Here is a 144,179-nt window from a genome sequence, read left to right on the forward strand (position 1 = left end):
ATATTTGCTAATCTCGCACCCAATTGAATATGCCCCTATGACGTAAATCATTTCATTTTTTGTCGGGGAAACTGCAAGAAATTAGGTTCACTAAAGAGAATAACATCTGTCCTTGCCATATATTTCACTGACTATTTAATTTAATTTTTTTTCATCCAATACCTTCTAAATATACAATTTAACAACCTGTGATTATAGTTATGGTATATATCACAACAAAAAATATTCAAGATCTCAAAAGACAAAAAAACTTAAAAGGATTTTATTTTGCTTGAATCATAAAAAAGTGCTATACAGATTTCCTTCAGGGGCCGTATTTCATAAAAGAAATGTAGCTTGTTTCACCATTTGAAGTTATTACCGGTCTGATGAGCTTTTAATGATTGCTGTTCCGGGCCGGGGACATCCGGACTCTTGTTGCCTACCTTCACCTCGGTGGAGACCTGTGGGCAAGCTGCTGAGGTTACCCATATCCCCCTGCGCAGCTACTGCTCAAGGACCACCCTCGGCTGCCGCAGCCAATTGGGATGTGATATTTGCGTGTACAGCATTGGAATGAACAGCACTGAGGGGTCAGCTTCCCCAACCTAAACTCTGGTGCAGATCGGACTAGAGTCCCCATGCTTCACATGATAAATCCTTACTCCTCAAAGTCACAGTGAAATAAATGAAGAGACTATCTTCACAGTATATTTTAATTGCTCCTGTTTGTGCCATTACTGAACATACTATTTCATAATATCCTTACTCCAGTCACAATTATAAAAATGAATGATATTCATACCATCTCGCTTATTCAGCGGACAGTGGGTAGCTGTCCTGCAATAGTATATATAATTCCATGCTGACAAACTATACAAGGTTATTTCTTGTCCTGTCTGAATATTATATGAACCTAGGCCCAGTAGAGTTTCCATAAATAACTCCCTTCACGGAATGTTGTGTTTTGCCTGATTAACTTTCTTATCTAAAGCAGATCCAATCATATTAATTATAATATATGATCAGTTGTAACAGAGTTCCAAATTTTACATCAAGATGTGATATCACCTATACATGCACAATTTGGAAAGTCAGTTTGGTTGGTTTAGGCAAATTGTGCATGCAGTGGTCCACAGTGGCCAGCAGTCCCAATCAACTTTTGGATTGGTGATTTTCCAATAAGGGTCATTTATAAACCGCAAAATAGTGCAAATCTGCAATGCTTCCTTATGTGCCCAAATGCATCTACTTGTGTGCATAGCGTATTTCAAGGTGCACACCCACTTCATGCTCCTTGGAACTGCAGCTAAAAAAATCCATCGGCACTCACTTTGGATAAATGCCTGAATATGCTATGGTGGAAAATAAACACTTAACAGTCCTACCTACTTTCCCAACATCTTCCTTATTCATTTAAATGTCTTAGTTATTTATACCCCTTTTCCACCAAAATTCTGGGTCTGACCCGGAGTTGGAACAGGGTTCCTATCCGGATCAGTCCCGGAATTTAGCCGGCGCCGACTCGGGATATTCCAGAGTCGGCGTCGCTCACACCGCAGTCTGGTCTGCATAGACCCGGCTTTTCCGGCGTGAAAGAGGACGCTTGGCGATGACGTCATCTCCAAACGCCACTGAAGCCGGACCAATCGGCCGGCTTGCGGCGCACTGCAGGTCATCAAGACCCGGAGTGTGCCGTACACACAGCAGGGTTTCACGGGCTACGCCCGTATTAAACCCTGCTATTTACCTGGGTTAGATTGTCGGGTCACTCGACCCGGCGATCCAACCCTCACCCCTTTTACACCAAGGAGCTGCCCGGGTTAACCCTGCAATAACCTGGGTTTAGCTCCAGTTTAAAAGGGGTATAAGTTATGTAATAAATTAAGCTACAGTAGCTTCATTTATTAAGCATGAAAGCGAGACAGCATGAAGACTGTATTTATTACAGCGATTGAAGTGCACAGAAAAATGTGATTTCCTGTATAAGATGCAAAATGAGTCCCAGTGAAGTATAGGATGAAGTCCAATCTCCACAGCCTTAGGGGATATGTAAGACTAAGGACCTTGTGCAGGGAGATAAATGCTGTGCTCCATCCCAGATAACAGGGGCTGTCCTCCTACCTTTCCCACCCTCAAAATCTAATTCCGCAAATCAAAATCTTATTTGGATTGCAAGTGCATATCTAGGGGCACTCGTGTCTAGTCTAGTGTCATTTATTGTGCGTCTGAAGCTAGCATTTACAATGACTAAAGTGCACCTGGAAGAGTGGTTTCCCACAGAAGTGCAAATTGAAGGTACAAAATGCATCCCATCAAAACGATAGACGGTATCTGATCTAAGGAACCTGAAAGAGTAACTCATTAACAATATTGCCCAAAAAATGAAATCCCGCACTCATCTATCCTCAGCCAGGCAGGTTGACCCAGCTATTCTCATCAGCCGGAACACTGTTTGGCAATTCCTGCAGACACTGCCATCTTTTCCTGCCTTCCATGTAAAGCAGGCAGGTGGTGTCATAAAGCAGCAGATTCACAGCCACTTTGATTTTCGCAGCTTTGCAAATTTTTCACAGCATAACAATTTACTAAGCAGAAGTTTGGAGGTTGAAAATTCTGAACTGCAGAACCACGTTGTACAGTCGGGTGTGATATATCTGTAACAGCATACCTCCCAACTGTCCCACATTTAGCGGGATAGTCCAGTTTTATTGGGACTGTCCTGCTGTCCCACCCGCGGGCCGCAGTGTCCCGCAGTGGGGGGGGAAGCATACACCGCTGCTCTGCATAGCAGAGCATAGCAGCGTATATGCAGAGCGAGAATAGATGCTGTGCGTGTGCGCACAGCATCTATTCACAGTACGGGGGGAATCTCCTTTCTGATGTAAACAGGGCGTGCTGCTAGGCCACGTCCCCTTCCCGTATAGGCCACACCCCATTTCAGGCGCGCGGATGTTCTGACTGCAGCTTCTCAAATGTTGGGAGGTATGTAACAGTATGGGCATAACTACCATAGGTACAAAGAGTGCAGCTGCTATGGGGATCATAGCTGAGGGGGGCCCATCTTCCTTGTCAAAGTCACACGTGTTATATACATTCTTCACCATTGGGTGGTACATAAGGGCCCTTACAAACATTTGCTATGGGGCCTTAGTTACGCCCCTGGTAACAGTCCAGTTGAGTCAGCATATGACCCACTCCCCTAGAGAAACTCCAGCATGCAGGGACGCTCCTGGGCTGTCAGTGCCCGTTGGAACTTGTTATGCCACAAAGGCTTGCACTGACAGCAATGACTAAGAATACCATGTGGGGCCCAGTGCTGCATAGCATTGGGTCCGTACTCTCTATGTGTCAGGGTCTGATCATTGTTATGGTCCTTGCCTCAGGGGACTGGGACAATTACTGAGTAGGCTGGGCTTTTAGAGGATGGAATAGAGGGGACATATTTTTAAATTCAGTTAGAACCACCACGTTCCATTTATTGGCTCTTAAGTGGCTGTTGCCATGTGATTTGCCAAACTACAGCCTTACAATTGACAGGGTTGGATTTCAACAAGGTCTCCATAGCACAGGTGCAGTATGCAACCTCGCAATCTCGTTACATGCGATTTGACGTGCAGTTCTGGCTTTAGTAAGGCACCCAGCTTACAATCCACACATCAAAGATCATAAAAACCTGTTAAAACCCCTAATTGTTTATTTCTCCCATAGATGTTTTTATGGCACCGCGATGCACACTGAGTTTTTCTTATAATGGTCACACAAAATGGTGATATAATATATACATATAATAATACAGAAAGTGTAATGTTTCTCACAGTGTTTCTCACATGTCGGTATGTACAGAATGTTGACAGCCATATTCTAGGGTTATGGTGATGCTGCAGTTAGGGTTAGAATTAAGGCGAATGTAAAATCGCATTGCCGAAAGGTCGAATGTTGACATTCTGTCAATATCGACGTTATGGAAGTTGGATTTATGAACCACACCCGTGCATAGCAGTAAAACTTGCAAGTAGTATTATGTGAAATCAGTATTGGCAATGACATCTGATTTCATTTTGTAATGTTTATCCATGGAGAGATTTCATAATAACCTAAGTCTGTAGCTGTGTGACATTTTATAGGACAACAGAACCAAGGCCTCATTTTTCTCTTAATAAAGGTTGGGAAATTTATCAGCAGAGTCACTATGTCCTTCGTTCTTATTGAATTTTATGTAACGCATAACTAACTGCTCCTTCATAGCTTTTGTGCCTGGATGTTGTAAAAAATAATCAGATTATGGTGAAAAAGCAATATATCAAGCACTGCCAATTCCCATTATACAGTCGTCATTGACGTTATACAATCTGACATTGATGCACAACTCTCAGTTCCTGCTCATATTCATTCTTTCTCATTCGACATAAGGTCCTCTTTCCATCATCAATCACTCCCAGTGGTTGTTAAATAGGCCGGACCTATAGATGATGTCAATATTATCAGGGATGTGTAGAAGGTTTAAGGAAACAAAAAACTCTTCTAAACATTTGTTTTATATATATATATATATATATATATAGATATATATATATATACGTAGCAATCGGTGTCGCCTTCCTGCAAAAACAATTTGCCAACCAAGAAATGGCCTACCATAATTTAGGGCCTGCAAATCACTAATTGCCTTTGTGTTCTGATTGTATTACTTCTAATACTCTGTAAAATGACTATACTTTTTGATTAGAACTCGGTTGACAAACGTCCCTTATGTTTTGTCTGCTAAAAGGAATTCTCTCTATAACCCATATTACACCACCCAGACTGTAACAAAACACACACACACACTTGTCATTCTTCCATTATTCTGCCTATACTAGGAGCCGGCCGAATCCTACAGTTCTGTGACATTTTCATGTGTATCCCTTGAGAAAACCCAGAATTATATAAGACAGACAACCACTGGCTTCAGTCCTTTGCAGAACTTTGTTAGAGAACCTGTACTGTGTGTTTGACTCTATATCATTATCACAGTAGCGTCACGTATATCTTGATTGTATGTATTGTCAGTCATCCTGGTTGTCGGAAGGTTTTTCATGACTTTTCTCCTTTGGTTGCAGACAGGGCTCCAGAAGTAAACAAATTATTCCCACCATGTACAATAAGCCACACACATAGAAAGAGTAGTCGTACTTCTGAGTGATGTCATAGATCCAGCCTAAGAGAGACAAACAAAAGGTTAATTTTAACATAAGTTTAGTTGATCCTTCTAGTGCAGTACAGCATATATGTTACAGTATAACTAGGTGTTTGCTGATACATTGCTATTAAGAATATTCTGTACTACAATTTTCTACTGGGCAGCCACTAAAATACCTCATCACAGCTGAGTAAAAACTAACCTAACCAACCCCCTAACCCTCCTTAGGGGTGCCTAACCCTAACCTCCCCCTCCAAGTGTCTAACCCTAACCTCCCCCCTCTAAATGCCTAACCCTAACCCCCCCTTCCCCGCTGCCTAAACCTAAGTCCCCCGGGGGGTGCCTAACCCTAAGTCCATCCCCCCGGGGGTGCCTAACCCTAACGCTCCCTCCCTCTAGCCTAACCCTAACCTTCCCTGGGGGGTGCCTAACCCTAATTCCCCCCGGGTGCCCTAAACCTAACCCTCCCCCCCGCGGCTGTCCGCTCGCGGCGCCCGGCATCCCTTCGATCAGAATGCCGGGCGCCTGTCTCCCGGCGTCGGGAAATGACAGGCGCTAGATTTTAGACGCTTGTCATTTAACCCTAGGCGGGATAGAGGATTCGGGAAGCCAGCGGTCGGGATTGCGGTCGCCGGCTTCCTAAACGTATCCCGTTTCTAAGTCATCTGCCCTCCATTTCATCGCATGGGAATTACTGTAAATAGATTTTCTGCATCACTTATTTAGAAATGGCAGCATCTGACATAAATGACATGGCTGCTCTGCAATTACTTCTGAGGATGAGCTGCAGCGCAGTCCAAAATTCAAATAGGGGAGCCAAACCAACTGCCACCCCAAACGCTGCCAAACATTGCCGGCAGGGACTCGCTGGCAGTTGGTGTGGTTCTGGAATGCGGATTCTGTAATTGAATTTTGGACTGGGCTGCAGCCCCACCTCTGGATCCACATCTGCTTCTGATACATGCTGACTGTTGGCTGCTCCTAGAATGCTCTCACATGTTTCAGCGTCGGAAGCCCAATAGTTTACTTCTGCAAATGCGTCCGATATGTACTGTGGTTTTCCCCAACGGTTACCACCAGGGGATGTATATCGAAATTGCATGGGGATCCATGCAATTTAAATGGGCATTCCTGTGTGGTGCCTGGGGGAATGGCTAATGGTGACGATTGCGTCAGTGTCGGTGTCAGGGACTGCGTCTAAAGACTCCAGCAACACCAGCGGCCATAGACCCATGAACATTTTGCACCTGCTATAGGCAGGTACAATGTACGATGGTGCAGCCGATGGATCGGCCGATAGTGCCTCTTTGTATACACATTGGCAGGTTTGCCCTCCGTCCACCTCTGAATCAGGCCCTTAGTGCCATGCTCTCCACTGTCAGAGGCGCATGGCACAGCAGCACAGAGGACCAGTGAACGGGATGTACATTCCGACAGATGGAAAATGCGTTGTCAGCTGATGGCAGGACAGTTGGTAGGTTTGGAATAAGTGCAGGCATCCAGCAAGTACATACAATGGAGCTATTGTACATTTTATTACACACATTATAATTTTGGATGGCCTCACATCATTGGTTACAAGTCACTATACCTTATGACTTCTATGTGCCAACTCAAAGCCCCTAATTAATAGCCATGTAAGAGCACTGTGGCTGACTGGATCAGCTGCCATCACAAATGCTGAGTCAGTAATGTTAAGGCTACAGCCAGAGTTGTTTTCGTGTTAGCTCACGCATGTCCAGGAGTGTGTAAATGAGACAGTCCTTGTTTTATGTTTTCTAAAAAATATAAAATTGCTTCTAGCACACTACAAAAAAGATGAAAGAGAAAATTTGCTATGATACATTGTTCTGTCACAAAAGGTGATTGAGGTAACAGGCACCAAGGTGGTGCCACACATGAGGGAGCAGGAATAGGATCTATGACAGAAGGGAGTGGGAATAGGATCTATGGTACATGGTGGTGCCACACAGGAAAGAGCGAGAATAGGATCTATGAAAGAAGGGAGTGGGAAATAGGATCTAAGGAAAATGGTGGTGTCATAGAGGGAGCTGGAATAGGATCTATAGTACATGGTAGTGCCATGGAGGGAGCAGGAATAGGATCTATGGTACATGGTGGTGCCACACAGGAAGGAGCGGGAATAGGATCTATGACAGAAGGGAGTGGGAATTAGGATCTAAGGAAAATGGTGGTGTCATAGAGGGAGCAGGAATAGGATCTATGATACATGGTGGTGCCACAGAGGAGGGAGTGGTAATAGGATCTATGACAGAAGGGAGTGGGACAAGGATGTATGGTACATGGTGGTACTGCACAGGAGCGGCGATAGGCTCTATGGTACATGGTGGTGCCTGACAGGAGGGAGAGAAAATAGGGTCTATGGTACATGGTGGTGCCATAGAGTGAGCAGGACTAGAATCTATGGTACATGGTGGTGCCAGACAGGATGGAGAGAAAATAGGGTCTATGGTACATGGTGGTGCCATAGAGTGAGCAGGACTAGAATCTATGGTTCATGGTGGTGCCAGACAGGAGGGAGAGAAAAATATGAGATATGGTAAGAACTTACCCTTGTTATCTCTATTTCTACGAAGGCCATAGGGTTCCACAGGATACCTTGGGGGTATAGGTGATGACGTCAGGCATCGGGCACCATAGTGTTAAGTTTTCAGCCTCCCAGGATGCACTAGGGTCCCCCTCCTATACCCCGCCCCCGAGCCAAGGCATCTCAGTTTCGTACCAAGCCATAGGCCGGAGGAGGAGAAGGAAGAGAGAGAAAAAAGATCTGGACACACACAAGAATCACATTCTCACCAGAGGGAGATGGAAAAACTGGTGACCAGAGCAAAGCCCATCTGCAGCACAGGTGCGACAGGGCGGGAGTCCTGTGGAATCCTATGGACTTCGTAGAAATAGAGATAACAAGGGTAAGTTCTTACCATATCTCATATTTTCTACTTCAGGGTCCATAGGGTATCCACAGGATACCTTGGGGATGTCCCAAAGCAGTATCCTTTAAGGGTGGGGACGCTCCTGTGCTGAAAGGAGAATCCGCCGCCCGAAGGAAGCATCCTGAGAGGCAAAGGTGTCAAACGCGTAATACCTCACAAAGGTATGGACAGAGGACCACGTAGCCGCTTTGTAGATCTGGACTGCAGAGGCACCACGTCTAGCTGCCCACGAAGGACCCACAGACCTAGTGGAATGAGCCTTCACAGAAGGAGGAACCGGCAGGCCTTCATGAAGATAAGCTTCTGAAATCGCCATACGGATCCAGGCTGCCAAAGTTTGCTTTGAAGCAGGCCAACCCTTTTTATGGAAGCCATAGAGAACAAACAAGGCGACCGACTTCCTAAATGAAGAAGTGCAGTCAACATAAGTCTTTAAGGCCCGCACAACATCCAAAGTGGCCTCACCCACTGAAAGACCAGGTGAGTTAAAAGCCGGTACAACTATTTCCTCGTTAACATGAAACTGGGAAACAACTTTGGGAAGAAATACAGGACGAGTGCGTAGCACTGCCTTGTTCCCATGAAAAATCAAGAAAGGGGGTCTACAAGAGAGAGCCCCTAAATCAGAAACACGTCTGGCCGAAGCTTTGGCCAGAAGGAAAACAGTCTTAGCTATTAGCCATTTAAGATCCACTGAGCCCAGTGGTTCAAACGGCGGTCCCGGGAGAGCCCTCAGGACCACAGCCAAGTCCCAAGGCACCACAGGTGGAACAAATGGCAGCTGAATTCGCAGAACACCTTGCATAAAGGTGCGCACATCAGGGATCGTAGCAATCCTACGATGAAACCAGACAGACAGGGCAGAAACCTGCACCTTCAAAGAAGCAAGGCGAAGCCTATGGTCTAGTCCCGCTTGTAGGAAGGTAGCACTCTAGACAGACGAAACTCCTGCGGTGCATAACCTCTCGGTTGACACCACTGGAAGAACGTATGCCACACGCGATGGTATATTCTCGCGGAAGACGGTTTCCAAGCTTTTAGCATGGTTCGCACTACAGAGCTGGAAAACCCCCTTGACCTCAACATGGCCGTCTCAACAGCCACGCCGTCAAAGACAGCCGAGTCAGGTCCGGGTGAAGACAAGGACCCTGTGACAGAAGGTCCGGTCGTAGCGGTAACTGCAGAGGACTGTCCACGGACAGACCCTGCAGGTCTGAGAACCAGTGCCGTCTGGGCCATGCGGGAGCTATCAACAGGAGCGTTCCTCCTTCCTGTTTGAATTTCCGGATCACTCGCGGAAGAAGGGAAACCGGAGGAAACAGATAAGCGAACCGAAACGTCCACCGGACGGACAGAGCATCCACCAGAGATGCCTTTTCGTCTCTTGTGCGAGACCCGTACACCGGCAACTTGTTGTTGTGCCGGGACGCCATGAGGTCGATCTCTGGAAGACCCCAACTGTCCACCAGTAGTTGAAAAACGTCCGGGTGCAGAGACCATTCCCCCGGATGAACGTCCTGGCGACTGAGAAAGTCCGCCTCTCAGTTTAGCACTCCCGGGATGAAGACTGCTGATATGGCCGGAAGATTGCGCTCCGCCCATACCAGGATTCGGGACACCTCTACGAGAGCCACCCGACTTCGGGTTCCTCCTTGCCGATTTATGTAGGCCACGGTGGTAGCTTTGTCCGACTGGACCTGCACTGGGTGACCTTGGAGAACCCGGTGTGCCTGCTGGAGAGCATTGAATACCGCTCGGAGTTCCAAGATGTTTATTGGAAGCTCTGTTTCTGCCGGAGTCCACCTGCCCTGGAACAAGTGTGGACCCGAGACTGCTCCCCAGCCCCGAAGACTGGCGTCCGTTGTTAACAGGACCCAATTCGCCACCCAGAACGGACGACCCTTGTTGAGATGGGTCGTCTGCAACCACCAGGCAAGAGACAGGCGAACCTCTGGAGTGAGCACCATCGTCTGAGACTTTAGACTCTGAGGCAGTCCATTCCATTTGGACAGGATCAGGTGCTGCAGAGGTCTGGAGTGAAACTGGGCATATTCCACCATGTCGAAAACCGACACCATGGAACCCAGTAACCTCATCGCCGAGTGTAGAGACACCCGGCGGCTCTGCAGACAACTGCGCACCCGCAACTGCAAGGCAGAGATCTTTTCCCCCGTCACAAAGATCCTTTGCTGTCCGGAGTCTAATAAGGCTCCGAGGTGCAGAATCCGCTGAGACAGGACTTCTGCCAGTTTATTAACCAGCCGTGCCGTTGCAGTACCGCAATGGTCAGGTCCAAGTGGCGTAGAAGGAGCTCCGGAGATCCTGCCACTAAGAGAAGGTCGTCCAAGTACGGTAACATGCGGCCGCCATGACCGCCATCACCTTGGTGAAAACACGTGGTGCTGTCGCCAGGCCAAAAGGTAATGCCCGGAACTGAAAGTGGTCGCTGCGGATTGCAAACCTGAGGAACTGCTGATGGCGCGAAAGACTACGGACATGCAGGTAAGCGTCCTGTATGTCCAATGACACCATGTAGTCCCCAGGTTCCAGCGCCAGAATGATGGACCGTAGGGTCTCCATCCGAAACTTCGGCACCCGCAAAGACTTGTTGAGAGCTTTGAGGTTGAGTATCGGACGAAACGACCAATTGGGTTTCTGCACCAAAAAGAGATTGGAATAGACCCTTCTGGGAGAATGGAACAGGCACTATAACTCCAGCCTGGAGCATAGTGTGCAAGACCTTCCGCAGCTCCGCGGCTTTGTTCCGGTCTGATGGTAGACCCGTGGTGAAAAATCGAGACGGGGGTCTGTGCCGGAAGGAGAGGGCATACCCGTGTGAGACCACCTCGTGAACTGAAGTATCTGTCGTGGTGACCGACCAACACCGGGCGATCTGCAGCAGGCGGCCTCCCACCTTGGGATCCCCCAAAGGGTGGCCCGGACCGTCAGGCCGCAGGCTTGTCGTCTGGCTTAGGGGCCGGACGTCTGGTACTCCAGGCCTGCTTCCGGGGCTTGACCGATTTTTTGGGGCCAGCCTGTCGGGGAAAGGACTGTGCTTTAGGCCTACCCTGGGCCCTATAAGGCCGAAAGGACGACGTACCTGAACCGGAAGGAACTGCAACAGACGGGAGACATGCCGATTTGGCTGCCGCCAGCGTGGCTACAATTTTGTCCAGGTCCAGACCAAAAAGAACTTCTCCGTTAAAAGGCAACGCTTCCAAACCCTTTTTGGAATCAGTGTCCGCCTTCCAAGATTGCAACCACAATGTGCGACGAGCAGCTACAGCTGCTGAAGAAATTTGAGATGCCAGGGTACTAATATTCAAGGCCGCTTCGTTGATATAAGTGGCCGAATCCCGGAGATTGCCGATCAACTCCGTCTGTTCAGCCGAACAGTCGGATTCAAAGGACGCCTCCAACGTATCCGCCCAGCGCTCCATAGCTCTGGCAACCTAGCAAATGGCCATAGCTAGCCGCACTGCCCCCCCGCCAGGGAATAAACGGACTTTAGGCAGATCTCCACCTTGCGCTCCGTAGCATCATTAAGGGAGGACATGGATGGCATGGGTAAAGTGGCACTCCGGACGAGGCGTGTCACATGAGAATCCACCTGTGGAGGGGATTCCCACTTAGAAAAATAATTATCCGCGAACGGATAAGCCACCGCCAAACGCCTCTGCGGCTGATATCGTTTGCCAGGCTGTTTCCACGCCTCCTCTAAATGGTCCACCAACTGACCCGAAAGAGGAAAGACTGTGGCGTCACCCTTAGCATCCTTAAAAAAGGCATATTTGGATTTAGACGCCGGAGGAACTTCGTCGTCAATCACCAAAGCTGTGCGGACTGCCCGAATAAGTCCAGGAATATATACCTTGGACCTAGCGTCCGCCTCCTTAGTACGGAGAGGTTCCTGGTCGGAAAGATCCAGAATCTCCACATCATCAGACGTCACTTCGTCATCCTCATAAGGAGCAGACAGAGACGCCACCGGCCTCTTATGTGGCCGCAACACAGGCTCCCCTTGTAACACATCCGACAAGTGCTGTACAGAACTAGTCAGGGAATTAACCCACGCCGGCTCCTGAGAGACCGGGAGAGGGGAAATAGGGATACTGCGGGGTACCATCAATTGCCTCGGGAAACCCTGCATGGGTGACGACACCACTGATTGCTGGGACAATCCCATCTGTGAGAACGTGGGTTGCGGAGCTAACTGGCCCACCAAGGTTGTAAGCGCCTGAGTGAAACAAGCCCAGGGCGGCTCCTGTACCGGTGCTGTGACCGTAATTGGCCGCGCCAATAAAAAACACTGCCGGCATAGACCCTCCGCGCTACCCTCCCCCTCCGCTATTGGTACTTTACACGTAGTACACTGAAGCCGGAGAGGAAAGTCACTTTCAGACATGACGGAAAGTATGTGACCCCTCTCACCAAAACTTTTAGTATAGCGAGAGACCACCCTGCAGCACTGCACCGCAAGGGCTTTAGCAGAAAGAGCAGGGACAGTAATAAGGCTGACAGTTAGAAAGTAAAAGTACAGGCAGCAGCGCTAGCACAGTCACATACAATGCAAAGAAAATCAATTCCTGCACTAACAGCGCTAATAAATCAACTACACAGACACAGAGTCTGGTAGGACACAGCGCTACATACACAGACCTGATCACAGCGGAGGAGAGGTATGCGGGGGGACCCAGACCACGATGCCTCCGTCCAGACTTCCAGCAGTGTTCACCATGCGTTCTAGAAGATGGCCACCGAAGAGCATAGAGTAGGCCGGCCTGGGGGAGGAGCGCTGCCACAGGGCCAGTCGGCGTGTGCAGAGAGGGCTGTGTGCAGCGGGGGAGGCGCCGGCTGTGAGACAGGGAAGGCGCGCTCCCCTGGCATGCATTTAACCCCTGGGACAGCAGGACCGTGGCAGAGTGGTCCTGCTGTCCCAGGGGGGTAGTGGAAGCGCAGGTTAGTACCTGGCTCCACGCTGCAGCCAGTCCCCAGGGAGCCCCCTTCCTGGGGACTCTGGACCATGTATCAGCGGGGACCCACCGAGGGACCCCGCTGCTTACCTGCTGTCCCCCTTAAATCCGGCCATGGTCCTAAACATCTGGGGTCACCGCTAGCTGTGACCCCAGATGCCTACCAGCATCCCCGGATCGGTACCGGCGTTCTGATACCGGCGGGGGTGTAGGGAAGACAGCATGGATGTCAGGACTGACTGTCCATGCTGTATTTCCAGATGTGCAGCCACAGATGCATTCGAGAAAACTTCAGGGGCTCTTCATGGCCCCCCTCTACCAGGTGCATCCGACTCCGGCCGGGCACCAAACTAAACTGAGATGCCTTGGCTCGGGGGCGGGGTATAGGAGGGGGACCCTAGTGCATCCTGGGTGGCTGAAAACTTAACTCTATGGTGCCCGATGCCTGATGTCATCACCTATACCCCCAAGGTATCCTGTGGATACCCTATGGACCCTGAAGTAGAAATAGGGTCTATGGTACATGGTGGTGCCATAGAGTGAGCAGGACTAGAATCTATGGTACATGGTGGTGCCAGACAGGAGGGAGAGAAAATAGGGTCTATGGTACATGGTGGTGCCATAGAGTGAGCAGGACTAGAATCTATGGAACATGGTGGTGCCATAGAGGAGAGAGCAGGAATAGGGTCCTTGGGGACATGGTGGTACCATAGAGGGGGCAGGAATAGGATCTATGGTACATTGTGGTGTCATACAGGAGGGAGCAGGAATAGGATCTATGAGAGAAGGGAGCGAGAATAGGACCTATAGTAAATGGTAGTGCCACAGAGAGAGCAGGGAAAGGACATGGTGGTGCATGGCAGAAGGGAGAGGGATTAGAATATATGGTACATGGTGGCGCCACACAGGAGGGGGAGGGAACAGGATCTATGGTACGTGGTGATGCCGTAGAGGGTGAAGAAATAGGTTCTATGGTACAAGGTGGTGCCAGACAAGAGGGAGAGGGATTTGATCTATGGTACATTGTGATGCCATAGAGGGAGCAGGAATAGGAACTATGGTATATGGTGGTGCCACACAGGAGATTAAAGAAACAAGTGCTACTGACTGTACAGGATGATGCTATGAGCTTGAGGGAACATGTGATACAGTAAATGGTGATGCCACACAGGGGGTTAAGGGAACCAGTGCTACGGTGCATGGTGCTTCCACACAGGACCTTGGAGAAACTGTTTCTGTGGTACATGGTGGTGCCACACAGGAGGGTAAGAGAACAAGTACATTTTCAAACTGTACCACACCTCACAATTCAGCTTGTGACTAGGCGTTTCCATATTGCTTGGTGACTAATGAATGTGGCCATTACAGTATTTTTTTTACTTCTCTCTTCTGAAAGTATCAATTGCCACAGTATGGGATGGACTCGCTGACATGGAGTTGAAGCAGCCATAAACTTACCAGGTAAGAAGCTGCTGCTCCCCTATGTTAGTGGCTGACACGCATTGTGGGGATGCCATATAAATAAATAAAAGCATCTAGGGGGCGATTCAATTGTGTTTTAGCCGCACTAATTAATGCCCATCCAATGTAGCAATCAATTGTTTTGGGTGCCCATTAATTATGGTGCTTGTCGTGCCAAATTAGACTGGATTTAGCCACGAAAAATGGCTAAATCTGTCTAAAATCCTGGTTAGGGCTCCAAAATGAAGGAGGGACGGCCCTGATTCAGAGCGAGCGCTCTGTCAGAGCGTCCGACTCTGAATCAGGGCCAGAATCATCAGAGATATTGGCAACAGAGATTTAAACAGCGTATATGAATATTAACAAATATAATTAATAATGCCAATGTGGGGACCTGTACTGAAATATTCAATACTGTCACTACAAACTCCACTTTCAGCAACACACTCTAAAGGCTAAGGGCCTGATTCAGAGCCGTTCGCTATTTGCGGTCGTTCGTTCAAAAACAAGGGGTGGCTATTCAAATGATCTGTTCGCAAATTGCAGTCTGTTCACACCTCTAAGTCTGAACGAGCGAGCAAAACATACGCTCGTTTATTTGATAAAAACGCCCCTTGGCCGCACGCACCATACGTCATGTCCGCTATTTATTAGATTAATCGAGTACATCGTACAGCGTATGAACTGCTCGCTATTCTTGTGGTTGGTGTTTTCAACCGCTATTTTGCGAGCAGTTCTGAGTTAAAAAAAAACAAGTGACGTGGTCAATGACGCTGCTGTATTAATTATGCACTCCCTTAAAACGCCCGTTTTGACCTTTAAGCACGCCTGCGTTCGGATCTCCACTCCCCGTTTTCAAGCACCTTCCCCTGTTACCACCCACATACGCCTCATTCTGTCACTCAAAATAGCAGGCCCTCGCTATATTGCGTACCAACGATTTTCGGCCGCACTGACTGGTTCGCGCATGCGTACTAAAAACCGTACGCATGCGCAGATGTGCGAACATCGCTCGGAACGAGCGTACTGCCGCTAGCAAGTGGCTCTGAATGAGGGCCTAAATTTACTAAGAATCGTTTTTTATCGATTTGTTTTTTTCATCTTGTTGTTGAGATTTTGGTGCGATTTTGCAAATCGTGGATTTACTAAAGGCAAATTCGCAAAGAAATCGCACCTCAAACACGACAAAACACACCAAATCGACACAATGCAACATCGGACCAAAGATCGCAAACGTAAAATGGAAGTTAATACAAATCTCAGACTTACTTTGTGTTTGTCAAATCAATCGAATTTGCACTGAAATTGCCGCTCAATGCACAAAACCAATAGACCACCACATCAGTGGCATGATAAAAACATGGATAAAAACTGTTTCTATTCGTCCAGGGTCAATCCTGATGCTTATAAAGCAGCATCTGCAGCACTGTGTGTGTGATTTCAATGTGGCTATCATGCTGTGTTGGAGCAAAGCTGTTTTTCTTTTAGATTATCCCAGCTGACTGAAAGGACCCAGGAGCAAGAAACAGAACAAAGTAACCAGCAGACAGAGGTGCCGTAGAGGCATTCTCTGTGTATTGAGAATGTTGTTGCGATTTTAGGGGCATACTGGATTTGAGAATTAAATCATTTTGCATTGCGAATGCCTTTGCGATTTCAGGGGCATACCGGATTAGAAATTTTGATCGAAAACACTCATTGCGATTAAAATCGCATCAAGTCACAGTCAAATTGCGCTCGCCACAATTCGCAGAGGATCACCATCGAAAGAAAATACACAGACAAACATGTTTCATAGTAAATTTAAGATTTGGAGTGCAAATGGTCCAGCGATATCTAGCAAATTGAGTTCAACGGTAAACGCGATTCTTAGAAAATCCAATTGGATGCAAAGTTTTGAAAATCCCCCAGGCGCAGGGTTTTTCCCGCAGCCGCAAGGTTCTTTATATTCAATTGCCAGGTAGAAAATCAGTTGCGGTCATTTCTATAGGAATTACTATAGCCCCAGGGCAGGTGCAAAAATTTTTTAAAATCCCTATTCTAAACTGTCGAAGTCAAATAACTGAGTATGATCGCTGTACAAATATTATCTGACAATTTAGTCGTCTATGGTCTGATGACGAATTGCTTGGACGCTACTCTGCATCAGCGCAATTCCGATACGCACAAATATATATATATATTTGTATTACTACAAGGTTTAGTCAGAGTGTGGAAAACAGGTTTTAATGTGTATGTCTGTGAGTGTTTTGAGAAACTCCGCATACAGATACAAAATGTCTGTAACAAATAATTAAAATGTAACACAGATAATGGTATGATCAGAAGAAGTGTTCTAAATGCAAAGTTAAAAAATCATTGTCAGGAACCTGTTTATCGTTAACAATTGTATACCTTTTGTTTGATACTACTGCTGTTCAGAGGAACTGGCATTTAGACTTTGAATAGGCAGAGGAAAACCTTTGAATTAGCTACCAGACTATGTGACTTCAGCAAATGCTGTTGGTCTCCTCTGCTTAGAAATGAACCTTTATTTACACCTTAGAATTTGGTTCAGGCAATGTCTAAATATTAAAATATGTCAGAAATGGATAATATATATATATTAATCCATCACAAATACAATGAATTACATAACGCACACACTTAGACTTACATGCTTACACATAAACGTATGTGTAACTACATGCATACACATACGCACGAACCTTTGAGTGCGCATGCACCCACATATACGATCTTACACTCATATATGCACGCACTTATAAAAAGGTTCCTTCACATTAAACATAATATTAGAGGTTTTAGTAGCATATAATTATGTTGTGAAATGTACGTATATGGTATTTGAAGTATAGAACATAGTGGACAAGTAATGTTTGGTACCATTCTAAATCCCTGTTTATTTGCAGATCTCTGGTTCTATCGGCAAGGAAATTGCATCTTGGGCCGCAAGTTATGGAATATAGGGAATTAGTGGTCAGAATGTATACATCTGTATGTAGTGTCTGATAGCCAGGTTAGCATTTCTTCGGCGGTAAAACTACACAAAACAACTGTTGGAGAACCAGGACATACCCCTAATGGCATCATATGAACTGACTTATGATCTACATCGTATCAGAATGACAAGGAGCAAAAACCAATGGAATCATGCTCGTCTCTATTGTTGTATATGTGATCTGTGTGGTATATAGGCTAGGGCTCTGTGAACTGTAAAGGAGTCATATTCCCTTACTAGATGACTGCAGGCTTCAGGATTGATGGCTGAGTACTGGATTCCAGAGCGCTAGCGTATGTATTCGGTTGTACCTTTGTATTATACTTGCTTTGTGCGCTAATTGTCTATATCAAAGCGTGTTATACTTTTTGATATAGAATATAACTTTTTGAGGTGTTGGAACCACAATTTGTTTGGAAAGCAATTATTTCACTTTAGCAATTAGGAGGTATTAATAGATTTCTTAAGCGGCTTGCAGCGCTGATAGCGACTAGCGACAGGATTCGATAAAACTTAAAATGTCGGGAACATCCCCTCCCAAATGAGTAATCAGGCAATTGGAAGTTTTCATTTGGTCCAATAATTACATGCATTAGTGATAGTTTTTTTTAAACATCTTTTTAAAATTGGCCTAAAATTACCACAAAATCAATTTTTTTTTATTTGCTTGTAAAAGTTTACTTTGTATCATTTTTTTTACTTAAAACCAAAATGCACAAATCATCCATTAGCAGCATTTTTAAAGAACAATTAATTTTTCCTTGGGACAGTAATAATCATTATTACTGTTACCCAATGTTAATTTTTTTGGGTACAGGCTGTTCTTCATTTTTGTAAAAAAAAAAAAAAATCCTGCTGGGTTTCGTCTGAATGCCTTTATACGTAATGTATGACCGATTGCATTTGGGCCGATACAGAGGTGAACACAAATCAGCCTTAATTTCACTCTCATTGTTTGTAGGTAACAAAATGTATATGTTCACCAGTATGCTGAGTTGTATGCTTCAATACACGTCAACATTTTATAATTACACAAAGACATCTGGCCAGCCATGCTAGTCTACAGAATAGTAGGCCTGATTCTGAGATGGACGCAAATGTCATCGCAACTGCAATTATGTACGCAGCAGCTGTGCGAAAATATGCAAATGTAACAGCTGCTTTGATTTGGGACGCCCACCAATCGACGCAGCATCAGTCTCAGATCAGTCAATAATCGGCCTTCTGAGTAACCCTGTGGTTTTGCAGAATGGGCATGGGAACCGAGAAGCCAGAATAATTTTGCCTGGGTACAGGTTCGCAGTTGCAGGCAGAGACATGCCCAGAAAAAGGTTGTGACACACCTTCGTTTGAGGCACCAACCCCACCCCGCCCTTGCCGCCCACAAATGGCCCCCGCTTATCAATCACTTTACGGATAAAGCGACAACGGTAATTAAACTTGACGCATGTGCAGTGCGACTCAGATGCATGTGCAGATCATCGATAATCACTAACTGCGTGAACATCGGCACTACATCCATTTAAGGCCCAGTAGTTGCATTTCTTCTCCTTAACTGGGTACTATCTTCAGGCAACATTAGTGTAATGATTAGTGTGTTTGGCCCTTTATTGGGGATAGGTTCAGTATCTCGGCACAAGGAATGCGCTTAGAATACCGGCACCTGTCAAAATTCTGGCACCGGCATCCCAAAAGTAAGTAGCGGGGTTAGAGGGAGGGTTAGGCTTAGGCATTAGGGGGAGGGTTAGGGTTAGGCACTGGGGCGGGAGGGTTAGGTTTAGGGAGCTGGGAGGGGGAGGTAAGGTTCAGGCGCTGGGGAGGGAGGGCTAGGATAGGGAGAGGGGGAGGGTAGGATACCTACAGAAAGGTGTCGGTGTCCTAACCCTGTCGGGATGCCGTAGTCGGGATTTTGCCGGCATCCCATACCCATCCCCTTTATTGTACTTGCAAATAGCACAGAGCTGCTCAAATACGTATTTGCATAAGAGAAAGATTATGTTTTTGTTTTAAAGAATTTAAACCATACAGTGACATTACCTGCAAATGGAGGCCCCAAAAGTGCTGATATCCCATTGGCACAGATAATGATCCCATAGGCATTTGCCAGCTGCTTGATGCCCACTAAATCTTCAGTTACCACAGGCATGAGAGAGAAGTAACCACTTGAGAACCCTATAAGTGCACAGACCACAGCCAGTCCAGCATATGATTGCATAAGGGGGAGGATAAGGATGCAGACTCCCAGGGTAAAATTGGAGGCAATGAAGACATTCCAAGCACTGACACACGACAAGTCTCCAAGAAAGCCCAGGACAATCTTCCCAAAAATATGGACAATGGCAATTATGGAGGTCAGGGGAAAGACGTTGTTCTGCTCTGACATGCCGTACAGCTCCACAATCTCTGGGAGGTGAATGAATGGGATAACAAAACTGCAGTAGGCCAGCAAAGCCCAGAAGACAAAAGCCACAAAGACCTTATTGGTGAAGAGAGAGGCTGCCCCGAAGTAGCTAGAATACCAGGCCCAGAATCCGGACCTCACAGTCACGGTCATTTGAGTCAAGGACTTCAGTAAACCGAGTTTGCTCATGTTCTTTATAACAATCTCATTGCTTGTATCTTCCTTGTTCCATTTCTCTTCCTTGTCTGTTTTAAATTCTTTTCCTTCTTCCTCATTCAATGGATTATTCGCCCTCGCAGCATCTAGAAGCGAGACTTCCCTGTTATCTTTGTGACCATCTGCCTTCTCCACACTGTACTTCTCCCTGCAGTCCAGAGGCCTCATGAGGGCTCCACAAACACACAGATTGAGAGTGACTGCTCCCTGAATGATCATGGTGTTTCTCCAGCCAAACTCTGCACACAAGTACTTCAACAGCACAGTGATAAGGAATGTCCCAAACCCAGTACCTGTGGTACTCAGTCCTTGTGCTAGGGCACGGTGCTTCTGAAAATACTGACCCACCATCACCACCGCAGGCAAATATACCATCCCACTTCCGATTCCTGGGAAAGGAACACACAAATTCACTATGGCATTCATGTGTCCATATCATCCTAAACTCTCTGTCAGTAGGTGTGTGGGCATCTAGCGTGTAACTTGGCTTGTACAGTATGTTTATTATCCTTTAACACATATTATATAATGCATCTCTGTTTCTCCTTCTCTATGGTTTCAGTTCAGTCCATGATTGTGATGTCAGAGAAAGTGGGGGCAGAAAAGTAACTTAATGCAAATTTGTCCAGGCAGTGATGCAACTACTATCTTTCAATAAAGAATATAAAACCTGATTCAGAGTTGTACACTATGCTGATGTTTTCGCAGTTGAGCGATTGCCGGGCGTCTGCGCAAGCGTCTGAGTCGCACTGTGCATGCATCTAGGTACAACACCATGGTAACTTGCAGTGCGTACTAATTGGCTTTGTGATTGACGGTCAGAGAGAATTTGGGGGAGGTAACAGGGAGTGGGGGCAGAGAACACAAGTCGTGTCATGATGGGGGCAAGTGTCACCCCGCGACTGCATATTCGCAAGAAATTTGACTCTGGCGTCTTAATTCTCACGTCCATTCTGTGGGACCATAGACTCTCTCAGGACTACAATAGTCTAATGAACTGTGACTGATGCTGCGTCTTTGTATGCAGATGCTGTAACATTTTAAGCAGATGCTTGGATTTGCAAAGATATAGGTGGGCGTCTTAATACATCTCCTGGTGGCTGCGACATTTGCATATTTTTGCATCGCAGCTGCGTACACATACGCAGCAGCGGCATTAGCGTACAACTCTGAATCAGGCCCACAGAACAGTATTTCAACTGAGTTTTTTTATTGGTTGCTTTTATAATGATTTTACTATTTTTAAGTGATTTTTATGCGTGTTTTTATGTGTGTATTTATGTTGATGAGAGTGCAGCTAGCTTTCGACTTTCAAGTACAGATGTGTCCTTTCTCATCTATCCTCAATATGCCATGCAGCGTGTTATGCCTGGAGTGAGTGAGCCACCAGGTCCTGTCCTACTCTGCTAGCGTGGGGCGTCTTTGTTTGCCAAAAAAGGAGAGTTATGGTTAAACTTACCTTCGTTAACTCTCTTTCTTCGAAGTCCATAGGGTCCACAGGGAGACATTGGGGTGTAGGTGGTACTTGGAGGACTGGACACCAACAGCAAAGCTTTTTCCTATCCCATGATGCTCTGGTTCTTTCCCCTATACCCCGCCCACAGCCTGAGGGCACTTCAGTTTTGTTAACAAGCCCAAGGCAGAAGCAGGACAGGAGAGAAGTAAGACTGATACACTAAGGAATTACACTCTCATGCAGAGAAGGAAACAAGTGACCAAGAGGAGAAGCTATAGAAGCCAGGTGCATAATTGCGGGTGTCCTGTGGACCCTATGGAATTCGAAGAAAGAGAGTTAACCAATATAAGTTTTAGCATAACTCTAATTTTCTTCTTCAGGGTCCATAGGGCTCCACAGGGAGACATTGGGGATGTCCCAAAGCAGTTGTTCAAGAGCGGGAACGCTCCTGAGCTGATAGGAGAACCTTACGCCCAAAGGAAGCATCCTGAGAGGCAAATGTATCAAAGGCATAAAACATAAGAAAGATGTGGACAGAAGACCAGGTGGCTGTTTTGCATAGCTGTTCAACTGAGGCGCCACGCCGGGCTGCCCACAAGGGACCCACAGAGCAATTAGAATGAGCAGAGACTGTAGTCGGCACAGGAAGGCCAGTCTGCGTGTAAGCCTGTGATATAGTCAGGCAAATCCATCTGGCCAGAGTCTGTTAGCTGGCCATCCCTTCTTATGGAATCCGTATAGGACAAAGAGGTTCCGATTTCCTGATGGAAGTAGTATGGTCCACGTAGCTCTTTAGAGCACGGACCACATCCAAAGAGGCCTCTCCTTCCGAGAGGTGTGGTGAATTAAAGTCTGGAACCACAATTTCCTCATTCAGGTGGAAGCAAGAAACCACCTTGGGAAGGAAGCCTGGGTGTGCTCAAAGAACAGCTCTGTCCCAATTCTCTGAACTCGAGAGTCCAGAAGGGCTTCCAAATGTACCATCCTTTGAGAGGGTGTCAGGGAAGACTTTTTCCAGTTGATCAGCCAACTGTGCATTTGTATAAAGGCAACAGTTACCTGCAGATGGCGGTGAAAAGTCTCTGGGGAGCTGGCCAACAGCAAGAGATTGCCAGGTATGGGAGCAGTCTGATCCCTTGACGACGAAGAGAGGCAGCCATTACTGCTATGATCTTGGTAAAGACCCGAGGGGCCGTTGAGAGGCCAAACGTTTCGAGCCCGAAATTGGTAATGTTGCTGCAGTGTAGCAAACTGGAGATATTGTTGATGAGAAGGCGCTATAGGTACATGTTGGCTGAATGTCTAGGGATACCATAAAACCGTCCTGCATGTACGGTTGGCTGGTTGGCGTCCTGAATGTCTAGGGATACCATAAAATCTCCCGGCTCCATAACTAGGATAATAGAACGGAGGGTTTCCATACGAACCTGGGCACCCTGATAAACTTGTTCAGAGATTTGAGGTTGAGGATATTTTTTAGATTTATAGGCCGATGAGACTCATTGGGCTTCTGAGCTAAGAAAAGGGTAGAATAATAAACCCTGCCCCGTTGTGAGGAGGGGACCCAAATTATTACCTCTGAATTCAGCAAGGACTGAATGGCGTATTGGAGCAGCAGGGCCTTGGTCGAGTCCGATGGAGGTCCTGTGCAAAATAACTTTGGTGGGGTCGCCTCAGGAAGGAGAGGGCGTATCCATGGGAGACCACTTCTCTTATCCTGGCATCTGACGTGGTTTGATGCCAAATTTGGGCGAATTGAAGAAGTCGGCCTCCCACCCTGGGAGTCCCCAAGGAGAGGCCGGCCCCGTCAGGCTGGAGGCTTGTCCTCAGACTTGGCAGTTGGACGTCTAGTAGCCCAGGCTTGTTTGGCCCGAGGCCTTGGCTGATGTCTATTGCCATGGATAGGACTGGCCCTTGGTTTTGCCTTGAGGGCGCCAGGACTGAAAGGATGATGTCCTCGGCTTTGTATTATATGCAGAGGGCAGGAACGCCGTCTTGTTAGTTGCCAAAGTAGTCACAATTTTATCAAATTCTGGACCATAGGATGTTTCCTGCATAAAGCAGAGACTCTAGCGCCCGTTTTGATTCTGAATCTGCTTTCCAGGAACGTAGCCAAAGAATACGGTGGGCCACTACCAAAGTTGCAGATATCCTGGAGGCCAGGAGAGCCATATCCATAGCTTCTTCACCTAAGTAGGAGGCTGCATCTCTAATGTGAGATATGTAGGACAGCTGTTCCTTCGAAGCAACAGGGGGAATAGTCTCTTCTAGGGCCTCTGCCCAACTCTCAATGGCTTTTGCCACCCAGGCCGTAGCCCTTGCAGGACGAGTAATAGCTCCTGTAAGAGAGTATATAGATTTATGACAAGCATCTATACGTCTATCTATGGTCTCCTTCAAGGAGGTTTCAGTATGAATGGGCAAGGTGGCATTATTAACCAGACGTGTTACATAAGAATCCACCTTTGGGGGAACTTCCCATATAGTACAATCAGTAGCTGGAAGCGGGTAAAAGGAACTGAACCGTTTTAGAATTTGAAACCTTTTACCGAGCATATTCCAAGCTTCACTCATGTGATCAGATAGCTGGTCAGAGTAAGGAAAGTCTGGTAAAATAACATTTTGTTGCTTAAAATGTGCATGTTTTCTTCTTAGGAGCGGGTTCATCCTCTCCTATTTGTAAAATAGTTTTAACAGCTCTCACAAGAGTAGGTGTATTTAGTTTAGAGGGTGGCTCCTCTTCTGCTGAAACGGATTCAGAGTGAGAGAGATCTGTGTCTTCTGCCTCCCCAGATGATATCTCAGAATCAGGTATTAGCCAAACTCTGTACTGAGGTAGACAGTACGTCTACCCATGGGGGAGGCAAAGGACTTGCAGTGAGTACCTGCTGTGACCATCCCATAGGGGGAGCTACCATGGGGACTGCTATTTGGTCCGCAAGTTTTGCCAGCATTTGTGAAAAGCCAGTCCAGGGTGGGTCCTGAGAGAGAGACACCGGGGCTAATGGACCTGGGGCTGTGTAACAATTTATACACAGACCATCCTGAATGAGGTCCTCTGTGGCTAAGCCCGCAGAGCAGGACTTACAAGATATCAGAGTAGAAGGAACAGCATCAGGCTGCTTGTTATTCTTACCTCTGCCATACATATGGACATATTCAATTAGCCGCGATAAGCCTTTTTCGGCAAAAAGTTCTCGCCGGTGACGTCATTTGGCCAGGAGAAAACTTATTCCCCTATTCAATTCCAAAGACTTTTCGCCGGTGTGGAAAGTCAATGCATTGGAATAGGCGAAAAAGATTCGCCTATGAATAGGGGTCAAAAAAAAGTGCAGAATTGCGGTTTTGGGGTGCACACATCTGAAAACCCCCCAGCAGTCTTGGGACAGTCCCCCAAAGGTAAACTGCGTTAAAAAAAAATCACTTGAGAGCACCCCAAAAATGTAGTTTTGGGGCCGAAAAAACCTAAGTTGGGGACAAAGTTAAAAACTAGTGAAATAGACTCCAGGGGGGTCCCCAAGTATGCCCCATGTGTTTTTTTTTATTGCAGGTGCTTGCGGAAGGTGTATTATTTATGTTTGTAAAACTACACTTGCTAGCACCCATTTTCATGTACCCCAATTTTGCTGGGACTATTTATTTTCACCAAAACATAATGCAAATGCTATTCCTTACAACTTATGCAAAGACGCTAAATAGCAACTAGTACCCCAAATATCTTCAACAGGACTATTCGGGGGTATCTACAGTGATCCCCAATGTCAGTGCATCTTTTGGTGGGTGTCAGGCTGATTTCCCCAAAACTGACAGCACTTTTCACCTATTAGAGTTTCACCGGGTCCCGTCTTTTTGGAATTCAACAGGGCGAAAAGCACTCGCACGCTCGAAAAGACTTTTCTCCAAAAACACGTGATGTAGGCGGAAAGTCTGGGAGGCGAAACTTAGCCGACCTTTCGCCACTTGTTGAATATGCCCCATAGTCACAAGAATAATAGAATACACAGTATGATACAGTGCAATGAACACCTTGCAGTATGTGTAATATGGCACAATGTAGTGTGCAACCGCGCTATATATGGCACAGTGTAGTGTGCAACCGCAGTATATAGTATGTGATAGTCCTCACACTTCAATAGCAGATGTGAGGTACAATGATGCCCCAATACCTTTAGTATGCAATGGGCACAAAAATAAACTACACAGACCGCAGTGGTTGGTAGGATATAGAGCTGTATGACCTGGTCCGTGGGAGAGGTATGCAGGGATACTGGACCCAGCGTTTCCTGGAGACTTGCTTGCCTAAAATGGCTACTGCACGTCTCTTAGGGGGTGAGGGAGGAGCAGCTTAGAGAACACCAAGACCGCAGTGGAAAGGCGCCCTGAACTGGGGGAGGGGCTGCAGGGAGAACACCTTATCCCCTTGCTGACATCAACCACCGGGTCCCCTGGCCTTAATAATATACCTCTGCGCCAGTATCATTACGCGCCGGTGGTATAGTGGAGTAGTGGGCGAGCCAGTGTCCACGTCAGCGCCTCCGGTCTGTTTCCTGAGATCGGAGGCAAAACTGCACTAAGACGCGGGATCTCGCGAACGGGGGTTCCGCCTTACCTGTCCCCTGGAATCAGGGCTGCAGTCTGGGGACCGGGGAGCCTGCTAGCTAGTCCCCCTCGGAGCCCCGACGGGAGTACCTAGCACAGTCTTGGTGTCACGGTGCTGCGGAGGGGTGATGGGGCGGCAGCACATACGTCCGGAGGACAGTCTGGTGCTGCTCGCCCGTTTGGTAAAAAAATTAAAAGTAAATTAAATCATAAAATTAAAGCTTAATGCAGCCCTCTGTTATAATAGTGGTCCAGCTCCTGCCGGACACCAACGAAACTGAAGTGCCCTCAGGCTGTGGGCGGGATATAGGGGGAAGGACTGGAGCATCCTGGGATTGAAAAGCTTTGCTGTTGGTGTCCGGTCCTCCAGGTCCCACCTACACCCCAATGTCTCCTTGTGGAGCCCTATGGACCCTGAAGAAGAAATGTGTTTAAGTCACAATGCGATGTGACTAGGAAGCACCAGGAGACTGTGCTGATGAATTTGATATGCGACACGTGTATATCTATGTGCAACTGAGTCTGTAAATGAAGTCTGCCTTTGAAAAAAACTGAGGCCGCTGCATCGTAGCCCTTTGCATGCTGAGAGACTCAGTCGCACATAGATATACATGTATCACATATCACATTAATCGGCACAGTCTCCTGGTGCGTCAGATGCATTTTACGGCAAAAAAAAGATGCAAGAAAGCCGCCTGGCACTAACAAATTCTCACAGGACCAGGCGCACCGAGGAATATTTCCAAATTTGGAATACCCAAGAAAAAGACCTTTGTACATATACAAGAATAGAGGAAAGGTAAAACATTCCTTAAGTACAGTAGGTTATAGTGAAATTGTATCCATTTTACATTATTTTTTTCTCACAGTAAATATATATATATATATATATATATATATATATATATGTCTCAATAATACAAATGACATAACACGAAGACCATAGTTTACTTACCAGCTGTTACTCCAAATGTGAAGAAGAGAAATTGCACATTAGTGGCAAAGGCACTTAGCACCCAGCCAAGGGACGTCAGGAACCCTCCAATCATGGCAGTCTTACGACATCCACACGTGTTAATGAACAAGCCAATAAAGGGACCTTCAAAAGAAGACTGTTGCTGTTATATACATTCTCTTTGCTTACCCAGGATAATACAGCTACAGTCCTATTGTTCCCTGGGGGCCTACAGAGGGTCTGGAGACCAACACACTGCTCTACTGTCTGTAAAGGAACAAAGCTTAAACTTTTTATCTCTAGACCTAAACAGTGACCCCAAACATCTGTAGAAGTGTAGAAGAAACAGATCCCCCTCTTGCCATTTCATACCTACTATCAGCGTGATACCCATCGATAGGGAACTGACCCAGGCTGTCAGACCTCTGCTTTGATTGAACTCTTCAAGCCATTCCATGTTCAGTACCCCGAGAGCCATCTGGGATCCCATAACCAGCAAGTGGACGAGGAATGAGGACAGAACCACCATCCACGCCCACCCCCCATCAATGTTGGGGTCCACCTTCTTTGTGTCTGGTCTGCCTTTCAGCTTTCCATCCAGCTCCTTCTCCATGTCTGCTCCTTCACTGCACATCCTGGCCTACGTCATAAAATAGAACATCCACAGATTAGTACACAAAACACACAAAGACTAGCGTTATTTACACTAGCAGGATATGTTTTATTCAGGCTAACACATTTGTATGCACTGACAAGTACTGTCACTGGAAGCAAAATATGCAGTATAAATCACCTAAAATATTAAGGAACTACTGTCTTAAGCACCACACCCAGTGTTTCAAGCATGTGGGCTCAGTGCAAATGCAAATTAAGGGCCTGATTCAGTACGGATCGCAAATGTGAATGCAATAGCTATTACGCACGCAGTCTCAGATATGCTAATCCTCTGCGATCGCTATGTCGTCGCAAAAACAACCCAAGGACGACCACCTTACCTTACACAAGCAAGACTGTGAAACAACCAGTAACATCAAGTACAATCGCAGCCTCACGCACTTACACAAGCTCTGACCTTACTCAGCAATTGCTAACCTTGTCGCACACAGTGAGTACACAAACTGCGTATGGCAACGCAGTGGATAATTTATGCACTCCCATGCAATGGCGTTCAAGCGTTTCGCCGACCACCCCCCGTCACCACCCACAAATGGTACTTCTGTCAATCAACCTGCGATGGGTCTGCGTAGTAACTGCGATCGCAGTCCCGATCGCAGGAAAGTGTTTGCGCACGTGCACTTCGATGCATACGCAGAACGCGACAATCGGCTGATTGCGTGTGTAATCGCTGTTGCGATCCTTGCTGAATCAGGCCTTAAGTCATATGTAGACCAATATATAACTTTTCTGACCATTTAGGCCACTTTTGCTATCCCAATTCCTCCCCATGCTGCAGATCTTCATGGTCCCTACTTTTCACTACTTTATCTATAATTTTACATACTATTTTGAATTCTGAAAATTAACAATTAGGGGACATTCTGATTAGATGTGCATAATGACACCAACAGCCCCGCAACTCATACACCAAAATGTGAATGCCTGGGGTGTGCTGTTGTAAAAGTAAATACGCCAAAAGGCTGTTACTGGGTGTTCTCACATGGGCAATGCTCATTGAGGGTATGCTGACATAACTGTAGGCTATGCAGAGTTGTGCAGATGCATAAATAGGAATGGGTATGAAATACCGCCGGCCATGATTCCCGTCAGCGGCAGCACGACAGAAGCAGAGTTCGAAGCAGCGGAAGCCCGACAGCGCTGGAAATCTCGATCGTGGATAGGTAAGTATACACTAACCTACCCTAACCCCCCTAACCCTAACCCTCCTTAGGGGTGCCTAACCCTAACTTCCCCCCCAAGTGCCTAACCCTAATCCCCCCTCTAAGTGCCTAACCCTAACCACCCCCTTCCCCGCTGCCTACAACTAAGTCCCCCGGGGGGTTGCCTAATCCTAAGTCCCCTCCGGGGGTGCCTAACCCTAACCCTCCCTCCCCCTAGCCTAACCCTAACCCTCCTGGGGGGGTCCCTAACCCTAAGTCCCCCCCGGGAGCCCTAAACCTAACCCTCTCCCCCCGCGGCTGTCCGCTCGCGGCGTCCGGCATCAGTACGATCGTGATGCTGGGCGCCGGTCTCCCAGCGTCGGGGAAATGCCGGGCGTCTAGATGTAGATGGGCGTCTACATCTAGACGCCCGGCATTTCACCCTTGCCGGGAAATGACAGTCGGGAAGCCGGCTGCCGGTATTTAGGCAGTCGGCTTCCTGATTGCTTCCCCATAAATAAGCTTCATTTCAGATGGATCATTTGCACCTAGTACAGTATACACTGACGCAAGTGTGCACAAGTAATTATGGTGGGTATCAACCTAAGTCTACAGATAAATATGGCCCACTCCTACAGATGGTATGCAATCGGGAAGCCGACTGCCTAAATACCGGCAGCCGGCTTCCCGACTGTTATATCCCGGCAAGGGTGACATTCCGGGCGTCTAGATGTAGACGCCCACATTTCCCCGACGCCGGGAGAGCGGACAGCCGCGGGGGGGGAGGGTTAGGTTTAGGGCTCCCGGGGGGGACTTAGGGTTAGGCACCTCGGTAGGGTTAGGCTAGGGGGAGGGAGGGTTAGGCACCCCGGGGGGGGGACTTAGGGTTAGGCACCCCCCGGGGGACTTAGGTTTAGGCAGCGGGGAAGGGGGTGGCTAGGGTTAGGCACTTAAGAGGGGGGATTAGGGTTAGGCACTTGGGGGGGAGGTTAGGGTTAGGCACTCCAAAGGAGGGTTAGGTTAGGTTAGGTTAGACAATACTTACCTATCCACGATCGGGATTTCCAGCGCTATCGGGCTTCCGCTGCCGGGATCTCTGCTGATGTCGGGCTGCTGCTGCCGGGAAGCGGCCGGCGGTATTTCATACCAATTCCCTACAGAGCATACAACTCTGCTTATGGGCAAATATAAGCTTAATAGATATTGGTTTCAACAGCGAGGCTGGTCAACATGGATGAAGATAGACAGGTACAAAAGGTTGTCAGGGTCAAGCGGTCGTCACTGAAATGGTTGACACAAAAATTGTTGTTACATGTTTTTTGTTTTGTTTTTAGGGTTAGGCACTTATCGGAGGGTTAGGGTTAGGCTCTAAGAGGGACAATAAGGGTGAGGCACCAGGAAGGAGGGTTAGGCATCAAGGGGAGGGTTATGGTAAAGATTAGAGTTATAAAGAAAGAAAAAAATGTTGACCATATTTGTGTCGACCTTTTGTACTTGTCTTTCTTCATCCATGTTGACCTTTTGTGTGTCAACCTTTTGTCCCTGCCGACCTATTGACTGTCTACCATTTTTAGGCGTCATTCTGGACATTGTCTATTTTTTTCATGTAGATCTTTTATACCAAACCCCGACTCACCTCGACGAATCAGCTCCAATGTATCTATGGGTGGAAAGTTATATTTTACACTCCTAACATGTGGCTGCAGGCACTGACAGGTACTATGTTAGGTAAAATATTGCTTATACCTCTATAGGGTACAAGCAATCCTAAGAAATGTCATACTACCCGACCATCTAGCAGAGGATTATCGCACAGAATCTCGAGGATAATTGAATGAGCCTACTGTCATCAAGTCAAAATGACTGATACCCAGCTAGCTATGGATAGGGCGCACCTGGTTTTATGCATGAGTCTACAGGATGTGAATATACGTCTAGCCACATACCACCAGGTACGAGGTTCAAAAGCTAGCTGAATGGAGTAAGGGTAACTGCTTACTTTTAAATACTTCTAAAACAAAAGAGCTGGTAATTGATTTTAGGAGGCAAGCAGGGGACCTAAGTTACCGGTGGTTTCAGATGGTATGATTACACTGGGGAACAAAAAAAATATATATTTTTTCTTGCCAAGGATTTAAGATCGGTTTGAGAGTACTCGCAGGTTCTATTTTCGCATTAGATCTTCACTATGGCTGCATTGGCTCCAGTTTTCAAATTAATGAAAAATGTAAAAATTAGATTTTTTTCTACATTTGAAGTACCTTACTAGTCTAGGCTGCTTTACTTAACAGAATTTACTTAGTTTTGCTTTTTTTAAAACTACCCTCAACAATACGAAGAATTTGTTTTATTTGTGATAACGTAGCTGGTAGTCATGTTTGAGACACAGAACACATTCAAATCTCCTCACTATCACTAGGAGGAGGCATGGCCGTGCACTGCTGAGACTGCTGGGACATCCTCAGACCACAGCCACGCCTCCTCCCAGCATACAGAGAGGCGTAACACATAATACATTCATATCTCCTCACTAACGCTGGGAGGAGGTGTGGCAGTGCACTGCTGAGCCTGCTGGGACATACTCAGACCACAGCCACGCCTCCTCCCAGCATACAGAGAGGAGCAACACATAACACATTCATATCTCCTCACTAATGCTGGGACATACTCAGACCACAGCCACGCCTCCTCCCAGCATACAGAGAGGAGTAACACATAACACATTCATATCTCCTCACTAACGCTGGGAGGAGGCGTGGCAGTGCACTGCTGAGCCTGCTGGGACATACTCAGACCACAGCCACGCCTCCTCCCAGCATACAGAGAGGAGCAACACATAACACATTCATATCTCCTCACTAATGCTGGGACATACTCAGACCACAGCCACGCCTCCTCCCAGCATACAGAGAGGAGTAACACATAACACATTCATATCTCCTCCCTAACGCTGGGAGGAGGCATGGCAGTGCACTGCTGAGCCTGCTGGGACATACTCAGACCACAGCCACGCCTCCTCCCAGTATACAGAGAGGAGCAACACATAACACATTCATATCTCCTCACTAATGCTGGGAGGAGGCGTGGCAGTGCACTGCTGAGCCTGCTGGGACATACTCAGACCACAGCCACGCCTCCTCCCAGCATACAGAGAGGAGCAACACATAACACATTCATATCTCCTCACTAATGCTGGGACATACTCAGACCACAGCCACGCCTCCTCCCAGCATACAGAGAGGAGTAACACATAACACATTCATATCTCCTCACTAACGCTGGGAGGAGGCGTGGCAGTGCACTGCTGAGCCTGCTGGGACATACTCAGACCACAGCCACGCCTCCTCCCAGCATACAGAGAGGAGCAACATATAACACATTCATATCTCCTCACTAATGCTGGGACATACTCAGACCACAGCCACGCCTCCTCCCAGCATACAGAGGAGTAACACATAACACATTCATATCTCCTCCCTAACGCTGGGAGGAGGCGTGGCAGTGCACTGCTGAGCCTGCTGGGACATACTCAGACCACAGCCACGCTTCCTCCCAGCATACAGAGAGGAGCAACACATAACACATTCATATCTCCTCACTAATGCTGGGAGGAGGCGTGGCAGTGCACTGCTGAGGCTGCTGGGACATCCTCAGGCCACAGCCACGCCTCCTCCCAGCATACAGAGAGGAGTAACACATAACACATTCATATCTCCTCACTATCACTGGGAGGAGGCGTGGCAGTGCCCTACTGAGCCTGCTGGGACATCCTCACACCAGAGCCACGCCTCCTCCCAGCATACAGGGAAGAGCAACACATAACACATTCATATCTCCTCACTAACGCTGGGAGGAGGCGTGGCAGTGCACTGCTGAGACTGCTGGGACATACTCAGACCACAGCCACGCCTCCTCCCAGCATACAGAGAGGAGCAACACATAACACATTCATATCTCCTCACTAACGCTGGGAGGAGGCGTGGTGGTGCACTGCTGAGACTGCTGGGACATACTCAGACCACAGTCACGCCTCCTCCCAGCATACAGAGAGGAGCAACACATAACACATTCAAATCTCCTCACTATCACTAGGAGGAGGCATGGCCGTGCACTGCTGAGACTGCTGGGACATCCTCAGACCACAGCCACGCCTCCTCCCAGCATACAGAGAGGCGTAACACATAACACATTCATATCTCCTCCCTAACGCTGGGAGGAGGCGTGGCAGTGCACTGCTGAGCCTGCTGGGACATACTCAGACCACAGCCACGCCTCCTCCCAGCATACAGAGAGGAGCAACACATAACACATTCATATCTCCTCACTAATGCTGGGACATACTCAGACCACAGCCACGCCTCCTCCCAGCATACAGAGAGGAGTAACACATAACACATTCATATCTCCTCACTAACGCTGGGAGGAGGCGTGGCAGTGCACTGCTGAGCCTGCTGGGACATACTCAGACCACAGCCACGCCTCCTCCCAGCATACAGAGAGGAGCAACACATAACACATTCATATCTCCTCACTAATGCTGGGACATACTCAGACCACAGCCACGCCTCCTCCCAGCATACAGAGAGGAGTAACACATAACACATTCATATCTCCTCCCTAACGCTGGGAGGAGGCGTGGCAGTGCACTGCTGAGCCTGCTGGGACATACTCAGACCACAGCCACGCTTCCTCCCAGCATACAGAGAGGAGCAACACATAACACATTCATATCTCCTCACTAATGCTGGGAGGAGGCGTGGCAGTGCACTGCTGAGGCTGCTGGGACATCCTCAGGCCACAGCCACGCCTCCTCCCAGCATACAGAGAGGAGTAACACATAACACATTCATATCTCCTCACTATCACTGGGAGGAGGCGTGGCAGTGCCCTACTGAGCCTGCTGGGACATCCTCACACCAGAGCCACGCCTCCTCCCAGCATACAGGGAAGAGCAACACATAACACATTCATATCTCCTCACTAACGCTGGGAGGAGGCGTGGCAGTGCACTGCTGAGCCTGCTGGGACATCCTCACACCACAGCCACGCCTCCTCCCAGCATACAGAGAGGAGCAACACATAACACATTCATATCTCCTCACTAACGCTGGGAGGAGGCGTGGTGGTGCACTGCTGAGACTGCTGGGACATACTCAGACACAGCCACGCCTCCTCCCAGCATACAGAGAGGAGCAACACATAACACATTCATATCTCCTCACCAATGCTGGGAGGAGGCGTGGCAGTGCACTGCTGAGCCTGCTGGGACATCCTCACACCACAGCCACGCCTCCTCCCAGCATACAGAGAGGAGCAACACATAACACATTCATATCTCCTCATTAACGCTGGGAAGAGGCATGGCAGTGCACTGCTGAGCCTGCTGGGACATCCTCAGACCACAGCCACGCCTCCTCCTAGCATACAGAGATGAGTAACACATAACACATTCATATCTCCTCACTAACACTGGGAGGAGGCGTGGCCATGCACTGCTGAGCCTGCTGGGACATCCTCAGACCACAGCCACGCCTCCTCCCAGCATACAGAGAGAAGCAACACATAACACATTCATATCTCCTCACTAATGCTGGGAGGAGGCGTGGCAGTGCACTGCTGAGGCTGCTGGGACATCCTCAGGCCACAGCCACGCCTCCTCCCAGCATACAGAGAGGAGCAACACATAACACATTCCAATCTCCTCACTAACGCTGGGAGGAGGCGTGGCAGTGCACTGCTGAGACTGCTGGGACATCCTCAGACCACAGCCACGCCTCCTCCCAGCAAAGGAGCAACGGAGAGGACCGAGTGATGCAGTTAGCCTCCTGTTCCATTGTTCGGCCCTCTCTCTGTCCCACCACAAACAATTTCCCGCCGTTTGGGCTTGTTTTGTTCAGTACGTCCTCGGCTTTTGTTGGGAGTTAGCACTTAATATGTGAAACAAATCGTTTTCGCCATAAAAATTTGTTCTTTTTGGAGACGGTGTACTAACAACCCTGATATTTTTTTATTATAATTGTGGCAAAATAAAGAAAAAATATAACTGTATTCGTAAAACAAGCGTATCAGGCTTATTTTGGACGTCACATAAGCCAGCAAGACAAGATTTGGGTGCCTCACAAAGTTTGTAAAACCTGTGTGGAATTGGACTAAAGGTGATCGAAAAGGACTTAATTTCGGCATACCATGATGTGGTGTGGGCCAAAAGATCACTTGAGTGACTGCTATTATTGTGCTGTAAATATTAAGGGTATGAATCGATTTAAGAAATGCAAATAGGAATACCCGAGTATGAATTCTGCAAAACAACCGATACCACATAGCGAAGATTTACCTATACCATCATTCAGTTCTTTGTGCAAAGTTGACTGTGATGATGTGGAAATGTTAATTTCATCCAGTGCAAGTGACAACACAGATGAAAGTGAGTTTGAAGAAAGTTCCTCTACTCCAAACAACTTTTCTCAAAAGGAACTAAACGATTTAATTTGTGACTTGAATTCATATAAAAAAGGAGCTGAGCTTTTAGCATTCAGACTTCAAGAAAAGCACTGTCTTGACCTGGATGTTACTATACGTCATATCAAAGTAGAGAGCAAGCCATACTGCTGTTCTTTAGCCATGATAACAATCTTGTGTATTGCAACAATATTCCAGAACTTCTCCAGATGATGGAATTACCAGAATATCGAGCAGAAGACTGGCGGCTCTTTTTGGATAGTTCTAAAAGGAGCTTAAAATGCGTATTACTGCACAATGGGAATAAATTTGCGTCAATTCCTATCGGTCGTTTAACAAAACTTAAAGAACAGTATGAAAATATCAAGTTAGTCTTAGAAAAGAATTGCTAATTCTCAGCATCAGTGGTCTATTTGTGTCGATTTAAAAATGGTAAACTTTCTTCTTGGGCAGCAAAGTGGATATATGAAGTATCCTTGTCACATACGCTTATGGGATAGTTGTGCAAAACGAAAGCACTGGCAGCAAACCGTATGGCCTCCAAGAGACGTTATTATAACTGTAGGAGAAACCAACATCATTCATGAGCCCTTAATTGACAGGAAAAAATCATACTGCCGCCTCTCCATATCAAACTGGGTTTAATGAAACAATGTGTAAAAGCATTGGACAAGTCAGGCGATTGTTTTACGTACATTTGTCGAACATTTCCATCTCTATTGAAGAATTAAAGGCAGGAATTTTTGATGGCCCACAGATACGGAAACTGGTGAAGGATCCAAATTTTACCACATCTATGACTAAAACTGAATCATGGCTGAGTTATGTGTCTATCATTCAAAATATTTTAGACAATCACAAAGCAGACAACTATCATGAATCAGTCCACAACATGCTAAAATGTTTCAAGAATGTAGGTGCCAACATGAGTATTAAAGTAAATTTTTTGTACAGCCATTTAGATCACTTCCCATCCAATCAAGGAGATTTAAGCGAAGAACAGGGTGAACGGTTCCACCAGGATATTCAGGTAATGGAAGAAAGATATCAAGGAAGGTGGGATCATCACATGATGGCCGATTACAGTTGGAGTCTGCAGAGGGACCACCCGCAAAAAGAATACACAAGAAAATCCTTCAAAAAACGGTTCTCATAGCTTCCTAACACTTATGTATGTAATTATCCTGTGTCTTTTTATAACATTTTACGAATCATATTTAATCAGAATAAAAAAAATTATTTTAAATTATTTTTAACATTGTTTAATTTAATTTTTCATAAATATTAAAGACATATGCATATCTCAAAAACTAGAGCCAATTGAAAAATAAGCATGGCACATTCATGACCAGGAGCACAAAATTAATCAAAATCGACCATTAAATCCCTGGCAGCAGATTGACTGTTCCCCAGAGATATTGATGAGGTGGAGTTCTTAAAATTTTTGGGAATTCAAATTTCGAGGGATTTGATTTGTTCTCTAAACTCCTATTTTAGTGAAAAAGGTGCAGCAATGCCTTTTCTTTTTGAGGAGACTAAGGGTGGCTTGTTTGAGTATAGAGATTCTCTTAAGCCTTTATATCGTTGTATAACAGTGTCCTGACCTATGGGATTATAGTATGGTATGGAAACTGTACTGTTGCTGAGCAGTTTGCCCTCTAACGTGTGGTGAAGGCTGCTGGTAGAGTGATCGGTGTGAAATTGCCTCAAACTCAGGATCTTTATGAGAGCTAAAGGGAACTAGAGGTGTCTTAGCTGATCCTACTCATCTGATTATAATTTTTTTGAGAGGTTATTACCATCTAATAAACGTTTTAGGAGCGTGTGTGCACATACTAAGCAGTTTCATAACCATTTTTTTCCAACTAGTACAATGCACTGACTTGATTATTATGGAAATGGTTTATTGGCTTGTTTTAATCTGCTGGAGTATTTAATTTGATATTTCGTTGGCAACTCATTGTTGTTTTAATGACAATAAAGAAGTGTATTGTATTGTAGATGTCTCCCCTCCACAGGAACTCACTCCCTTGCCAAGTCAGACTTTTTGACAGTCTTGCCAACCTCAAATACTTAAAACACACCTTTTCCAAATACATCCTACTAAATCCTCCCTTAACTTTCACTTTTCCCCAGTTCACTCTCCAACTATTCACCCCTTGCATGTAAACTATCACAGGCAGGCCATCCTTCCTAGCTTTATTCTTTTCTCCAGTACTCCTTGGGGTAAATTTACTAAAGTGAGAGTTTTTAGAAGCGGGTTTTAGAAGAGATGTTGCCCACAGCAACCAATCAGATTCTACTTAACATTTAACTAGCACATTCTAGAAAATAGCTAGAATATGATTGGTTGCTATGGGCAACATCTCTTCTAAAACTCACTTCCAAAAACTCTCACTTTATTAAATGTACCCCCTTGTCTCTTAATCTGTGTGCTCACTCTTGTTGTGTACAGTCTCATTGATTGTTGAACTGCATTCCATTTACTGTGATTCACCTCCATTCTCCTGCCAACATACAGTGATTTACAGTACCAACCCTGAGCCCTTGTCTGCGTACTACCTAGTTTGTTGGTTTATTGCTCTGTGTTGTTCCAAAGATATGTCAAGTTACATTTACTTTACAATATATTCCTGTATGGCGCTAAAGAAACTATGTGGCTTCTTAAAATTGAAAGATAATAATAATATTTGGTGGATAACTTTGTCCATGCAGTAGTTAGAATACGATTAGTTTTTGACACTTTAATTTCTGGAGCTTATAAATCAATTAGCTGTTGCAATCATCCATGTGTGTTATGTCTAGCACCAAAGAAAGACCATCATCATACCCCTGGAGCTATTGCCAATGCCATCCTGCTCCAGTGGAAGCTACCAGCAATAGAGAGTTATTTAGGGAGAGTTTTCCCCCATTTTAACTCCTCTGCTGCTTAGGACAAGTGGGCTCATCCTTAGCACTTTTAATAAACTGAAGAGATGGTCATGATAGTGAAAGCACATTGGGACTTTTTTTTTTTTAAACTTTATGTCACTGTGTGTGTTTCAAGATCTGTTCTACACTGGCCAAAGTGAACCTAGACACCTACTGATATTAAAGAGGGACATACAAGGTAGACAAGATTTATGCACAAATGAAAACAAATGGCGGTAGGGCCCTGTTCATTAGATAAATCACATTCTAATTGTATGAGGGCACAGCTAAAACAAGAAGAGCGAGTGTGGCTCCGAGATGAGATTTTGACAGCTGTGTGGGTGCATTCATGTGGGTAGTATAGGTGAAAGTAGGGTAGGTATCAGGGCATATGAGTGTGTGTAGTATAGGTGGAAGTAGGGTAGGTATCAGGGCATATGAGTGTGTGTAGTATAGGTGGAAGTAGGGTAGGTATCAGGGCATATGAGTGTGGGTAGTATAGGTGGAAGTAGGGTAGGTATCAGGGCATATGAGTGTGTGTAGTATAGGTGGAAGTAGAGTAGGTATCAGGGCATATGAGTGTGAGTAGTATAGGTGGAAGTAGGGTAGGTATCAGGGCATATGAGTGTGTGTAGTATAGGTGGAAGTAGGGTAGGTATCAGGGCATATGAGTGTGTGTAGTATAGGTGGAAGTAGGGTAGGTATCAGGGCATATGAGTGTGTGTAGTATAGGTGGAAGTAGGGTAGGTATCAGGGCATATGAGTGTGTGTAGTATAGGTGGAAGTAGGGTAGGTATCAGGGTATATGAGTGTGGGTAGTATAGGTGGAAGTAGGGTAGATGTGGGAGCGCATGAGTGTGGGTAGAGTAGGTGGAAGTAGGGTAGGTGTCAGGGCATATGAGTGTGTGTAGTATAGGTGGAAGTAGGGTAGGTATCAGGGCATATGAGTGTGTGTAGTATAGGTGGAAGTAGGGTAGGTATCAGGGTATATGAGTGTGTGTAGTATAGGTGGAAGTAGGGTAGGTATCAGGGCATATGAGTGTGTGTAGTATAGGTGGAAGTAGGGTAGGTATCAGGGCATATGAGTGTGTGTAGTATAGGTGGAAGTAGGGTAGGTATCAGGGCATATGAGTGTGTGTAGTATAGGTGGAAGTAGGGTAGGTATCAGGGCATATGAGTGTGTGTAGTATAGGTGGAAGTAGGGTAGGTATCAGGGCATATGAGTGTGTGTAGTATAGGTGGAAGTAGGGTAGGTATCAGGGCATATGAGTGTGTGTAGTATAGGTGGAAGTAGGGTAGGTATCAGGGTATATGAGTTTGGGTAGTATAGGTGGAAGTAGGGTAGATGTGGGAGCGCATGAGTGTGGGTAGAGTAGGTGGAAGTAGGGTAGGTGTCAGGGCATATGAGTGTGTGTAGTATAGGTGGAAGTAGGGTAGGTATCAGGGCATATGAGTGTGTGTAGTATAGGTGGAAGTAGGGTAGGTATCAGGGTATATGAGTGTGTGTAGTATAGGTGGAAGTAGGGTAGGTATCAGGGCATATGAGTGTGTGTAGTATAGGTGGAAGTAGGGTAGGTATCAGGGCATATGAGTGTGTGTAGTATAGGTGGAAGTAGGGTAGGTATCAGGGCATATGAGTGTGTGTAGTATAGGTGGAAGTAGGGTAGGTATCAGGGCATATGAGTGTGTGTAGTATAGGTGGAAGTAGGGTAGGTATCAGGGTATATGAGTGTGGGTAGTATAGGTGGAAGTAGGGTAGATGTCGGAGCGCATGAGTGTGGGTAGTGTAGGTGGAAGTAGGGTAGGTGTCAGAGCACATTAGTGTGGATAGTATAGCTGGGAGTAGTGTATTTGTCAGGGTACATTAGTGTGTGCAGAAAAGGTGGTAAAAGTAGGGTAAGGGAGTGGGTATATTAGTGTGGGCAGTAAAGGTGGGAGTAGGATAGGTGTGAAGGTGCATTAGTGTGGCAGTATTGGTGGGAGTATGGTAAGCTGTTATAAATAGAGGGGTTCATAGGGCATTTAAAGATTTGAAGGCTGTGAGGGAGAATCTGATCACGTTTGTTAGGGAATTCCATAAGTGGGTAGCAGCAGTCTTGTAAGTGGGAATAAAAGATACAAGGCACAGGTCAGAAGTAGAGTAGCTCTAAAGGGATGAGAAGAAGAATATTTTATTTGAGATCTATGAAGGGATCTTGTTGTTGAGGACGTTATTAAAAAAGAGTAAACTGAGTAACAGTAAACTGAATTGGAGTCAGGAGGACAAAGAGAACCAATGTAGTGGTGTGAAAAGTGGCATAGCACTTGTGGAACAGTGAGTCTTACTGCAGGATTTAAGATGGACTGAAGCAAAGATAGTTGTCATGATGGGATGATAAGAGAGTGGATATTTTTTTTAGCATCTTAGGTAAGAAAAGGACAGTGTTTATCTACAGGCCTGGGACAGAGACTGTATACGAGGAATAAAGAAAAGTAAAGCATGACTCTAAGGCAGTGGGCTTGGTAGACAGAGGAATTTGTGGTGTTAGTGACGGAGAGGGGAAAAATAAATGTTTTGTTTGAACATGTTGAACTTTAGCTATTGCTGGGACATCTATGTGGAGATAGCAGAAAGAAAGAGTTTATTACACAAGATAGTACAGATGAGGAGATATAGATTAGTGTGTCATTAGCATAGAGGGTATGCAGTCAGAATGGCGATGCCATCTCGAAGAGATCAAGATACTGACGTCAACATCCCGACCTCTGGCATCACGATTGTAAGTATGCGGGTTAGAGTTAAGGTGGACATACACCTATGCGATTTCTGTCCGATTACACGATTTTCGATGCGCCGTACAATCGTTCGTGTACAAATCGTGCATTTTTTTTTCCGGATACGATCCGATGCGTCCTCCTGAAGCTCCTAAAGTGGATCGTATGATCAGATGTGCCGCACATCTTGTCCGTCGTGTTCGTATGCTGATCATGCCCTGTTTTTTCAGTATACGATGCATCATGCGTTTGAGCGGCTTCAAGAGCAACTAGCCCCGGGCTTTTAGGGACCCAGTGCTGGTTGGGCAACATACAGGGTACAAACGACATAGGGGTCCCCTGTATGTAAGCCCAACCAGTACCGGGCTAGTCAGAACCAGCCCTGGTTGCCAAAATACGAGGGACAAATGACGTAACCAGCGCTGGGCTCTGATCCGGTCCTGGTTCTGAAAATACAGGGGAAAAAATGAATAGGGTTCCCCTGTATTTCCAGAACCAGCACCAGACTTTTTTTTTAGCGGGGGGCTGATGCCGCAGCCAGGGGAGTCCTTTCACCGGGCCACCCAGCCGCAACATCAGCCCTGATCACTAGTCAGCCCAGGCCGGGGATCCCTAGAGAGCTGGGGACCCCCCCAATAAAGGGGTACCCCTCTCCAGGGCACCCCAGGCTGATAGTCCAGGGCTATCTGCGCCACCCCTGGTGGCGGTGGGTGGCGGGTTGATTGGGTGATGTGGTGTAAATAAATAATAACAAACATTGTCTTTACAAGTAGAACTGCAGGTCCCAGCAAGCCTGCCCCGCATGCTGGTACTTGGAGAACCACAAGTGCCAGCATGCAGGGCATTAAGGGCCCACTAGTACCTGTAGTTCACCTGTAAAAAATGTTTTAAAAAAAACACAGGACACACACACCGTGACAGTATAAGTTTATTAAACATACATGCACTCACACATGTACACACTGTGATATCTTGGCGGTAATTAGCTTGGTAGACTGGTGTCAGTGGTGCAGTGATTATGTGTAGAATTAGAGTCCACACATGGCATTCCAGTAAAATAAATGAAAATTGTGTTTTTACTTCCAGCATGCAAACCAGGAAACAGAAAAATAAAATAATAAACAACCTAGCCCTCTCTTAGGGCACTAGCTCATCACTTCTTGAACCCTCTCTACAGAAGCAGCTAACCTGCATGAATGTCTCTCACAGTCTCTGAGATTTGTGGTCCTTCCTGTCACCTGCAGGACTGGACACTGGCCTCCTGGCCTGATATAGCTTTCTTATCTTGTTATCTGCCGCCTCTCACAAAGTCAGTTTTGGTGGCCTTCCCTGTATCCTACAGATATAGGCCCTGGCTTCCTCAGCCTGCAGCTTCACTGCTTTATTGTCACACAGTCAGAGTTTGGGGTCCCCCCCTGCCTCCTGCAGGTACAGACCCAGGCCTCCTGGCCCCCCAATGGCTTGCTCAGCTTCACTGGGCTCTCTGGCATATAGACTATCTCCAACAGCAGCCCGACTGGTCTGCCTCCTCATCAACCCACACCTGAGCCCTTACACATCTTCCCAGAATCCTTTTCATCTATGTGTGGGCGGAGATCTCCTGCCCCACATAGAATCTGCTGCTCACCAGTGCCATATCTGGTGACACTGCCACAACACACATATACACACACACACACACACACATGTACACATACCTATATATCCCTGTAGCTATCGGTCCACTTCTCCGGTAAGGTCTCCATAGGGGACCTGTGAAAAAAAACTATACTCACCATCTCCTATGCAAGGTTCTGTCCTCTTCGTTTCAAAGTAGGCATCCCATGGACTTGGCAAAAAAAGCCCCCAAAAATCGCCAACCACGTACTTAAGTACCGTTCAGTAGAACGGTACTTCCCGAATGACAGCTTAGCAGTGGGATATCACCATGGAAACCCTGCTGCTAAGAGTTCATTGGCTGAGAGAGGTCATCCCCCATCTCTCAGCCAATGAACGACACCCTCCATTGTAGTCAATGGAGAGCCGCAGGGTTAATAAAGTTTACTCTGTGGTTCCCACCAGCTACAGGGATACATAGGTGAGTATGTGTACATGTGTGAGTGCATGTATGTTTAATAAACTTATACTGTCACCAGGGATGGCGAGGATAGCCCTGGGCCATCAGCCTGGACCTGGGGTGCCCTGGAGAGGGGTACCCCTTTATTGGGGTGGGTCCCCAGCTCTCCAGGGATCCCCGGCCTGAGCTGACTAGCGGTCAGGGCTGATGCTGCGGCTGGGGGGCCCGGTGAAAGGGCTCCCCTGGCTGCGGCATCAGCCCCCACTAGAAAAAGTCTAGGGCTGGTTCTGGAAATACAGGGGAATCCTACTCATTTTTTCCCATGTATTTCCAGAACCAGGATCGGATCAGAGCCCAGCATTGGTTGCGCAGAATACGGGGGACCCCTACGTCATTTGTCCCCCGTATTTTGGCAACCAGGACTGGTTCTGACTAGCCCGGTGCTGGTTGGGCTTACATACGGGGAACCCCTACATGGTTTGTCCCCCGTATGTTGCCCAACCAGCACTGGGTCCCTAAAAGCCCTAAAGGTCCCTAAAGGTGGTGCACGCCGTTGTTATTATTGTTTCTACACACTTTTTTTTTTTTTTTCACAGATGCACGGATGGTTCTCACTGAACCATCTCCGCATCTGTACTTATTTTATTACAGACCGATGCATGCATCACGGATCTACCCGTGCGTGTATGAGTCTTTTTTTTTTTTTAACAAATGAAGCCGCTCACATGACGGATGCACGGTGCAGCATACTGTGAGATCGTATGTACATTGTGTGTCATTCGTGTGGCCGGGACTGCCATGGAGCTCCGGGGAATCGTATGATGAATTGGATCTTCTGCTGATCGTGTAGGTGTATGGCCAGCATTAGGGTTAGGCCAGGGATGAGGGGTGGGGTGGTAATGTTAGGCACCACCAGGGAGAAATTAGGGTTAGGCACCACCCAGGAAGGGTTAGGTTTGGGGTGCGGGAAGGGGGGGTTAGGTTTAGGCACCACAGGCAGGAGGTTAGTGTTAGGCACCACCAGGGGAAGGATAGGGTTAGGGTTAAGGGGGGAGAGGGAGACGATTAGACTGCTTACCGGCCCCTGTCGGGAGTCTGAACATCAGGATGCCACTACACAAAATATAATAGTTGCACCCCCTGGCGCCCAGATACCTATAGAGCAGCAAAAAATCAAATCAAAAATGGTTCTACCCCTAGAACCGTAATAACATAGGGACTAAATAAAACTTGAAAGATCAATTGCGCTTGTATCTTTTTAAGATATTATGAGTACTTCCCTTTGTAGTATCCAAATTCTTCCTTATGTTGTAAATCTTCTCTTGCACAATATTCATACCATGAAAAAACAGAAAAATTATACCACCATCATGGTGTAGTATTTTCTTAAAAATTTATAACATTTATTTTCATATTTTAAAACAAGTGCACACACCATCCAATGTGTAATAAACGTATCCAACAATTAAAACAAGATGGGAAATTACCAGAAAACCCTATATATAGGGCATGTAGATGTTAATGATGGAGGTATTCCAGATTACCTCTAACTGCATCTATATTAGGATCCTCTGGAATCACCCACTACTCCAGTAGTTCTGTCACACTAGCAACGCGTTTCGGGAGCTCCTTCTCCCTTCCTCAAGGCAGTGTGACAGACAACATAAATATTCCTCTTTATATACCCTCTATTCTAATTACTTCCAGGTCAAAGGTTTAACTTCACATAAAAAAAACAATTATCCTCTTAATTGGATACAATTCACTCTATATTCTAATTGAATCCACTTAGCTGATATCACTTTCTTATTCATATTAAAATAACCAATAATACATAAACTTAAATGTAATCCCAGCATAATGTGTATAATATTCTGCTGGGATTACATTTAAGTTTATGTATTATTGGTTATTTTAATATGAATAAGAAAGTGATATCAGCTAAGTGGATTCAATTAGAATATAGAGTGAATTGTATCCAATTAAGAGGAGAATTGTTTTTTTTATGTGAAGTTAAACCTTTGACCTGGAAGTAATTAGAATAGAGGGTATATAAAGAGGAATATTTATGTTGTCTGTCACACTGCCTTGAGGAAGGGAGAAGGAGCTCCCGAAACGCGTTGCTAGTGTGACAGAACTACTGGAGTAGTGGGTGATTCCAGAGGATCCTAATATAGATGCAGTTAGAGGTAATCCGGAATACCGCCATCATTAACATCTACATGCCCTATATATAGGGTTTTCTGGTAATTTCCCATCTTGTTTTAATTGTTGGATACGTTTATTACACATTGGATGGTGTGTGCACTTGTTTTAAAATATGAAAATAAATGTTATAAATTTTTAAGAAAATACTACACCATGATGGTGGTATAATTTTTCTGTTTTTTCATGGTATGAATATTGAGCAAGAGAAGATTTACAACATAAGGAAGAATTTGGATACTACAAAGGGAAGTACTCATAATATCTTAAAAAGATACAAGCGCAATTGATCTTTCAAGTTTTATTTAGTCCCTATCAGGATGCCACTGTCTGACTTACGACCAAAGGCATCCCGACCGCTGGTAAATCATATGTATTGAATGAATGAATTGATAGCCCAGGAGCAGAAGTGTACAGCGAGAAAGGCAGAAGGACCAAGACTAGAACCTTGTAGGACCCATCAGGGATGGGAGTGAAGAGCAGAATGTGTCAGAGGTAGAGACACTAAAGGAACGTTTGGATAGGTAGGAAGTGAACCAGAAAAGAAATGTCAGTGTCAAAATCAGAAGAGAGGTCCAGGAGTAGGAGAATAGAGAAGTGAAATTCAGACTTTGCTTTAAGAAGATCATTGATCACTTTTGTGAGTTTAGTCTCAGTGAAACGTTATGACAGAAGCAAATGCGCTTTTTTTTGTTATTCAAACAAATTCGGTCAGCATCACATAAATCTGCACAAAAATATATGCAAGTGCCCAGGTTTTTGGGCATGTGCACAACGAATTCATGCAAGATGCACTATGCCAACTGGCACAGAACTCACTCTGCATCAGTCCCTTAGGGGCTGACTATGGGTTGAGAGCAAAGCAAAAAATGCAAGTAACTTTTTTTTGTAACAAACCATGTAGCAATAGAAGGGGTGCACACATACATATTTTTTGCATGCAGGGTAAATACTGGCTGCTTTTGCATGTAGCCCACAAATGCTGGACAGCTTTATTTTTGTACTGCATGCTAGATTTTGGGTTTGGACACATCACTCTCACATCTAAATCTGTCCCACCTGCAGTGTAATGGTGCATACACACGGTCAGATCAGACAACGATAACAATATCGTTGTCTGGTCGTCTTGCATGTGCTGGATGATCGATATCAATCATCCAGCACACCACCAACCCCCAAACGACTATAACGACCTGTGATCGACGATTGTGGGTTCCTATAGTAACCTGGTCGATATCGACAAGGTTGGACTGCATGCACGGGCGATGGTCGTTATCGTTATTGACCATCCGTGCCTGCGCATCGTTCGTTGGAGGTTGAAGGGGCCCAAAAAATGGATGATACAAATGATGTAACGATAAATGATATCGATATCGTTATTGCTTATATCGTCCTTCACAATCTGACTATGTGTATGGACCATAACAAAACTTTGCCAAGGTGCGCAGTTAGGCTGCTTGCTCTTTTTTGCTTTGCTTCCAATCAGAATCAGCCCCTTTGTGTTCATATTACAAGAAAAAGTGCTAAATAAAAGAAAAACTATTGACATTATTATACTTCCCCAAACGTAGCCATATTAGGTTACCTACAAACATGGCAGACAAAACATATACAGTATTCAGTATTGCTCTATGGGACTGATTCATAGTTGTACACAAACCTGATGGTTTGCGTACAACTATGATGGTTGCCATGTGCCATTCAGTACGAAAGGGAGGGAGGGATACCTGCGCACTGAGAATGGGTTGAGTAGTTGCGAGCTGCGGTATAGAGAATAACAGCTGACTCTGTTATGGCACGGATAAATAATGAGATATATATACTGGGCTCAGCTCTAATTAATAATAGGTGTTGAAAAATAATCCAACACATCACTGGCATAAATATTGAATAGATAGACTGTATAGGTGAATAAAAGGAAAAAACTCTTTACTGGTATATAGCAAATAGATATCACAAAAGGATAAATGCAAAAATGTCAAAAATATGAGATATGGTAAGACCTTACCTTTGTTATCTCTATTTCGACGAAGTCCATAGGGTTCCACAGGATACCTTGGGGTATAGGTGATGACGTCAGGCATCGGGCACCATAGAGTTAAAGCTTTCAGCCTCCCAGGATGCACTAGGGTCCCCCTCCTATACCCCGCCCCCGAGCCAAGGCATCTCAGTTACGTACCAAGCCATAGGCCGGAGGAGGAGAAGGAAGAGAGAGAAAAAAGATCTGGACACACACAAGAATCACATTCTCACCAGAGGGAGACGGAAAACCGGTGACCAGAGCAAAGCCCATCTGCAGTACAGGTGCGACAGGGCGGGAGTCCTGTGGAACCCTATGGACTTCGTAGAAATAGAGATAACAAAGGTAAGGTCTTACCATATCTCATATTTTCTACTTCAGGGTCCATAGGGTATCCACAGGATACCTTGGGGATGTCCCAAAGCAGTATCCTGTAAGGGTGGGGACGCTCCTGTGCTGAAAGGAGAATCCGCCGCCTGAAGGAAGCATCCTGAGTGGCAAAAGTGTCAAACGCGTAATACCTCACAAAGGTATGGACCGAGGACCATGTGGCAGCCTTGCAGATCTGGACTGCAGAGGCACCACGTCGAGCAGCCCAAGAAGGACCCACAGACCTAGTGGAATGAGCCCTCACAGAGGAAGGAACCAGAAGGCCTTCATGAAGATAAGCTTCTGAAATGGCCATACGAATCCAGCCTGCCAAAGTCTGCTTTGAAGGAGGCCAACCCTTTTTACGGAAGTCATAGAGGACAAACAAGGTGTCCGACTTCCTAAACGAAGAAGTGCGGTCAACATAAATCCTCAAGGCCCGCACAACGTCCAAAGTGGCCTCACCCACTGAAAGATCAGGTGAGTTAAAAGCCGGCACAACGATTTCCTCGTTGATGTGAAAACTTGAGACAACTTTAGGAAGGAAACCAGGACGAGTGCGCAGCACCGCCCTGTTCCTATGAAAAATCAGAAAAGGGGATCTACAGGAGGGAGCCCCTAAGTCAGAAACACGTCTGGCCGAAGCAATGGCCAGAAGGAAAATTGTTTTAGCTGTCAGCCATTTGAGGTCCACTGAGCCCAGTGGTTCAAACGGCGGTCCCTGGAGAGCCCTCAGGACCACAGCTAAATCCCAAGGCGCCACCGGTGGAACAAAAGGTGGCTGAATTCTGAGAACACCTTGCATAAAGGTACGCACATCAGGGATTGCAGCAATCCTACGATGGAACCAGACGGACAGGGCAGACACCTGCACCTTCAGAGACGCAAGGCGAAGCCCATGGTCCAGTCCCGCCTGCAGGAAGGCTAACACTCTAGACAGACGGAACTCCTGAGGGGCACAACCTCTCGGTCGACACCACTGAAAGAACGTATGCCACACTCGATGGTATATCCTTGCAGAGGATGGTTTCTGAGCCCATAGCATTGTTTGCACTACAGAGCTGGAAAACCCCCTGGACCTTAACATGTTCGTCTCAACAGCCACGCCGTCAAAGACAGCCGAGTCAGGTCTGGGTGAAGACAAGGACCCTGTGACAGGAGGTCCGGTCATAACGACAACCGCAGAGGAATGTCCAAGGACAGTCCCTGGAGTGCCTCCGGGCCATGCGGGAGCTATCAACAGGAGCGTCCCTCCTTCCTGTTTGAATTTCCGGATTACCCGTGGAAGGGAAACCGAAGGAAACAGATAAGCAAACCGGAACGTCCACTGGACGGACAGAGCATCCACCAGAGACGCCTTTTCGTCTCTTGTGCGAGACCCGTACACCGGCAACTTGTTGTTGTGCCGTGACACCATGGGGTCGATCTCTGGAAGACCCCACCTGTCCACCAGAAGTTGAAAGATGTCCTGGTGCAGAGACCATTCCCTCGGATGAACGTCCTGGCGACTGAGAAAGTCGGCCTCCCAGTTTAGGACTCCCGGGATGAAGACCGCTGATATGGCCGGAAGATTGCGCTCCGCCCAAACCAGGATCCGGGACACCTCCACGAGAGCTGCCCGACTTTGGGTTCCTCCTTGCCGATTTATGTAGGCCACAGACCTTGGAGAACCCGATTTGCCTGCTGGAGAGCATTGAAAACCGCTCGGAGTTCCAAGATGTTTATTGGAAGCTCTGTTTCCGCCCGGGTCCACCTGCCCTGGAACAAGTGTGGACCCGTGACTGCTCCCCAGCCCTGAAGACTGGCGTCCGTTGTCAACAGGACCTAATTCGCCATGCAGAACGGACGACCCTTGTTGAGATGGGTCATCTGCAACCACCAAGTTAGAGACAGGCGAACCTCCGGAGTGAGCACCATTGTCTGTGATTTTAGAGTCTGAGGCAGTCCATTCCATTTGGACAGGATCAACTGCTGCAGAGGTCTGGAGTGAAACTGGGCATATTCCACCATGTCGAATACTGAGACCATGGAGCCCAGTAACCTCATTGCCGAGTATAGAGACACACAGCGTCTCTGCAGACAACTGCGCACCCTCGACTGCAAGACCGAGATCTTTTCCCCGTCACAAAGATCCTTTGCTGTCCGCAGTCCAATAAGGCTCCGAGGTGCAGAATCCTCTGGGATGGGATCAGGGTGGACTTCTGCCAGTTTATCAACCAGCCGTGCCGTTGCAGTACCGCAATGATCAGGTCCAAATGACATAGAAGGAGCTCTGGAGATCCTGCCACCAACAGAAGGTCGTCCAAGTACGGTAACATGTGGTCTCCCTGCAGCCGCAGAGAAGCCGCCATAACCGCCATCACCTTGGTGAATACACGTGGTGCTGTCGCCAGCCCAAAAGGTAACGCCCGGAACTGAAAGTGGTCGTTGCGGATTGCAAACCTGAGAAACTGTTGATGGCGTAAAAGAATAGGGACATGCAGGTAAGCGTCATGTATGTCCAACGACACCATGTAATCCCCAGGTTCCAGCGCCAGAATGATGGACCGTAGGGTCTCCATCCAAAACCTCGGCACCCGCAAAGACTTGTTGAGTGCTTTGAGGTTGAGGATCGGACGATACGACCCATTGGGTTTCTGCACCAAAAACAGATTGGAATAGAAACCCTGGCCCCTCTGGGAGAATGGAACAGGCACTATAACTCCAGCCTGGAGCATAGTGTGCAAGACTTTCCGCAGTTCCACTGCTTTGTTCCGGTCTGATGGAAGACCCGTGGTGAAAAATCGGGACGGGGGCCTGTGCCGAAAGGAGAGGGCATACCCGTGAGAAACCACCTCGTGAACCCAAGTGTCTGTCGTGGTAACCGACCAACACTGGGCGAACTGCAGCAGGCAGCCTCCCACTTTGGGATCCCCCAAAGGGAGGCCCGGACCGTCAGGCCACAGGCTTGTCATCCGGCTTAGGGGCCGGACGTCTGGTACTCCAGGCCTGTTTCCGGGGCTTGGCCGATTTTTTGGGGCCAGCCTGTCTGGGAAAGGACTGAGTCTTAGGCCTACCCTGGGCCCGAAAGGCCGACCTACCAGAACTGGAAGGGATGGCAGCAGACGGAAGACATGCCGACTTGGCTGCCGCCAGTGTGGCTACGATTTTGTCTAGATCCAGACCAAATAGGACTTCTCCATTAAACGGCAAAGCTTCCAAGCCCTTCTTGGAATAAGCGTCCGCCTTCCAAGATCGCAACCATAAGGTGCGTCGAGCAGCTACCACAGCCGAAGAAATCCGAGACGCCAGGGTACTGACATCCAAGGCCGCTTCACTGATATAAGTGGCCGAATCCCGGATATTGCCTATCAACTCGGTCTGTTCAGCCGAACAGTCGGAATCGAGAGAGGCCTCCAATGTATCAGCCCAGCGCTCCATAGCTCTGGCTACCCAACAAATGGCCATAGCCGGCCTTGCTGCCCACCCGCAAGGGAATAAATGGCAGATCTCTACCTTACGGTCCGTAGCATCCTTCAAGGAAGACATGGAGGGCATGGGCAACGTAGCACTACGGACCAGGCGTGTCACATGAGAATCCACCTGTGGAGGTGACTCCCACTTAGAAAAATAATTATCCGCAAACGGATAAGCCACCGCCAAGCACCTCTGAGGCTGATACCGTTTGCCAGGCTGTTTCCACGCCTCCTCTAAATGGTCCACTAACTGACCCGAAAGAGGAAACACTGTGGCGTCACCCTTAATATCCGTAAAAAAGGCATATTTAGACTTGGACACCGGAGGATCTTCATCCTCAATCACTAAAACTGTGCGGACTGCCCGAATAAGTCCAGGAATATATACCTTGGACCTAGCGTCCGCCTCTTTAGTATGGAGAGGTTCCTGGTCAGAAAGATCCAGAATCTCCCCATCATCAGACGTCACGTCGTCAACCTCATAAGGAGCAGACAGAGACGCCACCGGCCGCTTATGTGGCCGCAACACAGACTCCCCTTGTAACACGTCCGACAAGTGCTGTACAGAACTTGTCAGCGAATTAACCCACGCAGGCTCCTGAGAGACTTGGGGAGGGGTATTAGGGAGACTGTGGGGTACCATCAATTGTCTTGGGAAAACCTGCATGGGTGACGACACCACTGACTGCTGTGACAATCCCATCTGTGAGAGCGCAGGCTGCGGAGCTAACTGGCCCACCAGGGTTGTAGTGCTTTGGCGAAACAAGCCCAGGGCGGCTCCTGTACCGGGGCCGTGACAGTAATTGGCCGCGCCAATAAATAACACTGCCGTCATAGCCCCTCCGCGCTACCCTCCCCCTCCGCTATTGGTACCTTACATGTAGTACACCGAAGCTGGAGAGGAAAGTCACTTTCAGACATGATGGTAAGTATGTGACTCCTCACACTAATACTTTTAGTATAGCGTGAGACCACCCTGCAATCACCGCACCGCAAGGGCTTTAGCAGAAAAAGATCAGGGACAGTGAAAAGGCTGACATTAGAAATGAAAGTACAGGCAGCAGCGCTAGCAGAAGTCACATACAATGCAAAGAAAATGAATTCCTGCACTATCAGCGCTGTTACTCAACTACGCAGACAAGGAGCCTGGTAGGACACAGCGCTGCATACACTGACCTGAACCTTAACGGAGGAGAGGTATGCCGGGGGACCCAGACCGCGATGCCACCTTTCAAGGCTTCCAGCAGCGCTCACCATGCGTTCGGAGAAGATGGCCGCCGAGGGGCATAGAGGAGGCCGGCCTGGGGGAGGAGCGCTGCCACAGGACCAGACGGCGTGTGCAGAGAGGGCTGTGTGCAGCGGGGGAGGCGCCAGCTGTGAGACAGTGTAGGCGCGCTCCCCTGGCATGCATTTAACCCCTGGGACGCCGCAGCGCTACCGCTCAGCTGCGGTCCAGCTGTCCCAGGGGGTAGTGGAAGCGCAGGTTAGTACCTGGCTCCACGCTGCAGCCAGTCCCCAGGGAGCCCCCTGCCTGGGGACTGTGGACCATGTTCAGCAGGGTCCCACCGTGGGGCCCCGCTGCTTACCTTGCTGTCCCCCTTAGATCCGGCCATGGTCCCAAAACATCTGGGGTCACTGCTAGCTGTGACCCCAGACGCTTACCAGCATCTCCGGATCGGTACCGGCGTTCTGGTACCGGCGGGGGTGTAGGGAAGACAGCATGGACGTCAGCACTGACTGTCCATGCTGTACTTCCAGATGTGCAGCCACAGCTGCATTGTAGAAAGCTTCAGGGGCTCTTCTAAGCCCCCCTCTAACAGGTGCATCTGACTCCGGCCGGGCACCAAACTAAACTGAGATGCCTTGGCTCGGGGCGTGGTATAGGAGGGGGACTCTAGTGCATCCTGGGAGGCTGAAAGCTTTAACTCTATGGTGCCCGATGCTTGACGTCATCACCTATACCCCAAGGTATCCTGTGGATACCCTATGGACCCTGAAGTAGAAAATTGATTATCACAACAGGATATATGATGAGTATAAAAATCAAGGTGATATCAGTATCAAAATACTGCTGATTGGTTCAGTGTCCAGTAATGGCGTGACTGGTAGGTCCCAGTCAGATGTAGGGGATGCTGTTAGTTAATGGAGAATGCAGAATAAGATAATTGCAGGGTAAAGTAATTGAGGTAACTAGCGGCGTCCCGCTGGTACCTGATAATCCCAGATGTAGAGCCAATGGTTGGATGCCCAGGGTGAGCTTCTTGAGGAAGGCATTACGGACATGACCGCCAGGTGAGGGGTTAATCCCAAGCAAGCTGTTTAAACCTGCTGCATATGTCAGCAGTACATCTGGTCCCAGATGTCTGCCAGCAATGCACGCTGGAGTGGCTGCTGCGTTGAGGGGGGGAGTTACTGTTAGGGCTCGCTAAAGCCGTTCACCGTGCACCCCCTCCACACCGTAGACTTACCTTCCTATGCCTCACCGCTGTCCGCTCGCTCCTCCATCTGGCTGCTGCTTCTTTCGGCGTGCGTTCTAACTCCTTCCTGTGAGATCTTCTATGCTGGGTAACGTGTCCGAGTCCTCTCCTGTGAGTGAGCAGTCCGTCTGCTACTTCTGGGTATGGTCACGTGATACTGATAGGTCCGTGGCTGTGTAAGTCCACTTGAAAAGCAGTAATAATAGATACAGATCTCCTCCTTAGATAATGGAATAGTGTCTTAAGTCTCCAACGCGTTTCAGCCAGGTTGGCCTTTTTCAAGGAGTTTGGTGTGAAATGCCAGTGATATGTTGGATTATTTTTCAACACCTATTATTAATTAGAGCTGAGCGCAGTATATAAATCTCATTATTTATGTGCCAATCGGTGTCTGCTGCTATGGTCGGAGTGCCCCCTAATCTATACCTTGATTGACATGCTGCAGCCATTTTTTTTAGGGGGGGGGGGCACGAAGGGCAGCGTTTTAAAAAACGGGGGGGGGGGGGCGCCACCATTTTCTGGGTGCGCCAAGGCCAGTGTCTGCATCTTCCAATGCAGCTATACTGGTCCTGGCTACATGAATTTCACCGCCATCCTGAGTAACCTGATGGCTAATCTTCATGCAAGTCAGCTATATTCCTGTATTTTATCCAGTCCTCCTCCTGCATACGGCCAGCCATGTTCCCTGTATTTTATCCAGTCCTCCTCCTGCAAACGGCCAGCCATATTCCCTGTATTTTATCCAGTCCTCCTCCTGCACAATTGCCAGCCATATTCCCTGTATTTTATCCAGGCCTCCTCCTGCACAATGGCCAGCCATCTTCCGTGTATTTTATCCAGGCCTCCTCCTGCACAATGGCCAGCCATATTCCCTGTATTTTATCCAGTCCTCCTCCTGCACAATGACCTGCCATATTCCCTATATCTTATCCAGTCCTCCTCCTGCACAATGGCCTGCCATATTCCCTATATCTTATCCAGTCCTCCTCCTGCACAATGGCCAGCCATATTCCCTATATCTTATCCAGTTCTCCTGCTGCACAATGACCTGTCATATTCCCTATATCTTATCCAGTCCTCCTCCTGCACAATGACCTGCCATATTCCCTATATCTTATCCAGTTCTCCTCCTGCACAATGGCCTGCCATATTCCCTATATCTTATCCAGTCCTCCTCCTGCACAATGGCCAGCCATATTCCCTGTATTTTATCCAGTCCTCCTCCTGCACAATGACCTGCCATATTCCCTATATCTTATCCAGTCCTCCTCCTGCACAATGGCCTGCCATATTCCCTATATCCTATTCAGTCCTCCTCCTGCAGTGACCTGCCATATTCCCTGTATTTTATCCAGTCCTCCTCCTGCACAATGGCCAGCCATATTCCCAGTATTTTACAGTTAATTCATAGCTCAAGGACATGCCAGCAACCAAAAATAATGGGCAAACAAAATACAAAGTTACTGGTACACATCTTTATGCCCTACCTTACCCTGACACTGTTCCCTATTCCTCTACCCAGGGGTCCACAACAGTGTTGTCACACACTGGACCCCTCCTCTCTCCACAGTTACTGCAGGCAACACTCCCAACTCTCTACAGTACTGTAGATCAAAGTATGGCAGCCAGCCACTTATAGAATATATATTCTCTGCCCTACTGTACTATAATTAGCTGTCAGTCACTTTATATACCTGTCCTCTGAGAGCTACTAAGAATAAGGGCTGACAAATCAGTGCACAGGCAGGATGGCTTGTTTTTATTACACGTGGAACTTGTGTGTTTTTGTTACATTCTAGTATGTCTACAAATGACATTTCCTAGTAAGTGTAACTTGAAAGTGTAAAGTGCATCCATTATAAGTATAGTGGTGTGCCCTGATCTCCAGAGACTCTGAGGAGTCTATTCATTAACACATAAAATTATTTGGAGATAATTAGGTTTAGAACTCGCATGGAGTTCTACCTAATTGCCGGAGTAACACCATCAAATTCCGAAAATATATAATTTGAATGAGATACAGTGTGGAGAGCTGAGCACCTTTTCACAAAGCAGGAAGTACATCCTCTCCACATTGTGGACCTCATTCGGAGTCAGTCGTTGCGGCCGCACGGTCGTATGCCACCGATGTTCGCTATACTGCGCATGCGTAAAGTTCGCAATGCGCGTGCGCAAACTAGCCGCTATGATCAGAAATTTCTCTCTCCTTGAACACAACCAGGTCGGTAGTTTGAGTGACAGATGGAGGCGTTTGTGGGTGGTAACAGGGGAAGGTGCTTGAAAACGGGGGAGTGGAGATCTGAACGCAGGCGTGCCTCATTATGCGAACGGCGTTTTATGGGAGTGCATACGGATTATGGGAGTGCATAATTAACAAAGTAGCGTCATGACACATGTGACATGGGAGGTTTTTACACTGACATGATCGTAGAGCTTAAGAGAGGGTATGGTCAACCTTAAGCTCTACGACCAGTTCCGATGGTTCCCGATGGTCTCGATTAATCCTTATATGCCCGGAGATGACGTGCAATGCGTACGAGAAGGGGACGTATTTTTTTGTCTTCCGACCGCTTCCTCCCCATGGCCGGTCAACTACCGATCCGAACTTAGGGACGCAACTTGCAAGGGAATCATTTGCATATCCGGTCCCTTTTCCCGTACGACCGTGCGGCCGCTTCGACCGACTCTGAATGAGGTCCTGTATCTCATTCAAATAATCCTGTCTCGCAAATTTAAATCTCTGCATTTTGCAAGGAAAGCACTGGATCTGCCCAACCCATCACATTGGCTGGGAACTTTTACACCCCCACAAACCCCACTATCTTAACCCACAATTCGGTAATGTTTCCCAGGAAAAAAAAAACCTTGAAATGTAGGTGTGTGCAGTCACAAAGAAGCATTTGCAAGTACTGTTTTAAACATTTACAGTTTCCAACTGAGCCTTGAGGGAGGAATGTATGCAGTGGCAATTTGTGTAAATCTTAGCTTTTTGGTGTAATTTTGGTAGATTTTAAAGTTGTCAGTTTTATCAAAGCAAAAACTCAGAAAAAAATGTAGCAGAACCACCATAAACTTTTGCAAAACACTGCAAACTGCAATTCTGATTTTTATTTAACACCCCGCCCGCCCCCACAAACACACACAGATAAAATACAATTCACCGGATACATTAATCTTGTTACACAAACCGCAGGTTGACCCACCAATAAAAAAACAACCAAAACAAAGTGAGGCCTTGCACAGTGAGAAAGCTGAAATCACCCCACCCTCTCCCCTTCCGTATTTAAGGTTCTGCCCTGTTTTCTGTAGTGTAGTGGGTAATACCTTATTTAATCTGCTTTTCTTTAGTCAACATAGTACAATAGGCTATGGACTGCTCACTAGAGCTCCCTGACACAAATGACATAAGATTTGGTAAGTCCCCCTGCTTTATAAGCAAGCAGTCAATCAGGAGCGTTCTCTCTTATGAATAATGAAAGCATGCTCCTGATTGGCTGCTAGTGTATAAAATAGACACGCTTGCCTAATCTTAAGTCATTTGTGTCCCGAAGCTCTGGTGAGCTGTCCAGTCCTTTTTTTTTCAAGGGATTTTTTTTTTTATGAGATTTTCCTCAAGTACATATGAGTATGATGTTCGGGTGTCCTCACGCTTTTGCCTGTCGTGCGTGTTCTTTCACTATACGTTTGTTCTGAACACGCACCATTTTGTGGCCTTGCACCACTATTTTAGCAACTGATAATGCCTAAAAAATAAATTTGCCAGTTAGTGCTAAAGTTATCCCTACTAAGTTACTGTTCTGAGAACTTTATATTCGATTACAATATCTGTTACACACAGTAGTTGTAAACTATTGTCATGACTGTTCTGCAAAATTTAGCTTTTCTAGGAGGAAATTCATCCTATGAGCTTGATTCTGAGTTGTGCGCATCTGCGGCCACTATTCCGTACAGCAGCGGCATTCTACTTACTTCCGTATGGTGATGCGAGAAACCGCCTGTGTATGACAAAGATCTGTGTGCCTGAAAGTGGAAACCTATCTCACCCACTGTTTCTATATCCGCAGCTGTAACCTCCATCATTAGTGACTGGACTTGCACCCACTCAAAGCTGTGTGCTAAAGTTCCATCTGAAACAGACGTCCAATTTCCATCTGCACGCTATGAGTCAGTACAGAAACCGGTTTACACGCTCATGACACTCCCTCCAGACAGAGCAGTTCCGTGCAATTGCATGGTCACCGCCCAGAAGCTACCATTTCATGGGCAGAGTGGTTTGTCAATGGATGGATCAATCTGTATGCACTAGTGATCTCTGTCTGCGTGAGTATGCCTGATTCAGCGCATGTACAGTCACCAATATCTTACTTATGTGCATGTGCAGTATTCTGAAATCAGCGAGACCCTTGTTCATTTCCACTTGCCTCCAACTCACAATCAGGTCCCTTGTGTTCCCAGCAGTACTTCAACAACACCACAGTAGAATGAATGGACAGTTATTGCATTACAGTATTCTAATCTATAGAACATAGACTATAACAGGGATGTCAAACTCACGGCCCTCCAGCTGCAGTGGAACTATACATTCCGGCATGCACTGCCGCCATTTTGCTTTTAGAGCATGCTAAAACTGTGGCAGGGCATGCTGGGATATGTAGTCCCACAGCAGCTGGAGAGCCGCGAGTTTGACACCTCTGGACTATAACATCCACAAAATGGGAATTTACAAGTACTGCACAGACTGGTATCCGGTGGGATGGCAAAGCAACAGAGGAGCTTGAAGATTGTATCACTGAACTCCTTTCGTCTATGGCATAGGTCATCAGGAGGCCAAACAGTCTATGATAAACAAGGTCCTCAGGAGCCAAAAAAAATATTAAGCATCTCTGGGATGTATCTAGATCACAGGTTCTCAAACTCTGTCCTCAGGACCGCAAACAGTGCACGTTTTCCAGGTCTCCTCACAGAATCACAAGTTAAATAATTATCGCCAACCGTGGATCATTTAAAACTTGTCAGTGAGTAATGAATACACCTGTGCACCTGCTGTGTGACCTGGAAAACGTGCACTGTGTGGGGTCCTGAGGACCGCGTTTGAAAAACACTGGTATATGGAATACAGTGGTGGATCCACAGGGGGGCATTTAGGGCGATCGCCCCCCGTACACATAGCCCTGATTCCCGAAAGCCCCCCTATAGATGTCTCCAATTGTGCTTTGCCACTGTCAGCTAATGAGTCCCTAATAACCAACCCGACATCTCTGCTCTGCACAAGATCTGTGTCTCTCATCCTTACGCATTACTTGTTCCCATGCACGGTTACAGGATTTTTTTCGGGCTGCACCCGCCCTGTGGAATGCCCTCCCATGCACAATAAGACTTTCCGCTAGTCTTCAAACATTCAAGCGTTCTCTGAAAACTCACCTCTTTAGGCAAGCTTATCAGATTCCAGAAGCATCCACATAATCTTCATAGCTTCCCTATCTAACTACATCATACTTGCCTACCCTCCCGAGTTGGTCGGGAGCCTCCCGAAAATCGGGTGCCGCTCCCGAACTCCTGGGAAGGCAGGCAATTCTCCCGGCTGCCGCCCAACCCTCCTATCCCCCCCGCAATGACCCCTGCAGCGGGGGGCCGGTGACGCGATTCGCATCATTTTGGCCCCGCCCCCTGCTACCCAATGCCTATTTTATAGGCATTGCATAGCGGGGGCGGGGCCAAAGTGACGCGATCGCGTGACCACGCCCCACCACGCCTTCCAGTGATGTCACCCGCCGGCAACTCCCCCTTGTCCTGGCCACGCCCCCCCCTGTCCTGCCGATCTGGCTGCTCCCTCCCGGAAGGAGCAGCCAGAAAGTCGGCAGGTAAGAATTACATCCCTTCTTACAGTATACACATATCATCACATATTTTCTCTTTCTTCAATTTCACATCCTCCTAACCCTAAGACAACTTTCCAGTGTGACTGGATCATACAGCTCACCATGAACATCTGCAATCGGGCTGGACCAATTTGCAATATGTAGCACCTATCCATGTGTATCAACACCTATTTCCTTATAGATTGTAAGCTTGCGAGCAGGGTCCTCTTACCTTTATGTCTATCGCTTATAACCCAGTTTTGTTCTATTAATGTTGTTTCAAATTGTAAAGCGCAACGGAATATACTGCACTATATAAGAAACTGTTAAAAAATAAATAAGTAAATAAATACATACATATAATGGTGGCAAAAAGTCCTTCATCACTTCATACTTTTTTTTGTGTTTAGATGTTTCTTTTAGAACTTTTTGTAAAGTCATACCTAGGCATGTGATACCACATTGTCTTTGTAAACTGATACACACCTGATAGGTATATCTGCAGATCGACTGAACTGCAAATATATCTGCAGATGATGGTTGTTCATAAACACTGAACTACCAATGCTCTTTCTGGCACAGGGCACCAAAAAGTCTAGTTACGGCTCTGGCGATAAGAGATGACTTCATGGCTGAGGTGCAATGAAATAAAGTTATTTCCAAATGCCAAAGAACAGCAGGCTCAAGCTACTTATATAAAATGCCAAATGTTAATTGGTCAACAAACAGCAACACCTGATTGGTCAGCTATTGGCCGCTAGAACATGCTAAAGTTGCATTGTGCGTCTTAGTTTTTGCAGTATAACTTGTAACATATTTTAAAACTAGACTAAAATCTGGACAAAAAGATATATAACACCTTATATTAGCACAGGAACAAAATTGCATTCAAACTCAAAACCACATGTTCCTGTGAAGCGATACATGACTTTTTGCCACCACTACATATTAGGATGCAGGAAAATGTGATGCAGCATCAGCTGCTCGGAGGACAAGTATACACTGAGTTAAGCTTGCCACACACTAGACCAACTTTCATCCAACCAGCCAACTAGTTGAAAATCTGGTAACGTAGGGAGTAACTGATGATCAGCAATTTGCTCCTAAATGCCAGAAAACAGATGAAAATGGTCGTTCAGACAAGTTTGTTAAATGTTTGATCTAAACAATTTGTTCAAACAACAGTTTTTGGCCATTTTCCGGCATTTGGGAGCAAATTGCTGAGTGTCATTTGCTTTCATACCTTACCAGATTTTCATTCCAACCAATCAACTAGTTGGATGGTTGGATGTAAGTTGGTCTAGTGTGTGGCCAGCTTAAGAATAGACAGGTGAGGTGCAGGTGACGTGTTTGAAGACTGCAGGTGTGTGACTATGTTTAGTTCTCTGGGAATGTGAAACCTTTAGCTGTCACTCCCATCACTCTAGTAGACCAGTGCTCGTGACTCTACTCAACATGATTTAGGACATGGCCAAGAATTGTACTGTAGAAACCACATTTGTTCATAGGAATGAGAGGCAGGTGGCATATATCTTATTCAAATACGGTGCCATAAACAGGATACAAATCATTCATTACCTATATCGCTGTTATTCTATGAAGAATATGCTGAGAAACAAAGGGCACAGATTAAAGTTCATGAGGGGCTGCAATGTGTCACCTATTACTTATTGCCTGACATTCTTGTGCATTCATACTTATATATGCCTCTACATACCTAAATACATACATACCTAAATACATACGTACCTAAATACATACATACCTAAAAACATACATACCTAAATACGTTCAGTACACATAGACACGCATTCACAGCTGCAAAAATACACATAAACCTACAGGTACATCTTCATTACTGTCAATTATAAAGTGCAATAATAATTAGACAAAAGTATTGGTAACCAAGAATATATGCAAACCCACAAGTTACAGACATTCACTTTCTACAAATATATAGACAAAAAAAGAACTACAGCCTCCTGCCCTCAGAAAATGTGTCATGTTTAGTTAGCTAAGATGAGGAAAACTAGTTAGGGAACCGTAATTCAAAAAGTATTAAATATATCAGTAAATGGGCAGCATACAAATACCGAAATGGGGAGACACAAACAAACCAAAACGAACTCAGCATCTGTATACCTACATGAACACTCATACACACAGTATATATATTTTATATATATATATATATATGTGTGTGTGTGTGTGTGTGTATATATTATATATATATACACGCACAATATATGTATGTGTATATATAATATATGTATGTGTATAAATAATATATGTATGTGTGTGTGTGTGTGTGTATATATATGTATGTGTATAAATAATATATGTGAGTATATATATATATTTGTAAAATATATGTATGTGTGTGTGTGTGTATATATATGTATGTGTATAAATAACATATGTATGTGCGTATACATATATATATATATATATATGTATAATAGTGTGTGTATATAATATATATATATATATATATATATATATATATATATATTAGTATATAATATGTAAAGATCTCAATAGTCATGATGTCATACCTGAGCCAATGTTATAGTGTCTGAGCTGGATGACTGCTCTGATCATCTTACAACTAAAGGCTTTTCACAATGAACAACTTAAGTAGGATAATTGCTGTATCCTCCCAGAATTGGGGTGGACACAGACACTGGTTCATATTGCATGTAATATTGGAATGTACACATGAATAAGTATTCAGAAGGAGCAGCGCTGAGGTATAGGGAATAACACAGACATTGTCAACAAGATGCAAAGTTCACTGTGCAAGTCTTTAATTAGGCATTTTCACAATCTACCTCTTATTGATAAAGGGAAAATGGTTAAAGTTAAAATATGGTCAACACTCTACATATCAGAGACAAGGTATTTATAATGGTTTTCTAAACTTTGATTTATCTGTAACTACTAAATACTTTTACAGTCTCTCACTCTTATCTCTTCATATAAACTACTTACTGGGACCTTGTATTCCAATAACAAAATCCATATCTATTGTGGCCATTCTATAGTAATTACTATGAGGTCATTGGTATATTATAAACATAATTTTTCACTGAATATAAACTATGTAATTTTCACATAAACCAGCTAATAAATACAAAATGTACAGTCACCTGAATAACATAACTCCTCCCACAATGCTTGGTCCGCTCCTTCCATTGTACCATGTGCCTTCTACTGTTTTCTGCAACCTCACTCAAATACTTTAACTCGCACGCAACCCGCATACAATGCCAATGTTCTCGTAGTTGAGCGATTATTTGCAGCTGCTGAAAACCATTACGGCACAGGCGTGACACAGAGGATATGCACAAAGGCGCTGCTGCGATTGATTCACACAGTGGTGGAAAAGTGATAGGCGTTCCTGGGCGGTGGCTGAGAGGTGGCACGTAAAAATTGGCCGTTCAGTGGGCATATCATGGGAGTGTCGCGGGCATTTCGATGCAAACGACTGCTTTCCCTTACACACAACTGCAAGCACAGGAGGCCGTGGTCAGACGCAGACACTGCATCTGTCATAGGGCTGGTGCAAGTTTTGATGGTGTAACCAATGTCGGCTTCCAAGGATGCACCAATCAGTATTAGAGCGTGTACGGGCGCTAATAGTGGGAGTCTCAGTCCTTGCACATGTGACAGGATGAATGTACACAAGGGAAGGAGTTAGTAAGCCATTTGCATTAACTCGCAGACAGGCGACCGCCAATATACGTTGTTGTGTTTGCTTCTGCATGCGACTCAGAATCAGCCACATAATCTAGTCTTGTCCATTAACTTATATTGACATAAAAAATTATAAAAAGGAAACTGGGAGCGCTAAAGTATCCAAAAATAATCATTTGATATCTCAGTGGAGGTGTTTGTACGAAGTATGAAACAAAGATGTGAATGGGAACAAACATTATAACGTGACGATCTGGCATATAACAATAAAAATAAACACATGAAAAACAGTATGAAAGACAGGTCTGGCAGCTGACAATACCCAATAAGGGCAAACACATAAATATGAAACACTGTGGCCACAACTAATAGACAAACAAGTGAATGCAGTCTGACTTATATGCAGCAGTATTATTATCCTTTATTTATATGGCGCCACAAGTGTTCCGCAGCGCCTTACATAGTACATAGAACTAACAAGTGAACAAGAAACAAGTAACTTACAGTACATTACAGTGCAGGACAAGGACACAATTTATATACATTGCTGCAATAGTGATTAAAGCACTCACAATAAGCAGCAGGGAGTTGGCAGTCATGTGTTAGGTGCCCTTATGGGGAGAAAAGAGTCAAAGAAAATGTAAAAGAGAAGCACATGAGGGAAGAGGTCCCTGCTCATGAGAGCTTACAATCTAACGGGAAGGAGCAGACAGACAGGCGTGACACAGAAAGGGAAGATAAGGAGGAAAGAGCATGAGATGGGTTAGGATGAGTGCTGGAAGGCCTTGATGTAGTGGGTCTTGAGAGCCCGTTTTAAGATTTGTAGAGAGGTGGAGAGTCTGATAGGGAGAGGGAGAGCGTTCCAAAGGTAGGGAGCTGCACCGGCAAAATCTTGGATGTGGGAGTGTGAGGAAGTAATCAGTTGGCAAGAGAGGCGGCATGCATTAGATGAGCGAAGTGGATGGGCAGGAGTGTGAGGGGAGAGAAGGTCAGAAATGTATGTGGGAGAGGATTTGGTGAGGGCTTTGTAGGCGAGTGTAAGAACCTTGAATTGGCATCTGAAGGGGAAGGGGAGCCAGTGTAGGGCTTGAAGGAGAGGGGAAGCAGATGTAGAACGTCTGGAGAGGAAGATGAGCCGAGCAGCAGCTTTGAGAACTGATTGTAGTGGAGAGAGGTGAGAGACTGGGAGGCCAGCTAGGAGAAGGTTGCAGTAGTCCAATCTGGAGATGACCAGTGAGTGGATGAGGGTTTTAGTTGCATCCTGGGTGAGGAAGGGTCTAATTCTGGAGATATTTTTTAGGTGGAGACAGCAGGACTGCGAGAGGTGCTGAATGTGTGGCTTAAATGAGAGGGGGGAGTCTAGGATAACTCCAAGGCAGCGCACTTTGGGGCTAGAGGAGATAGTTGTGCCATCAATAGATAATGAAATTGTGGGAAGTGAGGTAGTGGAAGAGGGTGGGAAGATGATCAGCTCAGTCTTAGACATGTTAAGTTTAAGAAAGCGCTGGGACATCCATGAAGAGACAGCAGAGAGACAATTGGAGATATGGGTAAGGAGCGAGGGAGAGAGTTCAGGGGTGGAAAGGTAAATTTGAGTATCATCAGCATAGAGATGATATTGGAGGTCAAAGGAGTTAATGAGTTCACCTAAAGAGGATGTGTATAGGGAGAAAAGGAGAGGTCCAAGAACAGAACCTTGGGGAACTCCTACTGTTAGTGGAAGTGGGGGGGAAGATGAGTCATGAGAGGACACAGATGGAACGATCAAGGAGGTAGGAGGAAAGCCAGGAGAGGGCAGTGCCACGTAAACCAAGAGAGTGAAGGATTTGCAGGAGGAGAGGGTGGTCTACAGTGTCAAATGCAGCAGAGAGATCAAGGAGAATGAGCAGAGAGTAGTGGCCCTTGGATTTGGCAGCAAGGAGGTCATTGCTGACTTTTGTGAGGGCAGTTTCAGTGGAGTGGAGAGAACGGAAGCCAGATTGAAATGAGTCAAGGAGGTAGTGGGAGGAAAGGAAGGTGGTAAGGCGGTTGTAAACAATACGCTCAAGTAGTTTGGAAGCAAAAGGGAAAAGAGAGATGGGTCAGTAGTTGGAAAGTATGTTAGGATCAAGGGTAGGTTTTTTAAGAATGGGGGAGACAAGGGCATGTTTGAATGCAGAAGGGACAGTGCCAGATGATAGGGAGAAATTAAGTAGGTGAGCAAGATGGGAACAGGCAGAAGGAGACAGGTAACAGAGGAGACGGGAAGGGATAGGGTCAAGAGGGGAGGTGGAAGGAGGGGAGAACCTGATTAGGGCCATGACTTCCTCTCCCGAAACAGGGGAGAAGGATGTCAGGGTTGTTGAGGCAGAATTGGAGGGGTGGTTAGGGAAAGGAGGGGGAGGAGTGCTGAGGGTCTGATGGGATATGATATCCTTACATATGGAGTCAATTTTAGATGTAAAGTAGGTGGCAAAGTCAAGGGCGGAGAGTGAGGAGGGGAGGCGAGGAGGGGAAGGGCAGAAGAGGGAGTTGAAAGTGGCAAAGAGACACTGGGGGTTTGAGGACTGGGAGGAGATGAGGTTCTTGAAATATGTTTGTTTGGAGAGGGACAGGGCAGCAATGTAGGATGAGAGAATAAATTTGAAATGGAGGAAGTCAGCCTTAGAGCGTGATTTTCGCCAATTCTTGAACACTTTTGCAGGTACCTGGTGCATTTGGAATGCCAGGGTTGTGGTGTGGACCTGCGAGGGTGAGTAGTTGTAGCCGGAGCAACAGAGTCAAGAGCAGAAGTAAGGGAGGAATTGTACAGGGAAGTAGCTTGTTCAGGACAGGAGAGAGAAAGGATAGGGGAGAGAAGAGAGCCTAGCAGGGAGGAAAAAGCAACAGTGTCAATAGCCTCAACGTTCCGCTTAGTAATGGTGGCCTTAGGAGGTAAAGGAGGGGAAGGAGAGAGGGATAGGTTAAAAGAGAGGTTATGATCAGAGAGGGGGAATGGGGAATTGGTGTAATCAGAAATATCACAACGGTGAGTAAAGACCAAATCAAGTGAGTGCCCACTCACATGGGAGGGTAAGGAGTTTAGCTGCAGAGGGTTCTGTGGGAATGTCAATAGGAATATTAAAATCACCTAGGATAATGGAGGGAAGATCTGAGGGGAGAAAGTGAGGAAGCCAGGAAGCAAAGTTGTCAAGGAATTTGGAGGGCGAGCCAGGGGGACGGTAAATGACAGCTACTCTGATGTTTACTGGTTGGAAGAGGCGTATAGCATGAACCTCAAATGTTGGGAATGTAAGGGATGGTTCTGAGGGATATTAGCTGGTAGGAATAATTGGTGGATAGAAGGACCCCAACACCACCACCATGGTGACCCCCAGACCGGGGGGTGTGGGAGAAGGTGAGGCCCCCAGTGGATAGAGCAGCAGGAGAAGTGGTTTCAGAGGGTGAGATCCAGGTTTCAGTAATGGCTAGGAGATTCAGGGAGTTGGAGATGAAAAGGTCATGAGTGGGGACCAGTTTATTAGAGACTGACCTGGCATTCCAGAGGGCACAGGATAGAGAGACAGTGTTTGCGGGGGAGATGTGAATAAGATTATCTGGGTTGCTGTAACGTGAAGGTAAGATAAATTTGGGGGACCGATATGAATAGAGGTTAGTTATGGTGCGGGCACCTGAGCTAGAAAGGGAACCTGTAGGGGGTGGGCAGGGGGGGAGATATGGATGGCAGTGGGGTGAAGTGACAGGGAGAGGAGTGTAGGAGGAGGGTTTGGTGGCAAGATAGTAGGACGGAGGGGGGGTAGAACAGGAAGAAAGTGGAGTAGTGGGAGAGGAGGGAAGAGTAGGCAGACAGAGGAGGGGGGAGAAGGGGAGGAGGAGGTGGAAGAGATAAGGGGGAAAGGATAAAGGTGGAAGCAGGGGGCAGAACAGAGAATAAGGTAGAAACTGATTGAAGGAGAGAGTTAAAGAAAACTTTGTCATGGTGTTTTAGAATTAAACAAGAGGAATGATTTTTAGAAATGTAAATGAAATACGAGTGCAAGAGATTTGTAGAAATGCAAGTGAAAGAACAGTGATGGTAAATATGTATGTTGATTAACAAGTTTGTTATTGAGAGGATTGAAAGTGTGGATGCAATGTGTGCAGAATTTGAATAATAACACAGATTTTAAGCAGATAGAGGATGTGAGGCTAGGCAAGAGAGCTAAGATAAAGGACAGTGTTTCAAAGAGGAAAGATGTAAACTGACATGGAGACAAGGACAATAAGCATTGAGATGTATGAGAGTATCAGAAAGCCAGCAATAATAATAGCAATAGAACTGTTGTTTTTTTGTCTTGATTGAAAAGGGAATCCTGGATTAACAGTCCTGATTCTTTAGACCGTTGAGGTTTGTTGTTTGTTTTGTCTTAGAGTTTCTTCCTTCTGTTTTCCGCTGGTCTAACGCTGGTCTAATGCTACAGTTAATGCACTTAAAAAAATCTGCACTTTGAAAAACTGCACCATCCAGCTAGCTATCCAGCTAGAAACACACACTTATATTGAGAAGCAGGCAAGTGTGGACACTAATTAATGCAAACCACCCATTGGCCCTCCACAAGAAAGCTAGCAATAAAAATGGCTAACGTCAACAAGGAACACATACCAAACTTCTAGGACTAGTAATAAATCAGACCTTCACTACAGTCAGTAAACTGAAAGAATCCTTATAACAATTTAACTAGTACAAATCATAAGGCATTAGAAACAATAGCATAAGGATTCAGTAAAGAATAAGCTAGTTACCTATAAGCATAATTAATAAAGTAGGCACAGGAGATGGAATACTCTGCAGTGAGATTCAATTACCTAGTACAGCTGAGGCTGGGACATACAAATACAATGCAGCAGAATATGCTGGGACCTGTAGTCGTTTACCTATAAGTATAATTAATAAAGCAGGCACAAGAGATGTTAGTGCATTAGTATAGTTAGTATATTAGTAAATAGCAGCAGCAGGTTAATGGCAGTATAGTGTTAATCCATATTCACAGTCACTATGCTCATAGACATAAAATCAAAGTGGCTGAGCGGGTAACAGAAACAGGGTGAAATGTTACTGTTACTGGCTCAGTCCCTTTGATTTTTTGGGATTATAGTAACATTGTATTTTTTTCAATTGACTGTGCATACGGATTGCTACAATATTTTCACTAACCTACTGCTGCTGCTTACTAACGGATCACACTTCCCAGCTTTCGATTATATGGATTTTATGTCTATGAGCATAGTGACTGTGCATATGGATTAACACTATACTGCCATTAACCTGCTGCTTCTATTACACTGCTGCATATAAGTCTGACTGCATTCACTTGTTTGTCTATTACCTGTGGCCACAGTGTTTCATATCTATGTGTTTGCCCTTATTGGGTATTGTCAGTTGCTGTTTGTCATGTGTTTATTTTATATTTTTATTGTTACAGATATGTCCTCATACATCTAGCCTCCTTACGTGTTAAACAGCTCTTCTAATCATGCCATGCCATAACTCAGTAGCGCTGAGTCTTTCGTGTGACTTTTTACCTGCAGATGCATCTTAGTCACACAGTGATGCGAATAGATAGCACAAGCAGCTTCTGCTGATTAAAATGATATGCAGCATGCCTATGTTCTCTGTGCGTCTGCGGGTGTAACTGCATGCGAAACGCAACGTTACAGCCACTGACACTGTAACATACAGTAGCTTTTCGCATGTAGATACACCCACAGACGCACAGAGAACATAGGCATGCTGCATATCATTTTAATCAGCAGAAGCTGCTTTTGCTAGCTAGTCATATCACTGTGGGAATAAGATACAATGGAAGGTAAAACGTCACACGAAAGATGCTCGGCACTACTGAGGCACACGGAGCTCCCGCGTTGTCGAAGACAAATAATTGGATATGATCGATTGCAATTATTATCTGATGATCTAGTCTATGGTCTGATAAAGAGTAAAATGGACATCACTCTGCGTCGGCGAAATCCGATGCAGCACAAAGTCAGTTTATGGGAAACAGGTTCTGTGTATATGTCAGTAACAAGTAATTAAAAATGCACACAGATACTGGTATGTGTTTAGGAGTATTTTAAATGCAAAGTTAGAAACCATTGTCAGAAGTCTGACTATCTTTGGCAATGGTTTTTGTTCAATGCTACTGTAGAAGAGGGACTGACATTTACATTCCAAATAGGCAGAGGAGGACCTTTGATGTGTCATCAGACATTGTGACTCCGGCAGGTATCTGCTGGTCATCTCTGAGCAAAAATACTTCATTGTCTATGACACCTTGGAATTTGGTTCAGACAGACATGATATCAAATATGTCAGATGATGGATAAAGTTATATATATATATATATATATATATATATAACTCTGTCCATTAACACATACACTGATGCACACACATAGACGCTCGTATGTGTATCCACTTGCATACACAGACACTCACGTGCATCCTCACATACATACATACGAACATTACACAGACGCACATATGCGAAAGCATGTGTATAGAATGGTTCCCATTCACTACGGTTAATAATCAGAGTTATTTAAGGATTTGTGAGATAATGATTAAGATGTAATATGTACTTAAATGAGATCTGAGGTTCGGAATACTGGACAGGTCGTGTTTGGTATTATACTAAATCCCTCTTTATTTGCAGATCTCTGGTTCTATCGACAAGGAGATCGCATCATGCGTCCGCTAGTTATGGATCATAGGTAGTTATTGGTTAGCATGTTACCATTTTGTATGAAGTGTCTGTAGCCAGTTTAACTAGTTCTTTGGTGGGAAAACTACACAAAGAAGCTGTTGGAGAACCGAGACATACCCCTAATGACACCATATGCACTAACCAATGACCAGAGTGACCTGAAGCAAGAACCAATGAGAATCTGTTATTACATGCCTTTGTTGTCTCTGTAATCTGTACCAAATATAGGCTTGTGAGCTGGGTGCAGTAGGCAGTAATTTCTCCATTTCTTTGGGTGACGGTGACCGCAGGCTTCAGGATTGAAATACTGCATACTGGGACCAGTAGCGCATGCGTATGTATTGGCTGTACTTGTATATATCTTATTGCTTTTTATTCTAATTGTTAAAGCTTTCCCTGTTTACATAAATAACTTTTTGTTTTTTGGAACCACACAAATGGACTGGAAAGCAATTCTTTCTTTAGCGACTTGCAGCGCTAATAGCGACTAGCGACAATTAGGTATCAATAGCGTTATGTGGCGCGACTTGTAGCGCATGGAAGATAGAAGTATGTGGCCACATCTGTATATGCCAGATCGTCATGTTACAGTTTTTATTCCCTTTGGGGCCATACACAGCTTTGTTTCCTACTTCATACCTCCACTGAGATATTAAATTATTATTTTTGGATATTTTAGCACTCCCGGTTTCCTGTTATCATTTTTTATCTTATTTAGATGTTAGCCACCCTTTTCTGGTGAGCTGCTCTAAGGTCCCACAATACCAGACCTATTACTGAAGCACGTAGTATATTTGTTGTTGGTTTTCTTATATTGACATAATAGACAATATATTTTGTGAGGTGTCTGTATTAAAGATTGACAGTGTCTAGAACTCTAGATAGACACTCAATAGGTCGACACCAGGCAATAGGTCAGTAGGGATAGATAGCTGACAGTGACAAATAGTCAACACACAAATGGTCGACACAAAAAATAGTCAACATGTCTTTTCAACATTTTTAAGGTTAGGCTTGCCGGTGGGTTAGTGTTAGGCACTAGGGGAAGGGTTAGGCTTAGGTACTCGGGTGAGGGTTAGGCACCAAGGGGAGGGTTGGGGTTATGTTTTCACCGCTTTATCTATCATAGGGGGCTATTCAATTAAGAGCAAGTTGAAGTTGGTCCCGGAGCTATATCTAGACGCCTGTCATTTCCCCGACGCCGGGAGACAGGCGCCCGGCATCCTGATCGAAGGGATGCCGGGAGCCGCGAGCGGACAGCCGTTAGGGTTAGGCACCCCCGGGGTGGATTTAGGGTTAGGCACCCCCCTGGGGGATTTAGGATTAGGCAGCGGGGAAGGAGGGGGATTAGGGTTAGGCACAGGGGGGAGGTTAGCTTAGGTTAGTAGATACTTACCTTAGGACAATCGGGATTTCCAGCGCTGTCGGGCTTCCGCTGCCGGGCTCTGCTGGTATGTCGGGCTGCTGGTGCTGGGATTCGAACTCCCGGCCAAGCGGCAGCCGGGATATCATACCGATTCCCACACTGACACTCATACAAATTACACACACACACACAGACACACACACACTAAATGATTCACTCGTCCTTGCCTACTTCCTCCTCAGAATCAGTTATTAATTTTTATAGCACAAAGCTGAAAAACAAAGCTGACCTTTCACACACTTTCGTACTACAAGGCAGACTGAAGACACAGTATACTGTCAGTGCAGCCCTTTACCTTAGACCAGTGATTCCCTGCCTTAGACACTGTGAGGTGATTTAAAACACAGCAAAATGTGGCTGTGGAGAGCACGGTGGTACTTAAATAGGTGGATGATGCATCTGATCGGAGCCTTGCACAACCTTCCTAAGAAAGTTGTGCCGCAGTGGATGAAATGTATATCTCACCTTACTGAATCACTGAACTTCTTTTTTCTTTCATGAAATGCAGCTTATTTCATCTCATTTATATATTATTTATCTCACAACATTAAGGGTACATCAGGACAGTCTTTATTTCAAATGTCACAGCTTTACATGTATGCCTTTTTATTTACATTGGTTTAGCTGTACTCAATGGATCAAGAAGCTCCACCATTAAAATAGTGGCAGAGAACTGATTATCACCCCTGCGAACTTGTGTAAAAATCAGCAGGGCTACCAAAGCTGTGTGCACAATTGATAGACCAGGACTACTCACATATGTCCAATCCCAATCCTTTCATATTCATAAAATTAATGACTCTGATTGTGACTTGTTATACTCTCACTGTTTATGAGTAGACTACCGTATGTTTCCCGTAAGAAAACATATGTAATATATTTGGATGGGACAGAAGAGACAGATCTTGGCATACATCAAGAAAATAAAAGTGATCACATGCAAACATCTGTATTCAAAACGTATTATGTAGACATATACAAGTTGCATAAACAATAATCCAGTATGTTTCATCTGCTTCAAAATTCAGCCTCCTTCAAGAGTTTGTTAATCTGAATGTATTTACATGCTCCATTGTGTCACATAGCATAAATGGAGAGATTTAAATATACTAGCCCTGCGTGTATGTGCGGTTATATGTCGCACTTGCGGTAGGAATGCATACAACGGTCCAAAATTCCGGGGAGGATCGGGCTGTGAGGGGGGCAAGGTGAGATGCCGTTGCCGGTGTTTCCATACTGTTGCAAAGGAAACTCGCCCCACTCGCAGCTAAAAGAATAGACTCCAAATAGCCCATTAAATAAGAATACTGCTATTCTTGTCATTAAGAAGGTAGTTTAATTATATAAAACACATTTTAGAAATGCTCCCCTGCTTAGAAGTGCTCACAAGTTATAAATGTTTTGCTGATATATGTTTTACTCACTGGCTGAGGGGTTTTAAAGGCTGGTAATAGACCACACTTGCTGAGTTTTTACCATGGTCCCTATGAGATGCTGTAGGGGAAGGGAGGCAGGGAAGGAAAATGTGGGCAATTAATAAAAAATAAGATCAAATCTTAATTACTTTGACGTTAGATGTAATGTTATTTATAGCTTGAATTATCATGAGGGGCAGGGCATCAGGATTGTCTTTATTACATGTGACACTTTTTCATGTTTGAAACTTCATTTTACACTGGGCAAACTGTGCCTAGACATGGGCTTCTCTGCCAAAATGCTGATGGAACGAACCTGATACATCATATTAAAAATATAGCATATAACAACATCTCTGCCATGAACACTGTGGGCCACATTATGAAGGGATGTTTGCCATGTGTGTCGAGGCGTAGCCACACTAGGAACTTTTGGTCCCCTCTGTAGATGCTGTGCCACAGCATCGGTGAAGGGGTGTGTGGTCACAGCAATCCAGGGGTATGGCTTCTCTTTGGCAGGTTTGGGAAATTTTGCACTGAAATGTCATGTAAGTACATAAGTCCTAATAAACACATTGGGGGTGATTCAATTCATTGGAGGTTGAATATCGCTGGGAGGGAACTCCTGGAGCTATTCAATTCAGCGCGCTGTTTTGTCTGACTAATGACTTCTTCTCGCACCCTCCTGCGGAGAAATCCAACTAAAGTGCCAGCAGAAAGGCAGTTTTCCGGCTCAGCGCAGCGCTAACAGCCTCGCGGCCTGGAAGATTAGACCAAGAATGCCGGTTCTCAAAATGAAACACCCAGGTTAAGCCGCAAGAACTTCTAAATGTCGCACTAAACAGAGTGCTGAATTGAATAGCTCCGGGAGCTCCTTCCTGGTGCTATCAACAGCTCACTGAATTGAATTCCCCCCACTGTGTAAGGATACATGTAAGGAGGTTAGGGAGGCTCCACTGCAACAAAGGTCATGCAAAGAAGAAATCACAAACTATACATTTTCTTGTAGCATGTACAGAGATAATGTCGAGCATTCAACATCTTTCCGTATACTAGAGAGGGTTATAGTGTGTTTTAGCAGAACATCCGGCTTTGTACATCACTGCAAACAATTTGTTCAAGGAATTCTGCTCCTACTCACGACACCCCCCCCCCTTCCTCCTTACTTATACATTGTAGGCTGCCTTAACTTAACAATCTACTCAAACAGTTGCAAATGTGTTGAAAAAGAGGAGTATGTAGCTCACATGGCCCTAATGCCGGGTACACACTAGACGACATTGTAAACGAATTTGCCGATAACCAATCGTTACGACAAATTTGTTAAGTCGTCCAGTATGTACGGACGTCACTGACAATGCACGACGTCAGTGACCTTGTCTGTCAGGTCCGATGGGCGATATCGTCAGCGGGGGCCATGCTGTCGTTCCGTTGCTGCCAGCATCGGCAAGTGTGTATGCACTTGCCAATCCCGGCACCCTGCCGGCTTTCGTCGCGAGCAAGTTTGGTACGATGTCTACTGTGTACCCGGCTTTAAATGTAACTGAACACCTGGCAGACCACATTGGGGCTTCACCACCTTGGTTGCAATGATAACTTTTTATTGGTTTAAAATAAATATGTGCGGTATTTCATTGGATGAAATCCAATCTTTTCATTGGTCAAAACTACTGGTTTATACTAGTTACATTTATTATTTGACTTTTAGGTGTTCATTTTTTCACTTCTATTAAACCAATTCCATGCACACAGATATACACACTGCACATATACTGCAGACTCTTTACACTCAGCCTCTCAGATCTATATATGGCATTCTGCCTCTTAATACACGCTTGTACAGTACACATTTTTTATCAACTGATCCAATGATTGCTTTATCATTTACATCTTAAATATTCGCTGAGAAAAGGCATCTGCAACCCCCTGGCTGCTTATTTGTGTTCCCAAACAAAGCTTCAGAGGCCAGTGCATACACTGCTGTATGTGGAAATAAGATTTCCTGTTCATTTTGTACAGTGGGAGGATGACAACAAGCTCATGTCAGACCGCGGCTCTCTGCCTTCAAGACATAACCTGCAAACATCCACTGCCTGTTACAGCACGGATAACTGTGCGATGTGGTCTGTGCGTGCAACAATGTGACATGGTAGGGAACCCCACCATGTGTCATGAAAGTAAATGCATACAAACATACACACAAAGCAGACCCTGGAGAAATTCTGCGATTAAAGGCAATCACAAAGAAAGGCGGTCAGAGGAATGACATCTCTATCCAAATGCTTATATTAACCTATAGTAACCTCACGCTGCTGCTGCTGCTGCTGCACACTTACTGGATGAGTGTGCAATATAACGCCTTGCACAATATGTCAGATTAAAAAGGCAACTGCAAATTCTTCTTTTTCAAGATTGTGAAATACACACATAAACTTATATATTGAGTGATACAATTAAATATAGCCTACACACTCAATTAGCAAGACAATTATATACAAAGAGGAGATGGGACGATGCGTTGAATGATCGTTGTGCACACGCGATGGGGTGTGCACACTACACGATCCAAACGATATATCATAAAATGGATTGTATAGCGTGTACCCAGCTTTAGAGATGCAATTAGACACATATTTACTTGGTAATGAAACAATACATATATACTAAGTAATACAATTATACACACACATATACTGATATACTGTACTTTGTAATACAATTATACACACACATACTGATACACTGTACTTTGTAATACAATTATACACACACATATACTGATATACTGTACTTTGTAATACAATTATACACACCTATATACAGATATCCTCAGTAATATAATTATACACGCATACATATGCATATATACCTAGTAATGCAATAATACATACACACATATACTTAGTAATACAATTATACACACACATATACAGATATACTTAGTAATATAATTATACACACATATGCATATATACCTAGTAATAAAATCAATCCAATTAGCCGCGAAGGGTGCGAGTTGCCGTTGCAACGGCGTTAAAACGCCAGAAACGGACCGGCATCTCGCACCCTTCGCGGCCCACTATGAGAACAAAATAATGCGAATTCGGGCTTCCGTAAAGTGCGCCCATTGCCGCGATGACTTGCACCAGCGAGATCATCGCGACTAATTGGATCGACCCCATATACTTAGTAATATAATTCTACACGCACACATATACATAAATTAGAGGCAAAATTATACATATATACAGTTCTATACCTAGTAAGACAATAATATACACACAGGCACTGACATGTATTATAAGCACACCAATACTCACACACAACAAAGCAGGTACATCTAGGTGGGTGTGCTTATAGGAAAGTAGCAGCTGTTCAAACACTTACAATTCATACATGTGGTAATATAGAAACATAAAACCTACTTGTAGTTATCATTTCAAAGGCTTAAATTAATTCCTATTTGTAAGAGTATAAACAAGTACAGTAGAGTACATGCATATGGACAGAGGTCAGTTTTTATTTTCATTGTACAGACAGAGTCCTAGTGACAAGTGCACAGTGAAGCAGCAGCCTATAATATGGACCACATACATAGAATTAGGGAGCACTGGGTGGTGCCCATAACCCATGCCCCAGCATCGACACCGGGCAGCAGCGCATCAGTAAAGTTCACAGACACCTGGCAGCAGCAGCACAGGGCGGGCGAGTGCTTACTGTACCTGCTTACAGGACTGTCCTCCGGCTGCAGCGGCTGCGGGGCACCCCCCTCTCTCTGTGCTCCGGGTCTGTCAGACCCTCCGCCATAAACCACTTGCAACCTCCATACCCGCTGCACCCCCGGCCGCCCGGCTCCGTCCGCTCCGGTCCATGGCGTGCAGGAGGCGAGAGAGCAGAGCAGGCAGCCTCGGGTTATCCTCCTCCTGCCTCATCCCCGGCTCCTCTCTTGTTATTGCTCCGCTTTCGTGGCCATACCGGCTGATTCTGGTTTGCAGGGAGAGAGGGGAGAACAACATGAAGGGTTATTCTCTACACAGACACCTCACAAGCACACTCTTGTGGCAGGATGGCGGCGTGTGCTGGATAGTACTGCAACACTGCCCATTCCAGCAGCACTACAGTACTGGTGCCAATACAGGATTATACTCTGATTATTACCTGCTATTACCTAGTCATCTTCCCCAGACTTACCCAATATTACCTCATTATTATTATTATTATTATTATTATTATTATTATTTATTTGTTATTGGAGGTGCCCATTGCAAGATGACCATCAAATAATTGAGGTGATGCCACCATTGCAATGCCATGGCAGGTAGCCGTCGTAAAGTAACCACCAATGCCTACCCTCTAACATGACCCATTCTGCTCGTATTTAGGGGGGTATTCATGAAAGCTTGGAGAGAGATACAATTTTGAGAAATTTAGGGGTCTATTCATGTAGAACAGTGGTTCTCAAACTCGGTCCTCGGGACCTCACACATGCCATGTTTTCCAGATCACCCAGCAGGTGCACAGGTGTATTCATTACTCACTGACACATTTTATTAGATCCACTGGTGGGGATAATTATTTCACTTGGAATTCTGCAAGGAGACCTGGAAAACATGCACTGTTTGGGGACCTGAGGACCAAGTTTGAGAACCTGTGATGTAGAACATGAATGGCTACTGAAAAATATCAGTATATAGCGCATCACATCGATGCAATATTAGTGATGTTTCGTAGCCATTCATGTACACTTACCTGTCTGGCGTCTTCGTGTGGTAATTTGCCCCTCCGCAATCCCTGGAAGCAATGAGAAGACAGACATATCAGGAGCCCGATATGTCTGCTTCCTGCTGCGCAAGCATCGGCGTTTGAGAGCACCAGGTCACGTTAGACTTGCTGCTATGGACGCTGGGCTAAGGGCCGTATTCAATTAGGTGTGAAAAGTCACATTTGGCGAAAAACGTTTGCCGGTGCAATCTTTCCGCGTATATACGTGCGTATCGCGCTATCCAATTGCCGAAGTTTTCGCAATTGTGCAAAAACTCCATAGGCAGAAAGTGGCAAAAAGTTTTTACCATCTAAGAGGCAGGTGATAAAATGTGCAAAATCTCTATTTTTGGCTAAAAATGTGGGGACTTGGTTCAGAACCCTTTGGACATCCCCCTTCCTAATGACTAATTAGAAAAAAAATGTTTTAAAATTAGCTTAATTCTCCTAATAATTACATTTTATTTTTGGCTTGAAAATTTAAGAAGTGTATTTTGGGGGCTGTATGGATGGGACAGGAGTTTTCAGGATTGCAGGTGGCTGCAGCAGGTGTATATTTAGCATTTTTTTAAACTGCACTTTATAGTCACAAAAATATACTAGCACCCATTTAAATGTACCCCCAAGTTAACTACAGCAATTATTTTTTTCCCAAAGAAATTACTTTATATAATTTTTCCACACTACTGCAAATATGCTTATAACAGCCATTTGACTCACTTTAAGAAGGCAAAATACTTTTTATTAGGGCTATTAATACATTTCTATTTTGATTTCCAGTGTCAGTTAGGATTTTTATGGGGTACAGACTGATTTCCCCAAAATGTGCTGTACTTTTCGCTAGTTTCGCCATGCGCAATTAGCACACATATGCATTTTTGCATGTTTTGCAATTTGATAGGGCGAAAAGCGGGAGCGCGCATTGAGAAAGTATGCAAAAAGATTGCATCAAAACTGGTGAATGTGGCGATAACTTTGCCATGCAAATGCATTTCGGCAAACGCGACTTTTCGCACCTAATTATACAGCCCTAAAGGGGGCGGAACCAGCGCAGAGTGCCGGACAGAGAGCAGGGAAGTATTCATCTTCCTGCAGAAGAGCCGCGTACTAGTGGGGTACTCCATTTTAGAGCAGGTTCAGGCGCACTTCTCCTAAATGGCATCCCGTCGGCTGCCTCCTAAGCAGGGACTTCTCCGGGTCCTCACAGTCCGGGCCATCTCCTAGTGTCCTGACGTCCTCATCAGCGGCAACAGCAGCAATCCTGGGCAGGTCCAGTCAGCAGCACACTCCTCCGCATCCTTCCCCAGCAGTGTCCTTTACAGTGACAGCATCCTCCCAACAAGCGACTGTCTCCCAGAGGAAGCCTTCCAGCACTCCTCTTCTGGGGCTGTCTTCCTCGTTGCCCATGCTGGCTAGCGGTCCTCACTGGGGCTGGGGCTTACAGTCCTCTTCACCCAGCACTCGGGCAGCGATGCAGCAGCTCGCACAGCAGGCACCAGTAGGGCAACTCCCCAGCTCCAGGAGTCCCTCCAGCTAGCAGGCAAGCTCCTCCTCCAGATGGCCAGTCACACCAAGTCCAGGGAATATCAGGGGTCTGGGTCCCAGTCTGAAGTTGCCCCTACAGCAGCATGGGCTTTCCTCACAGCAAGGTAGAGGTAGGCAGCTGGACTCTGGGACTTTGTTCCACAATAGCACAAGCACCCCGCTGGTAAGTCCCTCTAGACAGAGGATGCGGGGTCTGCAGTGGTGTCCCCACTGGGGTAATCAACTCTGCTCTGTCCAGCAATCATCCACCTACCTTCAGTGGGGCCTCCTTTTAAGCCACCTCTAACTTTTGCAGGCCTCCTGGCTCCTGTATCATTGATCACGAGCCCCTAGTATAAACCCGCCCCTAGGGCCCTCTGCCTCATAACCCAGAGGAGCCAATTAAAAGGGTCCACTTTAAGCGGGCTCGTTGGTTGCTAGCCAGCTATCAAATCTTCTTAATGGACTGCTCAGGCTCAGAAGCCCCAGGGAGAGAGAGAGGTCACTTAAAGTTCATCAGGCTAAGGGCTGTGTATTACATTATATCCATATCTGTGGGGGCCAGTACTTTATATACATACAGTACCAGTCAAAAGTTTGGACACACCTTCTCATTCAATGGTTTTTGTTTATTTCAATTATTTTCAACATAGTAGATTAAAACTGAAGACATCAAAACTATGACAGAACACATATGGAATTATGTTGTAAACAAAAAAGTGTTAAACAAATCAAAGTATGTTTTATATTTTAGATTCCTCAAAGTAGCCCCCTTTTGCTTGGATGACAGCTTTGCACACTCTTGGCATTCTCTCAGTCAGCACCATGAGGTATCTCCTGGAATGGTTTCCAACAGTCTTGAAGGAGTTCCCAGAGGTGCTGAGAACTTGTTGGCTGCTTTTCCCTCACTCTGCGGTCCAACTCATCCCAAACCAACTCAATTGGGTGTAGGTTGGGTGATTGTTGAGCCCAGGTCATCTGACACAGCACTCCATCACTTTCCTTCTTGGTCAAGCAGCCCTTACATAGCCTGGAGGTGTGTTTGGGGTCATTGTCTTGTTGAAAAACAAATGATGGTCCCAGTAAGCGCAAACCAGATGGGATGGCATGGCACTGCAAAATGCTGTGGTAGCCATGCTGGTTAAGTGTGCCTGGAATTTTGAATAAATCACCAACAGTGTCACCTGCAAAGCACCCCCTACACCACCAACCCTCCTCCTCTATGCTTCACAGTGGGAACCACACATGCAGAAACCCTCCGCTCACTTTCTCTCGAAGACACGGTGGTTGGAACCACAAATCTCAAATTTGGACTAATCAGACCAAAGTACAGATTTCCACTGGTCTAATGTCCACTACTTCTGCCCTAGTCCCTCTGCCCCTGGTGTACAAAAGGAATGAAATAAAGCTTACCTGCACTGGACGACTGATCGGTGATCTCCTCTCTGTGACCCGTTCAGCTGATGTGTGCAGTCAGCTGAGATGCTTATATAATATCTGCACAAAACTAAATCTAATTTCTGCATTATTATAAATAATTGCAAATAGAATGCACCCAGGGCCTGATTCAGACTTGGGAATAGAGAGAGATAACTCTCTCAACTGATCATCTTGGTGAAACCATGCTTCCAAAACTGACTTCTAAATTGTAGAATTATATAAGAGGATGGCCTGGGCACAGGTACTTACCCCGCTAAGTCTGCGTGGTATTTTAAGTATTGTTATATGAACCGGTAATTGGTTCGTTTTTTTGATGCAGATTTCACTAAAACGAATATAATAATTATTTTACCCGGTGGTGCTCCCCTAGAGTCAGTAATTCAAGTAACAGAAGAAAAATAAGAAAAGAAGACTCATTGTGTGGGAGCACTCTTGACTGAATATAAAACTTAACTTTTATTGGATCTCTCTTAGGATCTGACACAGTTACTTACAACACATAACATAAATATATATTAGGATCCTTTTAGATTCTTAGATCCTATTACTCCTATAGGTACACATTAATAGCTCTTAATGATAATCACAGCTTATATAAGCTGTGATTATCAGCAAAGATACCATATATAAGAGCCTTTTAATGTTCATATCTCAGGTTGTTTAAGCAATTTCTATTATGAGATTACTTTTCAAAAATAAGCATTAATGTGTACCTATAGGAGTAATAGGATCTAAGAATCTAAAAGGATCCTAATATATATTTATGTTATGTGTTGTAAGTAACTGTGTCGGATCCTAAGAGAGATCCAATAAAAGTTAAGTTTTATATTCAGTCAAGAGTGCCCCCACACAATGAGTCTTCTTTTCTTATTTTTCTTCTGTTTCTAAATTGTATAGTAATAATAAAGCTGTGCAGTATTTGTGGGCTACATGCAAAAGTATCCAGTATTTACCCTACATGTAAAAAATTTATGTATTTACACCCAGAGCCGTAACTAGACGTTTTAGTGCCCTGTGCCAGAAAGAGCATTGGCGCCCCCCTCATTTTTCAAAGGGATATAATGCACCCAAAAAAGGGGAATGGCCTCATGGGAAGGGCCAGTGAAGAGATAGGGGAGGCCAGGAGATGCTGGGGATGAAATAAGAGGAAGTTACAAGTGAGAATGATAATAAACAGAACATTGACAGGCCCAAACAGCGCCCCCTGACCTGTGGTGCCCTGTGCGATGGCACCGGCCGCACTACCCTAGCTACGGCCCTGTTTACACCCCTTGCATTGCAATATGGTTTGTTCAGGTTCACAGTTGAGAGAGATATCTCACTCTATACCCAAGTCTGAATCAGGCCCCCAGTCCCTCATTTCTAGCCAGACCGCTGATTGTCTAGAGAAAATATTTGGACATACAACAAACTGTGCCATATTGAAACACTTTGATGTGTTGTCCGTCCAACACTTTCTATGCTTATATTATGACTATTTACTACTGTTAGTCAGAATGAGCAATTAATGTAATATACGTACAATAATACAATCCGATCTTGTAGGAAATGTAACATTTAACAAACAATAAGTCTTTAAAAATAAACCAGTCCACCTCAAAACTATTAATCAAGCTTATATATCCCAATTAAAATGTAAACATATGTTATTGCTAAAACTGGACAAATGCCCCTATCATTCTGCCTCTTTTTTTCCATAAGTTCTGGGAATGCACTAAAATCAGGCAGTTTTGGAACAAGCTGGTAATATTTATTAATTCTTTGTTTTCTTTAACTATTGGGCCAGATCATCCCGCCTTCTTTTGTGCTAACTTTAGCAATTGGAATATGGAGCTTAATGGGAAGACAATTGTCCTTCTTCTCACAGTACTGGTTACAAGCTAAGAAGGTAATTTTACTGATTGGACAAACAGAACCTCACCCATTTCTATCAATGCAAAGTCTTGGTTGTAAAAATTACTATACTTCGATACGCGCACATCGCTACTAGATGTGGAAATAGGCGTCCCAAAATTTCACAAAAAAGGGGCTTCTATCTTGACCAATTAGATCCTCAGTTACAATTGCATATCTACAAACTATTTAAAAACATTGAATGGTATCTGATGCCATTGTTACGTGGTTGAACTGTAATATCCCCCTTATATCTATATACTGAGAGTCTTTGTCAGAATGCGGCCTGGGATTGGCCGCTACTCACCACGGCGCTGGCTTCCTTGGGCTTAGGTGTTCAGTCGCTGGGAGTGGAGGTAAGTGGTGTCTGAGTATTCTCCCTGGGGTCTGCTAGAGCTTCCATGCGTGCGTCCTGGTTTCCGGGGTGCCGGGCATGGGCGCAGCCATGTTGGTCCATATCACCTGACTAGTCTTTCCCAATGGTAGTCCTGTGGTCACTCAGCAGATCCTCTGATCCAATGACCAGCTACCCAGTGGTATTTAAGTCTGACTCCAGGAACAGGAAAATATGAGATATGGTAAGAACTTACCTTTGTTATCTCTATTTCTACGAAGTCCATAGGGTTCCACAGGATACCTTGGGGTATAGGTGTGATGTCAGTCATCGGGCACCATAGAGTTAAGCTTTCAGCCTCCCAGGATGCACTAGGGTCCCCCTCCTATACCCCGCCTCCGAGCCAAGGCACCTCAGTTAGTTACCAAGCCATAGGCCGGAGGAGGAGAAGGAAGAGAGAGAAAGAAGGTCTGGATACACACAAGAATCACACTCTCACCAGAGGGAGACGGAAAAAACGGTGACCAGAATAAAGCCCATCTGCAGCACAGGTGCGACAGGGCGGGAGTCCTATGGAACCCTATGGACTTCGTAGAAATAGAGATAACAAAGGTAAGTTCTTACCATATCTCATATTTTCTACTTCAGGGTCCATAGGGTATCCACAGGATACCTTGGGGATGTCCCAAAGCAGTATCCTTTAAGGGTGGGGATGCTCCTGTGCTGAAAGGAGAATCCGCTGGCCGAAGGAAGCATCCTGAGAGGCGAAGGTGTCAAACCTGTAATACCTCACGAACAGAGTACAGAGTACCACGTAGCAGCCTTGCAGATCTGGACTGCAGAGGCACCACGTCGAGCTGCCCACGAAGGACCCACAGACCTAGTGGAATGAGCCTTCAAAGAAGGAGGAGGCGGCAGACCTTCATGAAGATAAGCTTCAGAAATAGCCATACGGATCCAGGCTGCCAAAGTTTGCTTTGAAGCAGGCCAACCCTTTTTACGGAAGCCATTGAGGACAAACAAGGCGTCCGACTTCCTAAATGAAGAAGTGCGGTCAACATAAGTCCTTAAGGCCCGCACAACATCCAAAGTGGCCTCACTCACTGAAAGGCCAGGTGAGATAAAGGCCGGAACAACTATTTCCTCGTTAACATGAAACTGGGAAACAACCTTGGGAAGAAATTCAGGCCGAGTGCGGAGCACTGCCCTGTTCCCATGAAAAATCAAGAAAGGGGGTCTGCAAGAAAGAGCCCCTAAATCAGAAACACGTCTGGCCGAAGCAATGGCCAGAAGGAAAACAGTCTTAGCTGTTAGCCATTTAAGATCCACTGAGCCCAGTGGTTCAAACGGCGGTCCCTGGAGAGCCCTCAGGACCACATCCAAATCCCAAGGTGCCACAGGTGGAACAAAGGGCAGCTGAATGCGTAGAACACCTTGCAGAAAGGTGCGCACATCAGGGATTGTAGCAATCCTACGGTGAAACCAGACAGACAGGGCCGAAACCTGTACCTTCAAAGAAGCAAGGCGAAGCCCATGGTCTAGTCCCGCTTGTAGGAAGGCGAGTATCCGAGACAGACGAAACTCCCGCGGTGCATAACCTCTCGGTCGACACCACTGGAAGAACGTATGCCACACGCGATGGTATATCCTCGTGGAAGACGGTTTCTGAGCTCGTAACATGGTACGCACTACAGAGCTGGAAAACCCCCTGGACAGCCACGCCGTCAAAGACAGCCGAGTCAGGTCCGGGTGAAGACAAGGACCCTGCGACAGAAGGTCCGGTCGTACCGGCAACCGCAGAGGACTGTCCACGGACAGACCCTGAAGGTCCGAGAACCAGTGCCGTCTGGGCCACGCGGGAGCTATCAACAGGAGCGTCCCCTCCTTCCTGTTTGAATTTCGGGATTACCCGTGGAAGAAGGGAAACCGGAGGAAACAGGTAAGCGAACCGGAACGTCACCCGGACGGACAGAGCATCCACCAGAGATGCCTCTTCGTCTCTTGTGCGAGACCCGTACACCGGCAACTTGTTGTTGTGCCGGGACGCCATGAGGTCGATCTCTGGAAGACCCCACTTGTCCACCAGCAGTTGAAAAACGTCCGGGTGCAGGGACCATTCCCCCGGTTGAACGTCCTGGCGACTTAGAAAATCCGCCTCCTAGTTTAGCACTCCCGGGATGAAGACAGCTGATATGGCCGGAAGATTGCGCTCCGCCCATACCAGGATCCGAGACACCTCTATGAGAGCCGCCCGACTTCGGGTTCCTCCTTGCCTGTTTATGTAGGCCACGGTGGTAGCATTGTCCGACTGGACCTGTACTGGGCGACCCTGGAGAACCCGATGTGCCTGCTGGAGGGCATTGAAGACCGCACGGAGTTCCAAGATATTTATTGGAAGCTCCGCTTCTGTCAGAGTCCACCTGCCCTGGAACAAGTGTGGACCCGAAACTGCTCCCCAGCCCCGAAGACTGGCGTCCGTTGTCAACAGGACCCAATTTGGTACCCAGAACGGACGTTCCTTGCTGAGATGGGTCATCTGCAACCACCAGGCAAGGGACAGGCGAACCTCCGTGGTGAGCACTATCGTCTGGGACTAGAGACTGAGGCAACCCGTTCCACTTGGACAGGATCAGGTGCTGCAGAGGTCTGGAGTGAAACTGGGCATATTCCACCATGTCGAACACCGACACCATGGAGCCCAGTAACCTCATCGTGTAGAGACACCCGGCGGCTGTGCAGACAACTGCGCACCCTCGACTGTAAAGCAGAGATCTTTTCCCCCATCACAAAGATCCTTTGCTGTCCCGAGTAAAATAAGTCTCCGAGGTGCAGAATCCGCCGAGACGGGATTAGAGTGGACTTCTGCCAGTTTATTAACCAGCTGTGCCGTTGCAGTAGCGCAATGGTCAGGTCCAAGTGGCGCAGAAGGAGCTCCGGAGATCCTGCCACTAATAAAAGGTTGTCCAAGTACGGCAACATGCAGACTCCCTGCAGCCGCAGAGAAGCCGCCATGACCGCCATCACCTTGGTGAACACACGCGGTGCTGTCGCCAGGCCAAAAGGTAACGCCCGAAACTGAAAGTGGTCGCTACGGATTGCAAACCTGAGGAACTGTCGATGGCGCAAAAGAATAGGGATATGCAGGTAAGCGTCCTGTATGTCCAATGACACCATGTAGTCCCCAGGTTCCAGCGCCAGAATGATGGACCGTAGGGTCTCCATCCGAAACTTTGGCACCCGCAAAGACTTGTTGAGAGCTTTGAGGTTGAGAATCGGATGATACGACCCATTGGGTTTCTGCACCAAAAAGAGATTGGAATAGAAACCCTGGCCCCTCTGGGAGAATGGAACAGGCACTATAACTCCAGCCTGGAGCATAGTGTGCAAGACCTTCCACAGCTCCGTGGCCTTGTTCCGGTCTGATGGTAGACCCGTGGTGAAAAATCGAGCCGGGGGTCTGTGCCGGAAAGAGAGGGCGTACCCGTGGGAGACCACCTCGAGAACCTAAGTTTCTGTCGTGGTGACTGACCAAGACCGGGCGAACTGCAGCAGGCGGCCTCCCACTTTGGGATCCCCCAAAGGGAGGCCCGGACCGTCAGGCCGCAGGCTTGTCATCTGGCTTAGGGGCCGGACGTCTGGTACTCCATGCCTGCTTCCGGGGCTTGGCCGATTTCTTGGGACCAGCCTGTCGGGGAAAAGACTGTGGTTTGGGCCTGCCCTGGGCCCTATAAGACCGAAAGGACGATGGTCCTGAACCAGAAGGAACAGCGGCCGACGGGAGACATGCCGATTTGGCTGCCGCCAGCGTGGCCACAATCTTGTCCAGATCTGGACCGAAGAGAACTTCTCCGTTAAAGGGCAACGCCTCCAAACCCTTTTTGGAATCAGCGTCCGCCTTCCAGGATCGCAACCACAAGGTGCGACGAGCAGCCACCACTGCTGAGGAAATTCGAGACACCAGGGTACTAATGTCTAAGGCCGCCTCGTTGATATAAGTGGCTGAATCACGAAGATTACCAATCAACTCCGTCTGTTCGGACGGACAGTCGGAATCAGAGGACGCCTCCAATGAATCCGCCCAGCGCTCCATGGCAACCCAGCAAATGGCCATAGCCAGCCGCGCTGCCCCCCCCGCAAGGGAATAAGCAGACTTCAGGCAGATCTCCACCTTGCGGTCCGTAGCATCCTTAAGGGAGGACATGGATGGCATCGGCAATGTGGCACTACGGACAAGACGTGTCATATGAGAATCCACCTGTGGAGGGGATTCCCACTTAGCAAAATAATTATCCGCGAACGGATAAGCCACCGCCAGGCGCCTCTGCGGCTGGTATCGCTTGCCAGGCTGTTTCCATGCCTCCTCTAAATGGTCCACTAACTGACCCGAAAGAGGAAAGACTGTGGCGTCACCCTTCACATCCTTAAAAAAGGCATACTTGGATTTAGCAGCTGGGGGAACTTCGTCCTCAATCACCAAGGCTGTGCGGACTGCCCGAATAAGTCCAGGAATATACACCTTGGACCTAGCATCAGCGTCCTTAGTATGGAGAGGTTCCTGATCGTAAGGATCCAGAATCTCCCCATCATCAGACGTCCCTTCGTCATCCTCATAAGGAGCCGACAGAGACGCCACCGGCCGTTTATGTGGCCGCATCACAGCCTCCCCCTGCAACACATCCGACAAGTGCTGTACAGATCTCGTCAGGGAGTTAACCCACGCCGGCTCCTGAGAAACCGGGAGAGGGGAAATAGGGAGACTGCGGGGTACCACCAATTGTCTTGGGAATCCCTGCATGGGTGACGACACCACTGATTGCTGGGACAAACCCATCTGCGTAAACGCGGGTTGCGGAGCTAACTGGCCCACTAAGGTTGTAAGCGCCTGAGCGAAACAAGCCCAGGGCGGCTCCTGTACCAGTGCTGTAACCATAATAGGCCGCGCCATAGACAAACACTGCCGGCAGAGGCCCTCCGCGCTACCCTCCCCCTCCGCTAAAGGTACTTTACACGTAGTACACTGTAGCCGGAGAGGAAAATCACTTTCAGACATGATGGTACAAAGTATGTGACCCCTCTCACCAATTGTTTTTGAAAAAGGCGAGAGACCACCCTGCAGCACTGCACCGCAAGGGCTTAGCAGAAAGAACAGGGACACTAATAAAGCTGACAGTCAGAATAGAAGATACAGGCAGCAGCGCTAGCACAGTCACATACAATGCAAAGAAAATCAATTCCTGCACTAACCAGCGCTGACAAATCAACTACACAGACAGAGTCTGGTAGGACACAGCGCTGCATACACAGACCTGACCACAGCGGAGGAGAGGTATGCGGGGGGACCCAGACCATGATGCCTCCGTCCAGGCTTCCAGCAGCATTCACCATGCGTTCTGGAAGATGGCCACCGAGGAGCAGAGAGAGGCTGGCCTGGGGGAGGAGCGCTGCCACAGGGCCAGTCGGCGTGTTGCAGAGAGGGCTGTGTGCAGCGGGGGAGGCGCCGGCTGTGAGACAGGGAAGGCGCGCTCCCCTGGCATGCATTTAACCCCCGGGACACCGCAGCGCTACCGCTCTGCTGTGGTCCGCTGTCCCAGGGGGGTAGTGGAAGTGCAGGTTATATACCTGGCTCCACGCTGCAGCCAGTCCCCAGGGAGCCCCCTGCCTGGGGACTCTGGACCATGTAACAGCGGGGACCCACCGCGGGACCCCGCTGCTTACCTTGCTGTCCCCCTTGATTCCGGCCATGGTCTGGAACATCTGGGGTCACCGCTAGCTGTGACCCCAGATGCTCACCAGCATCCCCGGATCGGTACCGGCGTTCTGGTACCGGCGGGGGTGTAGGGAAGACAGCATGGACATCAGGACTGACTGTCCATGCTGTACATCCAGATGTGCATCCACAGCTGCATGCAGGAAAACTTCAGGGGCTCTTCTTAGCCCCCACTCCAACAGGTGCACCCGACTCCAGCCGGGCACCAAACTAAACTGAGGTGCCTTGGCTCAGGGGCGGGGTATAGGAGGGGGACCCTAATGCATCCTGGGAGGCTGAAAGCTTAACTCTATGGTGCCCGATGACTGACGTCACACCTATACCCCAAGGTATCCTGTGGATACCCTATGGACCCTGAAGTAGAAACTGCTGTTCAACTTTGCTGTTCCAGTGACTGTGAGACTCACCAGTGCTGCTCTGCATTATTTTCTTCAGAGTGTTGCTTCAGCCTGCTCACAGTTTTTCAGTGTTACCTGTATTAGCTTCCATGCTAATTTTCAGTCTGAGTCTTTAGCTCGTTCTTAGAACCCCAGTGTTTTTTGTTGTTATTCCTGTGTGTCTTGTAGTGTGCTGCTGAGCTCTATTGCAGCTTCCCTGTGTTACTGTGGTGTTAGCTTACCTGCTAATTATTACTTACTCTCAGCTGAACCTTTAGCAATCCCCAGTACATGCCTGTATGCCTGTGTCCACTTCTCTCTGTGTCTCTCTGTGCAAATCAGCACCTGAATCTGTAGCAATTCCCAGTACATTTCCCTGTCGTCTCAAGCAAGCCTGTGACTAGGATTTCTAACATTCTCAAGTTCATTTCCAGTATTCAAGTATTCGTTCATCTCCAGTGTTCAAGTATTCCGTTCATCTCCAGTGTTCAAGTATTCCGTTCATCTCCAGTCTTCAAGTATTTAGTTAATCTCTGGTGTTCAAGTACTCAGTTCATCCCCAGTGTTCAAGTATTCCGTTCTCCAGTGTTCAAGTATTTAGTTAATCTCCAGTATTTAAGTATTCAGTTCATCTCCAGTGTTCAAGTATTTAGTTCATCTCCTGTGTTCAAGTATTTCGTTCATCTCCTATGTTCAAGTATTTCATTCATCTCCTATGTTCATGTATTTCATTAATCTCCAGTGTTCAAGTATTTAGTTCATCTCCAGTATTCAAGTAATCAGCTCATCTACAGTGTTCCCAAATTCAGTTAATCTCCAGTGTTCAAGTTTTCAGTTCATCTCCAGTGTTTTAGTATTAGTTTATATTCTATTCATTTAATATAGATCCGGTCTTTCTGCCACTCCCAGGTACTTGTCCAGAGGGCCGCGACAAGCCCACTTGGTGCAGCGAAAACCCAAATCCCAACTGGAGGGGTCACTGGTGAAGACCACCAAGTGGGTTAGACTCCTCGCCTCTGGGCAGATCCCGAACCTGGGTTTGACCGCAATAAGGAGACCTAGCTGTCACTCACCTGCTTATTCACTAGCCACCCTACCCCTTGGCTTCTCGGTTCGTGACAGTCTTCCTATATCTAATTTTTTTATGTGAACTAGGGATTACATATTGCTTTGAATTTTATACATATTGGCTGTTGGAACCCCCCCCCCTCCTATTTTTCCTTTCCCCGGGCTATAACTGTAATAATAACCATCGGGCTTCTATCGTGATAAAAACACAGGTTTTTTATGTGCTGCATATTACTGCGGTGGGTAATAGGATACCCCCCTTTTTCTCTATCATGATCACTAATTTTCCCATATGTACTTGTCTTGTTTCTATTTTTATTGGATCATCCTCCTTTCTTATAACTATGTATGATTTGCTTTAAGTTGTTATCACTTTACTCTAATGTCTGCTTTCTCATTGTTTGTTTCATGCTAAATCTTCAATTAAGAGATCATAAAAAACAGAAACAAATACCAGTTACCAATAAATCAAGCAGCACTGAAGAAATTATGCCAGAAGCATATATCCTAGTGTCGAAGCCGTATGATTGGCTGAGACCAGATCTTAAATTAATATCTGGCGACACCTTCTTGTGTTGCCCTTGGCGACGCCATTTTGCGTTGTCAGCACGAAACCATTGTGTGCGATGCTAATATGCAATTGTTAGCATCGTGCGTCTGCATTGCTACCGCATATTGTTAAAAGTCCTACCATACCCCATACGCACATTAAATAAAACTAAATATACAAGACACACAACGCACAGTTGCGCTGTTTATCAAAGCACTCTACACATAAACGCACCACGCATATTAGCGACTATATGCAATATTCTCACACACATATCATAACTTATAAAAAGGTTCCTCCACATTAAAAGCTTAATATCAGAGGTTTTATTAGCGAATACTTATGTTGTGAAATGTAAGGTATACGATATTTAAGGTATATAAGCTAGTAGACATATCATGTTTGGCACCATTCTAAACCACTGTTTATTTGCAGATTTCCGGTTCAACCTGCAAGGAAATCGCATCATGCGTTCGCAAGATATGAACAATATGAAAATAGTGGTTAGAATGTGAAACTGTATGATGTGTTTTTTACTAGTTTAAACCAGTTCTTTGGCGGGAAACCACACAAAGCAACATCTGAGGAACTGGGACATACCCCTAGTGATGCTATATGAACTGTCCAATGACCTGCATCATACCAGAATATCCACGAGCAAGACCCAATGGAAACCCGTTAACTAGTTTCTTTGTTCTGGGAGGGTATATAGCTTGCATACTGGTTCTAGTATACAGCCATTCTCTTTGGATGACCATAGGCTTCTGGACTGATGACTGTATGCTGGGACCAGTGCGCACGCGTATGTATTGGGCTGTATCGTATATTCTGTATTTAATTGTCTTTGCGCTAATTGTGCTAGATGAAAGTGTGTAACTTTCTTTTATTGCAATAAGAACTTTTGTGCGTTGGAACCACAATAATTGTCTGGACAGCGGTTATTTCTCTCTAGCAATTTAAGGGTATTCATACTAGTTTATAATTACGTGAGCATGCAAGATCCTCTAGCCAGGAGCATATTAACACCTGAGGGGGGCCGTGTACAGCGGATCCTCTCCTCTGAGCAGTGGGCCTCCCCTTAGCAGCACATATTACCTTGTGCACCGGAAAGCGGTTCCCTCCTTCTCTGCGGTGCTATCTTCCCAGTGATCTTCGGGAATATGGCACATGCGCACAAGAGAGCAAAGTCTTTGCTTTCATTGCGCAGCACATGCACCATTAGTGGCTTACCGCACAGCCACAAATAATAAGTATCCCCGAATGTATTTACAGGGAGCTGCAGCAGTCTCACATTTTCGAACATATGCATTCTGGAGATGAAGATGGCATTAGCCATTGTAGCCTATGGGCTACTTTCCACGAGAGTTAACGGATCGCTTTCCAGCACTCTACTCGCGCATGTGTGGTCAGCAGGCCACGCATGTGCAGTATTGCACACAGCATCTGTATGAGAAGTGAAGGGGTTGCTAATGCGATCTCTTCACATGTTACACATCACAGGAGCCCCTGCCCATGCGGGTGTATTTCATCATTAATCATTCATTTCTTATTGCCGCATAAGAAATGATCATAATATGGGAAGGGGAGCTGGAGTGACACATGGGGGAGTTGGAGTGACACATGGGGGAGCTGGGGTGACATGGGGAGTTATTGCTATATGGTGGGTAGATGGGGTGACACATGGGAGTGGGGAGGACTGGAGTGACACAGGGGGGAGCTGGAGTGACACACTAGAGCAGCTGTAGTGACATGGGAGAGCTGGAGTGACACAAAGGTGGGGGGAACTGAAGTGACAGAAAGAGGAGTTGGAGTGACACATTGAGTGACATGGGGAACTGGAGTGACACAAGGGGGAGCTGAAGTTACACATGAGAGAACTGGAGTGACAAATGAGGGGGGACTGGAGTGACAGGGGAGTTGGAGTGACATGTAGTGATGGAGTGACATGGGCAGCTGGAGTGACACAAGGGGAAGCTGAAGTGACACATGAGGGAGCTGGAGTGACACATGGGAGGGGCTGATGAGTGTCACAAGGGGGGGGCTAGAGTGAATAATGGAGTGGTGGAGTGGCATGAGGGAGCTAGAGTGATACTGGGGAGTCGAGTGACATGGTGGGGAGCTGCAGTGGCACAAGGGGGAGCAGAAGTAACATGGGGTCTCGAATGACACATGGGGTCTCGAATGACACATGGGGGAGCTGGAGTGACACTTTGGGTAGCTGGAGTTGCACACGGGGCAGCTGGAGTGACACTTGGGTTGCTGGAGTGACATGGGAAAACTGTAGTACCACATTGAGGGGAGCTGAAGTGATACAAGGGGAGCTGGAGTGATACTAAACAATTAATCAGTCATTCTGGCCTCTAATTAAATGAGGCAGCCAAAAATATATTTAGCATTGCATCCTGCTTTTCTGGGTCTGGACCTGACTTTTTTTTTATGTATTTCATGTGGAGCTGGCTTTTTTAATGTATTGTACTGTATGTGAAGCTGGCTTTTTCAATGTAATTCATGCGGAGCTGGCTTTTTCAATGTATTGCATGGCTTTTTCAATTAATTGTATGTGGATCTTGCATTTTATCAATGTATTGTATGTGGATCTGGCTTTTTCAATGTATTTTATATGGATCTGGCTTTTTCAAAGTATTTTATGTGGGTGTGGCTTTTTCAATGTATTTTATGTGCATCTGGCTTTTCTTATATATTTAGTGTGGATTCTGGTTTTCTGTGGGTGGGTGGGTGAATTCAGTTTTTTCAACTATATTTCTGTATTTGTATAGTTTTATATATTATATGATACATTCACATGTTATACTAACACTCACCCCACAGCCCAAACTTTGAAATTTTTGTAAAAAAATTTGGTTTACGCACCAATTGATGCCCCACCCCCATCTTAACTCTGCCCACCTCTGCTCCCCAAAGAAAAAAAACAAAACACATTGCTCCCCAGAGAAAAAAAAAAAAAATCACATTATTGACACTAAAAGACGAGTGGCGGAGAGAGCCCGTTAAGTGCAAGAGGATTTGCAGGGGGACATTACTGTCCCCCTGCTAATGTGTGCCTGAGCTATGGAGTAACCATAAAGGGAACGCTGCCGGATCTGTAAGTTACTGACCAGCACCTCTGGGACCCTGCATGTCACGTCTGAGACTATGCTTGCCTGCTGATATTATAGGTCCTCAGTATGAATCCCTCCCCCAGTGTGTCTGTCTCAATCACTACCTACCGGTCTGTCTCCTTTTCTTTTTTTTCCCCTTGGTTAAAATTTTGTATAAGTACCTCTCTACCTGACACTCCTATGGGGGACTCAGACTCCCTCGTGGGTGCTGGTGCCTCTGTCACATCCATGTGTGCCTCTGCCATCCCCATGTCTGTCATCCCAATGGGTTCTTCAGCTTCCCCAATGATTGCCTCTGCCTCCCCCAGGGGTGAGAGATGGATGGAGGGAGTAAGAGGTACAGGGGATGAGAAAAGGAAGCAGTGAGTCAGAGGTGTGGAGGCGAGAAAGGGAAGGAGGAAGTAAGAGGCGGTGGGGTGAGAGACAGAAGTAGGGATAGTCATTGGTAAGAACTATAGATGGTCGACATTGATAGTAGCATTACTGGTTGACATCGATGGTATGAAACCATCGGCTGTGAATAATTGATGCTTGCATCCACCGACGGTCATCCCTGTTTTAATACTGGCCAGGCAGCAGGCCAGTCAGGAAGTGGGGGCGGGGCTTCGTGGGTTGTGTTGGACATACGTTCCAGCATATGGAGGAGGAAAAAAAAAATCACTTGGCTCTGTGCCATCGATGGTGGTGAACCATTGGATCTCAACGAACAATGCTTGTTAACCATTGATTGTCGATGGCCATTCCTAGATGGATGGAGGTAGCGTGGGGGGCAAAGGGTGAGAGAAGGCAGTGGCGTAAATAGGGGTGGGGGTCGAGCAGGGAACGTGCCCAGGGCAGAGTATCCTGAAGATGCCATTATATACAAGAAACATCCCTATGTGAGTCCCGGGACGGCATCTCATGTCTGATCACATCTCCTCCCCTTCAGTCATTTTCACATTTTAAAATACAGTCACAGCTGGGAATCAAACCTGTACACTGTATGCTTTGCAGCTGGACGTCTTACCAATGAGCTATCTCCTGTTATAAGGGAAGCCTGTGAATTCTAACTATATCAAGCTACTTTACAGTCTCCTTTACTCAAAATACAGTGAATCAAACCTGTCACTTCATGCTTTGCAGTCAGATAGCTTACCAATAGAGCTACCTTCTACTACAGTAACATCTTGCGAATTCTAACTATATCAAGCTACTACATATTCTTAATAATCTAAAATAAAGGCATAGTTGGGAATCGAACTTAGCATCTTCATACGTTACAGTCAGTCACCTTACCAATGGATCCACCTACTACTATAATGTAAGCCGGTCAATTCTAACTATATGAAGCTACTACACATTATTATTATTATTTATTTATTATGTATTAATCTAAAATACAATCATAGTTGTGAATCAAACTTAGGGGTCGATTCAGACCCGCTCGCTAACAAGCGATCGCTTCAGTGCGCGACGTAGCATGTGTATGCAAATATGCAATTGCAGAGACACTTGCTGTACAAACATGCAGACACCCATCCGCTATTAAAGTCCACCCACTTCCCTCTACGAGTGAACAGTGAGACGCCGCTACATAAGTTAAACCTTGGTACCATCGTGCACCATCGAACCCTTTCGCACTGCCAAGGCAGACCTGAGGCTACCTCAAGCACTGCGAGTGCTGCAGATTTTAATCCAGCCCTGTTACGTCAATGTTGATGATGCGTGTTAATTATTGATGCCCATGAAATGGTGTTCAGCTGCTCTGACACGCCTGCATTCACACAACCACTCCCCCGTCAACATCCCTTAACGGCATCTAGTGTCACTCAAGTTTCCGGGCCTTTGGTGTGCTACACGCGATCGATTCCCCATCGCTGTGATAGGTTTGCGCATGCACACTGAGGGCCTGATTCAGACCCGCTCGTGAGTGCTGAGCGCTCGCAAATGGGTCGATGTTGGGCCAGTGCGCACGCGCACGACGGACCCGGCTCCGTCGTGCGCATGTGCGAGACCCGGATAGCGATGGCCAAGCCGTCGCTATGGGTCTCTCTACAAAGGGGGCGTGCTGTCGATGGTGAGTGACAGCACGCCCCCTTTGGTGGACATGCCGGGGGCGTGGCTGGCCAGACAGAGGCGTTCCCATGGGAACGCCTACCGTCTGGGGCCGGCCCCACTGACATCACTAGTGATGTCAGTGGGAGTGCTTTTGGCTCTGATAGAGCCAAAAGCACTCCAGGGCTTGCGGCAGACGAGACCCTACCACAAGGGTCTCGTCGCAAGTCCCGCCTGGAGACGTAAAACCTAACCCTCCCCCTCACGACTGTCCGCGCCTGGTGCCCGGCTTATTTTCGTTTGGTATGCCGGGCGTCAGGCTCCCAGCGTAGGTCTAATGACAGGCATCAGGATTTCAACGCCTGTCATTAGTACCCTGCCGGGATTTGACGATCGGGAAGCCGGCGTTCGGCATTTTGACCGTCGGCTTCCTGACTGCATCCTGGTGGTGGGTGCAGGGCAGGCAGCAGCCCCGAGCAGTGCACTTTCTCCTTCCCACAGTCCACTTCCTCGACGTGCAGAGACTAAGCTTTGCCCCCGCCTGACAACAGGGAGCTGCTGCTGATCTTAATGGAGATTAGAAATGCTACCCTGGAAAGAGGTGAGATTTCAATGCAGGAATGCAGGTCATTTTACTCTAAAAAGGGAAGCGTCCTTATCCCCATATCAGTGTGTGTGTATGTACACCCACACATACAGATGTAGTCATCTACATCGTTGTGCGTGCATCGTGGCATAGCGCAGCAATCGCCAGGCTGTGAGTGTGGTGTGTGCGTATGCACGCCATAGCCGCGGGCACGCTAGTCGCGCCATCCATGCCGCAATGGGCTCGCATCGAGGCATAGATGAGCGTGACTACATCTGTACTGTCTACATGCTCATAGATGCTGAACCAGTAAAATTGAGGGAAGGGCTAAGGAGGAGAGTTGCAATTTATAGTGGAAATGGTGCTGGACGGTTTTATTTATTAAAACATTGGTTTGTGCAAATGGATCTTTTGTTTGATATATATAATATATGTGAGTGCATTTTATTAAATAGCTTTTTTGGATGGGGGTCAGTTGCATGGGCAAGGGGTGATAAGGTCTGGGCCAGGGATTTACCAAGCAAAGAGCCTTAAGGTCTGGGCCATGGGGTTGCCGAGCAAAGAGCAGGGGGCCCTCACAGTTTCTGCTGCCAGTGCAGGTGCCGCCTGATTATGTTGTCAGCCAAACTTGGCAGCTGCCACTTCCCAGCGACACATACCTTCTCCATAGTTAAACTGATATGTCTTGGACTTGGCCCCAAGGCATTGGAGATGGCCATCCTGAACCCATGGTACTATACCACACTATGGGCCTGAGTCAGATATAGTGGCAATGTCAGATGCAGTGGAGAAATTATTTTTGTTTGCACATGCGTCAGAGCTACACCTCGCAGGCGTCCTGATTTTTCTTGTGCAGAACCACAGTACAAATTTAGCCGCGCGGTAGCAGAAATGTAGGGGGCATCCCGGGTGGTAACTGGGAGGTAAGATGTGGGTGGCTAAATAGAAGCATGTACAGTTTCTGTTTTATGGGAGTGTCACAGGTGTGATGCTGATAGTGGTTGCATTCATAGACGCAGAACCGGTCACATAGTAGGCTAAATACAGAAGGATAATCAGCATCTGCCATAGTTCTAGTGCAAGTTTCGATAGTGCGACGATGGTGCATCTAAAGACACAACAAGCGGTATTTCAGCATTTACGGATGCTGAAAGTGGGCATCTCAGTCCTTGCACATTCACATGGATGTACACCAGGGAAGGGCTTTATAATGCCAATTGGATACAGTATCAGAAACAACTGTGGCAAAAGACACAGATTTGGACACGGTGCCCCCGGTCTGGACAGAATAGAAGCCTCCCTGCTAGGGCATTCTGTAACAGTTGATATGTGTAATGTGTATGAAATTAATCATCATGTTTATTCTAGCTTGTGTAACTGATTTGTGGAGGTGTCTCATGGCATAATAGTGGTAAACGGAGGAGTCTGGTGGCAAAATAGTGGCATGCAGAGGGGTCATTCCATTGTAACTGACGTTGCAGGGTGACGTGGCGAGTGTGTGTATAGCTGTCAACAGCAAAAGGAATTTATGTGAGGTTGGTGTTGTTTGCTGAGAAAGTGAGACGTGTCATGCTTTGGAAGACTGCATACAGGAGTTGCTGATTGTTTGCTATGTCACTTTGTAACGTGAATAACCATGGAATGACCCTCAGGTGTCTGACATAATAGTGGCATGCGGAAGAGTCTGATGGCATAATAGTGGCATGTGGAAGAGTCTGATGGCATAATAGTGGCATGTGGAGGAGTCTTTGCAGGGGTTCAGTCTACTGGGTGTTTTTGTGCCATTTATCACAGTGTCTGCACCTACATCCTTGTGGATTTCTTTTTGCCATGTGAATTTGCCCTTTGTCTTTTTTTGTTTCTGTTCATTCCTGTCTTGTGGTGTTTCATCTGTTAAGCTCCATCACTATATGACATTTCTCTTGTACTTTAATAATGTAATTGCTTGTAAAAAGTATAAAATATACTGTAGCTCTCATCAACTCTGCTAAACACATTTAAACTAAAAATAATAATCCTAAAATAATACGTATTCAAAACGGGATTAATAGCAGTAGTTAGATTTTTTTCAGTAGTTAAATTTATGTCATCCTCATAAAGTTAAAAGCTGGATTGACACATCTATAGACATAATTTTTTTTACTAATGTCACTCTGTGGGGTCTATTTATTAATGAGGACAACCCTTTCCCTGGCTTTTTGGAGGTCTATTGCTAGTTAACTCATCCATCTATATGCACATATTATTGCCATGCCTCAGGGCAGGCTCTAGGGGTGTTTGACCAGTGTGGTCGAACAGGGGCGCCACCCATAGAGAGCGCACCCCTCCCCAACATCCCGATTTCAGCGGGACAGTACAGTCCCGCTGTTCCACCCGTGGGCCAAAGTGGCCTGCAGGTGGTCAAATCGGGAGGTTGGGGACCCCCACCGCCGTAGCTGTGCACCGGTGCCGGACCCCGGAGTCTGAATGGATGCTGCGTGCATGTGCGCGGCAACCATTCAGTGACTGGAGAGGGGCTGGGGGAAGCCCAGCTAGTGAGGCTACACCCAGCCTGATGTTATTTGGAGGCGTGTCTGCATGACACGCCTCCCTAATGGCACGTAGGGGCATGGCTTATGGTGATTAGGCCACACCCCCATTTTCGGCTGCGCACAATGTTGAGGCGCACTGTAAAGAGCCGGCACAGGGTGCTCTGACCCCTGGAGCCGGCCCCTGCCATGTCTGTTCACTGGGTACACCCACTTTGACAGGTGGTTACACTCCTTCAGCTGGCCCCTACTATTGCAAACCCCTGGTGGGCCCTTCATGCCCAAGTCCGACACTGGATAGAGGGTATGAGAGGTGCAGGTGGTAAGTAAGGGTAGGGATGAGCAGGGGTGACATGTGAGACATTAAGGAAAGGTGAAATAAAAGATATGGAGAAGAGGTGTATGGACAAAGGGCAGGTAGCTAACATACAGTAGGTTGGATAACTTTATATCATATAATATGGTTTATTTTATACCATATAGGGGGCCTATTCATGATGTTAATTATCGGGGTACAACAATTAACATACTAACTCGATGTGGAATCCGGAGCAATTCATCATTGCTCTGGCGCGCTGACAGCAGATGCAAAATCAGCTGTCCCCGTGAGCGACTTCACTACTCCCTATCGGAGCAGTGTCGGAAGTGCGCATGCGCGACCTACAGGTCACACATGCACACAAGATCCCCAACCGGCGGAAGGAGACGGACAGGAGCCGAGGGATCCAAAAGGATCCCTCTTCGCAACCCGCCCCGATTCACAAGCGGGAGCATTCACCATCTGAAGGTGGCAAATGCTCCCGCACTCAAGCTCCAAAAATACAATATACTAGTGTATGGGGACAGCAGGCCATTCCGCCAGAGGAAGGTAAGTAGGAGATATCTGTGATACTAGTGTATGGGGACAGTGGGCCATTCCACAAGAGGAAGGTAAGTAGGAGATATCTGTGATAATAGTGTATGGGGACAGCGGGCCATTCCGGGAGAGGAAGGTAAGCAGGAGATATCTGTGATACTAGTGTATGGGGACAGCAGGCCATTCCGCCAGAGGAAGGTAAGTAGGAGATATCTGTGATACTAGTGTATGGGGACAGTGGGCCATTCCGCAAGAGGAAGGCAAGTAGGAGATATCTGTGATACTAGTGTATGGGGACAGCGGCCATTCCGGGAGAGGAAGGTAAGCAGGAGATATCTGTGATACTAGTGTATGAGGACAGCGGCCATTCCGGGAGAGGAAGGTAAGCAGGAGATATCTGTGATACTAGTGTATGAGGACAGCGGCCATTCCGGGAGAGGAAGGTAAGCAGGAGATATCTGTGATACTAGTGTATGGGTGTTAAAAAGTATCTAAACTTAATTTTACATAATCAAAATCTCTAAAACTTCTAGGGTTCTAGACGTACCCCAGACCCACGGCCATTCTGTTAAATTTTCCATACCCCCACTTCTAAATTCCCACTTTGACCACTGGTTATAGATATATTGATTATTTGAAGCCTATACCACGGATTATTCATATGTTTTTTACATTGTGTTAGTCCTCATGAGTGACGTTTGTTTTAAATTTATATGACTGTCATTTTTAATATATAAAATATGAGTTAATATGTTTTGCATACAGTAGAGCCACATCTTTGTTATATTTACAATTAAAGTACTGATAACTCTAAAGCGCACTTGACTCTCTTTTTGTTATGTGCAAAAAAACCCCCAAGAATGTGTTTCACTTACTGCACAGATTATCCACCCTGGAATCAATGTGTCCAATATATTCATCTCATCCTCTATTCAGTGGACAGAACGGCTAGGTGGAGAATGGATTGTTTTCCCAGACTATATGCAAGGAGTAAGAGCACAAGAGGACACCGCTGCTCATGGAATGAAATACAATATAACTAGAAAAACAAAATGAATAGTTTGTCAAATATAGGAAGAAACATTATTTTTTTTGGAATGCGCTACAGCTGAACATTTGTGTGTGTGAAAATATCTTGGAGGGCATGTGTGACCTAATAACTTCTTAATTCTACTGTGAGAAGACAATCCAGACCGATGTACAGAAGGAGTTTAATGCTGACTGAGCAAAACATCTGGGCTTCTTTGTTTTGGCGGAAAGGACACAGGGTTTTATAAACACTGGATCAACACCAAGTTTGCCAAGAGTACAATCAGTGTTATTGTTCTCACGCTCTTCATAGACCTCGAGGGGCATTTACTACATGAGATAGAATGGCTAATTGCATACAAGCTGCAGATATACAAATTTTATATCACTGTGCCCAGAAACGCAGCAGGTTAAGAGACAGGGGCATTTCTAGAGAGGAGGGGGCCCATGTGCAGTCTCCGACATGGGCACCTTCCTCTTCGCCCGGCGGCCGACATCGCACTGACCTGTGCGCGGCCAGCGCCGGAGTTATAGACTCTGGGCACTAGAGTGTGCCCATAGTCTATAGTATCTGCATTGGTCATCGGGAAAATGGCCACAGTGGCCATTTTCCAGTCGTTTTACAGCACCGGATGCCCGCACCGACGTGGGACTCCGGAGAGGTAAGAAATATTGTGGGTGCAGGGTGTGCGGTGTGGGGCCAGTGTTCCCCGCACACCCGCACCAATTATAGATACGCCCCTGTTAAGAGATACCAGTACATCCAAACAGGTACAGAAATGGTCTATAGAGAATAGTAGGTGTTACTGGTTTCGAACGTAATTTAAAAGGTAAATTACACAGCCAACCCAATATGGTGGAAGTGCAAGTCTGACAGTGGAGCTGTATAATATGTGTAATGCCCCCTCTGGAGTATTTTGCATAAGCCACAACCTCCAGCACTAGGGAAAGTTACCTAAATAACTAATCTTTTGCTTTTACCATCTGCTGCAAGTATTGCGCTGGGGAAGTTGGCGAAGTAGAGCTTGTAACCATTACGCTTATTGTGCTGGAGGATATGAAGGAGGAGTGTGATTAAAGTTTCTTGTTTAATTATCAGATTGTCTGGTGTTCAAATTCCTTTAGAACTCAGTGAACCACCATGTATGTACATCTGTGTCCAACTTAAATATTACTGTACATCTGCATGTGCAGGTATCCCCTGGTCGCTGGCACCAACATCCAAGAGCTAGCTGTGGTGAGACAACAGTGCCAGTAAGCAGGGGCGCCGAGAGGGGGGGGAGCGGGTACAGATTACCCGGGCCCGGGCTTCCTGAGGGGCCCGGCGGGGGCCCGGGTCCGGCGCCACTCCCCCTCCCTCACAGCATGTGCTGAGCTGCAGTGGAGACTGCTCGTGGCTGCTGAGCAGCAGCCACGAGCAGTCTCCTATGCCTGTGGGGGGAGCGATCACACTGATCGCGCCCCCCCTGACTTTGTGCCGGGCTGAGGGGGCTCAGAGCGCCCCCTCTCCCCAGCGCCTCCCGCGATTAGGCCACGCCCCCTATTACCCGGGCCCGCCGCAGCTCTCAGCGGGCCTGCCAGTAAGAAGTGTATGTGCAACCGTGCACCACACCACCATGGGGTTACATTACATATGTGATGGCATGGATTCTTCCAGAATGTCTGACAAGTGGGCAGTCCAGGAGTTAAATATCACAATTGTACCACCACTCTTTGCTATACAAGGGCACTGATGACGCGATTCATGGCGCCACATCTACCCGCGCCTTCCACTTGGAACTAAAGTAAAAGTATGGCAGGAATAATGCACCTACAAGTGCCTACACATATAGGGCTTTAAGTAGGGTTAGTAGTAAATCCATCTAGAATATGCAGTATTAACTATTGGCTGACTATTGTGCATAAGCACAAAACAGTGAATAATATTTTGTGATGGTACTGAACCAGTGATTCAGAGAAACTCAGTGCAAAGCTCGTCAAACCAGGCAGCAGGTGATTACCAATGCATGTACCCTGCCAAAAATGTTGTTGTGACGTTGAACACAATATAAAGACACTGAGATTTCAGTTACACTCAAAAAATAAATAAAACAACAGACTTGCAGATGTCTGTAATGACGTAGAAAGCTGGATTTATTGAAGCATATCAGGAACTAGGGAAAAAAAACAATGTTTCGGTCCCCAAAGGACCTTTGTCCAGGCACAATATACTGCATCACCATAAACCATTAAATACATAAAAAGCAGTCCCCCCCAACAAATGAATCAAGATAAATTAATAAACATAAGCTCTGGATATATTCTCTTTAGATGCTTTTAACAGTTTATATTTTAGTGCTAGGTGTTATTTGCTCAATGTGGCTTACTAGCTTGTTCATCTCGTAGCAATGGCATACCTCCAAACATGACCCTCTCCAGGAGGGACACAATGCTCTGATCCTGGACTTCCCTGGTAATTTATGATTGGCGGAGACTCCAGAGGTGGGGCTGCAGTACAGTCCAAAATTCAAATAGGGGAGTCACACCAACTGCCAGTGTGTCCCAGCCAGTGATGTTTGGCAGCGTGTGAAATGACAGTTGGTGTGGCTCCCCTATTTGACTTTTGAACTGTGCTGTAGCCCCACCTCTTACCTGAGGGTCATGTTGGGAGATATGCAATGGGGCGGTGCTGATATTGGAGAATTCAAACCATTTGATTGGCCATGACTACCCTTACTAGTTCCCATGTTCCCTGTCAGCGTATCCCATAATGCAATGTGCAGCACACCGATTTCCAGTGGAGTGGTTTCACTTGCATTCCACTACGGTTGATCCTAGTTCCCTTCAGCTAAAGGACCTAGATGTGACGTTGAGTGAGGGCCAGTGGTGTAACTAGGGCATTTGGAGCCCAGGGCAAATTTGAAAAGGGAGCCCCCCCCCATGTGCGTGTGCCATAGGCGCGTGCGGCAAAAAATGGGCGTGGTCACTTAAAAATGGGGCGTGTCAACATGACACACCCCTTTATTTTCAAACTGAACATTCCTATCCATATGCACCTTAACCCCAGTAGTACCCCTTATACAGTACCCCCAGTATGCAGTTGTGGTCCCTCTCATGCAGGCCCATAGTAGTGCCCCTTATACAGTATCCCCAGTAGTGGTCCCTCTTATACAGCCCCCAATTAGTTCCCCTTACTCAGTACCCCCCCTAGTGAGCCCCCAAATGCAGTGCCCCACGTAGTGTTCCCCCTTATGCAGTGCCCCCAGTAGCAGTCCCCACAATGCAGTGCGCCCAGTAGTGGTATCCCCTTATGCAGTGCCCTTTTATATAGTGCCCCCAGCAGTAGTCCCCCCCATGCAGTTTTCCCAGTAGTGGTCCCCTTATGCAGGCACCCTGTAGTGATCCCCCCTATCTAGTGCCCCCTGTAGTGGTCCCCACAGTGCCCCTAGCAGTAAGCCCCTTATATAGTGCCCCCAGCAGTAGTGTCCCCCCCTCCCATGCAGTGCCCCCAGTAGTGGTCCCCCTGATGCAGGCTCCCAGTAGTGACCCCCCCCTATCCAGTGGTCCCTGTAGTGGCCCTTCCTATTATTGCCCCCAGTAGTGGTCCCCCGAGTGCAGTGCCTCTAGTAATACTAGGCCCCTTTTAGAATGCCCCCAGTGGTAGTCCCCCCCAAGTAGTAGTCCCCAGTAGAGTAGCCCCCCCAGTAGAGGTCCTCCCAATGGCACCCCCAGTAGATGTCCCCCCCAGTAGTAGCCAACCCCTCCCCCGTTGTGCAGATAGGTTTAAAAATAAATAAATATATAAAAAAATATACTTACCTGATTCCACGCTGCTCCTGCTCCTGTCCGCGATGCCGCTCCCGCCCTCCAGTCCGCCTGGGCTGGCGCGCTCAGCATTATGGGACTGACGTCATGACGTCAGTCCCATTACCCACTGCAGGAGCTGGACGGAAGTCCGGCTCTTGCAGTGGGTGCTGCAGCAGTCAATGAGAGTCTATCTGACTCTCATTGGCTGCTGTTTAACACACGCATCGCCGCTGGCGGCGATGCGTGTGTTATGCACAGCCTGAGCCCGCCTCCTGGTGCTATTGGGCAAGCGCTCAGAGGGAGGGAACGGGCTCAGGCATGCAGCACAGGACGGCGCTGAAAGCCTAGCGCCGGTCCTGTGCAAATGTGTAGCGCTGTCCGCACTCATTGCGGTCGGCGCTACACTGGCTATCTAGGGCGGGTGGGCCAGTACCGTGGCCGGCGGCGCCCCCCCGCGCCGCTGGTCCAACGGCGCCCAGGGCACGAACCCCGCTTGCCCTGCCCTAGTTACGCCACTGGTGAGGGCGGAAGTGCGGTTCCATGCCCTGACAGCGCTGTTATTTTGTCTCAACTGTAGTATCTGGCCACCAATAGTAGAAATTTGTACCCTCACGGATTCGCTTCATTCGCCACACTTCGGGCACGGTTGCTCGCATCTCTCGCCACCATAGGTTACTATTCCCACTCTAAGTCCACGTGGATAGTAACTGATGATGTCAGGGTCCTGTAGCTGAAGGGGATATAGCCACAACCATTCCACTACAGACAGGTGGATGCAGGGAGGGAGAGAGCCGGCACTGCACTACATCATGAATGTAAGTAATCTATTTATGCTCATGAATGTTTTATGTGACACTTTTAATCTCTGGATATATTCCATTTAGATGTTGGGACATTTGGGTGATGGGACTGTGCACGCAGGATGAGACTGTCCTAGCTGGGTGAGGGGATAGTGCCTACTGGGTGAGGGATCAATGCCCACTGGCAAGGGCGTATCTAGGTATTTGAAGACCCCATAGCAAAAGTTTGTAAGGGCCCCTGTATACCACCCAATGGTGAAACATGTATATAACACATGTAATGTTGACAAGAAAGATGGGCTGCACCCCTTACACCTCTGGTAGTTACGCCCATGCCCGCTGGGCGAGGGGACAGTGTCCACTGGGTGATGGGACAGTGAATACTGGGTGTGGGGACTGTGCCGGCTGGGTGAGGGCACAGTGCCCACTGGTTGAGGGGACAGTGCATGCAGGGTCAGACAGTGCTGGTTGGGTTAGTCTATTTCAGCGGTTTTCAACCGCTGTGCCGCGGCACACCGGTGTGCCGTGGGCAGTTGTTTAGTGTGCCGCGCCGCCGTTGGAGTCTGCTGTCAGAGCCGCCGATCAGATTACTGCAGTACAGTCATTGCGGCCCGGGCAGCGCTGCCGCTGAGCTCTTCTGGGAAGCTCAGGCGCTCCCGGGCCGTGACTCTGTAGGCGCGGCGGCGTGACATCACAGGTCACGCCTGCCCGCTCAGCCAGCCAGTCATCCCGCCTGATTCCCTCAGCCCTCCCTCCCGCTCCACCTGTCCTCTCCGCCTGTCCTCTAGTGTGCTTACCGGCCCGCTCCACCCGACGGCTGCACTCTGCTGCACTGACAGCTCTGCACAGCCTGGTAGGTGCCAATAAATCTTTATTTATTTTTAACATGGGAGCAATGTGGGTTTTTTTCTGTAGGGGTCAGCCAGTGTTGTTGATTTTTTGTGTGTGGAGAGCATTGTGGTTTATTCTGTGTGGCCAGCCAATGTAATTGTTTTTTCTGTGGGGGCCAATGTATTGTTTTTTTTTCTGTGGGGGCCAATGTAGTGTTTTATTATTCTGGGACCAATGTATGTGTGTTTATTCCTGTGGAGGCCATTTTATGTGTGTTTTATTCTTGCAGAGGCCAATGTATGTGTGTTTTATTCCTGCGGAAGCCAGTGTTTGTGTGTATTATTCCTGAGGAGGCCGAGGTATGTGTGTTTTATTCCTGTGGAGGCCAATGTATGTGTGTTTTATTCCTGTGGACTCCAATGTATGTGTGTTTTATTCCTGCGGAAGCCAGTGTTTGTGTGTATTATTCCTGCGGAGGCCAATGTATGTGTGTATTATTCCTGCGGAGGCCAATGTATGTGTGTTTTATTCCTGCGGAGGCCAATGTATGTGTGTTTTTTCATCTGTCTCGCACCCCGCATTGCCGGATGGTGTGCCTTGGCAATTTTAAAATCTTGAGCTGTGTGCCTCAAGTTGAAAAAGGTTGAAAATCACTGATCTATTTACTAAGTGACGGGAGTGTGCATGCATGAACAACAAGTCACGTATGCACACAGGAGCCCCGATGTCCAGCAGAGGGATCCGAAAAGATCCCTATTCGCAACCCGGACCTCCTTCCTATAGGGAAGGAATGGGTAGTGATCCACAAGTGGGAGCATTCGTCATCTGAAGATGGTGAATGCTCCCGCACTCAAACTCCGAAAATATAGTATTTTCGGAGCTTGATGAATTCTGTCCCTATACTATATGGGGACAGCAGGCCATTCTGCAAAAGAAAGGCAAGTAGGAGATATCTGTTATATCTCCAGCTTTACCTTCTTGATGAATATCCCAAATACATAATTTTTACAATTACAGGTGAAAATGTTCATTTTCACCTGCTTTTGTAAAAATTAAGTGATGATGAATAGGCCCCTAAGCCCTTGGCTAACGCCATCTGAAGTTGGCATTAGTTTAGAAGGGCTCCTTCTGAAAAAAAAAAATTACAGTTTGAGCTTGATAAATTTGGTTTGATCACATTTCCCATTATAGGTATGGGAAATGCGATCAGGATTTGAATCAGATGCAAATTTTAGTGCATAGTGAGGTGTTCCCTAAAAGCCCTTTAATAGATTTAAGTGAAACTAACGTAAAGTGAAAAGGGTGTGAAAACACCTATTTTCATGTTATTTTTATAGAAATAAAGATTGATAAATGTGATAAATGCCCCAAGAAAACAGTGATATAAAAGTAATATTTTGCTTTTAGAAGAGTATGTTTCATGCGTCACACAAACTCTTGAAATAATTTTCTCATTTTCTCATTATTATCTTATTAACAGTACAAATCCTGGTCTCAGCCTAAATCAAGACCAATGCAAATATTTGTAAAGGAAATGTTGAAACATATTGATCACATCAGATGCCAGACATATGTAGCAGAAAAAGAAAACAATTAGAACCCTGAGTTTCTTGAGAAAGAATTCACAAGTAATGTAATATCAAGAAAACATAGCTAACCACAGGTTACATTAATAATGTAAACAATTCAAAAACACATCTATATACCACGAATAGCTATCTATACTAGGGTCACAGGATTATTAAAAATAAAGTCAGTTATGTTTTTGACATCCACTGCCAGACATATACTGCATAGATATACTTTCAGTGCCATCCATGTATCATACATGGAAACTCCTATTCATTGCACAATGCTTCAACTGGGTGCAGTGCACGGGGGCCTACACCACACATCCATGTTTAATACCTCTCTGGGGTCCTGAGTCAGTGCTGCAGCAGCAGCACAAATCACTGGTAAAATGACACGGCAGACAAGGCTCAGGCACTTTGTTACCAGAGACCTATTCATCATGACATCATTACCACAAGTGATAATTATGTTTTAAACTCGCTGCAAGTTTAAAAAATCTTTTGGAAGCTTTCATCATGCCTCCCTAACAATAGTATCACTTCCGAAAGCTGCTCTTTTTGCAGAGTCAGCTTTTCGGAAAAGTGATACTTTTCCCCTGCAGCTGAGGTATCCATAAGGATTCCCTCACAGCATCTTCCCCCCTCACTCTCTATCCCCCTCCCTCCTATTAGCATCCTCTCTACAATTTACCCACAGCCCCCTGTGGCTCCTCTATACTGTGCCCCGGGCCCTCACTCTATCATTAACCCGCTCCCCCCACATAGCCGCCGATGTCTGTCCTGACCCCCCTCCTCCCATGGCCGCCACCATCTGTCCCAGACCCCCCTCCTTCTGCGCCTGCGGTTGTCCATCCCGGACTCCCTCTCCCTGCGCTGTCGCCAGTGTCAGTCCCAGGTCCCCCATGGCCTGATGCTGCTGATCACCGCCGCCGATGTCTGACCCCCCTCCCCGCCATAAACCGTCACCGGTGTCTGACCTGCTTTTTTCCAGAACTTGATGATTTACATAATTTCTATGTCCCCATAGTAAAGTATGGGGACTGTGGAAATTATCGGGGGAGAATTGTGACCAGGAGATATCTTCTGTGTTACATGAATAGCCCTGATCTTTAGGGGTCTATGTATTAAGCTGTGTTAGGAGATAAAGTGAACGGTGATAAGGTGTTTATGTTATAGCTCTGTTTTGTGAGGTGTTACATTCCAGATTTTATTTTATTTTTTAAACTTTATTAATCAAGTAAGCCAATTTCACATCCAATTAAATTGATCATTATATATAATTTATGGTTAGACATTTACAGCTGGATGTATAGTGAGGTGCTTCCAACTGGACATATGCACATATGCACACTTCTTCATGCTTGCCCCTTCCCTGCTTACCAGGGATGTATCTCTAATGGGTCCAGGGAGGCCCCGCACCGCACACGCTGCACCCATAGTATTACTTACCACTCCGAAGTCCCACGTCGGCACAGGTGTCCAGTGCTGTAAAAACGACTGGAAAATGACCATTTTCCCATCGTTTGTGCATGCGCAGTACAGGGAAAATGGCCACCACAGCCATTTTCCCGGTGACCTGTGTATACTTTATAGACTCTGGGCACACTCTAGTGCCCAGAGTCTATAACTCCGTAGCTGGCCGCGCACAGCTCAGTGCGCTGCCGGCTGCCGGACAGAGAGGAGGGGGCCCATGTCAGAGACTGCACATTGGCCTCCTCTCTAGAAATGCCCCTGCTGCTTACATTCACGGCTCACATGCATCTCTATGTATGTGGCACCCCACCAACACCCTGTGTTCCTACCCATGCTGATGTGCCTCTATGAAAATGTAAAGTATTAATGTGACTCCTGCCATTGTCTGATATAGGGCATGATTTAACTAGTTTCATTAAGTTTCAGGGACTTTTTGCACTGCCCCCCTCAGCGGTGGTGGACGTTAGGGGACGAGTGAGTACTGTAGCAGGCTCAAGGATTTGAACTAGAGAAAAACGGCAGTTGGTGGCTGCATTGTGATGAGGTAACTGCCAGTGGGAGCAGAGCTGCACGTTGTGTGTGTTTCACTGGATTCCCAGTGGTATTTCCCAGTGACCGGAGGGCTTCTCCCTTGACAGGCACTCGATGGGCTGCAGAAGAAGGTATCCAATCAGTTGGGGAGAGCAATGGCTGCAGATAAAGAGGGCATCTTGTCAGCCCTCAGTTATTAGTTGGAGCCAGCGTTAGTGTATGGTACAGGTCGGTAGTCCTGCATTACTATCCACACACAGCCCAAGTCCATATTAGAGAGGGACAACGCCAGAGACAGTATAACCCTTTAGCTGAACAAAGCATCGTCTCAACTATTTGCCGCTTCCCATAACAGTGTTGTTAATACCACAGAGTGAGGAGTTACTACCATAATGTAACAGGCAGTTCCTCTGAGAGTGCCAGAAAAGACTTCCTGGAGCACAGTACTAATGAAACTTTGTTGCTAACCCTGGAATGTTTACAAAATAACAACTGAGATCACATCAGTGTGTTGCAACTATTTCTATGCAAAACTAAGACACTTTAGTCCTTAATTCAGCACAGTTTAGCAAACACAGTATGTACTGTATAACATATAAATTGCAGGATCCATAACTCTGATAAAGGGCCATATTCAATTAGAGGTGAAAAGCCTTTTTCGTCTGTTTTTTTGAGAAAATTTTGCCTAAAAAAACTTCACCAAATTCAATTCCAGGATAATTTCGCCTAAGCGGAAACAATTCTCCAAAAAAGATTCTCCAATCAATAGCAGGTGAAAAGAAATGCAAAATCTTTATTTTGGGGTGCAAACATGGGGAAACGACTCAGAACCCTTGGGACAGCCCCCAAAGGACAAATCTGCAAAAAAAAAAACAGAAACAAAAAGTAGAACATCCCAAAAAAGACATGTCATTTTTGGGGTGAAAATTTAAAAAGTGGGGGATAAACATAAAAAGTAGCTAAATAGACTTCTTGGGGGTCCCCAAGTATGGGTCAGGTGTTTTGGGGATTGCAGGTGCATGCAGCAGGTGGATTTTTCATGTTTTTAAAAGTTCACTTTAGAGACATAAAAACATGCTAGCACCCATTTCCAAGTACCCCAAATTTGACAGGAATACTTATTTTCACCAAAAAATACAGCTTTATGCCACTCTTTACCACTTTTACAAAGACGCTAATAGCAAGCAATTTACACAACTTAAGTACCCAAAATAGTCTAATTAGGGCTATTATTACACATCTATATTGATTCCCTATGTTAGTACATCTTTTTCTGGGGTACAGACTGATTTCCCCAATTCTTTCAGTACTTTTCGCCTGTTCCGTAGTCACCTATTTCCATTTTCACCTGCTTTGCAATTGAATTAGGTGAAAAGCGGGGACGAGCACGGAATAAATTCACCTCTGAAACAGGCGAAAGAAGCGAAAAGCCGGACAGACGAAAACTTTGCCTATAATTGAATTCCCCTCAAAGAGTCTAGAAGGAGGAAATACGTTCTGGTGAGTGCAACACCAAGCTCCATCATACTGAACTGATTTATCTCACTTTATGGGGCCAGAAGGTTAAAGTTAATCTATTAACTGCCTTGTTCTATGTAAAATATTGTTGACACTGTGATCTGTTACTGAGTAATGCTTTAAATTGGTTGTAAGTATAAGAAGTTTGTTTTGCTATAGAAGTGTTTTATTATAGGGATAATACAACCACATAAGTGTAATATTACAAAGCAAAACAAGTCTACCCAGTCAAGTTTCCAGTTAAGTAAATTGTATAAAACATTATTGTGATTAAGATTATTAGATATTGTAATATTTTCTCTGTGCAATGATCCTGCTTTACTTTTCTGTTGAGTAACAGTGGAACCTGCACTGAAGCGGCAGAACAGAATAATATGTTTTGATAAGGAGGAAACTTCACGACTCGATACTGCTTACTTGAGTATCACATGTACATGGCTTCAAAATAAAATATATAAATACTATTTAGCTGATGTAACCCCTGTTTGGTGTTAGCAGTGCGTTATCTTCTACAGTTACCTTGGCTCATACACCCAGCTGTACTGTAGCTCAGTCTTTCCCAGCACAACATTCTGTCGCTGCACATGCAGGTTTAGTAACAATGAAGCATTGCAGTAGATGAAGTGATGGGATGTAGTCAGCATTCCAGCATACGAGATACCGACGGTCTATATACCTGCACCAAAATCCTGACAGCATCTGACTGTAGGGATGCCGCTGTCGGTATTCTGACCAGCGGCATCCCGACCACCAGGAACCCATACCCAACCTGTTGTGGTGTACAATGACTAAATATTCTCCTGCATTATATATGCACTTTATATAAATAACTTAATAATAAATAAAATAAATATATGTTCATATTCTGGAAATGTTTCTTAGATGTATGTACGTGGGACACTGCGGCCTGTGGGTGGATCAGTGTCTGAAAAGTGGGACCGACCTGCTAGAATCGGGACTGTTTGGCAGTATCTTAATAGACTGTGACTTTTTGGAAAGATATAACTCTACACAAATTGTGGGCCTCATTGTCCAGTTTGGGCTCAAACTTGCCGGATTTGATACCCAGTGAGTTTGAGGTTGTCTAACAAATTTCATACATGGAAGAATGCAAAGACTGCAGTCAGGATAGGCTCAGATATAGTAGAAACAAAAATTGTTGTATAGTGGTCTTTAAACCAAGGCCACAACTAGGGGGGGCAAGGGGACACGTGCCCAAGATTTGAGGGGGCACTTTAGGGCTAGCTCCAGGACCGTTTGACCAGTGTAGCCGAACGGGGTGCCACCCCATTGGAGAGAGCAGCACCCAGCCTCCCTCCACCTCAACTCAGCCTGCATGAGTACACTGTACTAGGCTTTTGTAGGCTTATTCGCGGCTCTGGTGATCAGCGACGTTGTGGTGTGATGTTATAGGTCATGTCAATGGTCACATCGCCGCATGGTGTCCCCATTCATGCTGAGGCTGGCAGTGGTGGTGTGGGGCTGGGGGTTAGCTGAGGTAGGTGATGGGGGCTGCCTGAGGAAGATAATGGGTGCTGGGTGCTGGCTGAGGAAGGTGATGGGATGTCACAGTTTCCCAGTTTCCTGTATTAGCTTCCATGCTAAACCTTACTCTGAGACTTTAGCTCTCTCACAGTACTTCAGTGTTTCATGTCCCTTCCCTGTGTGTCTTTGTATATGTGCTGCTAATTCTATTGCAGCTTTCCTGTGGCTATTACCCTGTATCACTGAAGTGTCAGATTACCTGCTGGTATTAATTAGCTCACAGCTGGTCCTCCCAGCACATGTCTGTGTCAATCTGCTCTGTGTCTTGTCAGTGCAAACCTGCACTTGCAGTTAGCACTCTCCCAGTGTATGCCTATCTTCTCTATATGTCTTGTCTGTGCAATCTGCACCTGCATATATAATTATTCCCAGTATTTTGCCTTTGCCCAGTACCAGCATTTCTAGCTCTCCCAGTATTTGGCCTTTGTCCAGTACCACATTTCTAGCATTCCCAATATATTCCTTGAGTCCACTCTACTCCTGAATGTGCAATCCCTAGTATATGTTTGTGTTTTCCTGCATATTTAGCAAACTCCAGTACCTGCCTGTGTCCACATCTCCCTGAGCTGCTGAGCTAGTCAGCTCCTGGATTTCTTAGTGATTCTTAGTACAATCTCAGTAATCTCATGCAAGCCGGTGATCAGGATTTCTAATTGTGTTCCAGTGTATCTCCAGTGTTCTAGCAATAACTTAACGTAATATAGTGTCCGGTCTTCTGCCATTCCCAGGTACCTGTCCAGAGGGCCGCGACCTGCTCACTTGGTGCAGCAGAATACCAAATCCCAATTGGAGGGGTCACTGGAGAAAACCACCAAGTGAGTTAGACTCCACGCCTCTGGGCAGGTCTAGCCAAACCTGGGTTCGGCCGCAAATAGGAGACCTAGCCACAGTCACTCCGATAGTCACCTGAACCCCCCCGGCTCACCATCCTCCACAGAGGATCACTTTCACCGGATTGTGACACAGAGGCGTTCCCATGGGAATGCCTACCGTCTGGGACCGGCCCCACTGACATCACAAGTGATGTCAGTGGGAGTGCTCTCAGCTCTGATAGAGCCAAAAGCACTCCAGGGCTTGCGGCAATGAAACCCTACCACAAGAGTCTCGTCACAAGCCCGATGGTCATGATGGTCTTGACCAATGCGACCATTTTCCTGGCCGCTCGCTATGGCTGTGGGTGGTCACCCACAGCTATACGAGCGGCCAGGAGGCCGCTCTAAAATTTCAGAGGGACGGCCCTGATTCAGAGCGAGTGCTCTGTCAGAGCGTCTGGCTCTGAATCGGGGCCTGAGTTCTGTTCTGGACATCTGACGCTGAGTTAAATGTACACATGGAGTATACCTTGCGTGTTTGTGCACTGCTCATTCTCCGGAATCAAGCATACGCAAGTTCTAATGATGCAGAGTCGTACGCATTTCAGACACATTGCTATTTATGGCTGGGCTGTAACAGGGCGTTCTCATGTAGATAAAGGTCAGTGAGAGCGTGCTGACAGGACAACGAGCCACTGGGTGGTTATAAAAAGAACGGGAGCACCTGTGCCCAATTTCCTTCCAACTCAGCATCAAGAACTGTCCCTCTATTACAAGCAAAATTATCTAAAATCAACATACCAATGTGAGCGCTGCCAATGGTCACAAACCAAGACAAATCATAACAAGTAGTAAACACAGGCCCTGATTCAGAGCCAGATGCTCTTTCAGAGTGCTCGCTCTGAATCAGGGCATTTTTTTTTTGTGGAGCCGGCCTCCTGGCCGCTCGCTAAGCTATGGGTGACCACCCACAGCTTTTGCGAGTGGCCAGGTGATGGTCGTGATGGTCGTAACCATCGGGCCTGTGATGAGACCCTTGTGGTAGGGTCTTGTCCAACGCAAGCCCCAGTGGACTTCCTGCTCTAATAGAGCAGGAAGTCCACCTACTGACATCACTACTGATGTCAGTAGGGCCGACCACAAACGGAAGGCATTCCCTCGGGAACGCCTCAGTTTGTCTAGCCACCCCTCCTGCCCTCCTCCAAAAGGGGGTGAGTTGTCAATCACAATCGACAGCTGCCCCGTTTTGGTGCGAGACCCGTAGCAACGGAGCACCCGTCGCTGGCCGGGTCTCGCCCATGCGCACATCGGAGGTTGCGCATGCGCAGGGGGTAAACATCGACCCACTTGCGAGCGCATAGCGCTTTTGAGCGGGTCTGAATCAGCCCCATAGTTAGTAAAGGCCCACTCTATATTTAATAACAAATAACAATATTACTGACTTGGCATAAAACATATTTAAACCTTTAAAGCAAACAATCTGCTACATATATAGCAACAAATTGAACAAAATAGAACTCACTTTATATTGGTAAAATAAATAATAATTCCCTCCCATTTAAAATCAGACTCCAGATCTAACCCCCCCTTATTTCCCTATTTTGCAATCAATCCCAAATCTGACAGCCCACTCAGTACTACATTACAGTCATACCATAGATCTGAGATCCCTGCTCCTATCTATACTAATATAATAAGAATGTTGTGTCTGTTTGTTCCAAGTTGATGCAAAAACTACTAAACCGATTTTCATGAAATATGCATCATTTTGTAGCGTAAACTCCTAGAAATAACCTGCACTTTGTTTGATCTCCATCTGTCAGGGTAAAGCTGAGCAATAACAAAAACAAAATTTATTGACAGCATCAATGCAAGAGATCGGTGTGGCACCATGACCATGCACACTGCCAGTAAGGAGTGGGGGAGAGGTGCTTTGGGTCCGCGTTCACTTAAATAGGATAGGCTACATAGGTTACATAGCAGTCTGTGCACAGCACACAGTGACATTGGTATGAGTGGTGGGTAAAAGTGCTGCTGCTACCAGTCTGTATAGCGTTTGCCGCAACAGGGCTCCTATGCAATGCAATTCAGGGCTCCTATGCAATACAACTAGAACACTTCAAATAAAAAAATTATGAAAGAAACTATTTCCTCGTGGGCAAAGCCGCAGGCAACAGCTAATCTTAATTAAAACTATACTCCAGATCTAGCAACCCCCATCCCTCAATTATAATTATGTCCCAGTACTGACCTCCCTTCCAACAATTATAATTATATCCCTGGAACTGACCACTCTTCTCCTGCAATTCTAATCATGTCCCAGAACTGCCCCCTTCCCCCAATTAAAATCATTTCCCAGAACTGCCCCCTTCCCCCAATTAAAATCATTTCCCAGAACTGGACCCCCTCCTCCCATTATTATTAGTGTGTCTCAGAATTGCCACCCCTCCTGCAATTATATGGGGAGATTTATCAAAGCTTGAAGAGAGAGAGATATAAAGTACCAGTCAATCAGCTTCTAACTGTAATTTTACAGGTTTGAAAAATGACAGGAGCTGATTGGTTGGTACTTTATCTCTCTCCACTTTATCTCCAAGCTGTGATAAATTTCCCCTTAATTCTGTTTAAGAGTTGCCACTGACACAAGCCGCCGCACTGACAATGCTGTGCGAGGCGAACGCTTGGCCAGCGTTCGTGGATACTCCGCCTACCTCCTGTCCGTCATTCTGGGGCTGATACGGATTGGCTCCTGCGTCCATATGCTGCTGCTGTGAACGCTGCTCTGATGCCGGTGATAGCGTTTTCACGTGTTTCCGGATGTGACCACTCTACTGTTTGTTCAGTCGAGTTCCTGTCTCCTGTTTGCCTTATTTCTTGTCTGCCATTTGTTCGATCCAGGTGGCACAGTCTACATAACACCTGCGGTTTGCTGCTTGTGCCATCTAGGTGGCATGGAGAGCATCTCAGCTCCCAGCCGCTTGTATCATCCCGGCAGCACAGAGTGCACTCACAGTCCTGAGTGTACAACCCAGCATCCAGCTGCTTGTGTCAACTTGGCGGCACTGGCCGCACCTCAGCGTCCAAAGTGTGCAATCCAGCGTACCCACACTAATGTCAATCCGGCAACATTGGTCGCACTTCAGCGTCCTAAGGGCCTGATTCAGACCTGGATGGTATCTGCAGTCAGTTCGCAATTACCGATGGCTGCTAATCTGTGCATGCGTATGCATCTTAGTGCGCATACGCAAACTACACTGCGCGATCACAGATCCCTCGCTCGCCCAGCAAAACCAGCCCAGCAGAGTGAGTGACAGGAGAGGCCGTTTGTGGGTGGTGACAGGAGTAGTCCAGTAAAAACGGGGGGTTGGAGATGCAAACGCAGGCGTGCCAGAGTGTTTCAGCGCCATTTTAGAGGCGTGCATAATTAACAGGCAACGTCATAGTACACGTCACCAGCAATTTTTTTCCTCAGTTTTCCTCGCAATGCTTGCGGTTAAAAAAGCTACCATAAGCACTGCGTTCACATCCAATAGTGGACGATGTACCAATGTTTTCATAAACTTCGAGGAGATGATGTGGGGCAGTGGGCATCTCTGCATTCACTAAGGGGAGTCTGTATGCACAAAGTGAACGCTCGTACAGGTACGATGGGCGTGCTTATGCCTTGGCGAGCGATCACACCCCGCCGCGTCACTTTCAAATATTTGCATACGCATCATGCGAGCGTACCATCATAGCGACCGGGTCTGAATCAGGCCCTAAGTGCGCAGTTCAGTATACCAATGCCTGTGACTGTCAACCCGGCGACATAGATCGCATCTCAGCATCACCAGTGTGCAATCCGGCGCACAAATGCCAGTGTCAACCAGCCAAGACATACCAGCCCTCAAGGCTGCCACACAGCCCAAAGGCTGCATCTCGCTCTAGGCCCACAGGCCACAACCAGCCAAGACATACCAGCTCTCAAGGCTGCCATACAGTCCAAAGGCTGCATCTAGCTCTTGGCCCACAGGCCACAACCAGCCAAGACAACCAGCCCTCAAGGCTGCCACACAGCCCAAAGGCTGCATCTGGCTCTCGGCCCACAGGCCGCTATAGTCAAGAGTTCAACCCTCAAGGTTGCTTCACGGCTCAAAAGCCGCACCGTGGGTATGACCTCCAGGTTATCTGCCTAAGAGCGTCACCTCTTAAAAACTGTGTTCTGCATAAATCCGCCAGACTAACCCTCTAATTCCTAACATTATCACCGGCCCAAAAGAGACTATAGAGGTTTAGTCATGGAACCCGGACAGAATCCTGTGCACATTCTAGCAGCCCAGATTCAGGTGCTAACTCAGAAAGTGCAGGAACTTTCCATCAAGGTTGAAGAGACTCGGGCTGCACCCGCCCGTTCAATGGTCCTTGAGCCCAAACTGAATATGCCGGACAGTTTTTCAGGGAGTCGCAAGGGCTTTGTAAACTTCAAAGAAAGTTGTAAACTTTATTTCAGGCTCAGGCCTCTGTCCTCAGGTTCTGAGGCCCAGCGAGTTGGGATTGTGATTTCCCTCCTGCAAGGAGACCTGCAGACATGGACATTCGGTCTTCCCTCCACTTCAACTGCTCTTTAGACCGTGGATTCATTTTTCTCGGCCCTGGGGTTACTATATGATGACCCAGACAAGGCAGCCATGGCAGTTGCCAGCCACCGGTTTCTAAAACAGGAGAACACGGCAGGGGAAGATTATTGTACAAAGTTCTGCAAGTGGGCCGTTGATTCTAGATGGAACAATCCTGCTCTGCCGAGTAAGTTCCGATGGGGACTGTCAGATCAGATCAAGGACGTCCTAGTTCAACATCCCTCTGCAGGCACACTGGATGACCTTATGAGTCTTACTATTCGCATTGACCGACGTCTCCGGGAACGCAGGTTGGAAAAGAATCTGCCATCTCAAGCTCCTCATTCACCTCTTTGGGTTCCTTCGGTGTAACAGGAGGAGCTTATGCAAACTGGGGGCTTTCCATCTTCCTACAGAAGAAAAACGGAGGAGGTGTACTTTGGGACTGTGCATGTATTGCGGAGGTAAAGGATATATGGCCCAACTTTGTCCTGTCAAATCAGGAAAAGGCAAGGTCTAGATGGGTATGGAGAGTTGCATCTGTAGGTCTTGCCTCCATGTCTCCAACAAATTTAGTCCTTTTCCCCACCATACTCAAGTCCTCATTTGGCCAGGTCTCAGTTGACAGTAGGGCCGTGGAGAATTTTATGGACCAGGCATTCTTCGAGACCTTAGGACTTTGTTCCTCAGTTCCCATTTCTTTCCAGATGCCACCTATACAGTTGACTGCTGGTGCTCTTCATCAAGAAGAACTTTCGTTCGTTCTCCTCCAGTGTCGGTTGGCTCCCATTGTACTAGATTTGCCGTGGCTTAAAAACATAACCCAGTTTTCCAGTGGCGGACTGGGGAGATTCTACAGTGGGATTCCTCCTGTTTTATTCATTGTTTGTCTCATCCAGTTTGTCTTGCAGCAGTCGTTTCAGCAGAACCTCCATTGATTCCTGCTCCGTATAGTGATCTGGCGGAGGTTTTTTCCTAAAAAGAAAGCCGATGTGTTACCACCTCATTGGTCCTTCGATTGTGCCATCGATCTGTTACCCGACCCCAGACTTCCCAAAGGTAGGCTATATGCCTTGTCAGTCCGTGAAAGTAAGGCAATGCAGGAGTACATCCAGGATGCTCTAGAGAAAGGATTCATTCGGCCATCCAAGTCCCCAGTAGGTGCTGGTTTCTTTTTTGTCCAGAAAAAAGATGGATCTCTACGACCCTGCATTGACTTTCAAGGCCTAAAATACTGTGAAAAATGCTTATCCTTTGCCATTGATCTCTGTCTTGTTCGACCAATTACGGGAGGCATCTATCTTTTCTAAGATTGACTTGTGGGGAGCCTACAACTTTATCCGCATTCACCATGGAGATGAATGGAAGACTGCTTTCAACACCCACTTGGGATGTTTCGAGTATTTAGTTATGCCGTTCGGTCTGTCCAATGCCCCAGCCGTATTCCAGGACTTTATTAATGAGATCTTGAGGGATATCCTGGGGGTCTTCGCTGTAGTTTACGTGGATGACATTCTCATCTTTTCCAAGTCCATGGAGCAACATCAACAACATGTGAGACTGGTACTGCAAAGACTCCTGGATAATAATTTGTACGCCAAGTTGGAGAAGTGCGAATTCGAGGTGGAAGAGATCTCCTTCTTGGGATACATAATTTCCTTTTGGGGATTTTCCATGGATCCTAGTAAGGTGAAGGCTGTCCTAGATTGGGAACAACCCACGTCCCTTAAGGCCATTCAGAGGTTTCTTGGATTTTCAAATTATTACTGCCGATTCATCAAGTCCTTCTCCACTATCATCTCTCCTATCATGGAATTGACCAAAGGGGTGGATGTCTGTAATTGGCCTCCCAAATCCGTGCACGTGTTCAATCATCTCAAGACGGCGTTTGTGTCTGCTCCTGTCCTCCAACATCCCAATCCCAATCCCAATCTTCCTTTTGTGGTGGAAGTAGACATTTCTGAGGTTGGAGTAGGGGCCATTCTTTCCCAGAGGGATTTGGAAGACAATAAATTGCATCTATGTGCCTTTTTCTCTCGGAAATTTCAATTTAGCAGAGACAAATTGCGATGTGGGCAACCGAGAGCTTCTGGCCATCAAGTGGGCATTTGAGGATTGGCGACACTGGTTAGAGGGGGATAACCATATGGTGTCTGTGTCCCTAATGCTTAAAAGTGTACCAGCCCGGCAGGGTGGTGGAGATTTGGGTTTAGGGCTGGCAGATGCCATCCTGTTCCCTGGCAGGTTCTCTGGTTGCGAGTTTTTGGAGCGATATATAACTCTCCACAAATTGTGGGAACCAGGGGTTAAAGTGGGCAGGAACGTGGTGGAACTGAGTTCTGTCACCTTTAATGGTAGGTAGAACTAGTTCCCCTTCTGCAATGTTGCTCAATAGAAGGCCTACAGACAGAGTACCACTGTCTGGTGGCGGCCGCCTCCCCATCCTCGGTTTCTGGCTCCATGTTCCTCCTCCACCTGTGGCCTGCCCCTCCCTGTCACTCACTTTGTGGCCCTGCGTCCCAGCAGCTTCTTTTGCAGCACAGCGTATGTGTCGTTATGCCTTCACTGCTGCTGCTTAGTGCATGGAGGAGCCATGAAGATTAGCAAGGGCCAGGGCCGGCATGAAGGTGAGCTGTTGGTAGAGGGACATGGGAGGGATAAGCTGCTGGTGGGAGAGGAGACACAGGCAGGGAGCTGCTACTAGAGGGACATGGGCGGGATAAGCTGCTGGTGGGAGAGGAGACACAGGGCAGGGAAATGCTGGTGCGGGACACAGGGGCATGGAACTGATGGTGAGGGACACAAGAGGTTAAGCTGGAGAGGCACAGGGGGGTGTTGGAGTAAAGACACGGGAATGGGGTGCTGATGCTTATATAACACAGGAAGATGGTGCTGAAGCGATGGTGGGATAGAGAATTTGTGGGGGAGGCGAGTTCCATCACCTCTCTAGGGCCACTTTAAGCCCTGGTGGGAACTCACTGTTGAGTTTGTGCTCTAATTTGCCAGATTTAATTCCCAGCGAGTTAGAGGTTGAAATGTACCAGTCTTTTTCAATGATTTATGGTAGGTTTTAAAGGACAGCAACTTGCTAGGAAATGGCTCTGGCTGTCGAGATTGCTGAAACTACATGAAATCTGTCCTAGCAAAACATAATAAATAGACACATTAAACATATCTATTATTATGTCACTAATTATACTTAAATAAGGGCATCCAAATTGTTTTAAATATATTGGTGGGTCATAATTGTTTCACTGATTTTTATTGGCGGATAATAATTATTAAAAATAATACAATTTTAATTTATGCAGACAATAATATTTTTATTTTACTTATAACAAACTACTGGCACTACAAGTGCCAGCACGGATGTACTTCTATCATATATTTATATTGTCTTGATTAACCTAAAAATATTATTGCCAACATAAATTATAATGTTATTATATTTAAACATTAGTGCCCTAAATAATTTAATTACATAGTCATAGCCCTTCAATATATTTATATTTTTCGGGGCCCATTGAGTATTAAATACTGACGAAAATTGTTGGTTACGGGATCCCATGCGCACGGCATCAGTTCACTAGTGTAGGGAGAACTTGGTGGCTGCCCGGTATCTCAGAATGCTTGGCATGCCCCACACAGTTACGCAAACGGGGGGTGCCGCGAGGCTCTGTCCCACTTTCCTGAGACTCTGCCCCTTTTAATCGAAGCCACACCCTTTTTGGGGGCATGCACCGTAGGTGTGCGAATGTCCCTCTTCAGGGAAGTTAAAAGTTGGGAGGTATGTACCCATATTATGTAGTGGTTATATACTTGGAAAAAAAAAGTAATCAGAGATATATACATTCAAATTAGATCATCAGGGCTATTTCCCTGCATTGCTTATTTATACATTTCTATATAGTTATTTTTTATATAGTTTTTAGAGTTTGATCATTTTATATTTTTCTAGTTTTATATATGTATTTAAAAATTTTATAAAAAAAATTATATTTCTAAAAAGAAAATGTGTTTAAATTTGCACTCACCAAATATTGAGGTTTAAGCTCCTGGATGATGGCTTGGCATGTCTCAAGTATGATAAGGCCCAGCACTTGCGGTGAGATGAGGGTGCAGAACTTGAAATCTGCAAGGGTGCTTCCAGTAGGGATGGCCATTGACCATCGATGATTCCAACTCATCGATGGTTTATGGCCGATGTCGAATACTTTTACTATCGATGACAGAGAGCCAATGGTTTCCTGCTATCAATGGACGAGTGGAAGCTGATTTTTGTTTTTTCTGGATGGGACGGTGCATAGCTCCACCCCCCAGTGATGGCTAAACCCCATCCCTTTTTATTGATTGGCCCACGGCCCACCGTTCCCCACCGCAGCGGTGGCCATCAAGAAGTGCAAACCATTGATGGTTTACCATAGATGATATTTTGTGCCATCGATGGTTACCCTCCGATGGCCTTCCTAGCCATCAGGTATTGTTCTGCAGGTGTCTTCCTTCTCTCAGTAGGTAGTGACATGTTGCAGCAGTTCCTAAAAGGTGGAGTCATCCATTCTCAGAAAATTCCTGTAGTCATCAGGATTGTTTTCTCTAATCTGGTATAATAGGGGCATATAGAACAAATATTCTCTCCTCAGTAGCCAGTCCTTGGTCCAGCAGCTCCTATTAAATAAAGGCCCTTCTCTCTCTCCACTTCTGAGCCCACAGAAAGCTCCCTATAGCAACCTCATAGGCAGCGTCAGCTTGTTCACAAGCCATTCTCATAGGTATAATAGCCAGGATGGAACCAACAGCATTAGGGGTACAACCAATAGTATACACAATAGAATGCAGCAGCTGAGTATATAACCAGTGTTTACACAATATAATAGCAATACCATAGTGGGGAATATTGTACTTCCTCTTCCTGTATTGTCCGTTCAGTACAGCCAATTATTATAATTAGCATTTTCCATTCTGAAAGCACAGTTATATGACAGTGTGTACGGAGACACTATATCGGTGAGACGATTTGGAATCGCAGGCATCGTTTAGAACTAAATGATTATTGGACAGTGTGTACATTGTATATCAGACCTATTTTCCATAACCAGCACCGGGGTGGACCAGCTGGGGGGCTCATACTGTAGGGAGACACAGAGTGGGTCCCCCTACCATAATATAAAACCAGCCCCAAACTGATCAACCAGGGCTGAAAAGCTTTGGAAAGTAAAATGGGGTCCCCCCTCTCGAGGATCAATAGGGCTATTTCCTGCACACCTGGTGGCGGCAGGTGCAGGGTTAATGAATTAAAGTGAGATAAAGTATTGTCCTCTACAGTGGGTCTCAGCAAGCCAGCCCTGGCATGCAGGCACTTGGAGAACCACAAGTGCCAGCAAGCCCGGACAGTAAGTGGCTGCTGGCACCTGTATCCGCACTGTGAATAAAATATTTAAAAACACAGTACACACACCGTATGATTTAAGCTGGTTGATCCTCAGGATCCTCCTTTCTGAGGATTTCCAGTCCTGGGCTGACCAGGTTGTGTCTGGTTTTACATTATGGCAAGGGGAAACCACGCTATGTGTCTCTCTGCTATAGTGTAAACCCTCAGGCTGGTTCAGCTCGGTGCTGGTTACAAAAAAAAAAAGGGGGAACCCAATGCCAGTCTTCCCCCTCCCGATTTCCTGTACCAGCCCAGACTGAAAGGTCCATGGCTGGTTACTTTTAACTGTTTCATTGTTGTTAAGCCTAAGAAGCCTGCATTGATCATAGTGATCTGTGCAGTGCTTCTTCCAAACTTGCCTGCCTCAGGCAGGCCTATTGCCTGATCAATTTTGAAGTCTATTTGAAGTCTATTTTTGGTTGATTTTCAGTCGATTAGTAAAGCTCCGTTTCTATTATAGTCTATGTAAAGGTATCAATGGTAGGTCCAATGTTCTAAAAACTGTTCGAAAGTCAAATTGTTGATCTATTTGACTTAAATTTTGACTTTAGTAAATCTCTGATTTACAAAATTGACCAAAAATAGACATCAACCAAAAATCAACTTTTAGTAAATTTACCCCCAAGTATGACATTTATGCAGGGGACTTATGCTGACTATCATATCTGCTTATTATGTTTTTTTATATATGTTATTTATGATCAATTTTATTGCATATTGGATGTGTGACTATTTTATAAGTTGACACATTGTTTTAACAATTGTATTATACCCATATACTATATAGAACCACTTAATACTATTTTTATTACCCCTGCCTATAACACTGCTGTTTAGAAAAACTCTCATTTATATTTCACCAGTCCTCTCAATGAGTGACAGCACTATCCCTTGCCGCCTTGTTTCACTACCAGATTGCCTGATGGTGGAGCTTAGAATGACAGCTTCGGGCTACATGGAGGCGGGGTGTCATGACTGTAGAAAATTGGACCTCCTGCAGAGGATCAGACTTAACTGGAGAAAATTCTGGGAGCACAAAAGTTTTCCGCATAGAGTAACAGTGACAGGAAATGTTGGAAATGAGGACTGACCCAGGTTGTATGAATAAAGGAAGAGTATTTATTGATATCTCGAGGAAAGTCCAAAAGACACTGGAAGAAATAATAAAGTATAGTACTGTATGGATTCTGCTGCTGGGCTGAACCCAGAGACTTGACTGGTAATAGGTGCTGGGTAGGGTCCAGAGATACGTCTGTAGACAGGTGCAGGGTTGAGCCCTGAGATGCGTCTGTAGATAGGAGCTTGTTGAGCCCTGAGATGATCTGAATGCAGGTACTGGACAGCGCCTAGTGAAGAACTGAGTATAGGTGTTGGGCTGAACCCAGTGATGAGCTGAATACAGGTGCTAGACAGCGCCCAGTGATGAACTGAGTCCAGGTGCTGGGCTGAACCCAGTGATAAGCAGAATACAAGTGCTGGGAGCAGTGAGAGTCTTTAGGGAAAACGTTATACACAGCAAGAGTTCAAAACAAAAGGGTGCTGAGCTTTGCTCAGAATAGCCAAGTTCCAGAGCAGGGGCTGAGCAGCGCTCAGTGTAGCAAAGTTCCAGAGCAGAGGCTGGGCAGCACCCAGTATAGCAACAACAGGAACAGCACAGAACGGAGATCTGGCAAGAGCCAAAAGGAGACCTAGAGGAGACATTGCACAGACACTGACTGAGTGTCTGTGATTAAATTTTATACCCAGTGTCTAATGTAGATTGGAGCATGTGGACAGCTGAACATAAGGGACTTTAGGATTGGAGATCTTTACACCACCTGACTGAAACAATACGGCCGCGCCCATACACCAGAGGACTTACCAGCAAACGGAAGAAACAGAGAGGCGGACATCACTCAGACAGAGCTAAGTAACTTCACGCTGCCATCCCTGCACACCACCGCAACCAGGGCGAGTGTGCCAGAGTCGGCATTTGAATCTGGGCATGTGAGGCACAAACGCCCTGGGACTCAGTCACAGTCTTATAGTCTGGATCCTGACACGGGACTTTAGGCGGCCGATAGGCAGATCTTTGGACATCCCCAGGGGAGATGTGGCTTCAACCATCCTACCGCCTGAGTGGGGTGGAGGAGTTGTGAATGGGTGATGCTTCAGGTGCCCAGGACATGAATGGTCAGGGCTTCAGAATGCTGTTGGTGCTGACAGGATCTTATTTTTTCTGTCTGCACTGCAGTGGATTCTGTGGGCCTACTATCATGGGGGGCCTGGTGCTGCATCTTCACCTGCCCCATAATTGATCCAGCCCTGCCCAGCTTTACTCTGCATATTTCTCTGGATCGTCATGGTGAGTTGGCAGAGAATATCCATCTCTCAGGCTGTAATAAAAGAGAGAGCAATTAAGATATTAGACAGAGCAACTTAGATGTTAGACAGAGTGCTGATAATAAAAAGGACTAGTAGTGGAGAGAGCACTTTTCCTCCCACCTGCCTACTCAGTGACGAATCCAATGGATGGCGGGGGGGGGGGGGGTGGATCAATCAGGGTCCTAAATGCCACCTCTCGATCCACCACTGTGTCTACCTGGTCTCTTTCAGACAGGCAGAGGATGGTGTGAGGCAGGATTGGTTTCAACATGTTTGAAGGTCATATAGCCAGATAGAGACGTAGGGGCCTATTCATCAACACTAAAATATCGATGGAGGTAATTAGGTTTAGAACTCGCATGGAGTTCTACCTAATTATTGGAGGAATTCATCATTCCTTCTCTCCATAAGTATCTAATCCAAAAAGCTGACACTTTTCTCGATATTGATACTTTTCCCTCACTACACTAACTTACAGCAGCTGTCATCAGTGCTGCGCATGCACCGTTAAGTTCACAAAAGCGGCGCATGTGCTGCACTGATTACAGCTGCGGTAACTCTGTGTCTGTCCACCCCCCTCCGCTCCCCTCCCCACCTACCTGGCCTCCAGGACACCAACAGGCTGCAGCCGCAGACCCCTACCTCCCGCCCGGCTTGCCGAAGATTAACTTTATTGGTGTTTTTTACTTTACTGTGTTCTGCCGGGAAAACACAGTCAGAGCAGCAACCGGAGCCGTAGGAGGGACCAGGGAGTGACGGAGGGAGCCGTCGGAGGATCTGCCCAGCTGACAGCAGGTAAGTTAAACCCGCTATGCGCCACCTGAGAGTGGCATATAGTAACACCATCAAATTCCGAAAATACATAATTTTCGGAATTTGATGAATAGCCTGATTTCTACATCCCCATACTAATGTACGGGGAGTGTGGAAATTAACGCAGACGGACTTAACCAGGAGATATCAGTTAGAGTGTTAATGAATATAAAAAAATGCTAATTAAGGAAAATGTCCTTAAAACTGTTATTTTAGTGTTGATGAATAGGCCCCATATTATTGATTCATCATTTTCAGTGATACAATGCCTTTGAATAAAACCTGTAATGTTGGGAGGGACCTGAACTAACACAGCAGACTTAAAAGCAGTGATGGCTGACCTAATCTGAAGTACTACACATCCTATATTCACATGCTGTTCATTAGGTCTCACATGTGTGCTGACATTTCAGATTACAATTTACCATGTTACCTAGTATTAATAGGTAGTAGCCAATACCTCTTCTGAAGCCCAATTACTTTTTGAAAGTTCTTGAACCAAAGAGAAAGACCATCTCTTGCAGAAGAGGCATCATTAAAGATCATTTCTACATTGAGGACACAAAAAAACATGGATACGTCACAGTTGTTTATGTGCAACCAAGCAGGTATTACTTTACATTTTCTAAATTGTGCTAGCAACCTATAGAATCTGACTGGGTTACACCTTTTTACTCATGAATGCCCCCCCAAAATGTAATCAAGCTGCAATTTCTCTAAAATACCTGTAAAAGTGCAGTTGTAGTGCAGTGCCATAAAGCTCAGTACATTGATATAAGAGTCACTGATCTGATGTCAATCACCTTAATTATGTCTTAATTAACCATAAGCATGAGCATAGTAGTGTGTATGGGCTCATGGATTAGCGGGGATTCATGGCCAATTCAGATAAACTGAAGTGGATTCTAGGATGGTAGAACATTAGTTCATTTATAATTTCTACAAAAACAACAATTACTGTAAACAAAAAAAAGATATCTTTCTTTGATGCATGTAAAGCCAGGTACATGCTATCCAATTATCAAGCTGATCAGCCAATAGAGGGAGAGAGGAGCGAGAGAGTGGGGAGAGAGAAAGGGAGATAGAGAAAAGTCATGAGGGAGAGAGAGAGAGACAGAGAGGGGGGTGAGAAAGGGAGGGGGAGAGAGAGAGAGAAGGAGGGGGTAAGGAGATAGGATAGAAAAGAGAGAGATAAGGAAGGAGGGAGAGCGGGGCGACAGAGAAAGGGAGATAGAGAAAAGTCATGAGAGAGACAGAGAGAGAGAGACAGAGAGGGGGGTGAGAAAGGGAGGGGGAGAGAGAGAGAAAAGGAAAGGGTGTAAGGAGATAGGATAGAAAAGAGAGAGATAAGGAAGGAGGGAGAGCGGATGGGAAGGAAGAGAGAAAGGGAGAGAGCGAGACAAAGAGGGAGGGGATAAGGAGAGAGAGACAGGGAGAGAGAGAGAGAGGGAGGAAGAGACAGCACACACACACCTGTTTCAGACTTGCAGCATCATGCAGTAGGGATGGCCATCCTTATCATGCAGGCTTCTGATGGTGGCAGACAATTCACTGCATTAGGCTCCGTACCCTACCCATACACCGGCAAATCGCGGCAGTATGTCAGTGAGGGGGCGGGTCTTCCATCGTCAGCCAGCAGTCACGGTCCATCAGTGACTATGCTCATGTGCTGCCTGCACTGTCACTGCTTCTGTTTGCTGCCTGTAGCCTACCAGAGTATGCATGTATTCAGCAATGTGGGGGCCCCCAATGTGTAGGGGCCCATGGACGACCACCCATTCCGCCCCTGCCTTGCAGCAGCTGTGGGATGTAGACCTGATATGGATGGGACCTGACAGGCTGGCACCATGTCATTAAGCCCCTCCCCCTAGCGAGTCGCGAGTCAATTGGGAGTGGGCGGAGCCAAATGTTGTGATTCTAATGGAATCACGTCTTATTGGCTAAGCCTCCTCCCAATTGACCCGCAAATTGCAGCATTTTGCCGCGAGTGGGCAGGGCTTACGAAGATGGTGTCTGCTCTCCATCCAGGTTGTCAGGGGATGTTTCTGGGTACTCAGAAACCTCCACTGCGTGCGCTATTGCTTCATATCATGGTTTCAAGCCCCTAGTGGATAAAAGGGATATTTTGTACATTCTCACAACCTGCCACTTAACCATGCAAATGGGCTTTCTGTCCAACCCAGTAACAGTTGTCTGAGCGAACAAGAGAATTGGCTGGAGAGATGGTGAAAACACCTGTCTCTTCCCCACAGAAAAGCATTCTGCAGAGGCCTGATTTATAACTGATGAAATTGTATTGCTTCTATGGGGGATACCACTATTCCCATCATGCATATACACCAATCAGCAATAACATTAAAATCAGCTACCCCAATATTGTGTAGGTCCTCCTCCTCACCCAAACAGCTCTGTGAGTGCATGTATGTTTAATAAACATACTGTGGGCCAGATTCAGACCCATTCACGAGTGAAAGACGCTCGCAAGCAGGTCGATGGTGCCCGAATGCGCATGCGCACGATGGAGGGAGCTCCGTCGTGCGCATGCGCGAGACCCGGTGAGCGACGAGGAATACATCGCTCGGGGTCTCGCACCAAAGGGGGCGTGCTGTCTATGGTGACTGACAGCACGCCCCCTTTGGTGGGCGTGCCGGGGGCGTGGCTGCCAGACGGAGGCGTTGCCATGGGAATGCCTACCGTCTGAGTCCGGCCCCACTGACATCAGTAGTGATGTCAATGGGAGTGATTTTGGCTCTGATAGAGCCAAAATCACTCCAGGGCTTGCGGCAGCGAGACCCTACCGCAGGGTCTCTTCGCAAGCCCGATGGTCGCGATGGTCTTGACCATCGCGACCATCATCATGGACGCTTGCAAAAGCTGTGGGTGGTAACCCACAGCTATGCGAGCGTCCAAGAGGCCGCTCCATTTTCAGGGAGGAGGGCCCTGATTCAGAGCGAGCGCTCTGGTCAGAGCGTTCGGCTCTGAATCAGACCCAGTATACAGTGTGTGTGTCCTGTGCTTATTTAAATATTGCTTTTGCTGTGGAACTACAGGTACCAGAGGGCCCATAATGCCCGGAATGCTGGTACTTTTGGTTCTCCAAGTACCAGCATGCTGGGGAGGATTGCTGGGACCTGAAGTTCCACAGCAAAAGACAATATTTGTAACTATTTTAAATGGACTACACTACATTATCAACCTGGCACCCACCGCGCAGGGGTGCCGGGGATAGCCAGGGGGGCTATCAGCCTAGACATAGGGTGCCCTGGAGAGGGGGACCCCTTTATTGGGGGGTCCCCAGCTCCCCAGCGATACCCGGCCTGGGCTGACTAGCGGTCAGGGTTAATGCTTTGGCTCGGGGGCCCAGTAAAAGAGCTCACCTGGCTGTGGCACTAGCCCCCCGCAAGAAAAAGTCCAGTGCTGGTTCTGGGAATATACAGGGGAACCCTATGCATTTTTTTTCCTCCCTGTATTTCCAGAACCAGGACCAGATCAGAGCCCAGTGCTGGTTGTGCAGAATACAGGAGACCCCTACATTGTTTGTCACCCAAATTTTGGCAACCAGGGCTGGTTCTGACAAGCCCGATGCTGGTTGTGCTTAAGTATGGGGGACCCCCTAAGTCATTTGTCCCCCGTATTTTGGACAACCAGCACTGGGTCATTAAAGCCCGGGGCTGGTTGCTCTTTGGGGGGGGGGCACACAGTTTTTTTTTTACACAGGTTTATTCATTTTTAACACAGATGCAGGGATGGAAATCCGTCCATGCATCTGTGTCTTCATGCTTGCAGCACGGAACTCCTTGTTCCATGCCTGCAAGCATCGTATCCAAATAACATATCGTAAAGGCATAAGCACTGGGCCTGATTCAGACCCGCTTGTGAGCGCTGTGCGCCCGCAAGCGGGTCGATGTTGGGCCAGTGCGCATGTGCACGACGGACCCGGCTCCGTCGTACGCATGCGCGAGACCCGGATAGCGACGGGCAAGCCGTCGCTATGGGTCTCGCTACAAAGGGGGCATGCTGTCGATGGTGAGTGACAGCATGCCCCCTTTGGTGGACGTGCCGGGGGCGTGGCTGCCCAGATGGAGGCGTTCCCATGGGATAGAGCCAAAAGAACTCCAGGGCTTGCGGCAGAGACCCTACCACAAGGGTCACGGCGCAAGCCCGATGGTCACGATGGTCTTGACCATAGCGACCATCCTTTTGGCCGCTCGCTATAGCTGTGGGTGGTCACCCACAGCTATGCGAGTGGCCAGGAAGCCACTCTAAAATTCAGAGGGACGGCCCTGATTCAGAGCGAGCGCTCTGTCAGAGCGTCCGGCTCTGAATCAGGGCCACTGTACGATATGCTACAGGATCGTGTCCGAGATGGGCAGATCTTGCCTGCAGTAGGCAAGATCTGAAGATGCGATGTACGACCCATGAGGAGGCTTATCGGCATCCTGATTGTAAGTGGACACTGACGATTAGGACATATATTCTGATGCATAGGAATCTGGTGGATCGTGGAAAATATTGCCTAGTGTGTAGGTTCCTTAAGACTAAGGATGGGGGGGGGCAGGGAGCACTACGGGATCTGCATAGGGAAGGGGAGCCCTGTAAGGGACAGACAGGCAGACAGAGGGGTGGATTATGGTTATTACAGTCTGGGGGGAAGGGGGGCAGGTGACGAAGAGCATCTTAAAGACATTAAAAGGGTTGGAGGGAGTGGGGGTGAGTCACACAATAAGGGACATCAAGGAGGGCATCTTTGAGGAGCTCAGTAAATATAATACAAGGGTAGTCACTATAGGGAATATACAGACAAGAGGGGTCACTATAGGGAATATACAGACATGGGGGGGTCACTATAGGAAATATGCAGACAAGGGTAGTCACTATAGGGAATATACAGACAAGAGGGGTCACTATAGGGTATATACAGACAAGAGGGGTCACTATAGGGAATATACAGACAAGAGGGCTCACTACAGGGAATATAAAGAAGGGGGGTCACTATAGGGAATATACAGACAAGGGGGGTCACTATAGGGAATATGCAGGCAAGGGGGGTCACTATAGGGAATATACAGACAAGGGGGGTCACTATAGGGAATATACAGACAAGGGGGTCACTATAGGGAATATACAGACAAGGGGAGTCACTAGGGGAATATACAGACAAGGGGGGTCACTATAAGAAATATACAGACAAGGGGGGTCACTATAGGGAATATACAGACAAGAGGGGTCACTATAGGGAATATACAGACAAGCAGGTCACTGTAGAGAAATTATAGACAAGAGGGTCGCTATAGGGAAAATACAAAAAGGGGGTTAAATAGAGGAAATATACAGACAAGGGGGGTCACTTTAGGGAATATACTGACAAGGGGTCACTGTAGGGAAAATACTGACAAGGGATCACTATAGGGAATATACAGAAAAGGGGGAGTCAATAAAGGGAATATACAGATAAGAGGGTCACTATAGGGAATATACAGACAAGGGGAGGGGTCTACTATAGGCAAAATACAGACAAGGCAGGGTCACTAGAGGAAATATACAGACAAGGGGGGTCATTATAGGTAATATACTGACAAGGGGGGGTCACTTTAGGGAATATACTGACAAGGGGTCACTGCAAGGAATGTACTGACAAGGGGTCACTGTAGGGAATATTCTGACAAGGGGGAAGTCACTATAGGCAAAATACAGACAAGGGGAATCACTATAGGGCATATACAGACAATGGGGGTAACTATAGGCAAAATGCAGACAAGGGGAATCACTATAGGGTATATACAGACAATGGGGGGTCACTATAAGGAAAATACAGACAAGGCAGGATCACTAGAATGAATATACAGACAAGGAGGGTCACTATAAGAAAATACTGACAAGGAGGTTGTTGAATTTGAAAATAAACCTTTTAATACATTCCTGCCTATAAACCTCTAAGATTCACCTGCCTAGAACCTCTAAGACAAAACCTGCCTATAAACCTCTAAACACAACGCTAATTGCGTACGCAGTATGACCGCAAATAAAGACAGGAGTGGAATCTGTGGTTCCAACGCACAAGTATTATTCAGGTAAAAGTACAGTCAGTTACACGCAATCTATACATACATAAGTTAGGCGTAAAAGGAAATAATACAGACCCTAGTACGGTTATACATACGCTGCGCCTCTGGACCCAGAGATAGACTTCTGACTAGATATCCTCAGTTCACCCAAAATTCAGCATGAACTGGCAAACCAGTGTTCGGACACATGTATTTATTCCCCCCCAGACTGAAACAGGACAAAGGGGGAACTTCCTGCTGATCTCATTGGTTCCCAGAGGAGAAGCATATGTAACGACACACTTAACAGGTTGTTTCAAATAAACTTTCCCTAACCTCTAACAGCCGGAGTCTTTCTGGTAACGCCTCCTGTAACATTCCATCATCTAAACATTTTGTTGCTTGTAAGTTCTGCGAGCCGTAACTTGAGTTTGCATGATGCAATCTCTCCACCGATAACACCGGGATTCTGTAAAAAGCGTACGCATCAGAACGAAACCAAACACACCTTGCTTATCATGTATAATACCTTAGATATCAAATACCTCTATTTCTTAGCATTTAAACTAACTTAACCAACTTGAATCATACAATTTGATGCTAATGGAACCTTGTGTGTGAATATGTAATGTGTGGGTATTCGGGGTTTGATATAAGGACGCTAGTTATTAATGGGTGAGATTTAAGTGCATAATTTCTCATACACGAAGTGAACATCCAGCAGTGTGGATGGCTGAGGGTTGTAGTTCTACATGCCCTCTGTCAGCAGGCCCCCACCTGTTGTGTGTTCAAAGGAAAACAAAAGTCTTTTCTCTTTTGTTCTAACAGACTCTTGTGTGAAGTGCAAATGTATTACCACCTCAAACTATGGAATCTGGGGCCATCCTGTCTAGGATTCAAACAAATCCAATTGTGTAGATATTATATTACAATTGCCACAACTATACTTTATCTGCATCCAGGGATTCCCAATTTGTATGTAAAAATACCCATTGTCTCTTCTTATTTACTTTTACTCAGAAAGCTTGTTTTTCCAGTTGCCCTTGGTAGGTTAACAAAAACATTGCCATCTGTTCTTAGCTCCTGAGTTATAACTTGAATTGGCTCTGACCACAAAAATGGTGTCTTGCGATCTCATTTCCAAAATGGAGTCTTGCGGCCATTCGCAAGATGGCGTCGCCGTGATTACATTTTAAACTGAACTTGTCTCAGCCAATTATTCAACTTCGACAGTCCACCCTTTGATAGCAAACAACATGCTATCACAATCTGCTATTAGATTTAATTTAGGCTTACATTTACATATTATTTGGTGTTATCATGGGATGGCACAAGGTGGTTCTTAATCCATCAACAATGTGTCTCTAGGCGGGGGCATAAAACTACTATTATACGTACACCGCGGATCTTGGGAGATCATGTGACAGATGTGGGGATGCACCAGTCTTATAACAGTAGTTTTGAAGGGGAATTTGAGACTTTACATTGTCTGGGTGTTCTATAAATAACATTTCAATAATATCTTCTATGCATGTCTAAATATTATACATTTAAATGATGGTACTTCCTAGCTCAGGGTTGTAGTGCAGTTCTGTATCTACCTCGGTATACATATTATCATTTCTGACCACCATCATAGTTTCATCCCTTCGTTTCACTCTGTTTTCACATTTTCCACACTTCAACACAATAGGAACACACCGGACGCATATGCCAATTACTATGATGACAATCAGTATAAGGATCAAGAATTTGCCTACGCTGGCGACCACTTCCTGGACCCACTCTCCTAGACCTGAGAACCATTTCACTGGGTTCAGCCATGACACCCATCCTTCTATCTTTTCCCCTGCTTCAGCCACTGATGCGTTATGGTTCTTACGAAATTCCCACTTTAGCTGCAGAATCTCATCCATCTTCTGGTCTATCACCTCCTTAGGGTCGCTGGTATCATTGGTGACATAAGTGCAACACTTTACTCCAAATTGGGTGGCTAACGTTACGCAATACCCTCCAGTAACAGCAGTTAAATAATTCAACACTAGCCTGTGTTGCACTAGTTCTTTCTTGTACGCTTGCAATTCTCTCCCTGTGTACCTGAATGTGTCATCGTACATCTCGGTGATATTATCTATTAATTTAGCAAGTTCCTGGATATATCTAAAATTTAATGTACCCTTAGCAATCCTGGTGGGATCCAGGGCGACTAAAACTTGGAAGCCAGTTGTCTCACTGATTAACTGAGCGGCTTTATGCATATCACGAGGTATCATATTTCTCTTGCCTCTGTGTTCATATTGTGTGTGAAGATATGGTGACAGTGTGTTTTTATTTATACCCAGCATTTCAACATGTGTGAGGGTCATAACTTTTGGAAGTATTTTTCCCAAATAACATAACAATTACAATACTAAAATTGGTCAGAAACTCCCCTGATTGGCATTGCACTCCTCCTGACTCCACTCCATCAGCTCCGCCATCAGCTCACATCTCCTTTATCGGTCCCCCATCACAGACACTGAGTATCCCCAAACAGATCATCATGACAAAAACTCTGGAAAGAAAAAGAACTAGGATGACCACAGCAGACCACTCCATTGCTGGAAGCACTGATCTACACATTTCTTTAGCTCAGATATCTCACCGTCACCTTTTTAATCCTTCTGGCACAAGCTCGCAATCGACAGGTCCACGTTATCGGCCTTGTCTCTGCCTTGTATCTCCACCGGTTGGTTAATCTCCCTATAGTGAGTGGAATGGACCCACGTATCTTCCCCGGCCACCCTTTGAGGATGCTGTATCGTCAGATACGGACCTCTCCACCGATCAAACAATCTGCGCTAAAAAAAAATTTGGATCATAACAAATTCTTCCAGATTTTGACATCATGACAGTTTGCATGAGACATGTTAGTTAATAACACTTTCAATTTCGGTTATTCTCATTCATCTTCGTGAGACCCTGCACAGTAACCTCATTATCATATTTTCACATGAGGCTGCCTGTTTGGACAGTATCTCAAAGGGGGGCAAATAAAGGAAAAGACAATCTGGGATAATCTCAGTGTTGTTACCCATCATCTTACACATGTTCTTGGAAACGTCACCTATAAAATAAGTCCCCTTATCATTTTTAATAATTCTAGGGATATAGTATCTGCATACAGGTTCCTGCAATTAAATCTTGTTATCAATAGCTACTGCTCTAAATAATGCCTGTGCCACTGGGTTGGATAGTATTCCGAGTAGTCGACCTCAGCCTGGCATGGCTGCCGTTTATCCTTAGCAACCTTGTGTCCTATGAGTGGGAGATAAAGCACAACAGTTTAATATCATTTAAACATGACCTAAAATACAACAATAAATCATCCACATTTTACATTAGAACAGATCCATTGATAGGTTGAAAAGATTGTAAACAGTCATATAAGGCCTGGGAGAAGATACTGGGGTTACCTATGAACCCATGGGAAACTTTTGTTCCTGTGTGGTGTTCTTCACTTTGCAGTACTTACTTATGTGTCCCACTTGGTGACAGTTAAAACATAATTTTGAACGGGGTGGATGAAAAGATTGTTGTGGGATTTGAGCAAGAGGGAAAGGTGGTGGGTATGGGTAAGGATAGGCAGGGTAAGGATATTGTGGGGGATATGAGTATGGGACCTGTGGTTGTGTATGATATGTGGGGTAAGGATGTGTTTGCTGTGGTGTGGGATTGGTGAGGACGTGTAATTGTTCAGGTGCAGGTGTGTGTGTGGGTGCAGGTGTGTCGGTTGGCTGTGATGTTAACGTCATTCTCTCCAGAGCTTGTATACTGACAGACATTAATTTTTCGCTCTGGGTCTCCCTCTTTTTTGAGATGTTTTTGTCATGTTCTATGGCAGACTCTATGAGGTTTTCTATTGTAAGTCCCCGCCAGCCAGGCTGTGAGGTCTGAACCCGAGTCTTTAAATCGTCTATCAGACCGTCCATGAGTACCGTGACTATCATTCCCCTGTGGTGAGTGCTATCTTTAATATCTTCTATCCCAGTGTACTGGGTAATAGCCTGCAGAGCCCGGTCGCAATATTCTTCTGCAGTTTCACTCTCTTTTTGCTTAATTGTAAAAATTTAGTTCCAGTTAACTACTACTGGAAAATATACACCCAATTGAGTTACAATGCGGGAAATGTTACCTTGGTTTACTTGGTCTGTTAAGGGAACGTTGCCATCCAATACACAGTCCGTGATAAATTTTGTCACGTCGGTATTGCGTGGTAGACAGGCCCTTAACACAACACGTCAATCCTTATTAGTGGGCTCATGAGAACTACCCAAACTTCTGAAAAATCTTTGACATTTGGCTAGTTCCTTTTTGGGATTGGGGAAATCATTTATGATGGAATTCAGTTCTGCTCTTGTCCATGGACAATGCATTACTACTTCCCTTGTGGGCACTACACCGTTTGCATCTGCATTTCCATTGGGAACAGTTATTGTCCGAATGGGATGCAGACCGGCAGCGTTGCTACCTCTGACCTGGTTACCTGGCTGGGGGTTTAATCTGCTACTGCTACGTATGGTATTAACAACTTCCTCAATGGGTGCCGAGTGTATTAACACTTCCCTTGCTGTTACCGATGGAGATGGCGGCACCACCCGTGATTGTGGTGATGCAGCATCTATCATTTGTACAGCATGGGAAATAGCAGACATTACAATAGGCTCATCTTCTACATCATAAACATTTTCTTTATGGTTACTTAAGAGGGGGTACAAATTACTTGTTACATTTTTATTGGTATTTTTGGTAACCGTACTTGCACCTCCATCCACATAAGGTGGGGGAGGTGAGCGTGAACTGCTGGCAATACTCTCCACGACGCTACTTTGCCGCCCGTGCGCGCCAATTTGCGGCTCGCCCGTATTGCAACTCAGTGTCGCGGATGTATTTTCTGGCAATGCGTTCGCAACGCTAGTTTGCGTCGTTTGCACATTTTTAAGCCAAGCATCCCCTTCATGCTGCCATATTTTTAATCATTCAAAATACTTAATCTTTTTCTCTCGGGATCGCACCATACTGATGTGATCCTGGACATTATCTAACACATTTTTGTCAAAACTACCAATTCTGGGAAACGGTCTAACACTCTTTCTCGTCATATTAGCAGCACATCATTGCTTAACATTTCTACCGTTTGCGTGGCTCCCATTTTGAGACAACTCCTACGCTTTTCAATAAAAATTTAAACTGGTGAAAGACAATCAAGATACTTTCACTTACCTGTGAACGATTTAAGTCGGCGGCGCCCACACACCTGGATAAGATTTCGTAAGGCCACTTCCACACCTAGATAAGTTTTGAAACAGGCAACTTCCAGACCCGGATAAGCTTTAGTAAGGTAACTTCCAAACCTATGAGAGTTTGTATATCGGCCACTCTCACGCACCTCTATACAACAAAGACAACATGTACACCTGCTACTGTGTTTAGAACGGTAAAGCTGCTTACTGAGCGACTAGGTTAACCTTTGCTTCTAGCCCTTAAGGATCATACGGTACCCTTAACTTTAGGGAATAAATTACCCCTACCAACAATACACACACTGTTACACACTTTTTCTCTGCGCAGAAAATAAACGTTTAACCCAGATATTGGTAGATAGAAAAAAATTTAAACCTCAATGGCTTTGTTCAAACACGTGGCAGCAGAACCGGAAGTGCGTATACGCTATTTGTGCGATCGTCCGCATACACAATTATGCGACTACCACACAAGTGTATAATTACTTTTTTTAACTGCGTACGCAAAAATGCGTTTTAGCTGCGTACGCAAATACTGCAACACCCCTCTAAACACAAGGTTCTATCAACAGAGGAAAAACAAACCTTTTTTTTTTTCCTCTCTTGTCCCTGGATTCTAATCAGCGCTTCCTCTACACAATAACCGGCAGTACGCTCTCAGCAACACTGTGGTAATGAAAGACTAATGCATCTCCCAAAAGGCGCCTCCACCCTTTTGCTGAGAGAGGACTGACTGAGTGTTATCGTGTATCAGATAGTGTGATAAACCAATGAGCCCCCACTGTTGAATTTGAAAATAAACCTTTTAATACATTCCTACCTATAAACCTCTAAGATTCACCTGCCTAGAACCTCTAAGACAAAACCTGCCTATAAACCTCTAAACACAACGCTAATTGCGTACGCAGTATGACCGCAAATAAAGACAGGAGTGGAATCTGTGGTTCCAATGCACAAGTATTATTCAGGTAAAAGTACAGTCAGTTACACGCAATCTATACATACACAAGTTAGGCGTAAAAGGAAATAATACAGACCCAAGTACGGTTATACATACGCTGCGCCTCTGGAACCAAGAAATAGACTTCTGACTAGATATCCTCAGTTCACCCAAAATTCAGCATGAACTGGCAAACCAGTGTTCGGACACATGTATTTATTCCCCCCCAGACTGAAACAGGACAAAGGGGGAACTTCCTGCTGATCTCATTGGTTCCCAGAGGAGAAGCATATGTAACGACACATTTAACAGGTTGTTTCAAATAGACTTTCCCTAACCTCTAACAGCCGGAGTCTTTCTGGTAACGCCTCCTGTAACATTCCATCAACTAAACATTTTGTTGCTTGTAAGTTCTGCGATCCGTAACTTGAGTTTGCATGATGCGATCTCTCCACCGATAACACCAGGATTCTGTAAAAAGTGTACGCATCAGAACGAAACCAAACACACCTTGCTTATCATGTATAATACCTTAGATATCAAAAACCTCTATTTCTTAGCATTTAAACTAACTTAACCAACTTGAATCATACAATTTGATGCTAATGGAACCTTGTGTGCGAATATGTAGTGTGTGAGTATTCGGGGTTTGATATAAGGACGCTAGTTATTAATGGGTGAGATTTAAGTGCATAATTTCTCATACACGAAGTGAACATCCAGCAGTGTGGATGGCTGAGGGTTGTAGTTCTACATGCCCTCTGTCAGCAGGCCCCCACCTGTTGTGTGTTCAAAGGAAAACAAAACCTCTTTTGTTCTAACAGACTCTTGTGTGAAGTGCAAATGTATTACCACCTCAAACTATGGAATCTGGGGCCATCCTGTCTAGGATTCAAACAAATCCAATTGTGTAGATATTATATTACAATTGCCACAACTATACTTTATCTGCATCCAGGGATTCCCAATTTGTATGTAAAAATACCCATTGTCTCTTCTTATTTACTTTTACTCAGAAAGCTTGTTTTTCCAGTTGCCCTTGGTAGGTTAACAAAAACATTGCCATCTGTTCTTAGCTCCTGAGTTATAACTTGAATTGGCTCTGACCACAAAAATGGTGTCTTGCGATCTCATTTCCAAAATGGAGTCTTGCGGCCATTCGCAAGATGGCGTCGCCGCGATTACATTTTAAACTGAACTTGTCTCAGCCAATTATTCAACTTTGACAAGGGTCCCTATAAGGAATATACAGACAAGGAGGGTCACTATAAGAAAATACTGACAAGGAGGGTCACTATAAGAAAATACAGACAAGGAGGGTCACTATAAGGAAATACAGACAAGGAGGGTCACTCTAAGGAAATACAGACAAGTAGGGTTACTATAAGGAAATATAGACAAGGAGGGTCACTATAAGGAATATACAAACAAGGAGGGTCACTATAAGGAATATACAGACAAGGAGGGTCACTATAAGAAAATACAGACAAGGAGGGTCACTATAAGGAATATACAGATATGGAGGGTCACTATAAGAAAATACAGACAGGGAGGGGCACTATAAGGAAATACAGACAGGGAGGTTCACTATAAGGATTATACAGACAAGGAGGGTCACTATAAGGAATATACAGACAAGGAGGGTTGCTATAAGAAAATACAGACAAGGAGGGTCACTATGGAAAATACAGACAAGGAGGGTCACTATAAGGAATATACAGACAAGGAGGGTCACTATAAGGAATATACAGACAAGGAGGGTCACTATAAGAAAATACAGGCAAGGAGGGTCACTATAAGGAATATACAGACAAGGAGGGTCACTATAAGGAATATACAGACAAGGAGGGTCACTATAAGAAAATACAGACAAGGAGGGTCACTATAAGGAAATACAGACAATAAGGGTCACTATAAGGAATATACAGACAAGGAGGGTCACTATAAGGAATATACAGACAAGGAGGGTCACTATAAGGAAATACAGACAAGGAAGGTCACTATAAGGAATATACAGACAAGGAGGGTCACTATAAGGAATATACAGACAAGGAGGGTCACTATAAGAAATATACAGACAAGGAGGGTCACTATAAGGAAATATAGACAAGGAGGGTCACTATGGAAAATACAGACAAGGAGGATCACTATAAGGAAATACAGACAATAAGGGTAACTATAAGGAAATACAGACAATAAGGGTCACTATAAGGAAAAATACAGACAAGGAGGGTCACTATAAGGAAATACAGACAAGGAGGGTCACTATAAGGAATATACAGACAAGGAGGGTCACTATAAGGAATATACAGACAAGGAGGGTCACTATAAGGACAAATACAGACAAGGAGGGTCACTACATACCTCCCAACATTTCACGCGCATGGAAAGGGAGTGTGGCTTCTGGGAAAAGGGGCGGAGTCAATTGAAAATGGGGCGGAGCCTTGCAACTTCCCCCATTTTCGTCACTTAGGTGGTGTGCCCAGCACTCTCTGAGCTGCTGGGCAGCCCCCAGGCAGCCCGCACACAAGAGAACAGATGCCGTGTGCATGCAGACAAGGAGGGTCACTATAAGGAAATATAGACAAGGAGGGTCACTTTAAGGAATATATAGAAAAGGGGGATCACTATTTGGAAAATACAGAAAAGGGGGATCACTAATAGGAAACTACAGACAAGGGTGTTCACTAAAAGGAAGATACATAAAAGGATTTACGCTATACAGAAATGGATGGATGGGTTTGGACAACATCACATAATAATTTTAAAACAAATATAATTTAACCTTGGGTAACACCGGATACTTCAGCTAGTGATGTACATTGTTATATATATGTGATGCACAAATGGTCATATATATTATTTAATGCATTTTTTATTGTTAGTCATTACATTTTTTCATGTGTCTTCATAGACGTTATTTCTACCACTGTCATAGATTTGTTTTCTGCTAGTGCAGTGACACTCATAGGTGATATTTCCTGCTCATTTATAGTTAGTGCCCAAGAGCTCAAACGGAGCTGCTGCTGCTGCTGTTTTATTTCTTATTTAATGGTGATACCATACCATTAGGTACAATATATATATTTTTATTATTGTTTTTAGCACCTGAATTATTAATGTTTTTTCAACATTTTGTGCTGTAGAAATCCTTATTGTTACAAGTCGCGGTTACGACTTCTCTCTTTCTAGCAGTTTACCTTCTCATGACGCTGTTGTTCTGGTTCCCTCAGTTGCTAGGCAATCTGCATGCCTCAGGAGGTCACATGTTGTCCATAGCACAACGTAATTGGTTTGTCTTCCTATTTGTACACATTGGCCTTTTGCCGTCTCGCCGTCTATAGCATCCTGTAGGTCATCTAAACTCAGCCGCAACGTCTGCATTCTGTATCACCTCGTGGAAGGGTATTCCAACTGTATAACCTTGCTACTGGCTCTCCTGCCTCTCCTATGGCTCCTTAGCCGCATCAGCAGCATCTGTCCTGCCTCCGGGTTTCCTGCCTCTCCAACAGCTCCCTAGCTGCACCAGCAGCTTCTGTGCTGCCACCGGTTTGCCAACCTCTCCAACGGCTCCGTAGCCGCATCAGCAGCGTCTGTGCTGCCTCCGGGTTTCCTGCCTCTCCTACAGCTCCCTAGCTGCACCAGCAGCTTCAATGCTGCCTATGGCTATGTAACCACATCAGCAGCATCCGTGCTGCCACCGGCTCTCAAAGCCGTACTGTCACAGTTGGTGCTAGTGAGTTACCTGTATCAGGTGATGAACTGGAATCACTGGAGGCCGGCTGGACTGGAACCATGGTTGACATGAATAGCTCTTTTATTATAAGAAGTGGGTAGCAGTGAGAACTGCCTTTGGTGATGAGTGACTGGAACTGGAAACTGGAGACGTTGGAATGAGACCAGAAGGAACTTGGAGGGACTGGACTGGGACCGGCAGGTAGGCTGACTGAGCTGGTCGGGGTACCAGTAGATGAGCTTGCAGGTGGATGGTAGCACGGAAGCTACTTGGTGCAGCTAATGAGCCGTGAGGTGAGTGGACTTGGAGGAACCGGACTGGGACCGGCAGGAAGGCTGACTGAGCTGGTCGGGTTACTAGTAGATGGGCTTGCAGACGGATGGTAGCGTGGAAGCTACTTGTTGTGGCTTGGGAAGCCGTGGGTAGACGTTGGTAGCTGGGTGGCTACGTGGAGCGACTGGATAGCCGTGGGTAGATGCTGGTAGCTGGGTGGCTACGTGGAGCGGCTGGATAGCCGTGGGTAGACGCTGGTAGCTGGGTGGCTACGTGGAGTGGCCGGATAGCTGTGGGTAGAAGCTGGTAGCTGGGTGGCTACGTGGAGCAGCCGGAGAGCCGTGGGTAGACGCTGGTAGCTGGGTGGCTACGTGGAGCGGCCGGATAGCCGTGGGTAGATGCTGGTAGCTGGGTAGCTACATGGAGCGGCTGGATAGCCGTGGGTAGACACTGGTAGCTGGGTAGCTACGTGGAGCGGCTGGATAGCTGTGGGTAGGTGCTGGTAGCTGGGTGGCTACGTGGAGCGGCCGGATAGCCGTGGGTAGGTGCTGGTAGCTGGGTGGCTACATTGAGCGGCCAGATAGCTATGTGTAGACGCTGGTAGCTGGGCAGCTACGTGGAGTGGCTGGATAGCCGTGGGTAGACACTCGTAGCTGGGTAGCTACGTGGAGCGGCTGGATAGCCGTGGGTAGACGCTGGTAGGTGGGTGGCTACGTGGAGTGGCCGGATAGCTGTGGGTAGAAGCTGGTAGCTGGGTGGCTACGTGGAGCAGCCGGAGAGCCGTGGGTAGACGCTGGTAGCTGGGTGGCTACGTGGAGCGGCCGGATAGCCGTGGGTAGATGCTGGTATCTGGGTAGCTACATGGAGCGGCTGGATAGCCGTGGGTAGACACTGGTAGCTGGGTAGCTACGTGGAGCGGCTGGATAGCTGTGGGTAGGTGCTGGTAGCTGGGTGGCTACGTGGAGCGGCCGGATAGCCGTGGGTAGGTGCTGGTAGCTGGGTGGCTACATTGAGCGGCCAGATAGCTATGGGTAGACGCTGGTAGCTGGGCAGCTACGTGGAGCGGCTGGATAGCCGTGGGTAGACACTCGTAGCTGGGTAGCTACGTGGAGCGGCTGGATAGCCGTGGGTAGACGCTGGTAGCTGGGTGGCTAT

The 144,179-nt window shown here is 46.3% G+C and overlaps 1 protein-coding gene across 4 annotated transcripts; it reads right to left on the reverse strand.

Moving 5' to 3' along the window:
* Window positions 1-246: 246 nt before the first annotated feature.
* SLC16A14 (solute carrier family 16 member 14) lies at window positions 247-76,815 on the reverse strand. 4 transcript variants are annotated; one of them, XM_088466591.1, is made up of 5 exons: window positions 76,646-76,815; window positions 27,550-27,817; window positions 27,178-27,321; window positions 19,588-20,556; window positions 247-5,179 (listed from the first exon to the last, which is right to left on the reverse strand). In XM_088466591.1, the coding sequence occupies exons 2-5, from the start codon at window positions 27,809-27,811 to the stop codon at window positions 5,028-5,030; spliced, it is 1,527 nt and encodes a 508-aa protein (XP_088322717.1). In that variant the 5' UTR covers window positions 27,812-27,817; window positions 76,646-76,815; the 3' UTR covers window positions 247-5,027. The 4 variants fall into 4 exon arrangements, with proteins under 4 accessions (XP_088322717.1, XP_088322716.1, XP_088322720.1 ...); XM_088466590.1 differs by having other exon boundaries at window positions 76,539-76,815; XM_088466594.1 differs by lacking the exon at window positions 76,646-76,815 and adding an exon at window positions 62,113-62,129.
* Window positions 76,816-144,179: the final 67,364 nt, after the last annotated feature.

This window comes from Taudactylus pleione, unplaced genomic scaffold, assembly GCF_031769625.1.
Source record: "Taudactylus pleione unplaced genomic scaffold, aTauple2 ptg000066l, whole genome shotgun sequence".
NCBI classification, from domain to species: domain Eukaryota; kingdom Metazoa; phylum Chordata; class Amphibia; order Anura; family Myobatrachidae; genus Taudactylus; species Taudactylus pleione.

Coding starts and splice junctions, on each gene's coding strand:
- SLC16A14 (XM_088466591.1), bottom strand. CDS start 27,811: ATGTGCAGTGAAGGAGCAGACATGGAGAAGGAGCTGGATGGAAAGCTG. Junction 20,557..27,177: donor CACATTTGGAGTAACAGCTG/GTAAGTAAACTA, acceptor TTCCTTTCCCAG/GAATCGGAAGTGGGATGGTA. Junction 5,180..19,587: donor TTTGGGGCCTCCATTTGCAG/GTAATGTCACTG, acceptor TGTCTCTCTTAG/GCTGGATCTATGACATCACT.